Source organism: Corticium candelabrum, chromosome 5 (genome assembly GCF_963422355.1).
Source record: "Corticium candelabrum chromosome 5, ooCorCand1.1, whole genome shotgun sequence".
Taxonomy (NCBI): Eukaryota; Metazoa; Porifera; class Homoscleromorpha; order Homosclerophorida; family Plakinidae; genus Corticium; species Corticium candelabrum.
In genome coordinates this window covers 1961621-2087712 of record NC_085089.1, presented here as the reverse complement: position 1 = coordinate 2087712, position 126092 = coordinate 1961621, and the positions used below count along the sequence as shown (strand labels likewise).

Sequence of the window (126092 nt, the reverse complement as noted above, 5' to 3'; positions counted from 1 at the left end):
TAGGTAGGAGAGATACTGCATCTTACGTTGAGTAAAACAGAAAAAATCCTTTTTTAATTTTTGATTGTTTGATTTAGTTAATTTTGTTGTTCTGAGATGTCATTGTGATTCACTGCTTTTGTTGAAATCGTGTAGCTTGGCGCATCACTAAGAATTAGAGTATAGTAGTCTAGGTTGCATAATTATAATAAAAGCAAAACTCAATGCCTCGGAATGTAGAAGTTTGAGTCTGATTGTTCTACAGTGCAAAGGAAGTGTAAGCTATTTGTTGGATATTTTTACACAGTTTGAGTCTAATTCCAAAGTGTACCTTGACTTTTAAACTATATATGTATGCATAGACCAATTCTTGCTTAGTGACATTATTAATTAATATAGGAATTGTAAATTTATTATTAGCAGTCTTTGTTACAAACATTGTAATGCTAGTGTTTTAGTGTTCAGACACCTGAGAGAAGCTGGCTAACGTAGCGCATGCAAAGTTAGAGACAAACCTCAGTTTAAGCAGTTACAATTTAGTCACACATTGACAGCATTCTTAGGGACTTCTTGCAACTTTTTGCTATCTTTACAGTCAAATGAACGACTTTCTTGTAAGAGCTTACAATGACGGCATTAATTAACTACAACGAAATTATAGTTGTGCTCTTTGACAGACATCAACTTATCAACTTAGTTCCAATATATTAATGACGCTGGACTGCGTCTTGTATCGACGTTACTGTAATGCAGACCTTTCTATCAATTTAACCAGCTTTTGATAGTTTGCTTCGATCCATTTAGCTAGTTTTTGTTGTTGACAATGTATAACATGTAATTTCCATGGAAAAGCATGGTAAATTATTCATGGATTCCATGAAGCATGGGGAGCAAATGTCTATGAAGTTCTAAGAAAAATTCTTTGAAATCATGGCATTATTGCATGGAATTATGCCATGAAGTTAATGTCTTCGATGGAGTACATGTTGTAGTGATTTACAGTATACCATGAAAACCATATAGTACCATGCTATGTAAAGTAAGGTATTCATGGTATACCATGCTATCTATGTTGTCACCATGCCACATAAACAAAGTATCGATGTAATATCATGAAAACGTACCATGCCATGAAGAGTATGGTATTCATATGCTATCCATGCTATCACCATGTTATGAAAAGCAAGGTGTAGTCATGGTAATACCATGAAAACCGTACTTTGCTATACTAAAACCATGGAAACCGTGGTATTACCGTGAATTCCATGCTTCTACCGTGCTCTATTTGACAGGAGTCCAGGTCTCTAGCTTCTATGCATGTATGCTATTTATATGCATGGATGCTAGCCATGCACCTCGAATGCAGCAACTCAGCTGACCAATGGAAGTTTATTTCAAAGGCTTCTCTGCATCGTTTTTGCACGGCTGCAGCAAAGCATTTTGGCATTCCATGCGGGTGTTGCTGGAGTTAAGATAGAGGGAAATTAAGAATCATGCATTTGGACAGACCTCAGGCTAAAATATAATAGCCCCAGACAAAAGTAGTAGTAATCAGTTGTTATATAGTAGCTGTTATCTGACAACACGATTTTCGGATATTGAATTTATTAATATAAGAACTTTCATTTCTTTTTGTAGGTCTCAACATATCCAGAAAATGTCGCTGTAGCGTGGTAATCGCCTCTGTATTGGTAATACTTGTAATCGCTCTTATACCGTTGTATTGGTTCATCACAAGCAAAATGGTAAGTCTATATGGTTGAATAAACAACAGAGTAACATGTATAATAATACATTTAGTAAATTACTTTAGAGACTTTTGGCTCGAGAGTCCAGCCGGTCATCTCCCCCCGCGGCACTACGAGTGTAGCCATCTTTAACATGCGTTAGAGATTGGATTCTGCAGCACGTATACACATAATTAGAAAAGGGAAGGGCAAAGGCAGCTGAAATATATTATGCGATACACAAGAATGTTACATTGTTTTACTAAATCTTGATATAAAAATATCTAATTTATCTAGTTGTTATATTGTTAAAGCACCTAAAGTTGGTGTCTGTGTACGATACAATGCATGCGTCTCACAAAAGTGGAGTTTTTCGAATATTGGCCTGACCGACCGAACCTCTGCTTGTACCGTATGTATATGCTTTGTAGTATCGTGTACATATACTTAGTACTATTAAGTCTCTATAGACAATGCAATCTGTTCATTCATTGGTTTTTGTTAGTTTGTAATATATTTGCTTCTCATTGCTGCAGAAGCATGACGAGAATACCTTTTTGGCAAACGACTTACCGTCCCATCCGCTTGCTCCTAGACATGCAAAAACGGCCGACATGAGAAACCAATTTGCCGCGCTACATTCCATGTCCGAGGGCAAGGTTGTCGCCGTCTACGTCGTTGGTATTCCAGGAACTGGAAAAACGGTGCTAGCAACCCAGTACTGCCATAAGTACAAGTCTGATTATAGTGTTGTGCTTCATCTTGATGTTTCTTCAATGGAGAAGCTGCACTACTCGCTAATTCGAATTGCTATGAACAGCTTCTTTGGACAAACATTTGATAAAGAACTCATCGTGAACGCTAACGAACAAAGCACAACCGTACTCTTAGAGCGTCTTCGTAATCGACTCATGAACGCATCAAATTGGCTGATTCACGTAGACAGCATTAGGGATTACTTTAGTGTTTCGCCGGGTTCACTACCGGTACCTGGTTCGAGTGGTTGGGGTGTTAACGGAAGCCTCATCCTTGCCACTACAGAAAGCAACCTCAAACAGTACAACATCTACAGTCGGACACTTGATTTGAATGATGGTTTGACCGATCAAGAGGCACGAACGTTGCTCGCAGAAATAGCAAACGACAGAGAAAGTCAAGGAATGGACGAAGTCGTGACGGCGCTAGAGCGATTGCCGCTGGGATTGGTGGCTGTAGCAATGTATCATGGCTCTCGAAAACAACTAATACCGTCTTGGGCTTGGAACGACAGTCTTCAAGTGTACAACAAGTCAAAGGATTCATTTAGACTGCATCCGGGAGCTAGTCCGTATCGTTGTTCCTTGATTCAAGCTATAGAAATTAAAGCAAGAGAAAACATCGAAGATACGACTGCTAACAAAGGAGCCATATATCGTCTGTTTGGTTTACTGAATTCGACACGTCTTCCGGAAGAGTTTGTTCGTAGTTATTGGGAGGCTCTCAACATTCAGTCCGATCTATATACAAGTATAGCTACGTTGTCTCTTGTTCATCTAGAAAAGGGAGACGTTTCGTTCTTTACAATAAATCGAGTCACTCAACACGTCGTCACGGTGATCGTATCGGAGACGATAACGGATGGTGACTATTTCAAGAACGTCGAGGCTATAACGGATGCTTTGATACACACACAAAAACGTTTCAAAAAGAGAACAGAAGCAAACAGTATTTTGTTAAGATCTCTGCGTTCGTTCTTTGTTTATTTTTGCAATCATTCAGCCGTCTCGGTAGATAAACGTGTCATGTTGTATCGTGCTCTAGGAGATATATCTGTATTGACGAGTGACGGTCAACGAGGTAGGCTCGAGTACACAAGTCGAGCCGTGACACTCATGGAGCAACACGACAGTCAGCTTTCCTCGTGCGAAAAAGCGTGTATTTATCTTCAAGGTCTCCAGTCTGCCGTCAATTTGGTCAACTGTGCGGTCGCTGAAAGATTTTATAAAGCGGGCCAAGAGGCATTGTTAAAAGGAAACGAAACCGGTGAGCCTTGCGTTAGGACCATTAAGGGAAGTTTGCAGTGTCACTACGGTTTTCTACTCAAGACGAAGGGAAATTACCGTGCTGCGGAGAGATATCTTCTAGAGGCTCAATTTCTTCTTAGTGAGGAAAAGACTGCCGAATTCTACTTTGCATTGGAAGGATTGTATGACTCTCAGAGAAACAAAATAGTATATGGCGTTCAGACGAGAACACTTCGTGTTGGTCTGAAAAGGTACATTGGGGATCTTCGCTTACTGCTCGGCTCGGCCATGAAACTGGGTAATGAAAAGTTGATCGCTTACTTGGAAAATCGTTTGGCTCTTGCCTACCTGAACTCTAACGTTCAGAGTATAAACGAGAAAGCTTTACTGCTGGAGTACAGCAGGAAATCGTCCCAACAATACAAAAGACTGTATGGAGAAAGCCATCATCGGTATGCTCAATCTGTAACAACTCACGCAATGGGACTACTTTATGTTGACAAACTGACCGAAGCGGAACATCATTTAAATGTAGCTCAAGAGAGTCTCAGTAGCAGTGGTAACAAAGAGTACAACACTTACGGCTACTGGATAGTAAGTAAAGCTCATTATTTGGTGCGGACATCTTATGGCCGACAAGATGTGAACGAGACAAAGACTATTTTGAAGAGAGCATCATATCTACTTCAACGTAGTTTTGATCGCGCTGTCAAAAAGCTAAACTATAATCATCCGGAGGCCGCCTCTTGTATGATGGCTATTTCCTACTTGTACGTCAGACGAGCTGTGTTGGAGGTAAATGAAACGAAACGATTGCTTCTCCGTATGGCATTTCATACATTTCAAATTGCTAGCAGGATACGGAGACAATCGGCCTGGCGTCTTCCTTGCTGTCAATTACGTTTTCCATGTCGTCGGTCACAATGGTTTGTTCTTGAATTTAATTCGCAGTGGCAAGACCGACCGCCTTCGGGATCTTGTATGACTGGTAGGAAAGCAGTTCAATTTCGAGATGAGAGAGGGAAAGAAGGAAAACACGAAATATTTCTGCATCGATTCCACTAGAATACCAATTTACTGTACGAACACTTGTCTATATATGAACGTATTTGCATTTCTAGGTTTAACATCGTCCCACAACAGACTAGACACGTACATAGATATTGGCAGGAGCACCACAGGAGCGGACTGCATGCGTTTAACTATACTATAGCTAACCTTAGCTATAGTACTTGCTGCATGTGTACTCATACGCACTACAAATTTTTTACCCCATACAGCAGCTTTGGCACCGTTTGTTTATTAAATCAAACAAAACGAATGTTTACGTATACAAGTAATTAATTAATGGCAGAAATTCCGAGAGACTGATACACCAGTATTACATAAAGTCGGTCTAATTGAACCATTCTGTCTGGACGATCTTGCCTGGACCACCTGCATAGTTCTGATTTGCTATACGATGTTTTCCTAGCTAGCTATTTATAGGCGTAACCTCGCAAGCCAGGCTCTTCCGCGCAGTCGCTGAGCTAAACGCACGTGAATCACGCGAGGAGAAGAAGGAGAAGGAGGAGCTTTTGCCGGAATTGTGCCAGCGCGAAAAGCTCCTCCTTCTCCTTCTCCTCCTCGCGTGATTCACGTGCGTTTAGCTCAGCGACTGCGTGAAAGAGCCTGGCTTGCGAGCGTACAGTACCAATGGCGCTTGGTGATTTTTTTTTACCTAGAAAGCTTCTTGTGGTATCTAGATAACATCTCGGGAGCTCACCTCCACTCGGCGCCCGAGACGACAAGAGAATGTAGAAATGGCCGATGGCATACTTGCCAACTTTGGACGCCCAAATTCCCTGGATTTAGCATACATAATTATTTTCCCGGGACACCACGTTTAACTACCACGCTCCTATGACGCACGCGCAGAAGACACGGCCTCGCAGTTCTCATCGATATTTGCGTTTCTTGTAACTGCATGTGCTGTAGAAAAACCGAAGCCACTAGGCCACAGGCCAGTGAGTAACTCGAAAGATCATTAGAATCAAGACGGATCTTGTGTATGACTTCGACTTCGTTATCGACACTCTCGAATTCGTCGAGCTGGTAGCAAGGAAATTCTGGGACATTTCGTGTCCCGACCTGGACGCCAGGACGGAGGGCCAAATCTCGGGACAATCCAGGGAATCCCGGGACGGTTGACAGTTATGCGATCAGATTCTAGTACTTTATTAACGCGCGCTAAAAATGTGAATGTACAGCAGTTTGAGAGCGCACGTTAGCACATGTTACAGAGAGAAACGGCAGGGGCGGGGAGTGACTAATAGCGGGCGCCTACGTACCTACCCCTTTTGCGTTTTCCTTTTTTCTATGCGGCTGGAACGTGACCATCATGTGAACGCTTGATGCAAGTAAGTGTAGAAAAACCTACTATAAAATTCAACTAGAGTAGCTAGTTAGCAAGCATGCGTACGAGATGCGGGTGTAGGATTTACCGTATGGGGTGTCTGTAGACTGTTGTGTTAATTCTAGCTACAAAAAACTGTTCAACTTTTCTGTCTAGTACATTACACTCTGGCGTAGGAAGCTGGAGGATGGGAGCTGAAGCTCCTTCGCGCAGGGTAGGAATTGAAATTTTGTGCCAGTGACTTTTACGAATCTGTGTACGCGGTCTAGCAAGCGAAGAAGTTTTTGCTTACTCATGATGACATCCACGGTACAGCCCCCTCTTGAACATCTTCCTACGCCACTGCATTCTAGTCACGTGACACCTTTAGCCTTTGTAGTGTCGCACTGTATGTTCGTCCTACTAGCTAGGACGCTACTTTGTTGGACGTTGGCGTGCTTTAGATCTTGAAGTAAATCTTGTGGAGTGGACTGTGATTGGCTACTCAGCACAGCTCAAGTGAAATTAGAATAAGAAATTTATAATTAATCCCTTGAAACATGCACCATTATTACATGCAAACTTGTATGTTTTTCATCACTGACTTTATTCTGCACACTATTTTCCAGAAGTTTCCTGTTGTGGCTTGAGATTATATGCTTTCAGGAGACATTCTCGGTGTCTACACTGTCGTAGGGGCCTGGGGATGAAGTTCCCTCGCTCACTGTAGGAATTGAAATATTCTGTGCCAGTGACTTTTGCAAATCTGTTTACGGACTGGCAAGCGAGGTATATTTTGCTTACTCATGATGACATCCACGGTACAGCCCCCCCACTTGTGAACATCTTCCTACACCACTGGTGTTTAGCTATATCAGTAGATTTTGTTTATCAACTCTGGGAGTAAATCAGTTGTATGGTGCATACGCACTGAACCACAGCAAAACAACATTCAAATAATGGATCTGACCGTCAGGCTAATTTCTATTGCAGCTGCTGACACAGCTGACATCACTGCATGCTATATTAGCAGTTAGCAAAGTAAATATCAATCAGATTTCTGTTGTCTAAGGTTATGACTTTGTTTATTAGTAATTAAAGTGATTGTCATCTTTCATCCATTTTAAATCTGATATTGAGTCTTTATGCAGGCCTCTTCTCACTTGTAGTGTAGCCAACAAAGATTGATAAACAGCACTTCTGCGCACTAACTGATACGTTTTTGTTCAGAGTTAGAATCGTTGTTGCTTTCTAGTGGCTGATGATGACAATCCGTTAAATCTTCTGTCGTCAGAAAACTTGAATAATATAAAAACGTCTGAGAAAGAGTATGTAAAAACCTGTGCTAAGTTGTTTCGAGAGGAGTCTGTGGAGGAACACTTGGACAACATTAACAGACGTAAGGACAATATCAGAAGGCAGTCCCCACGAGGCAAAGGAGGGAATCCATGTTGTGAAAGTATGCTACACGATGCCTAGAGCTTACATGCATATGGTTGGTAAGCTTTATTGGTGCTTCTATCTTCTGTAGATGCTTCAGACAATATTGATGAAGAGCCAGTTTTTTCAAGAAATAATTTTAATTGTCAAAGTCGATCATGTCAGTGTCAGTTGTTACTTGTTTGTGTCTAAACATTCAGTTCTGCATGTGACTTGGACTACAGTTGTTAATTAAGGGTCGTAACTTATTGCAGGCATGAGGCACAAGAAATGGGACTTGTAAAAGGCACGTGAGCTTGGTTCATAATATGCAAAAGACCACACGTAGCGTCGTGTTGATCGGTTCTGGAATAGGGACAAATCCTATCCAACCCATTGTGTCGCGTTGCATCGGAAACGGCCTCCTTTGACACAACGTGACGCGAGGTGTATTGTGAACCAGACTTGAGCGAGTGGACATACTCAAAATCTACTTGCCGACTTCCAGCTTTTATGTCCGTGTGTGTGTGTGTGTGTGTGTGTGTGTGTGTGCAGAGTTTTTCAAGAATTTCAGAATAGCTCGACTGAGACTGTAGTTGCGAGACCCGCCTCTTACTGCGATGTACTGTATCCTCGAATGCCCAGACTTGTACTATAAGACTTAACTCCTAGTTAGTAGGTAAGACTTCTGCTCCAAGACAGAAAAGAACTAAGTTATTATAAAATTTCTTTTCATCCCGATGAGAAGTCTTCTCCATCCATTTCCTGCATTTGTTTGCACACGCATACAATAATGCTATCTGCATACTGTTTATGTGAATACATTACATCTACCCTGGGTAGAACATGTGCAAGATGGCTTGGTCACATGGCTAGGGTTGCTGTGCTGTGTCATACTAACACGCTTTAGGGAGAATCCTGGTGTGGATGTGTGACTGTGACTATGTGTGTATGTCATGCTAGAAATGTGCTATACTTCTGGTTCAGTCAAAATTTGCATTTGGTTGGATGCCTAACCACAAACAATGGCCAGAAAGCCAATCTCTATCCACCATCTTGAGAAAGTTTATTCACCATCAAGTTCGTGTTTACAATTACTGGGTTTTGTTGGAAATAAACAATGGAAACATGCGTTTACAATGGCCAACGCGAACGCTGTCCGTTTTCTGACTCCCTACATTTATACCGGAACTTAACACTGGGTAATTACCAAGGATGACATCTGTGTCTCATCTGTGAAAAATATGATTACTTTGATGATTCCAAACTATTTTAGCACTAGGGTTAGGGGAAGTTGTGGTCACTTGAAACAACAGTTGCTTTGAACGATTTTTAGATAGATAGATTAAAATTTTACAAGTATCACACTTGCTAGCAACATAGCGTCTAAACTTGTCTCTAGATAAATGCCACATTCTCTGCACTGGCTGTGATCGCTTTGAACGAACAACATCACGTATACCTCCAGTGTTTGTTGCAAAACAAGAGAACAGCACTCGCCTACATTCGCAAACAGACGAGAAAAGTGAGATAGAATTGATTGGCGTGGTATACCGATCTGTTCTTTAAGAAATCAAACTCGGTATTTAGTTCACCCATTATTGGTAAAGCGGCAACACAGTGACATTAATTAAAGGGACTTCACCAGACCCTTGCTGCCTGGAAGTATGATACGGCGAGAGAGGGTCTGATTATGAGAGACTAGTGTGGCACTATTTAGCGTCAGTGATTTCCACGAGAAATTTGGGTGCGTGTTCGATGCTATGGCCTTTGTTAGCAGCGTGATATATCATTTCTTTAGAACTTATTTTTCGTGAGTATGATCAGGAGATACTTTGTTTGGACTCGACTCTTGTGTGGTTTGCATGATGAACAACCTTTGCTTAACTCTGTTATGACACTATGGTGTGCTTCTGAGTGATGAAATCAAGTTTATATGTGACAGAGGTGAAATGTGGGAGCAACCAGTTACCTTGTGTACACAGTACGTACATGTAACGCATAATGTAGCTTCAGCTAATATTGTGGATGACCCATATGGTGTACTGCGAATCAAGTCCTCATTCTCAATCCAAACATGCAAAATTGTTGAAGCTTCACCATTACAAAATTCTACTGTGCTGCCAGTGGTAAGATGACCAGTTTCACTTGAACAGAGTCACAAATATTTCTATCATTTGTAAGGGCAGATGGCCACAACAGGAAACTAGTGGTGTGACATGGTGGTATGGCCCAATGTGACAGTTATAGAGCATATAATTACATATAGAGATTGAGTTTGGTTGGAGTGCTTGCCTAAATTAGAAATTTTTATGTCCGATGAGTGTTACCAGATAGTATGTTACATTTAGGTTTCCACTTGGTTCACCATGGTGGTAAATCTATGAAATTGATCAGTACTCATTGCAGTAGATAAATTGTACAATTGGGTATTATACATGCATATAATACATCAAGACAAAGTTGAAACATCAAGGAACAGCCTCATAGAGCAGGTTGTAAAGTGCAGATAGACACAGTACAGGTGTCAACTTCTGCTCAGGTCTATACACGGAATTTTGTTCTTGAAATCATACTTGCATGATATAAACTGATATGCCTGTGACACACTGAACACAGCATAGCTAGAATAACCAATTTGTTAACGCCAACTCTACGTCTAACTATTACAACCAGCTTGTTCTAAGTATTAATGTAGTTCATTACTTGCTTACTGAACTGAATTTTGCCAAATAAAAATATATTATTTTACATAACATGGATGTGTGTATTAGGTTGTTTTAGGAATTGAAGCTGTGCTTCCTTAGCTATGTATGAGCCTTAACTTCTGAAAACCACAATATAATTGTTGCGAAGAAAGCAAATACTGCTTGGTGATTGGACCACAGTGAGGGACGGCATGGCACATTCCTGAGTGTCAGACATAGTCACACATCCATCCACACACACAGAGACCGGAATTCAGTCAAGCCAGATATGGTTTGAGTACGCTACTCGCTAAGTCACATGACTTTTACAAAGTCCCATTTCATAGTCAAAAATTCATTTGTATTTATGTAATATGTTTATCAATGTTTTTATTTCTTTGCGCAGACCAGCACCAACCCAGGTGTCGCCGTGTGGGTGTGATGCAGGTTCTTGCATTGGTAGCTCTTTTATTTGAAGTGCTGGGCCATCTTTCTACTAGTGAAAAGGTAAATTCAGCTAGTTAAGTAAAGTAAACTGCAGATAAGCATGCACGATGTATTTACTGTATATTTGCTGTACAGGCGGGTTATACTGTGTTACGTATGTTATAACAGGGTTGGCAGTTAATTGTATATGACAAATGGGTCCACATTGTGGCCCCAGTTTGCCATATACTGCCGGCACTCAACAACAGTTGATATTAACACTTTAATAATTGATATTAAATACTGTAAATTTTAATGTGCAAATTTTTACTAAAAAGTGTTGTAAAATACAGACTAGCCAAACACATCCTTGCCATTATGCTCCTACAAACTGGATAAATGATCTTAGTCAATCTCTCAAAGTTGTTGTGGTTTTCTTGTTAGAAGCACTTGACAGAAGGGCATTGTATCCAGACTTTGCCTTGCTGTCAGTGTGTCTTTAACTTAACATACAGAGGTAGTATGTACTTCACCACGCGCTCTCTGCCTTTACAAAGAGTGTCGCTGTAGCAGTGCCAAGTTTGCTCATTTCCAGTTGCCAGAGTGTGCTGCAGTGTTTCACAGTCTTGAAATTCTAGATGGTACTGTAGACTACGTCAAGAGTTTCATTGAATGAGTACGTTATAAACGTTGTTTGCACCAACTCTGGGTCAATTAATTAGCTCATGTTGAACTAGCCTGCACATCATTTTAGAAATTCTTCTGTGACTGGGATCCATTAGTCCATGATATTTCTCAAAACAGTCAAGTTCTTGAAACCTTGTTTTCAAACGTATAACTATTATATGATAATCAATTACCATTCTCTTTTGACTGGTGCCACAATTTGCCCCATCACCCATGGAAATGGCAACCTTGTATGCATTATGCATTTGGGACTGCGATGGTTGCCCGCATCCATGCCCAGACCACCGAATTAATTTGAGGTGCTGATTAACTTGTATTTGCAGTCTACTGTACATTACAGTGCAATATGCATACAATTATTCAATGATTGATATTAGTATATTTATTACATACCATATAAAATGAAATAGTGGTGGGGAATTTGTTTTGGCGAATGGGCAATTCTTTGAGTCACTGCCAGTATAAATTCTCCCAACATTTTGCTGTAACTACGATACACGAAAACAATGTGATGTCATCTCAACCACGCATGCCAACTATCATTACGATGTACCAGCACCTTCAAGAAGACGAGCCCAGACAAAACTCAGGCTTACTTGCACCTACCTAACCGGATGTGACATAAATAAACGACAATAAAAACGGTGATGCAGAGGAAAGCAGTACACACACAGGTGAGAAATACGTCTAATACAACGGCGCAGAGAGCAAAGATTGGGAAATGTGTTGCTGGAAATGAACCTAGACATGCTTCTTGGCAATTTCTCCTTTTTATGAATAAGGTGGCCGAAACAATGACTAGAATATAATTAACAAGTGGTAGATATCAGTAATCCTGGACATAGAATTGCCAAAATAAAATCTGTCGATATGCTTTTTAAGAAAATGTCAAAATAAATTCCAGCCAATATTTCGTCTTATATACAGTGTATTTGCAGGAACATGGCGAGGCTGTTTTCCTGGCAAATGACCTCCCATTGCACACACTTGCACCAAGGCATGAAATGCTCAACAAGATCAGAAAACACTTTGCCGAACTACATTCCATGTTTGAGGGCAAGGTTGTTGGTGTTGATGTTGTGGGTATTCCAGGGAGTGGAAAAACAGTGTTAGCAACCCAGTATTGCCACAAATACAAATCTGATTATAGGGTTGTGCTTCATCTTGATGTCTCTTCAATAGAGAAGCTTCACTACTCACTAGTTCAAGTTGCTATGAACAGCTTCTTTGGACAAACATTTGACAAACAATTAATCATGGAGGCGAATGTGCAGAGCACGACTGTACTTCTAGAGCAACTTCGTAATCGACTCATGAATGTATCAAATTGGCTAATTCATGTAGACAGCATCGGGAATTACTTTGAAATCTTGCCAGGTTTGTTACCAGTACCTGGTTCAAGTGGTTGGGGTGTCAATGGGAGTCTCATAGTTGCTACGACAGAACGAGATCTCAAAGGGTACAAGAAGTTCAGTCGGATGGTTGAATTGGGTGGTGGATTGACTCATCGAGAAGCACGAAACCTACTTGCAGAAATATCGAATGACACGCAAAGTGAGGGAATTGACAAAGTTGCGACAGAATTAGAACGTTTGCCTTTAGGACTGGTGGCCATAGCAATGTATCATGGCTCTAGAAGAGAAGCAATATTGTCTTGGACTTGGATCGACAGCCTAAGAAAGTACAGCAAGGTGAAGAAGTCATTGAAACCATACTCTGAAACTAGTCCGTATCGTAAGTCCTTGATTCAGGCAGTGGAAATGAAGGCCAGAGAAAATATTGAAGATACAAGTTCTAGCAAAGGAGTCGTTTTGATACTGTTTGGTTTACTGAACTCTTCCCGTCTTCCTGAAAATTTTGTTCTCAGTTTTGGGGAAGCCTTGAACGTTCAGAGTGACACAGATACTATTATTGATAGGTTGTCTCTAGTTAATCTAGAGAAGGGCAACGTTTCATTCTTTACTCTACATCAAGTCACTCAACATGTTGTCAAGCAGATCGTATCGGACATGGTCAAGGGGGTCCACTATCACAAGAATGTGGAGGCTATAACAGATGCTTTGATAGATACCCATATAGATCATTCAAAGAAGAGAACAGAAGCAAACAGCATTATGTTACGATCTCTGCGTTCATACTTCCTTCGTTTTAGCAACCACTTGCTCATCTCAGTAGATAAACGTGTCATGTTGTATCGTGCTTTAGGAGATATCTCTGTGTTGATGAGTGATGGTGAACTGGCGAGGCTTAGATACACAAGTCTTTCACTGGAAATAATGGAACAACACGACAGTCAGCTTTCCGTGTGCGAGAAGGCGAAGATTTATCTTCAGGGTCTCATGTCTGCTGTCAATTTGGTCAATGGTACAGCCGCGGAGAGATTTTATCGAGCAGGTCTAAACGTTTTGCTGAAGAGAGAGAAAGACGATGACTCTGAATGCTTTAGGACAGTAATGGGAAATCTTCATTATCACTACGGTTCTCTCCTCAAAACAAAGGGAGATTATTCTGCTGCAGAGAAATTTCTAAAAAAGGCTGAATGGCTTCTTTGTGAGACAAAGTCTTCCGAGTGCTATTATGCTAGAGAAGGATTGTATGAGTCTCAGAAAAACAAAAGAGTTTATGATTGTCAGGAAAGACCATGCAGTATTGCTCTCAGAAGTCACACTAAGCGCCTTCACTCATTACTTGCCTCAGCTATGAATGAAAAATATGAAAAGCTGATCGCTCACTTACAGAGTCGTTTAGCTGTTGGCTACCTGAACAATAACAATCTGAGTAAAGATGAGGTAAATTTACTACTTAACTACAGCTTCAATTCTTCCCAACAATACAAAACAATATATGGAGAAAGTCACTCTCGCTATGCTCAATCTACAACAACACATGCCATGGGACTTCTCTATGTTGGGAAGCTGGATGAAGCTTGCGACTTTTTGAATCTGGCAGAAAAGAGCCTCAGTAACAGTGGCAACATGGAGTATAACACTTATGGCTACTGGGCAGTAAGTAAAGCTCACTACTTCATACGGTTGTCGTGTGGAAAACCCAACATGAGTGAGAAAAAGGATGACTTGATGAAAGCATCAAGTCTAATTCAAAAGAGTTACAACCTTGCCGTGAGAAAACTAAACCATCATCATCCGGAGGCAGCTGCTTCTATGATGGCTATTTCCTACTTGTACGTCAGACGAGCTGTGTTGGAGGTGAATGAAACGAGACGATTGCTCCTCCGTCTTGCATTTCATACGTTTCAGATCGCTAGCAGAATACGGAAACAATCAGACTGGCGTCTTCCTTGCTGCCAACTACGTTTTCCATGTCGTCGGTCACAATGGTTTGTTCTTGAAGTTAGTAAGTCAGAAGAGGTACCGTCTTTGGGATCTTGTATGACAGGCAAAGAAGCAGTTCATTTTAAAGTTCGAAAAAGGAAACACAAACTCTTTGTAAAGAGATTTCAGTAATACTTTTAGATTGTACCTACATATTTGTACATGTGACTAATTTGTATAGGACTATTTAGTGTATTTACATATTAATTAATTTAATACCGATTCCTTGACAAGGTATGGCTGAAGCTACGGCAAGTTCAGCTGAGTTTGTGTCAAGGGACTCTAGTTAAACAACTAGCTAACTGCAAATACAACTGCACATGCACGAATTCACAAGCACCCAACTCTTGCAACGCACACCTATTTGGCACCATTTGTGGGGTGAGTTAAATGTCATAGCTGAGCTGTATGACAAATCTTGGGCTAATGATACATCCACAAGACTAACTTTGCACAGAAAACTTGCTAAAGTATATGCATACGAGTTGCCCATGTATTGGAATGCAGTATGAGATATTAAACGCGTGAGCATATGTACATTTAAAGGCAGAAAACTACCAACAATTCATAAAGAATCTTACTCAGTCGAGTCAATACATCCAACTTGCACCAAGAACAAGTCTAACGAGCTGTCACGATTTTGACAGAAGCAACTCATATCTTGCCACAGTTTGTCCGCTATTTCCACCTCACCTGCAGCAGGTGACCTCCACCTTTTAAAGATAAGATGATTTGGGCTCCAATGAAACCCTGGCTTTTCAAAGCTTATCACTTTTGCCAAACTCAAATCTAGAGAAGGTCGAGCTCCTTTTCCAGGACTTCCGCTTCTACTACGAGAACTCTCCCGAGACGGATTCGGGTTGGCAATTTGAACAAACACCGAGCCACTCTCGTGGACATAAGTCGTACTGTATGCTCCAGACAGGGTAGACTCACTCACCTGAGCTTTGGTGCCCGCAGGACGATCAACCAAAAAATTAAACCTATAAAACACATTGCGGTCACTCCTGACCACACCTTGCTATTCTAACACTAACCTGGCAAGAATCATTTCTTGTAACAAAAACAGTTGATGTCTAGCAAAGCCACCTGCAGTTGATAAATATGGTCACCTAACTTCCCTCATTTAGTCTAGGCAAGTGATTACCTTTCCTGAGATACCAGTTGACTGACGGTGACATCAGCTCCAAAGGCAGAAACACCGGCATTCGAAATGGATTACCCCTCGTCAGATGAGGACGACTCATTGGATGAGAGGGAGCCGGCACAAGGTGAAATCCGTTTTGAGACGCACGTCTAGCCCACGAAGCAATCTATACCACAAGAAAAACAGAATGATGAAAAGGGAGTTCATAAGCCTACGACGACTAGGACAGACATACCATGTCGTTTACGAGTGACGTTGTAGCCATGAGCCATTGAAATTCGAGACAAAAGGCATGAGCGGGAGAGTAAGTGCTATCATAGCATACGGAACACCACTCCGGACGATCGCTTCTGCCTTGAGGATCGACATTCACTTTTACTATCTTTCTAGGACCAGAGTCTACTCAAACCAAACAAAAACGCTGAGAATGAAACATGAGTCGTGCAAACTCAATTACAAACACACATTATTTCTCAAAATGTCCAGTTTGCACGATGCAACCTGGTACACCACAATTGAGGGCGAAAAAGAGCAACGAGTTAGACAAAACACAATGCATGAAGTTGATTGCACCTGTTGGTCATATGTGCCTGACTGCATGGGGAGTTGGTAGAGAAGAAATCATTTTGTAATGAAATCACTACACTATGAGCACGCATGCACAAGATACAATCACACAGCATAGTCTGTGTGAAGACACAGATTTGTGTATCCATACAATTGCACTATTGGGTATTGACACTGGGTGCACTCCTGAGTATCAACAGCTCTATAAGGGAAGCTCAAAAGTTCCATGTCTACCTGGTCATTCGGTGGCCAACTGCCCACACGGCCCCATACCCAATCACAGAATGTAGAAAAGTATTAAAAACAGACTAAACACTGCAAAGTAGTCAGTCATCGCATACACAGTGTCTGCATGCTTGTAGTTTAGTATCCATATTTGTAGTCAGTACGCAAGAACAGATAGAATAACCAACACACAAACACTTCTTCACTTACCGCATTCATTTGCTTTCAGTGAGAGCGAAATAGTAGACGTTGAGAATATGCCCTGTGGAGTTGGCGGAGTACTAGGTGTGGGAGTGCTCATCAATGGATGCCGAAACACTGCCTGTCCTAATCCGTGAGACGCCACTTGTAAACGCTCCATACTTACCTCCATCCACCTTTCCTTATACGTTGCATCAATGACGTCATCATTGGAACATTGCTTTCCAAATTGAAAGAGGTAGAATCCGTCGACAATTCCACAACTGCTGTCTCCTGAAGCATGAATGAGGAAACGATTTTGTACCATTTTCTAAGTGCAATAAAGTGAGCATGAAACACACGCACCTCCTGATGTCGAATACCAAATACAAGGAAACTCACCTGTGCCAATCCGATGGCTTTTTCTCGTGTATCCAGGCCAGACACATTGCACATTAACCATGTTACAACATCAAATCCAAGAAAGCAGTCTTTTAGGCGCCCACTTGCACTACTCAGCACCTCCACACCACTCCTACCAATAGTTTAAAGTAAATAAATAGCTTACATAGATATATCTGGACTACACTTAGGAGAGTCAGAGTATATAATACAAGTTGTTTCCTTGGCCATCGTCCGGTCAGTCTCGAGGCTACAAGGTTTTGTTCAGTGTATTTATCAATTTTGATTATCTTATTGAAAGAACACAAAACACACTAAAGTAAAGAGACATGCCGTAATGTCTGTCTATTGTTGATAGCCTATCACACCTTCCATCTTTACGTGTCTGCCTGCTTATCTAGTCTCGCCGTCTGAATACTAAAACAGAGCAACTAGCCTCAGTTGGTGAAGAGATAGATTCAATTAGGTACTTCCAGAAGAGCCAGGAAGAGTCTAGAAGACCATGCTCCTCTTTTAGCCTCTTCCAGATGCAGAGATACTAAAGCCTGAAAGAGATTGGAAGATCTCAATGCATTGGGTACTGTACTAGGTTGCAGTGCGATGAAATATATTCTTATAATTCTATTACTTGTCAACAATCAAGGAAGTAATCGAAAAAGAATGAATCACTTTTGAAAGATCAGTTCAATCAGAAGAACCACAATGTTGCTTATAACTATATCAACAAATGGAATGTTAATACAAGAAAAGAGTCAAAAATATTACACAAACTAAAGATCTTACACAAACACAAACTAAAATATTACACAAACAAACACATTCTGCAGCTGTTAACTGCAGTGGCTGTGATTACCCGATTCTATTCTAACTAAAACGGATCAAGTTCTCAACAACAGTCTCTGCATGCTGTCATGGTACATGATTTACTACCTGCAACTTGCTCCTTAAGCTTGTCTACCAGTCTGTGTCTACCTATCTATGTCTGCTGCACCAGCACTTCTATGTTTACAATTAACCTCACATTGGGTCTTTCATTGCCGAAACTATTTCTTCCAGACGTGAATTCTCCTGAAGTCTAATGTCTTGAGAAGAATCTATGTCGTCCTTATTGTCGCCATTGTCATTACTCAACACACATTCCTCTACAACTGATTCCTGTGGTTTCAGTGAATGGTGCCTGTTCGGTTTAGCAACAGTCGAGGTTCCTTCTCCAATAGAAGCAGCTTTCTTAAGTCGGCGCTCCTGGGCAGTTAGCTGAGCATCAGTTGGGACACTCAAGTGGCGAGGATGACCCTGTCAGTTAACACAATAATCGTGTGCCACAATGTTCTGAGAATTCATAACGTAATCACTACACATTAAATCTACGTGTATGAAGCTGGAGACCCTTACACTATTTAATTAACTGAGTGGCTAATAACTTACCAAGGAAGCATAGCAGCAAAACGTAAATCACGTCCTTCTGTATTCAGATAGCAAGCAGTATCAGCCATATTAGGTGAAGTAACGTTAACAGTAGCAGCAACGTTGACAAAATGTGTTGTCTGAATTAAACTAACTTGTAGACTCCAGTGATTTCCCAAATTTAAAAAATTGTAATTGTAAAATTAGACATTATTTTGTCCTACTGATCTTTACATGCAAATTCTACTGTATTCAGGGTCACTTGTCATCAGATCTGTGTGACTGTACACTAGAATTTCAATATTCTGTAAACCGCATAATATGTGGCAGAGTGAAGTCTAAATATATCATAGATGTAAATGACTAATTACTAATACATAAATACAAATAAAATGAAAACCTGCATTCAGTATGGGCTTTACCTTTGACTGTCCTAATGAGAGTGGCCGCCTAAGCTTGTGTAGAGTTTCTAAGAATTGGACCAATTTTCTAATCCGACCATTCATCACTTCTTGAAAGTCTTGAAAGTCGACCTTCATATCCATCACTACAGGCAGAAGGAGGTATCGACTCTTGCTGTACTTCAGAGACTACATAACAAAAAGATCAATAAAGCACAAATTGTCCATAAACTTCATTTTTACCTCAACCAGCTCCTTAAAGTCAGAGTTACCACACACGTAGTGATCAAGATAGTTCCAGTTAAAATCATCAGTCATGCCCTTATGGAACGTAGCAGATGTAACCTCAATAGACAGGAAAAATGTCAAAAGCCAGCCAACGTATGTTTACTGCAAAGAAAGTTCACTTGATAATTGTTATCGCAATGTTCCCATAGCTTATACTGATACTGCACTGTGTGATTCGACTGCTGGTGTCTAGAGTTCATACAGACAGAATATTACATACCTGCTTTGTAGATATGATTTCAAGAAAGGAACTGACTTTGGTTTAAAGATTGTGACTTCGACTTGAGAGTTGTTAATTTTCACAAGATGATGACTCTTTCCTGTCGTCAAGTACATTTCCTGCTGGGCAGGACTGCGAAACAACGATCGAGATGCAGTCTGCATTTGGCATTTTTCTGCCGAGTTTAAAATTATCATTTGATAGCCCTAAACACAAGAGGTAACACAGTCCTAGAGTTTTACTTATAGTGACTAGCTCTACCAAGTAGTATATTCTATGCTTAGATTGTAAATAACAATAAATTGGTGGCAGTTCTATTGGATTTACTTTCATAAACAACTTTAATTAAGGTTTGATAATACAGGTCATGCCCTTCTCCCCACCATGTCAGGTCTGATTATTACTCAGATAATAGTAGTTGACGTTACTGGCAAAATGTAAATGTCTAAATGCTTTGAAGAACAGCATGGATAAGCCAAGTACTGAACGCATGGTCCTATGGTAGTAGGAAATATTATCACAACACAAACAGAATAGAAGAGATAAATTGTGGCAAACTGACCTTACACAGTCGTTGAGAAATCACTTCATGATAAATTTCCTCACAACTCAATGCTTGTTTGTCTGAAATTGCTCCACTGTTAAATCATCACAGCAACTGACCACATGCCACCAAACTTCAAGCACTATTACACAAACCTGTCATCAGCAAACAGTGCGTAATGGTGCTCATAATACTCGTTCTTCAAGTTGTTTGGAAAGAAGTCTGTAGTGAGTGGAAGACATGCTGGTATCTCTATAGATTTCCAGTCCATTCCGATAAGTTCAAGTGTCCACTTTGATGCCGGAATCACTGCTACATCTCTAACCACACTGTGACCAATGAAAGGTCGTTGATATTTTGTTGGACTTGTAGGAGGTGTAAAAAATTGCCACAATGACTGACCAGGATCAGAACCTTGTGATGCATTCTTGTATGTTACCTCAGTGCTAGATGAATCCGAAGCTGTAGCATTCTCTAACTCATCAATGTCGACCAGCTCCAAGTTGGCTTGTTCTTTTAACCTGGCAGCTACTGCTTCTTTCGCAGCAGAGAGAACTGCTGGATTCATTTGAACATCTTTCTCTAGAGGAATATGTACATCTCTTTCTTCGTCTTTTACTACTTGATGAGGCTCCTCCTGAACCATATGATGGTCTTGAATGCACTGCCAATGTAATTCATATGTAAAAACCACTAAACAGTCAACTATAGTCCAAACAGAATGACCTGTCCTGTGACATCATGTCTGAATGTGTGGCTCCAGCGACTGTGATGAGTTACAAATAATAAAGATTGTTGCGATGGAGCAAATGGATTGACTAGAGGCCGACTTCCACGAAAGCCAACAACATGGTGTTTAAAGACGTGTGGTGACTGAACACCTTCAAATGAAGCAGAACTCTCCCTCAAACTCCCTTTAGCAAGTTCTAAGAGTCAGAAGTCAATTGCCATACTACAATAGTTATGCCAATCATTGTTAACCTAGTTCACCCACTAATCGGTTTGTTCTTGAATGTTGAGTAGCATTGCTGTAAATATTGGCCATGTTAATCATACACAAGCTAAACAACAATGATGGTCATACGTTTCCATCCTCAAGTCAAAAGAGTTCTGCAATAATTGTTGCAGTGAAACAAATTGAAATAAATTTAGAGATCTCATTGTACCTGTCTGGGTAGCTGTTCATCATTGACTGCTCCAGCTGGTGTTGATGTGGCCAGTATAGACCTATACTTGCCACTGGACAAACCAACCTTCAGTTGCAAAAAGTTTATAAAAGCAACTATTCTTACAAAAAACCTTTGATCCATTAGTTTGCAGTTACCAAATCTAGTGTGTCCAGATTTCTGCGTGCAGTATCAACATTTGATGAATGTAAACGAGAAACTCTAAGAACAAAAAAATAACTTATTCATTCTTGTCAAACTGTGTAACCTAATTGATGTACAAACCGACGCTGTGCTCTCGCGTGAACATTAAATACCAAGGCATCATAAGCATCATAGTCTACACGCTGTAGCTTGTCCTCTTCAGTAAATGAAGATGTCCTTACAGTCTTTGGTTCCTCAAAATCTACATATATTGCCCAAAATTTTTTACACTAAAGTGTTTATTATACTGACCAGTCGAAGACAGATCAAGTGCACACGGACGCTTGCTCTTCAGAGCAAAGGTTTTCCCAAACTGCAAACAAAATATTTAAATGAACTAGTATGTGCCTAAAATATCACACGATAAAATTATACGTCAGGCATGGAGATCTGTGGAATAAACTTCCCCTGCCTATTTCTTGTTGCTTGGGCTTCAGAAGTATGAAAACTTAACAAGAACACCAACAGCCAGTCAACAACTGATCTTCCAAAAAGATCTGTTGCAGCTTCTAACCTACAGTTGATCCAATCAGGAATGTGAAAATCTTTGCTGTCTGTTTGACCATCGTTGAACTGTAAGTTGATTATGACATATACGATGTGTTCATTCAAAGGCTGCCTTCACTAACCATAAGCAGTGGAGCTGCATGGAGAGGCTGAGCAGAAAGACAGACCAAGTCTATTCCTAGACCACTGTCCAACGTTCGCTTCTTTGAAATATTAGTGAGAGGGCGACTGACCTTACAACCACATAATACAAAAATATTTTTTACAAAATGCTTAATGAAGACATCGATGTGTCACAATGCTTCAAACAACAAGTAGGCAAGCAGGTAACAAATGGCAGCCAAGTGGACTGAGTCACACAAAATATATCATCCAACCATAAATCACATGGCATCAAACCTCAAAGAGTCCAACACCTGGAGTGACAAGCACCACCTCCTGTCCGGCCTTGTCAAACTGTTGATCGAGATGTTGATGATCAAATGAATTCAGTGCAAGATTTAGTGCCTCTAGTACATTCCCATTAGATGCTACCGATAACCGTCCTTTGGGGGAGCTCACAGTTGCATCATCACCTACAGCAAAACAATACGACATGTAAATAATATTAATATTATGATCAAGGTCAAACTAACTGTTTTGGCAGCAATCAACCCACGTCAAATAGTGTGAAAAGCATCGCTTCAAATTGATAAGCAGTGGACTAAAATCTGTAAACGTTTTACTAAGAGCAACAACCCTGGCAAACAGAGCAATTTTTGAGTGGTACAAGAGGGCAGTCTCTACTTTTAGTTCTTACTTGTAAAAGTCTTGATAGCATTGTCCAGTAGAGTTCACTTGAATAGCATCACGTACAGATGGACAAAAGTCATCTACGCAAGAGCAGTCACCATGCTATTGTATGACACTACATTTTCACTGTAGAAACGGATTAGTTTGGCATAGCATGCACAAAATCCACTCCAAATGATATGTACATCCCAGTTAGAAGACCAAACAAGTTGGCTACCTGAGAAATACAATTATGAAAGTAATGAGAAGAGAGTGAAGTGATAATTAAGTGCTTTAGTCTCAAGTGTAATGCTGGTGTCATCTATAGTAGAAGGAAGAAGCTACAACACACACAGATTGCAAAATCCTTGGAAATCCGCGTTATCAGTTATGTACTTTGAATTGAAGTCTACATTGCTAACTGTGGATTCACCTGTTCAATCCTACTCTTCAAGCACTACAGTACCTAGTAAACAGCTGCTGTCAATATATAAGCAGTTGAGTAATGTCCCCTAAAAATTTTTAATCACAAAATTAACCATCTCAATAAAGTGAACAGCAAGAAGTTTAGTTCTAGTTACAGTGAAAACCATCACTGAGTACGCTCTACATACTGTAGTAAAAACATACAACATAATGGACTAGCATTTTAATCATCTTGTGAAGTATGACTGTGTCAAACTTGCTGCACAGGTCATCAAAGTCTACTACATCAAATTCACTCAATGAAGTGCTACTACTGTACTACTCTGGATCATGGGCGATGTAAAATATCATATCATAATCCAGAAGATCTGTAAGCAAAAGTGCACACACACATGTGCACACATGCACACATGTACAAGCACATGCACACACGCACACATGTGCACACACACACACACACACACACACACACACACACACACCTCAATGTATCAAACAGCTAATACAGTACTTGATATACTATTAACCTAATTACCATGAAAGAGACAATAACCTGGTAAAGCTCCTCCATAGAATGTTCTTGAAAACAAAATCAATGTTACTTCATGACTACATTCCTATGCAATAACCAATAAGATATGAAATCAAAATCAAAATACAATCACTCAACCTGTACTTTCCATCGTTCAAATAATTCTTGCAAGAAACCAACAGCTCTCTCAAAGTACAGATCACCTATATATGCATCATTAGCAACTACAATACAAGATGTTAATAAAATAATTCACCATAAGGATCAAATTCCCACATTTCACAACTCATTTGAACAAATATGTAGAAAATGCAAGAAGAAGATCGAAACACAATCTAACACACAACAATCACAACAGTTATATACTACAAGCCCATTGCTCTGTGCACTTGAGAATAGCAACGATATGTAATGCATACCTTTGTATCGCAACCAACATAACCAGACATAACACTTTGTTGTTTCGTCCATAAACTCACCACTCGCACTCTACAATACAAATGTCAGTGTGTTTCTTACTATAACATACATGAGAGCTACATGTACCGTATTCCAGAAAACTCAACCTTCTTTGTTGAATAAACACATTTCTCTTGCTGTACAAAGTCATAATTCACAATAACATTATCTGAACTAAGCCAGTCTACAAGATGTACATTCTAGTTACCAAATTTTGTTTGACACGTAACATGTCACTTCTATCAATATACTGGTCCTGCTCAAACATGATGTTCCACAAAGACAGATATGAGATCAGCATAAAAATACAACACCTTCATTTCCAGTTCAATAAGCTCAAGTGTCACTTCCTGAATAGACGAAACAAATTCCATCATGCTTACTCGTATACTACTGTACTACTGTAGTATACAAAAATATACACGAATCACCTTCAAGTCTGCACATTGAACATTAATGTCTCTTTGGTGTTTCAATCGAAATACACTTGCAATCTTCTGAGACACTCCAATCTGACCAACTAAGTTGCATAAATATATAAGGTCACTAGTACTGTACTACATTAGTGAGTGACAAGATGCATAATGGCCAAGTTTATAGTTACACAAGTCTGTGTGTTGTGCATGTATGCTTTCTCTCTAACGGTGAAATCAAATTCCACATAACTTGTAGAAAGCATGTGTTAACTATGTACAATCACATTAATGTCACTGCAGTGCACTACAAATTTATTCCATTGCCACGATGAGCATGGTGATCAATGCAAGAACTCACAACTACAGCGGTTCTTACCATTCACCTCGATCGATTAGTAAACAATAGAAGCTAGGTAATACAAATCCTAAAATATCTAAATGTCAAATAAACTGTTTGAGAAAGGCATCTGTAGTGATTTAAGTTCTGTAATATGTAGAATTAAAATAAATAGGAACTAGTTAATGGTACACCATAAAAATTTATTATTCAAGGTACAACTAATCCGTGCCAAAAGTTACCTATTTAAACTAGCATTACAAAGTATAGACTACATTTAACTGCTAAAACAATAACTCCACCAAAGAAATTATACAACTGACTTTCTGACAACCACCACTAATACTTATGGAATGAAAACATCAATAGTGTAAACCTTGGTGTGCATTAATTATTAGCAGTTTTCTCCCTTTTGCACACTGATTAGCAATGTGCAAAATTAGAATGTCTGGAACAGCTCATAAAAATTTCTTGCAGAGTATTAAGAATTACTTGCAGCACCCTTCAAGGCAAGTTAAAACTGCCATAATTTGAAACTAGCTTTGGTTTGCAAATCTACCAATTGAAAATCAAGAAAATATGACTTATTACCCATACACACACACACTCACACACACACACACACACACACACACACACACACACACACACACACTAACCCTTATGATCTACCGATAAAGCTAGCAGATACAGTAGTAACAAACACACAAACCAACTACTACAATAGGTTCTCTCTACATAATACAACGAGTAAGATTTGTAATACAAAACAAATGTAAGCTGTTCAATAAATGTCTATAGCTGTGACGTACAACCTGTTATGCCTCACTTCATCAAAGTTATACATATTCTACAATGTATTCAATCTCATCAGGTTGGTCTGGGTATGAAACCATTATTGATAGCCAAGAGGCAAGTTATATTACTGATGAAGTGTGTGTGTGTGTGTGTGTGTGTGTGTGTGTTTGTGTGTGTGTGTGTGTGTGTGTGTGTGTGTGTGTGTGTGTGTGTGTGTGTGTGCGTGCGGTGTGTGTGTGTGTGTGTGTGGTGTGTGTGTGTGTGTGTGTGTGTGTGTGTGTGTGTGTGTGTGCGTGCGGTGTGTGTGTGTGTGTGTGTGTGTGTGTGTGCGTGCGGTGTGTGTGTGTGTGTGTGTGGTGTGCGTGTGTGTGTGTGTGTGTGTGTGTGTGTGTGTGTGTGTGGTGTGCGTGTGTGTGGTGTGCGTGTGTAGTGTGTGCGTGTTTGTTTGTTTTCACACTCTAATTTAATACATTCACACGTGTCAGACTAACCTTTCGTTTCAGTCTTGGCTGCAGACACTTGCACAATAAAATGACTGTCAACGCATTCACATATTCCATACAGCTCTCAGCTACTGTAACTAGACAATCTACCAACACCTGTTTTCATCGTCTGGATGGAAAATCTCCAAAACTTGCCCAACAGAAAAGTCGTCAGGATTTACAACCACTTCTTCCTCTGCATAGGCAATCAAATAACTTACTAACAAGCAGAATCGTCAAGAGCATAAAAACCACAACCTGCTGACGATGTGGGTGTGCTGGTTTTATGAATCAAAAGGCGATACGACTTCATGACAGGTGACCTTGGAAGTCCCGTATACAAAGAGTTAGCTAATTTATTATGCGGATATACAATGAAATAACTACTTACCGTGTCCTCTACAAATTTGCTTTGGTAAGTAAAGTGAAAATAGGCACCTATAGCTAATTAATTACCTAGTATGTTTTAATTTCCGAATACTAGAGAAATTACTGTAATTTCTTAATTATAATAAATTATTTAAGAAATTACATAACTTAAAAAAGTAATAAAGTGGTAAGTGTATGCAACTACAAAAAGTGCCCGCTTTGCATGTGCAGAAACTTTTCTGCTTTGTATGTTTGATCTTGTGATCGAATTCGCACAGATTTGGCGAGTCAAATGTATACGTTTTTGTCTTGTATTTGCCTGTAGAAAGCTGCTCAATACGATAAAACAAAGTACAAAGAGAGTGTCCCCAATGCTACTACAATCAGCAGCCTAGATGCTAGTGTCGCAAAATTACATATGTAGTCCGCTAATACACAAATACCATATACAAGTTAAAGATACAATTTCATGACTTATGCATTGAATTCACCTAGCACACAAGTAATTTGTCTCGGCCATTTCATAGACAATTTTGCCTTCTTTTCCTACTCCTGGCAACAGTAATATCTGTAGTCTGTGAAAGAGCTGTCAGCTGAAGTTGCAGTGCAGCCACATTGAGTTTTTCTGCAACGGTAAGCATGTCTGAAACGCCCAACAGTTTCTTTGATCTAATTTCAAACTGTTGTTTCGCGTATTGCAATTCGGGAAGGGCAGCTCTCCTTGCACAAACGTGGCCATGATTAGCACACAAGACTCGAGACATGTGGCAAGCACAATCTATCGCTTTCTGAGCGGCAAGTGAAATCCACGGTGGTAGTACATTAGATGCTGTTCCATGTGACTTGATACAAATTACATTTATTTGGGTGTCTGGCGCTTTCTGTCTGACTGTACTTGGAAATTTAGTTAAAACAGAGAGAATACTCTTGGCCCAATCAGAGTGAACTACAGGAGTCTGGCTTTCCATTTCCCACACACAGATTCGATCAAAGAAAGTTAATATCATTGCATAAAACTCTGTATCTGTTCTTAACTCTTTGCCACTAGGAGACTTTACAATATGAGGCAGAAAGTCGTGAACTATTTCATAGAATTCCTTGTACACCTCCGAGTCCTCTTTATTATACCTGTAGCTGCTGACTACAAATGCGGCATCCATCCAGCATTGCATTGCTTCTTTGAACCTTCCCTGTCTGAAGAGATAACCGCCGAGGAACGTATGTGGATAAACATGAGCATTCGAATAGTAGAGACAAGATGCCTCGATTCCTAGTCGAAAGACAACCTCTGCAGATGGTCGACCTAAAGTTGCATCAATCTCTTCTAAGTCTCCAAGCGTGCCTTGAGCCATTGGATACCTAAAAAGATAAATTGGTGCTGCTACCACACGTAGACAATGCTACATCACTGGCTATAGTATGTGTAATTAAGCTCAAACCTGTCAATGTGTTGCTTGTCAAAGAACAGCCACAGCAACGCCTACAATTCATTATAATTTTATTCTCTTGCCACATTAAAGGAATACTGTCCAGATTGTAAGAGCTAGAGTTGGGGTTGGTAATTAATTAAATGCTCACTTCTTAATAAAGTTCCATGAATTTTAGCAAATTGGCTTGTTATTCAAGTCGCAGCACAGAGAAAAACAATTGACAATATCTACACACACACACACACACACACACACACACACACACACACACACACACACACACACACTCACATTATATAAAGACAAGATCCTATTTGTTTGTGTGCCTACTACTTCCTCACACTTGGCTCATTGTCGCTTGAATTCTCCAAACATGCTTACCGAATGAAAATGAACGTAATGATGTCAGTTTCAATAGGTGGGTCCCCTTTCGGTGGTCAACCCTCAAGCAATAAAGCTCTTTATTCTGTCCAACATCAATCAGATTGCTACACACGACATTCAGCTATAGAGAGCATAGCCTGCAAAGGAATAAACAATTTTTGCTTTCGCATAGTCAAAATAGAGCATATAATAGGACATTCTACGCAATGTCAAACAATAGGTGACATCACAAAATGCAAGGTCACAATACGTGACACCAAGTTTCTTTAGAGTTCAAGAGACAACGTATGTTAATAGAAGTGGATTTCGGTTCAGTCTAGGAACATTCATTTCTTTCTTGCAATCAAGTTTTAAAACTTCTAAATTAGAAATAAATCAACGTCAACTGGAGCCAGCTGTCACTATCCAAAGCTAACGAGTGGCACACGAAATCTAATTGTAAATGGAGTACTTGCTGCTAATTACTTAGCTAGAACATCTAACTGCAACTAAAATTTTTTACAAAATACTTTCATGGTAATTCGTCACAATTGAAATCAAAGTCGCCACAAATTCTACCAGCTGTCTACAGTCTGCATGTGACAAGTGCAATAGCAAATTAAGATTTCCATCACCTTTAACATTATTGCTTGTGTGAGGTTAGTTTATAAAGATCGAACACAACAATCTGGACTGTACTCCATCAACAACAAAAATATCGGTGCTTACTTGCTGCAGTTGTCCATGATGTTCGCTGTCAGTTTTGCTGTTGATTCCAGGGTTCATTGATGTTGCTATTGCGGCTGCTTCCATGTGACGTGTGCAGATCACCGGATGTCCATTCAAGTAGAGCCAATTGTAATCTGGAGCATCCTTTTCAATAGGCTGTCCACGCTTTTTATCATTTCCCTTTCCAATCCATGCAATTTCAGCAGTTTCACGACCTAATGTGAACACCGAATATCACAAAATCATACAACGAAGCATTTTTGTATCGAACTACCATTCTGGTCAAAGACAATCCAAGCATGATCTTCAGAGAGAGCCAAGTGAACGTCATAAAGACCAAGCTGTTGACAAGCAGCAACAACAGTCAGAGCAAGGCCAAAGCAATCAAGAAGTCTCACTGCAAGCCAAATCAAACCAAATGAATTGCTATAAAATATGATACACACTGATGTCAGATGAACAATAACGACGTCTCTTTAATATAGATTAATTAAACACAACAAATAATATGTGATAAAAAGGCAGGCAAGCAAGATACAATCAGCACACTTACACACACTTAATTATTACCTAATTAATTAATTACCTAATTAATTAACACCACACCACACCTACGTGTCATGAAACTATAAATGCTTTGAATATGAGGCTTGTCTTTGTAGAAAGAGTTGGACAATGGTTTCCACACGAAGTCTGCTATCATTTTGATTGTAGAACGCATAGTGTATCCTTCATGATTTTGCAAAGGTCTCGAAGGAAGAACAAAGTTGTGTAACTCAGCCAAAAACCTGTTGTATTGTATTTCTACTAGAGACATTTCCAAAGGAAACGGATCATCGTCGACACGATCCCAATTGCAAGCAACCTTAAATTTCTTGCACGCGTGCGTAGTAGTGCTGCTGCAGTATCCCGCCTCAATTGCTCCGACAACCAAACTTAGAAGTAGAAGATTAGGCTCCGATTTCTCTAACTCGGACGCAAACAACCTGCAAACATCATCTCGGCACTTCAGAGGAAACACATGGCGGTAACATTCCATCGTCTCGTGACCCATTGAAATCTAAATCTAACGCATGCGCAGTGCAAATCCGACATAGCTACTGGCGAGGTAAGACGAGTTTCTCTCCGCTCTGCCGCACTGCTCTAAGATTGGTCGTTCTAGCGCGAGGAGTTGCCAGCGAACGCCGTGGGAAGCTTGTTTATGCATATTTGTCACCCAGAAGGTAAACTTTCAATCACGTTGTCGACTCAGCACATTTCAACACTAAAACATGACCTCATTGTCATCTAGAGCTCAGTGAGCATCAGTGGCAGTACAGTACTGCGCAAGCGCAAGACAAAATTTACCTGATCCTGAGGAAGGGTTTAGGGGCCTCCTCGTCCAATCTCCAACCGTTTATGTCCGTGAAGAGCGATTCCCGAGCAACAGCATATCCGTTACATGAAACAATACAAAGCAATCGCGACAGAAGTAGAATTAAACGAATAGAGCAGCAAGATGGCGATGGTCAATGTGAATCGTGAGAATTCAGATCCCTACTACAGGTACAAGATGCCACGTCTCATGGCAAAGGTTGGTGGAGCGATGTTTGTGCTTGTGTTGAGAGATGCAGCGATGTTTGTGCTTGTTGAGAGATGCTTTAATCAATGGGACAAATAAGTGTGTGTGTGTGTGTGTGTGTGTGTGTGTGTGTGTGTGTGTGTGTGTGTGTGTGTGTGTGTGTGTGTGTGTGTGTGTGTGTGTGTGTGTGTGTGTGTGTGTGTGTGTGTGTGTGTGTGTGTGTGCGCGCGCGCGCGCAGTGAATGGATGAATAATATTGACCTAATTAATTATTAAGTCTCAATTGGCAGACTGCTCCAAGAGCGTGTTGACACCAGACATAGGGACTAACTATGATTAGTAAGTCACTTCTGCATGTGAGTTTAGTCAGCTTGCGGTATCCCGTATGTTGTAACATTAGCGACACGATTACTCATCAAAATGGTCTGGTTAGTAGTAGTTTGTGTGCGTAAGGGTCTCAGGGGTGTCCCCAAGATATTTGTAAGGCATGGTGGAAATTGCTATAACCACGCCCATTCCAATTTTTGTGGTTGCGGGCTCCAGGAAAGCTTTGGTGCAGGTTTGCTTACCCCTGAGAAGCCACAAACTGTTGTCATGGAATGCTCAGGCACAAAAAAACAAAGTGGTTTATTTTTAAAGTTTCTCTCTGTCTTAGTTCACTGTGCTTGACCACATGATAGCTATAATAAGCCTTATAGCCACTGGAAATTTCCAGATCTCAAGAAGCTGAGAACCTACTAGTAGTGTAGGAAGGGCCAGATATCGACAGAATCGTTTGTTACTGTCAGATGCTGACCTACATAGGGGGCAGTGCACCTAGATTACAATTAAGTTCATGCCATATGGCAGTCTTTGTCCTAATTGGTCTTATCTTCAAACCAAGCATCCCAGGAACTACTTGTTAGTCTCAAACAACTTCCCACTTTTCAAAATACAAATACAAGTCCATTATCTTCATAGCTAATCACTGTCTACTCATGCAGTAAAGCATGGCAGTGGCCTGTACCAAGTGGAAGCTAAGGCATGGCGGAGCACCGTGCCTTTTGTATGCTGGGGAGAACCCTGGGTCTGTATAGGAGACTGAAGTTTATCTCTGGGCATCAAGAAAGTTGTCTCAGCTGTCCTAATGTCTGGCTACGTTGCCTTGTTTCCATTCGTTTGACGTCGAGGTTGCTGCATTTGTTTTGAGATTTACAAAATACAGTGCAAAGATCCGATATGTTGATGTGGTGTTTGTAATGTCACGTGCCAAAGTCATGTACTGTGCCTAACGTCAGTGTAATGTCAGTCTAATCGACATTAGAATGGTGTTACACTAATCATGACTAGAACCAGTGTGAACAAGTGACATTAGTGTACTACTAGAGAACTAATCATAATTAGGCCAGGTGTGAACACTCCAAGGTTATGGTGGAGGGTCTGAACCCGCTCCAAGATTATGGTGGAGTGACTATAGTTGAAACCAACCATTTCTATTAATTGGCTAGTTGACTTGATGTAAATAGCACATTGCTCAGATTTTGTTTTAGGTACCTTGCTATGTAATTTGTGATAGTGCAGGTTTTGTGCACATACCACACATTGAAAACTGAGCGTCTAATCTAGATTTACTTTCACTTTTTTTTGTTGGTTGGTTGGTATACCAGTATTTCTAGTTATTTATGGTACCCTACTTGCTTGATTATTACCCCACCCCAATGGTTATCTTGACTCAAGGTCAAGTATGGGATGGGGTCTTTCCCAAAAAATTAACACCTAATGTTGCTAGGATTGTAATTGGATTTTTGTTGCCTGGTAATGGTAATGAGAAACCCATAAGAGTGTAATCCATACCTTATTATCAGTCGGTCTCAGTCTGATTTCAATCATTTGTAGAGGCTGAGTTTCAGTCAGTGTACACCAAAACACTAAATGAAACTGTTTACAAAAGGTATCCTAAACCACTCCCCCAAACCAGCAGAATTTTATTTCAGAAATTTGCACAGACAACACCAACATGCCATGCACACATGCCAGACTCATGTGCTATGCCTATACCGCAAGGCCTTCCAAAAATCCTGGCTAGAACCCTATATGCAATAGCTTAATTTGACGACTCCTGCTTTGTTCCGTAAGTTGAGAAGAACAGACTTTGATGTATCCCATTCGAAGTGACCATACCCCATGGCAGAGTACACAGACAGTGAATCTGATGAAAGCGAACGGGAACCACAGAAGCCATTACAAGCAAGCGTAGCTACGAAACCAAGTTCTGTATTTAATTAATTAGGACCCTATCATCACTGGTTGAAGAAGGAAGTTATAGCAATGGTAAAATGGTAATGTTCTGCTCGTACGTTTACTGTCGAAGTTGCGACCACATACGGTGTAGTAAAACAAAAGTCACACCATCTGTGTATTGACGGTACAGCACGTTTGAAGCTGGGAGTCAAGGAGGTGGAGATCACGAGAAGTCAGCTTTGCACAAGTCCAGTAAGCTACGTTTCTGACAATGGTGATAACCAGCAGGGAATGACACATTGCATTACATCATTACATCATTACACGTAATATTATTGCATTATGTTAGATATTAGTAAAGGTGTGTTGATATTAATATAATACTGAGTCGACTGGTAGAGGTGTCTGCGGGAAAACCCTGGAATCATTAGTTTATTGATATACTCAGCAAACTGCTACACTACAGGTGGAGCTTTAAACCACCACCACTACCTATAATCTATATTTTAGGCAGTGGTGGTGGCTTAGAGCTCCAACATGTGATCGACGGGCGAGCACAAGTTGAAGAATGTGAGCTGTTGTACAGGTTCAAATCTAGCAAACAGTCACTGTGGAAAGAACCAAGTAGCACTAATTAAAGGACTAAGAAGTGTGAAATCTTAGAGCCTTGGACAAAGTTGTGGCTGGAGGCTAACTTGAGCCCTGGAGTAATAATCAAGCAAGTACTGTATTCAGCCGATATTTGGTTTGGTGGCTGTGTTGTATGTATCTTGCATGCGTGTTTCAATCAACATGGCAAAGCCATCTGGTTTTCCACGAGTACAGTGTAGTGCAGGAAGGAATCAGGTCAGTCTTTCTCATCATACGGTAAATAAATGACCTGCTGGATGATCAAAGTTATCGAAGTCTCTTGTCTGTGTGCACTTTGGTTTATTCTATTTGCTAACGGAAAAAACCCACAGTTGCTTGACACTGCTGTCTTCCGTGTTCATGCGAAACATTTGTCTACGAAGTGTAAAACACATTGCATAGTCTTGTTCTTGAGACTCTTCTCACTGTGTTGCAAGGTTGGCTCGTGGGTCTGTGATAGTCTCGCATAGCCAGACCCTAACCCGCCTACATCCACCTGCGATAAATGGTCTGGTGAACAGGCTTTGATCTTTCGTTTACCGCACTCAATTAGTCTCCTGCATTTGGGGGGGGGATAGAGACTCCTTTTAGTGGTCAACATTGATGCCTAAAGAAAACGACTAAGCACGAGCATAGGTATGAGATCATGTCAATGGAGACGTGATGACGATCGCAATTGCCCACTTAGCTAGCGCACATGAATCATTATTGTATCTATTACAGCGTGAAAATATACGTGTGACTGACAGAAAGAAAGAAAAACGGCCAGGAGTACAGACTGTACGGACGTCGAAGTTGTGTGGGAAGATTACGTATGACCGATGTCACCGCGCGTCGATGGTTTGATCGATTTCTGAAGGTTCTTTTGATAGGCGCTCATCGTCGACGTGAAGTCACCAGTGGAAAGCCGATGGGGAACACAGCTACTAACAGTAACAGCTAGTCGCTATTCGGGCACTACAACGCCTGTAACGCCAAACGAAATCTGTAGGCTGCGTGGGTAGTCTTCGTTTGGGCGTTACAGGCGTTGTATCAGCGATATCGCTGCCCAAGTAGAGACTAGTTGTTACTGTTAGTAGCTGCGTTTCACCATCGGCTTTCCACCGGTGACTTTGCGTCGATGGTGAATGCCTAGCAAAAGAACCTTCAGAAATCGATCACAACATCAACGTGCGGGACACCGGTCTTAAGTAAGCTTACCACACAACTTTGATGTTCGTACGGTGTGTACTCCTAGGCCGTTTTCTTTTTTCCGTCAGTCATACGTACATCTTCACGCTGTAATAGATACCATAATATGATTCATATGTGCTAGCTATGTGGGCATTGCGATCGTTATCGTGTCTCCGTTGACTTGATCTCATGCCTACACGCATGCTTAGTCGTTTTCTTTAGGCATCAATGTTGACCACTACAGAGGTCTTTAGTCCTCCCCCCCCGGAATGCAGGGGACTAATTGAGTGCAGCGAACGAAAAGATCAAAGCCTGTTCACCAGACCATTTCTCGCTGGTGGATGCAGGCGGGAAAGGGTCTGGCTTCACAAGACTAGGTCTGTGAGTGGTAGAAACAAACAGTTAAGTTGCTTTGGTTCTTAGTAGTAGTGTAGAATGAATATTTTGTCACTCTTCAAGCAAACTGTAGTTTCTGGGAGTTATCGAATAAAGTATTGGTATACTGTGGTATGAAGGTAATATCGAATGTGTTATTACAGTTTTGATATCGCTCAACACTGGTTGATATGTGTGGTCGTTGACATATGATATTTCATTAGTTAATATTTACTACTGTGTACTAGATTGAAGGTAAAGGAAATGGCATTAAAACCGTTGTTGTGAATATGGTTGATATTGCCAAGTCATTAGGAAGACCTCCTAGTTGTAAGTCACAGCACCGTCATCACACACGTCGACTTCATGTCTTGCATTATGCGATCTTTATGTTATCGTAGATCCGTGCAAGTATTTTGGGTGTGAGCTGGGTGCTCAGACACAGATGGATGCGAAGAGCGAACGCTACATTGTGAACGGCGCTCATGATGGCGATAGATTGCAAGAGTTGCTCGATGGGTTCATCAAGAAGTTTGTTCTCTGTCCTGACTGCGAGAACCCCGAGACAGTTCTGGTTTGTTCTCCTCGTCATGTCATCGTAGTGCTTTACTGATTTTGATTTTTGTGTGAACAAAGCATGTCGACAAGAAGAAAGCTATACATCAGGTTTGCCATGCGTGTGGCTATCAGGGTGTTATTGGTTCTCGTCACAAGTTGACAACATTCATTCAAAATCACCCGCCCGATAATGCGAGTGCTGGAAAGAAGTGTGTTGCACACGATGTGGTACTCGGATGTGTCATGCTAAGTTATGTGTTGTTGCTCTGTGTGTTGTAGGGAGAAGGAGAAGGATAAGGAAAAAGAGAAGAAGGAGAAACGCAGCGAGAGGCACAAGGGCAGTAAAGATCAGAAGAAAGAAGAAACGAATGGAGACGTGGCAGGTGCACGGAAAGTAAGTCGAATGTTTGTGCTGATTTATATGCCGCTGTAGTGGGTTTAGGTGCATGCTAAGTCTGCGTATGCGAGGAGAGTCACTCTGTGTGTCCACAAAGTCTGATGTACGCTGTCGTGCAGTATTACACTGAGCTGGAGCGATGAGAGCACACACTGAAGTTGGTCAATGAAGCAACATTGAGTACACGTGAAATTGAGGAGCACAGGAGACTTTGAATAATAGAATTAAACTTTAAAGAAGGAAAATGTGAGAGAGCTAGGAGATTGACTTAGCTTTATTGTTCGGATGTTTGCAAGGCGTCTAACATATCTGAGGTTTTCTAGTTGACCTACACGTACCGTATTTTCTCAAATAGTAACCCTTGGGTCACTATTTTTATGAGAACCACTTGTTACTATTTAAGCAGGGCTACTACTCAAGCATGGGTTACTAGCTTTTAATGTTTGCTGTCGTGGTTCATGTTGAAGTAAAGAGGTATGAAGTATTAGAGGAACACACTGTTGACGCATGCAAAACTATCAATGATATTCGAGTTTCCTTCACAGCCCTCAAGTTTTCTGCAATTGAAATTGTCGTCACAGACATCATTCTTGCACATGTAAACTAAAAATGTGCATGTGCAATGTCGCAGTCTCTGACATCAAAGGAATATGGTACTTGTGGGCCGTGTAGTTTACTTACAAGAGTTTTTGACGTGCAATTGAGAAAGACATTGGCCGAAGAGAAGTTTGCCTATGGATGCTACTGTATGGTGCTACAGTTACCTGTTGACATCCTGTCGTGTATATCGATGTGTGGCATACATACCACAGTAACTACACAGATGCACAGCGTACAGACGGACAATCTGGTGCATTTTCGAGTGTGCACACACACACAGACCCGAAGGCTTGTGTATGTGTATACAACCAATCACTATTTCGTTAATTTTGTCCTTCCTTATAGCGGGACGATGGCGATGATTTCGAGAAGTGGAGTGCCGACACAAGCGAAGAAGCAGTGAGAGATAGAATGAAGGAGTTGTCATCGAATGCTGCCAGTCTGACTGTAACGGCCGACACCGAGCAACCGCTTGCTAGTCGAATGCAAGAATTTTTTGCGTTCGTGAAGGTGTGTGTGGTGGTCAGTCGAGTTGTTGTGATGTTGGTGTTGTATTGGTGCGTGTGTGCATCCAGGGGAGGAAAGGGCAATTGCTGAAAGACTCAAAGTTGGTTTTGAGCGAAGCAAAGAGGCTGGATGTTTTTGACAAAGGCGCCATGGTTGTCGCCGAGGTCGTGTTCAATAAGGATATTCTCAAACAGATCAAGGCCCATAAGAACTTGCTGCTGAGGGTGAGTTTAGAATGTTTGTGGATTTATTGTGGTAATAGTATGTCAGTGTAGGGTCGATCAAATAATGAAAGATTTTGTTGTTGTTGTTGTTGTTGTTGTTGTGATATTGTAACTCGTGTTTTGTGTAGTTTCATTGTGTTTGTTTGTTTGTTGTGAATGTCTTCTATTCGATGAGGTTTTAGTCACATTCCTGTGATAGTAGAAACAACAATCACAATTTTTGTAATCTTCACACTGGGAGCAAAGATTCCATTGTCAACTGTTGGAGGCATACGTTTAGGTATATGGAGTTAGACAACATTTTGCTTCTCTACTTACTGTCTTCATGGCAGTATGTGTGCTTGTCTATTATGGACCCGCTGATAAGCAAATGTCTTGTTTGATTGTCAACCTGGAGTCAACGTGACTGTAAGGTTCCTCCATTAGGTGGGTGATGATGTATGTGAAGACGTGAGACATGAGACATGACAGTCTACTGTCCTTGTGACCTTTGTCTTTCACTCATGTCAGCAGTTCAAATGCTCACTCAGTTATTAGGAAGGTGTTTCTGTACGCTACTACGTGATATGTCCTGAGTTCGCTCTTTGTGTAGGACCAACTCTAATTGTGTAAGTTAAGATAATAATTGTTGGTTGAACTATACTATTCATACTGTAATCTGAGGTAAGGAGACTGACACCCAGACTAGGCTAATTACGTGAAGAATAGAGAAAAGCCTTAGATGTGTAGAAAGGAGTGAGTAGTAATAAAAAAGAAAAAGAAAAAAACGTAAAAAGCATTGTCAGAAGTGGGATTCGAACCCACGCCTCCTGAGAGAATGCGACCTGAACGCACCGCCTTAGACCGCTCGGCCATTCTGACAGATAGGGGAGTTGATGGAAAGAGTGGGTTATAAAATACGTGGTACCACATTCTGTAGTTTGTGCACGAGAACAAGAAAGCTCAGAAGTACTTGCTCGGTGCTCTGGAGCAAATTATAGGCGTCGACCATCCTGAACTGATGTCTCAAGTTCCCTACATTCTGAAAGCTCTCTACGACGAGGATATTCTCGACGAAGATGTTATTCTCGAATGGGATCAGAAGGTGCTGGCTGACGTCGTTCACTACTTGTTTTCCGGACTATCGTAATCTTGCCTCATCTTATTAGGTATCTAAGAAGTATGTTGACAAGAAGATTTCTGCAGAAATCCACGAGAAGGCGAGTCCTTTCATCAAATGGTTGCGTGAAGCAGAAGAGGAGACAAGTGACGAAGAAGACGTAGAAGTTGTCTACACCACCAAACCCGAGGAGGTGAAGAAGGCAGCCGAGGAGAAAGACGACGACAAAGCCGATGATGCTGACGACATTGATATTGATGACATATGACGCTCCTGCTGACTGATAGTGGCGCTGTTTGACTCACTGATTGTGTTGCGTGTGTCTTTGGGCCTAGTTGTAACGTTGTGCTTCTATCTAGCACTTGTAACGTTTGAATGATATTTAGTGAGCACTTGCTGGTTTTAGAATCAAAAGCTTAAATTTTGTGACTTGCCAAGTACACCCTTTCTATTAATTAAATTTAGACGCCATTTTTTCTTCCAATCGTGCTACGTGTACTTATAAACTACCCACTCTAATGCTTTCACGTAACTACAGATTTTGTAGCACTTTTACTAGAATTCTGTAACTGTCAATCTAGGATCTAGAGCTGTAGAGCTATGCTACAGAGCGGAGTCAGGACGTCAAGTTACATAGATCTATTTAGCTTCGATCCTGGTTCTAGGAAAAACCCTAGACCGGTAATCGTACGGTCAGTCAGAAAACGATTGATTTCGTTGAAGACACGTGTAAGTTTTTGATCCGGTCCATTTGACACACTTGAGTTGAGCAGACGTAGCCTACACATGGACTTTTTAAATTTAAATTTAGTAAAATTTAGTAGCCATTCAACTACACATGACCACATTCACACAACAACGTTAACCACACAAACCGGAAGAGAGTCATTTCAATGATTTGAACTATTTTATTAGTCACGTGATTTTACAAAGTCGCTACTAATTATGGTAAAGAAGAGGTGTGGCTAAAATTTATATAAATAATTTTCCGCTTTGTGAATATGGAAGCGGCCGAAGCCGTCACATCAACCTTCCAGGTTAGTAGTTCTCTTAGTTTCTACATCAGGTTTTGCTACCAACTGTACATGTCCACCTGTCCACTTCTTCCTCTAGATTTACAGCCGAATTTCTGCTGAATTGAATACCGAGCTGCTCGACAACGAAGCCGTCGCTGACTTTTTAGACTCTCTAGCGTCGTCAGAACCTCCCATTGCAGATATCAAAGTGAACAAGGCGAAATCGTCTGTTTCCTTACGTGGCACGTGGGATGGACTGCAGAAATGTCTCAGTCATTTGCGGGGCATAGTAGCCAGTAACACACGAGAGGAGTTGGACACAATGACGCAGGACCCACCTCTAGCAACTGCTTCTGCTGGAGCTTCCGCTGCCAATGATGATGCTGAAACTGAAATTGCATCACGTCATCAATCATACAAAAGCGACTTCACCGAAGTCACTTCTGTTCGTCCTGAAGTGGAAGTTGCTGTTGATCCCAAAGTTATGAAAAACGTTGCTGAGATGTGGAGAAAACAGCTAACCAATCTAATCGATGCCTATAAAGTACAACTGACATGGACACCTGGATCACCGCTTGTTAAGATTCACGGTGGTGATTTAGAATCAGTCTCAGCAGTAACACAACAATTCAAGCAATTGTATGATGATACTGAACGTCAAGAAAAGAGGGCTGTTCGAGAACGTGAACGTGAACGTGCGGTTGTTTCTACCAGACTCGATGTTGTCGATTATTCGGCTTCAAAATCTGAACTCCAGCAAGTAGAGTTGACCTATGTCTCACCTGAAGGTATAACTCTTGTCATTCGTCATAACGACATCACTGAGGAACGAGTTGGAGCCATTGTAAATTCATCCAATGAGGGCCTCGATCATCTACATGGTGTAGCTGCAGCTATAGCAGCCAAAGGAGGAAAGGATCTACGGGAAGACAGCCAGAACCATGTCAACATTTGTGGAGAACTCGACGTTGGATCAGCAGTCTACACCCGACCTGGTGATCTACCATGTGCACATGTCATTCACACTGTGGGACCTCGTTGGACGAGGTTCTCTGACAGGCACGATCTACAGCTGCTGAACAATGCTTGCATCAATAGCCTTCGACTGGCAGACCAGTTACAAGTTGATTCGGTTGCTATGCCGGCTATCAGCTCAGGGATATTTGGAATGCCCATTGAGCTGTGTGCAGAAGTGCTGTTCAACAGTTTTGATGAGTTTTCAAGGCGTAACCCATTATCTTCTGTTCGAGAAGTTCGATTTGTGAACAACGATAGACCAACAGTTGATGCTTTCTGTCGGGAGTTCCGCAATCGGTACAGATCAACTTCAAACGGTTTTCAACCTACTGCTAGATCATCTTATAGTTCACAACGTAGACGGACCCCTGGCAGCTATAGCCTTGATGATGATGACGATTATTACGAAATGCGCAGACCGCAAGTACCGTTACAATCACAACCAAAGGGATTTAGAAGGGAAGGAGATGTTGGGATGTCAGGAAATTACCAACCTTCACATGGCTATGGACGTGGAAGGGGATTGTTGAAGACTACATCTTCACAATCGTCTCAACCTGGGATTGACAGTCGGCACCGGGGATGGCCCTCTGATCAGTCCATGCGTACCAAATCATCTGGATCTCACTCTCAAAAGCATAAGTCTGCTGTCAACGATGATGTGGACAGTCAATCGGATGCTACAGTTCCTGATGACAAATCTGATCAATGCAGCATCTGTCTTGGACCGATTCAGGAACCAAAGACTCTACCGATTTGCAAGCACACGTTCTGTACACTGTGCTTGGAGCAGGCGTTTCAAGTGAAGCCATCGTGTCCCATCTGCCAAACTTTGTACGGCACACAGAAAGGGGATCAACCCGATGGACGAATGGATTACAAGCGACACGGCTACTCGCTACCAGGCTTTCAAGGAAGTGGAACGATCGTCATCAGCTACAGCTTTCGCGGAGGGATCCAGAAACCGGAGCATCCAAACCCTGGATCACCTTATCATGGAACAACACGTGTAGCTTACTTGCCCGACACCAAAGAAGGCAACAGAGTCTTAGAATTGCTTCAGAGGGCATTTGATGCACGTTTGGTGTTCACGATCGGTGCATCTGCCACGACGGGAGCTCAAGATCAAATCACTTGGAACGACATTCATCACAAGACAAGCATGAGCGGAGGGCCGACGACATACGGTTACCCAGACCCGACGTATCTCACACGAGTCAAGCAAGAACTAGCAGACAAAGGAATCAAATAAACACGAAACACAATCGTGAGTATAACACATTAACCCTGCATTTGGTTTATCTTATTCTTTCGCGGGTTGCCAATCGCTATTGAAATCATCTACTTGTCAAAGTCACGTAATTCATTGCAAAATCGAAAGCAACCATCTTATAGTGTTAGCTGATTGTGTTAGAGATGTTTCATGAATAGTATGTGAAAAAGTACAAATTATGTTTCTCGGTGCTGCTGCGGTCGTTGGTACATTCTATTATGAGCGTCTAGAACCGACTTCTCGACGCCTCCAAATAGAGTGAGACCCATGTAGATGGCACTGCCAAGTACACAGAACCAACACCAAAGAGATGAGAGAAATACGAGGAAAACGGATGTGATGGCTAATGCGGCCCACAGAATCAAACAAATCGCCATCTTCCTCCACATCTCTTTCTCGGGTACAACCGACTTGATTTCGGGTTTATCAAATTTCCCGGTCTCGTAGAATGCTCGAAGATTCTCTTCCTTCTTTTCCCATCGCTGCCGACACCACTCCTCGAGACTCTCGCCGTCTGTGAGCATCTCGTCGATCGGATATCTCTTCATGTCAAAGTGTACTTGTTCCGGAAAGTTTCCGAGAAGAATACTCCGCGCGCCCCAGGGAATGTTGACTGGATAGGCAATAGACACATCAATAACAGACTTAATGTTGCCGTGTTGCATTATCTTTACGAGCTCCGAAAAGCCTTTCGTCCGAGGATGGAGAACGTAGTCGTAGTTGGGAAGATCCCGCTGTTTTGCGTAATCATCACTGCGCTTCTTGGAGCGCTCACAAAAGTCGGTACCTTCAGGAAACAGCAGAATCTGTATGGGACTGTTAGTCTCAACAAAGTAATTAAGCATTGAATTGAAATGATGACGGTCTTTCTGCCAGTTTCGAGCAAGGAACAGAAACATGCACTGCTGCATGGCCCAACCGGGTCCCGGAAAGCGTCTGAGACTATTTTTCAAAATAATCTTGCAGCGTCTGACGTCACCAAACCGCGCCAGTAGATTCCACAATAGAATCCAGTCCATCTGTGTGCGGTGGTTCATCACGATGACGCAACCCTCGTTCCACGCGAGCCTGTCTCCTGTCACAACCACCTTCATACGATAGACCAACTCTGAAACAAAGAGAGAGCGAGAGAGAGTCGGTCAATCGACAGAGTGCGCGCGCTAGAATGTCCTACAACTTACCCAAATATCCCTGCAAGAAACGACAGTTGATCCCTCCAATACGCATCAACACGAGGAGAAAACGCTTTCTAACTTACCGCGACCATGTGGAACCACGTTCCTATCATCATTTCGTTCCACCAGTCGAACAGCTTGTTGCTGACGGCAAGAAGCGGCAGAGCGGGAAGGCAAACGACAAAGGTCCCGAAGAAGCTGCTGAAGAGCAGTAGAAATACAAAGCTAAACGCATGCAGTAGATTGACTCGAAATGACGACAGCGTCATAGCCAGCGTTCAGTGTCCGAACATCCGGGTCACGTGCGTGTCTAGCCTCGAGCTTCTGCAGTAGTAGTCAGCAAGCGTGTGGAATGAACGTTTCCGTGGAGTATACTAATCAGCAAGAAACAAGTGGATAAGCATAATGTACACTTGTATGCATGTACACTTGTTATTACAGTGTACTTTGTAACATTAGAATGCTATTACGCACGCGTAGTAATCTATTTGTCTGTTGGTTCTACATCAGCAACATAGGAGAGGGACATACAACCGAACTACGTGGAATAATTTGGCGGTTAGTGACTTCAAACAGCCAAATTAGAGGAGCTCAGTGTTATTAATCAATTAATTATAATTGCTATCAAGCTAAATCATTGAATCATTTTGAAAGTTGACTTTAAGGTACCACACGACCAAGTTAATTAATTAAACATTTCTTTAAATTCACACATTAGTCTTTCCAAAATTCCAAGTATGTACTCTGGATCAGTAAAATTGCCCCTCGGCCAGGGGTGGTTAGCATAATCACCCCTTCCAGGTTTTGGTGGCCCTGTCCTCACCCTCCTAACCCTGGGGATTACTCAGGTACACGATGATATGGTTAATTAACGTGGCATGTCATTAGTCAAACGAAGACGCAAAGGCTCCAAACATTACACCACCTGATGGCTATGATTATCAACAATCACTAAGTGAATGACAAACATTCAAGCAAATAACAATAAGGTTAAGATGCATCGATAACCAGTTATGGTTTACACACATGCAATAAAGCAACATACATACTTCGTAGTGTTAGATGGCGTGGGTATGTCAAACTTATACAAAATGTTTAAGAAAATACGTTGTTCAACAAGGTGGCTCAACAACAAGTGCCGACTTCATCTTCAAGCAGATGACGAATGCCTTCTGTTGTGAGCATCTATGATTGTCTTCTCAACACCACCGAACACCGTGAAGCCCACATAAATGGCACTTCCAAGAATACACACCCATCTCCACCAAGATGACACATACAGCAGAAACAAACTGCCCACAACTATTGCTACCCAGAGAATCAGACAAAACAGCATTTTTCTAAGCATCTGCGTCTCAGATCGAACAAATTTGACTTGTGGCTGATCAAACTGTCCCCGGTCATAGAAAACTCGGAGAATGTCTTCTTTTTCGCTCCATCTCTGTCTGCACCATTCTTGCAGACTTTCATCATCTTTGGGAAAGTCTTCAATCAAATACCTCTTGATATTAAAATGAGCTTGTTCTGGGAAGTTACCAATGACAAAACTTCGAAAACCCGATGGAATGTTGACAGGGTAGCCAACCGTTAAATCGACAACTGACTTGATATTACCATAGCGTAGTGTCTTTACAAGCTCAAAAAATCCACGAGTTCGAGGGTGTAGAACATAGTGGTATGTAGGTAGATCTCTCTGCTTGGCAAACTTATCACTGCTCACTTTTGTTTCTTCACAAAAGTCGGTTCCTTCCGGAAACAGAAGAATCTGCACGGGTTTGTCAGTTTCGATAAAGTAGTTCAGTACGGAGTTAAAGTGACGAGAATCGCTTTCCCATTTTCGGGAGAGAAATAAGAACATGGCTTGCTGCATTGCCCAGCCAGCTCCAGGAATTTGTTTGAGACTGTTTTTGAGTATGATCTTGCAACACCTAATGTCGCCGAAGCGAGCGAGCAGATTCCACAACAGCACCCAGTCCATCTGCGTCCTGTGGTTCATAACAATCACACAGCCTTCATTCCAAGGTATCCTATCTCCTGTAACAACCACCTTCATGCGATACACTAATTCTAAAACAAGAAATAAGCAGATGCAACATGACACAAGAGATACTCGGTAACTGACTGTCACCAGATCATCGCGTCCGATACAAATTTCAATTATTTAACTATTCAATTCAAATAGCCTTGCATTCCTAGGGTACCCGGATGCGCGAGGTCTGTCACAGTGCTTCTTTCTACTTACCAAGATATCCCTAAACAAACAGACGGTAAGTAGCTCTAATCATGTTTGGACCACAATTTGACCGTACTGCAACCATGTGAAACCACGTTCCCATCATCATTTCATTCCAGTTGTCAAATAGTTTGTTACTGACAGCTAGCAGCGGTAGAGCAGGAAGATATACAACAAAAATTCCCAACATACTGGTAAGAACACAAAGAAACACGAAGCAGAAAGCATGCAGCCAGTGGACTTGTCCCGCCATGCTTTCTTCTAGTTAGCGAGCCCGAATGTTCTAAATCCCGGATGTCATATGTCATCATGTAGTGTTTACGAGTGTATCAAACAGCGAAACTGAGGTGAAACGAAATCCAAAGTGAATCATTTTTTTAGCATTTATTCTAATTTCATGCTAAAAACAGCAGATTGCTGCATTAGTTTAATTAATTGAAATTTTAGTAACATGTCTTATTAATTAAATCATATGATATGTTTTGAGGTCGAAAAGTCAGTAACAATAGATTGTATAAGTAACAATAGATTGTACAAGTAACAATAGATTGTATAAGTAACAATAGATTGTATAAGTAACAATAGATTGTATAAGTAACAATAGATTGTATAAGTAACAATAGATTGTATAAGTAACAATAGATTGTATAAGTAACAATAGATTGTATTACTAACAATAGATTGTATAAGTAACAATAGATTGTATAAGTAACAATAGATTGTATTACTAACAATAGATTGTATAAGTAACAATAGATTGTATTAGAAACAATAGATTGTCTATTGTTACTTTCTAAACAATAAACAGTCAAATTACATGTATGCTAAGTAGCTGTAGACTACTCTCCTTTACTATACCACAAGAATGTTTACAACAACTCATTAACTTAAACGTGCAATACACACTACATGAGTGGCTTGAACTCTGACTAAGTTAGCACTTTAGGGCCTATACTAACTCTACTGACTGCCAAGAGGCATCGAATTGTAAAAGCTGAAGTTAGCAGAACACTAGCTTATTTAAAGGAAATAGAAGACTTCCCTACTACAATCTCTCGTCAATAGAATTAGATACAAAGTAATATGCAAAAAGGATAAACAATTAACTACAGTATAGTATCACTTAATTAATTTAGCTACAGTGTGCCTACAGTCTACTACCAAAGTGGACTATGTGACTATTGACCTTGAAGGGTTCCAGCTCAAAGAAGTGCACTGGGAGGTTTGTTGTAGGAGTTGTTGAACAAGAAAGATATTGTTTGACCTGTCATTGGCTTTGGATGAGTGCAAAATGAGAATATGTCATGTTTGCACGGTGAGTAAGCATAACAAGAACCAAACAAAAAGTTAAATACACATAAAACCAAATGCAACATGTTATTCAAAACACTTTGTAAAACATTTGGAAATTCCTATTTACAGAAAAGTAAACAACAAGTCATGGAGATTGATGCATAAATAGGTAGGTACATAGATCAACTGTTTCTCTGCATATACCCATAGAGATAACTCTTAGTCCACACATAAGCACAAAGTATTTATGTACAACGCATAATTTAAAGGGAACTGTTGCATGACAGGATTGTTATTACTCATCACTCAAGTATTGAACAGTAGATTTTCTCAAGAACAATTGAAACAGTCAACACACACCCTACGTATCAAATCTCAGATTGCATTAGGCATTAGGAGATATTGACATAATGTTTCTAACAGACAGCAAAATACAAAGGCAATCTGCTACAAGAGTGCAAATGCTTAGTTAATTAACTTCACTAATAAACCTTAAGGTTTACTGCTGCGAAAGTATGGCAGAAGCAAAATATAAGAGTCAATGTGTGAATACAATCAAATCAACAAGTATGAAGTGAATACAATGAAATCAACAAGTATGAAATTAGTTCATCTTGATGAACAGTTCAGTCTTTTGTTAGCACTCAATAGCACTCTTTCTGCTCCACCAGTGACAGTCAGGATCAAGTAAATAAGACAGCCAGCTAGACAATACCAACACCAAAAGGATGACATATAGAAAAGAAAAAAGGCCAGTAGAACAAATGCAGCCCATAGAATCAAACATAATGACATCTTCCTCCACATCTGTTTCTCAGGGACAGCAAACAGAATTTGTGGTTGATTGAAATGTTTCTTATCATAAAATTGTCTGAGAGTTTCTTCCTTTTCTGCCCAACGGTCCTGGCACCATTGTTGAAGCTCTTCAGTGTCCTCAGGCAATTCATCAATAGAATACTTTTTGATGTTAAAATGAACTTGTTCTGGGTAGTTGCCCAATATAACACTCCGAAAGCCCCATGGAATGTTAACTGGATATCCAACAGTTACATCAAGAAGTGACTTGACATTGCCATGCCGCATGACCTTTACTAGTTCAGAAAATCCACGAGTCCGAGGATGTAGGACGTAATCATAAATGGGTAAGTTATTCTTTTTGGCAAACTTGTCACTGCTTTGCTTTGTTCCTTTGCAGAAATCTGTTCCTTCAGGAAAAATCAACATTTGCACAGGTTTGTTAGTTTCAACAAAGTAGTTGAGTACTGAATGAAAGTGTTCTTTGTCTTTCTCCCAACTTCGAGAAACAAACAGATACAAGTTCTGTTGTGCTGCCCATCCTATTCCTGGCAGTTTCTTCAAGCTATCTTTAAGTATAATTTTGCAGCGCCTAACATTGCCAAACCGTGCTAAAAGGTTCCACAACAGAATCCAGTCCATCTGTGTCCGATGATTCATAATAATGACACAGCCTTCATTCCGTTCAAGCCCATCTCCCGTAATCACTAATTTTATACCATAAACCAGTTCTGTAAACAAAGTGCAGACACCTCATCCATGTTTGCAATCACTCACTTCTAATGCATTACATTATTTGTCCTTCTAAATCTACTATGTAATCAAGTTTAGTAATAAGATATTTCTGCTTCCGGCTGTAGCAATAAAAATATTGGAATGCCAACATATATATTCATTGCATAAACAGAACAGGCAGATCTGCAGCTGGTCATGTTTACTTTACTCTAATATAGTTTCAATGAACAGCTGCTTGCATCACAAATTAACTATTGCATGATCCCAAACCACTAACACAGTAAAACAACAGCAACAGTGACTGTACCGGCACAATTAAATACCACATTCGCTCAAGTAAATAATTTAGCAAAGATTCTCCCAACAGAAAAGATGGGTGTTTGCTGAAGTGAGTATAGTATATTCATATATTTATTTGTGAAGGCAAACATAATTATATACAGCAATAAAAATACATGTTATTTAATAGTAAACATAATTAGACACTGTATGGTATGTATTGTTCAATTAAATAATAGTCCCTCAATAACAAATACTCTTCCCAACATCCCTGTTCTCAATACTACAAGAAGCGGAAAGGTACATGTACCATTTGAGCTACCGTAGGTACATTATCCATCATTTCTACATTCAGAAAGCAAATAGAGAAATCTTTCTCTGTCTCTCTTTGTGTGTAGATGGCATGTACTGTAGTCTAGTATAGAATTGTGTGAAATTTTCTGATTGATCATTCTAACTACCACTGTCTTCAAAACTCTATTTTGTCTAGACAAGCAATTAGTATTTTATCCATGAGTCCAGCAATTTGTCATGTGCCCAAAAAGTTCACTCTTTGATTAACATGTGCAAGCAAACAAGTACTAATAGTGTAACTGCCTCCACGTAATTTCCGATTTTGCTGATCACAAAATTCATCAAGAGTTTCACTGTTTTCTGGCCAATAGGGCCATAAAAACAATACTTCTATGCACAAAAAATTGACAACAGTCTTGCACTGAATGAGTTAGAAAATATCTAGAAGTACAGTAACTTACTGGATGTCATTTTGAACGTGTAGTGTAATCGACAAAGTAACTGATAATTGATAAATTAAATTAAATAATAATCTAGACAGGGCGCAGCGTGACCTCTAGAAATGTGGGGTTAAACTTCACGATGCTACAAGACGCGCCCAGTTTTTTTGGCTTCTAATTGACTGATATAGTAGAATCAGTGGCAGATCCAGACTGGAAAAAAGGGTGATGTATATACTATATACAGCTTTGGTTCTCATGTATTTACAGTCCACAATTTTTATGACCACACTTACAAATGATGGAGACTATAGCCCGGTCTAGCCCATGCCATGCTACACCCCTGATCTAGATATCCCAGTGGTTTTTCTCTATCTATACTTTTCCAATTTGGTCAGACTTAATTTAGGGTACCCAGACTTTAATCTATGGCACCCTGTGTGTTATGATGTAGTTGAACTTTTTTGGTACTCAAGAAACTAATTGCTTATATAATATACCAAAAATTTTTACTACACAGTTTTCAGCCAAAGTTTTTGCCTTAGCAATACCAAAAATCTATAGACATAATAAAGTGCATCATACACAATATTACAGAAAATTTGTTGTGTGTAATATGATTTTTGTCTATAAACTAAAACTATAAATTAAAATTAAATAAATTGAAAAGCAGTCTAAACGACGCTATCGTTGTCTGAATTCCAAAGAATTGTTGAACTCACCCAAATAGCCCTGTAAATCACAAGCAAGGCGACTTATGAGTAAACCAGCAACATAGCAGTAAAACGAGTGCAGCTTACCGCAACCATGTAGTACCATGTCCCTATCACCGCCTCGAGACAGCGATCGTGTAGCTTGCAGTTGCTAGTGACGTAGACTAATAAGAGCACCGGTAAGGACACGACGAGCTGACCAAAAAAACACCCAAGAACAGCAAGACAAGCAAAACAGATGGCGTGAAGTCCATGAATTTGCATTGTCACCTCGAGGTCAGGATACGGGATATCACGAATACTAGACAAGCATCTTCGCCGGCTGGAAAAATGTAGGCGGGAAGGGTCTGGTTGTTTGCTTTACGGCTTACTACGCAAGCATATAGTTACTAAAATTGGCAACGTACTAACATTAATTTATCACTAACCAACTAACTGACCATCTATGACTTACCGAGGCTGCGCTAAGGTTTGGTCTCCGACGTGAGTAGCACGTGACAACCCACCAGTTGAATTGAGTGCGGCAATGTTGTCTGCTCGAGGACGTAAATTGATTGAGACACCTCCCAATGTCTTGTTAGTTGGGTTTAATCTCTGGGATAAGAACCGTTACGACAAAGACTCTAATCCGACTGTAGGACACTCCAGCTGAGTCATTGCGTACATGCGCGTACACATTTAGTTAACGGCACTTGCCGCGTTCGTTCTAGGGAATAATAAATCTTGTTACAAGTGAGAACAAGCTGGTATTCGACGTTCTAAAGAATAAGGTAAGCATGCGTAGGCGTGGCCTCAGCCACAATGTAATTTTTGATTGATGTGTGCAAAGTTAGTCTAGAGAAATTGTTAAGGGATAACAATTAGTTTATTTAAATCAATAGATAAATGAAGAAGGCATGTTTGAAGACATGCCAGAAGAATATTCTCAGTATTTTGGGGGCTTACAGAGGTGAGCAACATTTGTGGCTGATTAATTATGATTAATTAATTAATTAACTAAACAACTACTGTTATTGACATATATATATATATATATATATATATAATATTGTTATTTATTTCTGTGCCAAACTGTAGGTTCAACCAGCTTGTTGCAGAGTTCCTTACTGAAAGAATGAAAACTGTGAAGCCGATTGATGCAGCAAACGTGATTTAAATATTTTGTATTTTTACAGTGAGGCGTGTACAGAGTGCTCTATTATATTTATTTAGATCGTGTCGATGAATGGTGTCACGTCTATTGTGGCCGCTCTCGTGCAGGTGATTTGTGATGAAGGAGGTATGCACAGCCATGGATATGCTTAATTAGCCAACAGATTGAAGAGTGAATTTACTATAGATTCTATTCTCATTCCGACTCCGTTTTATTCTGGTTTCTTGGGTGATCTTGGCGTCATTCCTCGTGTCAAAGCATGTCCTGTACATCTCTCCAGTCAGTGTGGTTTGAGCAGAAATTCTTGGGAGCTGACTGTTGATGCACTCGAAGAGGCATTAGTGCAAGCAAAGAAAGAGGTGGTGTTTGTACTTTATTTATTATGTCAATAGTGCAAACAATTTATTGGTTTAGGGCGCTAATGTTCGTGCGTTGCTTCTTACTACTCCTAATAATCCGTTGGGCTGTGTGTACAGCAGAGAACAGCTTGTATCGTATATGAACTTTACTAAGAGGTTAGCCTTATTTACTCTCTGTGTTTTAATGTGATTATTTAATTAATGAAAACGATTGTTTAGTTGTTTCCTTTTACTATTTAATAAGGTAAGTAATAAGATCAACAGTTACTTGTAGTATTATAATGTTTGTTTTATGAATGCAGCTACAGTAGGATGTCACTTATCCGAACACTTATTCCCTGACCTGTTCATGACTCTGAATCGTCCAGATAACTGAAGCCTACTAAGTCTACAGTTTGTCCTTGGGTTTCACGATGTCACACACGGTCGATTTAGCAATTCCATAGTCTTCACCAATATGAGAGTAGCTCCAGTCTTCTGCAGCTTTTGGTGCAAATTTTCTTCTATGGAAGAGAACGACTAGTTTTTGCTTCTTCTTCTGTAGCTTTGGGGTTTTTACATTTTCATATCACGGATGAGAACTACATGTGTACTCTTATGCTCATATGCATTACTGTTTTGTGCGTGCAAAGCTAGAGTGAGTCCAAGGCACAGGTCGTCTAGTAGACCGATGCGTTTGGTTAACTGGTGTTTGGATAAGTGACATACTGTATTTGTATTAATATTGTAGGATTATGTAAACTGACTGACTCCACTGATCTGAGTAATCTAATTATAATTTTTTGTTGCTTGTATGTGGCAATGGTCTGCATGGCTTTGCTTGCAAGAAAACGTGTGCAAAAGTGTGCACATAGTAATTTATAGACTTATTACTTCTGTAGGAATACGAGTCAGGTCTGTGGTTGTGGCAAGTTTATGTTTACTAGAGTTGCTATAACTCTATGTATGTACGAATACATATGTATCAAATGTAGGCGTGCAGTACAAAGACTGAAAGACTGAGCAATTGTGAAGACTTTGAATGTAGTATGGTACCAATAATGAGGACATTATTGTATATCATCTAAATAGCAAATAGAGTTGTTTTGTTCATATTGTTTCTGTAATGTATTAGTGTTGGCAGTGAGGTCATTCTGCTAGTTATTGAATTTACTCGGCATAGTTTACATTTGGTTAAAATTTGTAGCATAAGCAAACAATAATTGAAACTATTATTTTGCTTACTTGATATCAACATACAGTTGAGTACTTGGACGTGTATCTACTGCAGGGTTGGTAGGTGTCTGTCTAGATGAGGGTAAAACCAAACCTCTTCTTGACAGGAGATGACATCATCTATTTATTATATTAAGACTGGTAGAAATAAATCTAATGTATTTCCATTTATTTTTATGAGAGCAATGTAAAAGCAGTACGTATCTGTGATTCATAGACATAACCTTCACTGCATCGTCGATGAGATCTACATGATGACAGTATTTGATGAGACCATTGAGCACGTTAGTGCTCTCAGTATTGAGCAGTATGCATTCGTATATGCTGTAAATTTTTCGTGACGATGTACAGATCTATTTTTCAGCCCTCCTGATCCTGAACGATTACACGTTTTGTGGGGTTTTAGTAAGGTACTGGAAAGGTTACTCGGTGTAGTTCTTTGTTTAGCTTATCTTGTTGTTAGGACTTTGCCGTATCTGGGTTTCGAAGTGGAGTTGTGCTGACGGAAAGCAGAGACGTACTCGAAGCCTTGAACCAAATGGGTCTCTTTTTTAGTCAGTCGACATTGGCTCTGTGGTTGCTTAGCAAACTCTTGAGTGATAAAGGTTACATGCTCTATTTCATTATTTATTTCTTAGCGGTTTGATGGACCGTTGTGCATTTGTTTATTGTAGACTGGCTGGATAGGGTTTATTTTCCAACGAACCGGGTTCGTCTTAGAGCCCACTATGACTTGATGACGCGATTTCTTGATTCAATGAGTATTCCATATGTTGCAACAGGCACTGGTCTATATGTGTGGTGTGACCTATCTCGTGTATGAGCATTTATTACGGCACACACACACACACACACACACACACACACACACACACACACACACACACACACACACACACACACACACGCACACAGTCAGTATGCATATTTGTATGTATGGATAGTATATGCGAGAGAAAACGTTCGAGGAAGAGGATCGAGTATGGAAGGCTTTGTTGAAGGCTGGTGTTCTTGTAGCTCCAGGTGTTGGCTTCATGTGTGCTGAACCAGGCTGGTTTAGAATTATTTTTTCTATTCCAAATGACAGCCTTGAAGTCGGTATGCATACCTCAGCTTGCATTTGTGCTTTAGTGGTGTGAAAAGGTGTTTTGTTTACAGCGTTTGAGCGCATGAGGTCTTGTCTCTGTGAGCTAACAGAGTCTGAATGTGGTATGTTTGATCAGGTATTGAGCGTGCCTGCTGTTGAAGAGGATCTGGCGTCTGCTGTTGTATCAGTGTCGGTTGCTGGACAAAGTGAGGGTACCGATGAGAGTTTGGAAGATTTGGTTTTATTGCTTAAACGGAAAATTGCAGAAACGGATTGGCTAGAGCAGCAGACAGCTGCTCTAAATGAAAGTAAGTCTGATGGACATGGACAGTAGTAACTATTGGGAATAGGTACTTACAGAGTACTGTGGTATACACACTGTTTGCCTTGTTAAAAATGATTTGCCAGATCAATAGATTTATTTAGTGTATTTCTCTAGGCAGCTGTCGAACTAACTGATGTATGTAACTGTCTAACTTCGACTACTAGCTGTCAGTGTCCTGTTTTATATCAGCTGCTTTAAGGATAATGCTATAGATGTGCTAAGACGTCATTGTTTCAATGTTGGTAATCACAGTTGAAGTGTGTTATTAGACTCATGCCCAGTCCTCCTTCACGCTAGGTTGCTACATCATGTGCTGTGTGCTGTAGCTGTCACGTGTATAGGTAGGTCCATGTGGTTTCACACAAAGAAGCTTAAGCCAGCAACACCGTGAAACCACATGGATTTATACACACGTGACAACTAGCGCACGTGGTGTCGCAACCTAGCGAGAAGGAGGACTGGGCACGAGTCTAGAATCAGGTCTTTTATCTCTAACTGATTAGTGATGCTTTGGTTCCTGGTGATGATAGAATAGAAGTGTGAGTCCTGCAGACAGTGGGACTGCAGCCTACAAGAGACTCTTGTGACCAACGTGGGTCACAGCTTGATCAGCATGCATATATGTCAGCCAAGTGCGCTCAATGCTCATTGTTATGTATGGAGGCACTAGGTTTATTTTATTTGGAGAAAGGCGGGAAATCCAAGCCTAAGCAAGGATTCTAAGCAAAGTTGCAGTCAAATGTAAGTGAAATTACGAGGTTTGAATTCAAACATTAGCATCCTGGCCTTGTAAGCAAGGAACAGACCAAGTTACTTCTATCACTTTAGTTGCAATCTCAGTACGTGTATAGCTTATTGATTCACCATAAACGTTAGACAACTGCATGGTGCTAGAGTATAGCAACAGTTGAACTTCTGTGAGAAAGTGAAACGTTTCCTAGCAAAGGAACAGGTTGAACCTTCATGACAATAGTCGACTCATGCAGCTGAGAATTAATTTACTAAAAGTTGTTAGCGATTATATAAACCGCAAGGATACCACTAACTCTTGATGAACTTGTTGAAATCAGTGAAGTCACCAAGCTAAATCTCTCATCAATAGAGGATCGAGCTTGTTTCCAAATTTGATTCTTTGTCTTGTCGTCATAATACAAGAACTGAGAATCATAAATGGAATCTGCTTGAATTAGCAAGTTAATTAAGACAGGCTGTTGGTGCAACTCTGCGTGGACATTGTACAGTACATGCAATATCATTATCTCATTGCCTGTCTGTTTGCAAGTATACATACAGTACGTGTCACAACTAAGTTCAAGATAACTTTCCCTGTCGCCAACATTACGTTCTTGAAGTTGGTGCATTGACAGTACATTATCTAGCTTAGCCATTGGCGTGATTAGCTAATTAGCTGCATGTAGAAGGGAGAGGCACGGCTATACGCGCGAGCTAAGTAGACACGGTTGGTGTGGTCAAAGAGTTAATTCATTAACTGGAATTTTTTACCAGGCTAAAGTTAGATTCGCATAATGGATGTCTCTTTATAGGCACAAATTAAGAAAGGGAGTAGTCTATTCACATATCAAGCATTTAGTGCCGTTGGACAGTTTGTAGTGTCAAGTACTACGATAGTAGTGAAAGTACCCAACTATCTACTCTATATAGGCACTAACACTGAGATCCATTATGTTTCCTTAAATTGATGCAGTTGTATCTGACACTGGAAACGTGAAGTTTGACCAATTGTGTCTATGTTTTCTACAGTTCTGTCCTAAGCAGAAAAACCGACCTTCAAAATTTCCCGAAAAGCAAATGTACGTTTCCTATCTAAACTACGTTTTGGCATTGTATTGCCACAGTCTAATACAAAGATGATGAAAAACAAATATTATAAATTGTAGTGTACTAATTGTTCTAAAGTATAATGCACCGTACCTGTTTTTTAATCCATCACGTGTTCCATCTAGATATATTGAATGTCCAAAATCTTTGCATTAACTTTATACACGTATATTCTTTCGTTGTTAAGAAGCGATTAGTGAGGAAGGCTCGCTTTCCACGGTACCACCAAGGTCTCGGAATCGCTGCTATTGAAAAGTTTCTCTAAGAGTGTTTTTGCGTCAAACTGGTAATTGGCAGCAACGGTTTCTTGCTCGTCACCAGACTGTTTGTCTTCTGGTTTCTTACTCGAGTCGCTGAGTGAAACAGTAACTCCAGCTGCGTTTCCTGTCGTTTGTGTGCTGGACTTGGACGGAGTGTCACGGTCATTGCTAGACCTACGTTTCATTGCAGAGATGCTGATTGCATTGGTAGGCCATGCTTTGTCGTGGACGGGTTGTTGCATTGATACATTCTTCATTTCGCTTTCTCTTTTTTCAATTTTCTCCACGTCACCGGATAGAGCTTTACGACGCCCATCTGACTGTGAAATCAGAGGCGAAGGAGCAAACTGGTGGTGCATCGACTGTTCTTCAGTTAAACGACGAGATGAAACAGGATAGACGCGACGTCCGGAAACACCAGGAGCTTGAGGGTTCTAGCAAGAACGAGAACATCGTTACAATTTTTAGATTATGTCGTAGCAGTAGGTGGATGTGCTCACGTACGTGCAATGACGTGGTACCAGTATTGGCGTGTTGATGCTTAACTAGGTAGGTATCAAACTGCAAGTCAATAATATCAGATCCTACGCTTTCCGCAGAGCCATTCAAGAGTCCTGCTGGAGGAGAGGCAAGTCTGGCTTTGTTCAACTCCGGGGTAGCAGAACTAACAACGACGGATGGCGTTCGCCTACTGGTTTTGTCTGTTGCTGGTCTCCTCATTTCATCATTCAGGACTATTGTGTTTTTACTAGCTGCCTGTACAACGTCCATGTCCGTGAACGTCTGACCGTATTGTTCCAGTGATGAATTTAGTAACAAACTGCAATCCACTGATCGAGGACGGCTCAGTTGAACTGACCTTGTGGTCACATTTTTTACTCTCTCTATACGACATCGTGGTCTAAATTGCTACGGTACATTGCAGCATAGAGGACGTCAGGCACTAACCTCGTCTGCTGATTCCATCAGGAGCAACACTGAGAACCATCTCACCAACGGTTCCTTTCAGTGTACTGAGAGCTTGACTGTGTGTCATTCCTTTGAGTGGGATCGAGTTGACGGAAATGATTTCGTCTCCTATTTTCAACAAAAACGTGAATGTTATCTAACTGCTAGTCAGCAAAGTAGTCCTGCAAACCTGGCTTCAGGTTTGTCTGTTGTGCTGCAGCACTTTCTGGAATGACGTCTTTCACAAATATGCCGAGATCACCAAATTTACTGTCTTGACCACCAACGATACTGAGCCCCAGACTGCCGCTAGGTGGGCGCGTTAGTTTCACTTGAACAGTGGGAACGGGACTCTACACAATCATGCAATAGTCACAAAATTGCGCACACGCCACTGCGTACTCAATTGAAACTATACAGCAGGGAATACGAAAAGACCTTGACTGAAGATTGACGTTGAAGAGGACGAGGACCGAGACCGTGGTCGCTAACTCGGCGATCAGATCTAGCAGTGGTTCGACTCTCTTTATCTGTAGACTCCAGCAGTTGTTGTCGTTGTAAAGTCGTATCAGATAGTACTGATGTTGTTTGATATGTATTCGGCGTGCTCTCGGTAGGAGAAAAAACTCTCTCTCTTTCACCGTCACTCCTCGAGGACGTTGGCTCGTCATTTCTCGAATAGGTGATGCTCTCGGGCACTAATTCTTCTACAGTTTCTGTTATCTGACAACGAAGCAAAAGCAGCCGCAATTAGCCAAGAACATTATTTATGGTCAGAGAAACGTTACTAGTTCATTTTCTCCACGTGAGAGAAGGATTGGATTGCTGGCCGACAAACCTTTGGGAAAGCTGGCGAAGCCGTTGGCGGGAGAGGGTGCTGGATAAATGGAGGCACAGTACAGTACAATGCATCAGTACAAACTCGGAATACATCCGTCTTTATTAAAATCTAGAGTGACTGGTCAAAAGTTTGAAACACTATCATCTTGGTTATGTTTTGGTTCTTCAAGAGACACTCTTTTGTCCCTGTCACTGAAGTCACTCCTGAGTAATATGTGTATCAGTAACTTCATTGATTTTGAAGTTTCATGCGTTTTGGATAGCTTTTAGAATGGGCAGGGCATGGAGTTGACCGCTGAAGAGCGTGCTGTGGTTGTTGGCATGGCAAAGGGAGAGCTACTGTTACCAAGATAGCAGACTCCAGAACCAGAGGACAATGGCAAAGCGATTGTCACAGCTTTGGCAACAGCAGATACAAAAGCCCATTATGCAATGAGAAGACAACAAAAAGAAAACTTAAATCGTTATGTTACATGCAAAGGACGGCAAGCTCGGAAAAAGCATTTATCGGGGTTGCTGTTGCATGGTTCAGTGGGTGCACCTAAACTATTGGCCAGTCACTGTAGTTCAATTAACTTAATTAACAACTAACTCACCGGATATGTATTTTCACTCTCACCTTTTATGACACTTGACGAAATCGTTCTGCTTGTCGTCGCTTGAGTAGGTGCGGCCGTTGGAAACGACACCGAGCTACGACGCGACGAAGAAGTACTCGCACACTTCTCTCCCGATACGACTTCCTCCACAACATCCAGAGGAATGTCCGACTGAGCAGACGTACTGCTGGCAGCAGTAGACCACACTCTCTTGTCTCTCCCTACCAGAAGACTTAATTAAAAGTTCACGCACAGCACAACACATGCCGGTGGTACTAAAAATTTACGTTGTTTTCGTTGCTGCCAGTACAAGAGCGAAGTTACCAGCAAGCAAAAGGCTAAGGTCGATACGACACTTGCTGTGGCTACTACAGCGGCCGATGGACCGCAGTCACACTTGCAAGAAGCGCAGCTGCTAGAGGCAAACCAAGGAACACTCGTTAGTCACGCCTCCGAACTTATCGACACCTAGCCGGAGCAGTACTATACAGACCTCTCAGCTGACATTTGCCAATTGTTGGTGGTGACAAGCTGATTGTCCGGCCAGGAAAGAATCGGGCGAAATGGCCTGACTGGCGTGCGATGTACGTTGAGATGCAGGCACGTGATTGGACACACCTTTTTAGCACATCGTGGGAGGTGTTTAGTCACCGCCCGACAAAAGCGAAGAATGTGGCTGTAACGAAGCTACATGGTGGAACACAAAAGTCGGTTGTTCTCACCATCTCATTGTTCTAACGTGTTCGTAGACTAACAGACCAACATTGCTACCTGGCGCGCGCGCGCGCGTGTGTGTGCGTGCGTGCGTGTGTTTGTGCGTGTGTGCGTGCGTGCGTGCGTGTGTTTGTGTTTGTGTGTGTGTGTGTGTGTGTGTGTGTGTGTGTGTGCGTGTGTGCGCGCGTGCGTGCGTGCGTGCGTGCGTGCGTGTGTGTTGAAACAGTATTTCTGGAGAGTCTACTAAAATGCAAAGTATTAGACCCAAAAAATTGAAGATTATGGTTGGCTGGACTCAAGCAATTTGCAATACAAGCAAAGCTGTAATTGAGACATTCACCGCCATTGTTGCCAATTACATTCTAAATGGCTTCTTTCTCTAAGTCAGGTTTTGAAGCAGCCACTAGATTAAAACGTCACACTTTGAATATTACTTATACTGTGTAACATAAAAACTGCATGGTTTTGTCTGCTGCATATGCTAGACATAATATACAATACTGTATTACCCCCTAGTAGGGCAGGGGCTCTTATTACAACATTTGGTACTTCTGTATGTGCATTTGTACAGTGTTGTTAGTGAATAGGGCAGAAGCCGTGTATTTCCCTGGAGGATCACAGACAAAGGAAAACGTCACTGATAGTTCTGATGAAAGATTGCAGCATTTCTAACTGATGCGCATGTACAGAGCAGTTGTCACTGACAATTTATGTGTGAAGGAAGCAGTCGAACCAGAATCAGATTTAAGGCTATCAGTGATGTCTTCTTGTGTCTTCAATCTTCCAAGGAATTTCATGACTTCTACCCTCTTTCCTAACCACACTGTACAAAGGCACATAGTACCAAATGTTCTTATAAGAGCCCCTGCCCTTCTAGGCGGGGTAATACGTTAGTTGTTTGAACATTGGGTCACTACTAAACACCATCAGTGTTGATGCCCAATTTCTTACACAACACCTTACACATTTCTTTCCAATCTGTCATACAATATGTGAGAACAAGTATAGTAACTGATTGCATCTAAGAAAAATGCAAATTCAACTGCCTAGACCATGCATGAGCTATTGATGTTAAATTTTCAAGGATTAAGAAATGAACAAAATAACGAAATATTCCTTGGAGCAATTTTTATTGTAAATTAACTTAATTAATTAGAAGATTGTTATTGACATCCATTCCTAACTCAATTGGGCGACTAGAGCAGGATAGCATCCAGGTGCGTAGGTAGGTAGACATGTTTTTGCGTATAAAATCCTCTCAATCTATAAGGTCTGGTCTGAAAGGGCTAGGTAGGCGTGCCGCCTGTTGATTTTGAGCAGCACAGACAGCTTTGACTAGGTTGCCAGTCTGTCACGTGCCGATTTTCTCGAAAGTCCAATAAATGCATGAATTCCTGTATGTCTGCACCTTTTATTTAGGTAAATTATTACTGTAAATTAAGTAGCATAGCAGGAGGGTGCTAAACCCTTGGCTGGTAACAGCACAGCTGCTTCACACATATCCTGGCACCTGCTAATTAATTAACCAACGTAAAGAGCGTGAGAAGGGGGCTGAACAGGTTGACTAGCACGTGGGAATTTCGACATCTGGCACGCCAAGTAACATCAGCGAAAACAATGAGCGCATGCGCTGCATTCCAATAGTCCGGTCGTTCCTCGCCCTACAGAGGTACGTACATACTGGTAGGGGCACAGTAGGCATGTTTCCTTAGCACCCATCCTAAGTAGGCGTGCTTTTCGGAGAGAACATCACGTGATACAGTCCCGTTGCTATGCTCGCGCGGTCGGACCACCGAAAGCAAAGGGAGGCCTAGTGTCGAGGCTACTGCTACCAAGCGTGCTAGCTAACTAGCTAGTAATCTAGGGCAGATGTAAAGATTTTCTAACGTGGTAAGAAGACGTAGTACGCGTACGCGCTATTGGACACTCGAGGCCGGTAAGTCGTCCGCAAATTCTTTGTATTGGAGCTCTGTATTCAAAGCGAGAAAGTTTATGTGTCGTACTGGACACTCGAGGTAAGCTCTCGTTTGTTCGTTGCAGTAGGGTAGGTGTACCTAATTGTGGACACTCCCCAGTAATTTGAGTTACAATCGCTGTTTTCTCTGGTAGAATGCACAAAGAGACAGGGAAACATGTATGATATACGCACCAATGTCTAGGCTTCGTAACGGTACTGTTCCTGTACGACTAGAATCGCACAACGTCAGCTAACGCACTAGCACAATATACGGGATAACGTATGTAACCAGCGAACTTGTTTGATCACGTGACTAGACTAGATTAGAATTAGACATGGTGTTTGGTATCGTGTTTGCTCCCCTCAACGTTCCTCTTCACCGTCGGATTCAAACGCTAGCGACGGTATTTGCCGTCTCTACGTTTTTTCTAGGCCACGTTTTGCCTTGGCTCTTCATTGTCGTTGGTCTCGTCTGTCTCCCTGGCTGCGCTCCACTTCTCATCACTTATCTCTTCTGGATATACGTCTGGGACAGAGACACACCTAGCAGAGGAGGCAGACACTTCACCATCATTCGCAAGTTGCCTATTTGGAACTATTTCCGAGATTATTTTCCAGTCCAGTTGGTCAGAACTGTCGCCTTACCGCCTGACAACAATTACGTCTTCTGCTGCCATCCTCATGGAGTAATCAGTGTTGGTCACTTCACAGCGTTTGGTACGGAAGCTGTAGGGTTTAGCAGCCTCTTCCCGGGAATAACTCCCCACCTGCTAACCCTCGACATGAACTTCAGAGCGCCCCTTTTACGGGACTTTCTCATGGCCCACGGGATATGTGCGTGCAACAAGGAAAGCTGCTTGAACTGTTTGCAGTTGGGACGAGGTCATTCTATTGCTATCATCATAGGTGGTGCAGCAGAGTCGTTGGAGGCTCGACCAGAGTCAACAACTGTTGTTCTCAAAAGGAGAAAGGGTTTCATCAAACTTGCTCTACAAACTGGGTACAGTACACACAATTGATAGTAGTAATTAATATCAACTGCATTTTTGATATTAACTATTTCAACTGATTGTACTAGGGCATCCCTGGTTCCCGTCTTTGCCTTTGGTGAGAATGACTTGTTCAAGCAAGTCAGCAATCCACCCGGTTCTTTGCTAAGAAGGGTCCAAACAAGATTCAAGGATACGATGGGGTTTGCCCCTCCTATATTCTATGGCCGCGGTATCTTCAACTACTCCATGGGCCTACTACCACACAGACATCCTGTTTACGTTGTTGGTAAGTAAATCAGTCAGCCAGTGATTACAATGCACTTGGAACAGTTTACAATCTTGTAGTTGGTAAGCCACTTGCTGTGGAAAAGGTTGAAAATCCAAACAGCGATCTAGTAGACGAAATTCATGAACAGTATACAAAGAGCCTCCGGGAACTGTTTGAAAGTCACAAAACACAGTATGGTTTAGATGACTCTGCACAACTTGTCATTGTATGACAGAGTGATACATAAACTTGAATCAATCGACAATCAATGGTCACTGCAGGTATAAAGTTGTTTACTGCTGCTTAAAATCCTCTTTGAATTAGAGGGCAAATGTAAATGGTTGAAAGAACATCAATGGCTGTTGCAGCAAGAGCTTTTGCAGGAATCACACACACACACACACACACACACACACACACACACACACACACACACACACACACACACCAGTGTGAAAAATGAGCCTAGGTAGGACAGACTGAGCCTGGTAGGACATTCTTGTATGGTATTTCATATAACTAAGTGCCTCCCTTATGGCAGCCATTTTGCATGTAATTTTTACAACCAACTTCCAAGGGAGAAATGGTGTTAAAGGCAGCTGAGGTTTTCTCTGGATAAAGCATGCTAGGAGGCACCTAATTTCATGACATTAACAGTTACACCATTGGAAAGACCATCACGTGCTAAGAGACAAGGTTTGCACTATCATATGCGTACAGGTGGATGTTTGTCCAAACACGTCCCAACACTGGTGCAGTATTTGGTCGGACAAACAACACATTTGGTGGGGCATTGTCCTATGTCGTACTGTTATTTTCCACACTGCACACACTGCACGCACACGCACACACACACACACACACACACACACACACACACACACACACACACACACACACACACACACATGCACACACACATGCACACACACACACACACACACACACACACACACACATGCACACGCACACACTGGACACACACACCATGTCTGTCATGGTACACAACTAAAACAGCATTGGTAAAAATTATCTTTATTGTCTACAGCAACTTTAATACTATGTTCCTGGCAATGTGGTTTGTGTCTCCCATATTTTATGGCCGTGCTATCTTCAACTACTCAGTGCACCTACTATTACTACACAGACTCCTGTTCACGTTCTTGGTAGGTGAATCGGCCAGTCAATAATTATGATACACTTTGACTGAACAGAGTATGATCTTGTTTGTATTTGATAAGCCACTTGCAATGGAAAGCCGTTAAGGTTGAAAATCCGAGTGATCTAGTACGTAAACTTCATAAACAGTATACATAGAGCTTTCATGAACTATTTGAAAGTCACAGTTGAAACAGAGTATGGTTTAGATGAATTGGGACAAATTGTTGTAATATGAAAACAACAGTCAAACAACAATCAGCCATCAATGTATGTGTAAAGTCATTTACTGCAGTTATAACGTAGGGTAACAAACTTTTGTTAATATAAAGTCCATGTCTACGAATCCTTGACCTGCTGCTTGAAAGTCTCTTTGATCTTATGAAGGGAGAGTGGGTTGACAAGAACATCAATGGCTGTTGCAGCTAGAGCCTTTGCAGCAATTAGAGTGCGTTCGTGGGCATGGTTGGTGTTTGAAGCAGCCGTAAAATCCCTTGTGTGGTTAATAGCTTTCGACCCAATGCTGTAGTTTGGATGAATAGATGGAACAACATAAGAAACGTTACCCATGTCTGTCGACCCACCCACAGCTGAATCAAGATTATCAGGGAACTGAATTCCTAATTTTTTAGCATTCTCTGTGTACAGCTGTATGAGATCGGTATTGCTTATTAAATTGGAATAACATGTGCCACTTTCAATGTCAACCTTGCATCCTGCTGCCTGTCCTGCTCCACGGAACACTGCCATGGTTTTCTCCTTTAGTGCAGCCAGTTCTCTAGCAGTCGGTGCTCGTACATAATACTCTAGCTCAGCCTTTTCAGGAATAATATTTGGTTTGGCACCACCATTGGTAAAAATGCCGTGAACTCTCCAACTTGGTTTCATCTGCTGTCGGAGCATTGATATGCCATTGTATGCAGATACGGCAGCATCGAGGGCATTGACACCTTCCCAAGGAAAGGCCGCTGCATGTGATGCTTTGCCAGTGTATGTTACCTTGATTTCATCGATGGCATTAAATGCACCAACCGGCAAATCAACAGGACATGGATGAACCATCATTGCAAAGTCGACATCGCTAAAGCAGCCACTTTTAATCATGCTAAGCTTTCCTCCTCCTGCTTCTTCTGCCGGTGTTCCAAGGACAGACAAATGACCTAGTAATGTTTCACTGGCTTCTAGAGCAGCCTTTAGACCAATTCCAGCAGCAGCACCTACGTCACAACAATTTGTTAATGAAATTGTTATTGTAATGTTGCTGATATGGCACTAAAACTTACAGAAAACTCATGTTGTTGATATTGTGTAAGCCAAACATGCTGACAGACTTGTTCAGAACACTTCAAATATTTTCCAGAATACAGTGACAGACGGGAAGAAGAACTGACTGACTACCAAACATTGATATTATGGCATACCGTTAGTACAAGTAAATCAATTAAGATCAGAGTTTGATAAGAGCAGATGGATAGATTTTTTCTCTGAAAATGAGGAGGTATGTAGGGATTGGAAACAGAACAAGTTTTACATAGGAAATGGTGACATCATCCAGTGTCTGCAACTTTACACGTTAACTTAATGTATTTTAATTATTTAATTTATTAATTAATTAACAGTAATAATAATAATTAATAGTTAATTTATTAATTAACTAACGTGCAGTTCTATACTGACAACACAATAGCACAGTGTACAAATTTAATTTAGTAATTGATCACCTGCCTCTGCAATCAGATTGTGACCGCACGCGTGACCTATCTCTGGTAGTGCGTCGTACTCGCAAAGGATGGCAACATGAATGCCTTCTTTTTGCCCAGCTGTGGCTCTGAAAGCTGTAGCGAGTGTGTACTGCTCATCTACGCAAAACCCGTACTGTTTTAGGAGACACGTAAGCAGCGCGTGAGCCTCGTGTTCCTCAAACGCCAGCTCCGGTTTTCTCCATATTGTATCGCTTACACGCAGTAAATCTGCTGCGGCACGATCTATGGCATCGTAGGCGATCTTCTTCAGACTTTCGGTAGACATGGTAGACGTAGGCTGTGCCGTACGCATGTGCTCTACACCTCACGTGCACGTGCAACGTACGTGGTATTGCATGGCAGGTATGTACATGTACACGGTTAGAGTATGAAACTCCAGGCGAATATTGTGCCTCAATGTCTACAGCTGCAGTACTAAAATGATGGTGAATCAATGCCCCAATTGCAATTTCTCTATGTCTAGTGCATGCTATATATATATATATATATATATATATATATATATATATATATATATATATATATGGGCAGGTCCAGCAGGATTTTAGATTAGTCGTTGCTGTTGCAGTTAGTGGTGTAAGCAAGCAGCATGCAGTTCTGCGTTCTGGTTATTTCATTCAAATTCAGAATATACGCACACACGCATGCACGCGCGCACACACATACACAACAACAACAACAACAACAACAAACACTGGAAACGGTCAAGGCCTTCTAATGACCAAAGCAGCTATTAAGCCAATTAATCTCAGCAGGGGGCACCTAAAGATGTCCATCACAACAACTTGATACTGAGATTTAGACTGGTGCATCAAACCCAGGCGATTGCACCCTAATAAGAGCCAAACATTCTGAAAGCCTTGCCCAAACCACTTCATTTAATATTTTTGTATTAGATTTCAGATTATCAAATCATAAATTGAGGGAAGACTAAATGAGCTAACAGTTGATGCCCCATACTGTGAGTGCAGTTGTGTAAGCAATCAATATGCACAGTGCTGCATTCTGATTCTTATATTTCATATTGAGAATGAGGGCCAAGTAGTTAGTTATTTGCTGACTACATAATGCTATGTACAGTATTGTCATATCCTGTATTAAAATACATGTCTATCCCTTTTTGATGGATTCTGCGTGGATCATATTTAAGACAGTAGGAAGCATAAACCAACAGTGGAAGACACAGCAAACAACTTCGTCTACATTGAGGCAAATGAGCACACACACACACACACACACACACACACACACGCACACACACACACACACACACACACACACACACACACACACACACACACACACACAAACTTGATGTGTGTCAGGGTGCATGACTAGAAATAACATTGAAGAAATGGTAAATCTCATCTTTGTCATATACAGCAACTTCTGTATTACATTCCTGGCATCGTACTGGATTGTACTTTGACTCAACAGTAGCTGGTGGTTCTGATGCAACTCCAGCATCCGCCCCTTCGACACCTTTCTGTCTTTTCCTTTTCCTTCTACGAGATTTTGTTTTGTGTTCTAAGTCCTTGTAGTGCAGAACTTCATCTTGAACTACAACGCAGTTCAAGACAAACATAGCTCTGTACTGAGTTTTGTATTTATCATGCCTACATCATAATTACAACAGTAACAACAATATGAGATACAAGTTACAACATCAACCAACCGTTGGCAGTCCAAACAGAGTAAGGTCATACAAGACGGGCAGTTGAGAACAGCATCACTCCTAGGCAATGGAGGAGGCTTTAGCTGTTTGACTTCTTTCTTCTTAACACTCGAGGCAACTTTCAATTGACTAGAACCACACTTTGATGTCAAGTTTCCCTCAACTTCACTAGGACATCCTTGCTCTTGTACATGTGTATTGTTATGTTCTACTTTCATTCCTGGAGGCTTCATGTCAGAATAGTAGCACCTTCTTTGATCCTGCACCCATCTCTCATTGTCATCATCCATACTAGGATCGTAAAACAGCTCATCATTGGATGGTATCGGAACTTTAGGTTTTTGCCTTCTTGATGCTGTTAGATTAATTAAAACATGTTTATCAACTGAGTTTGTAGTTAGACGTAAGTAGTTGGATTTACATGAAGGGTTTGCTGTTGCTCCATTTGCTTCTTGTTCTTCATCAGATCCAGAACTAAAATATATATCATCATAGTACTTTACTTTCTCTTCATCACCAATTGTCTGGTTTGATGCAAGTGCGCATGCAGCATCTGTCGATGATCTTGGAGGAGAGAGACCACTCTCAAACTCATGTGAAGCCATCCACCTATACAAATAACCGTGAGAGACTTGTATGGCATCCAACTACAGGTAAACTGCCAGAGTAGTATATTTACAGCAACACTGTCATCATCCAGTTCCTTCCATCCAAATGGTTAACCTTAGCTGAATTAACCGTGTCACAATTTTTAAAGTTCAATGCCGACTGGTTTCTGGGTGAAAAGCAATACCCAGAATGGTTTCAGGACTTTGCTAAGGAGGGCAACAATGGACTTGTGCCATTTGTAGGTGTAGATAGAAACAGTAAGACAATAAAATCAATAATTTCATATCTATAATTAATACTGTAGTACAGTTAGACCTGTCTGAATGGCGGAACCCCCTTGTCCCCACACCTAAATGGGTTAACCCATGCCCCTGATGACACTTACTTAGTATTATAGTACACACAAACACACACACACACACACACACACACACACACACACACACACACACACACACACAATGAACAAATGTTAAGACCTCCATGTCGTTCAATGTCGACCATACGGTCTGTTACGGAGATAGATCCCCTGCCTCTAGAGACAGGGCCTCCATGCGCTACGAGGAGGCTTAAGGGCCAGCACTATAATCCACCTGGAGCTTGGCCAGAATCATCCAGGGGCACAGCTCTAGGACTGGACACCAAGACCAACACATACCCGTCAGCTGCATGATGTTACTGCCAAGCCAGCGGTCTTGTCCACCCCAGTAAACACACACACACACACACACACACACACACACACACACACACACACACACACACACACACACACACACATATCCCAGAAGCCATGCTTCCCAAACAGTGGCATATCTCATTGATTAGTGCCTTGATGCAGTGTACAGCATGTACAGCACTCTCAGTCACAAAAGGCAGCACACAGACCAAATAACGCTTCACTCCTCAATAACCTTGCCGTAGTCTCGCACAGCCAGACCCCTTTCTGCTTCCCGCAAAATGGGGGAAGGATGAGGCAGCGGAAAGGGGTCTGGCTACGCGAGACTAAACCTTGCCGTATCTAGATATGTTAAAATAATAACTTGCTCTAGATTTCATTACCCTTATTAATTTCAACAAATAAATAAATTAAATAATTCAGCTGCCAACTCATTAATTGTACAAAACGTTGTTCTCAGCTAATACTTCATAGTTTGTTCTACGTCTTTGTCCATTGCTGCTTCAAAGTCATCTGATTCTCCGTCGCTGACGTTCTCCGCGACAACAGAATCGTCGCTGTCACTAAAATGCAACCGTTATAAAACTTTCATAAAAAATACTGTAGTATACTACTGTAGTATAAATACCTGGCTTTGCAAGCCTCGTCACTGTCATAGTCAAACTCTCCAAGGTAATCGTCGGACTGGCGGAACATTACGTTCAAACTCCCGTATATGAGCCTCGAAGACCCAATGGGCGATTGCGCTAACTTGCGCGCCACACACACACACACACACACACACACACACACACACACACACACACACACACACACACACACACACACACACACACACACCCACACACACACACACACCCACACACACACACACACACACACCACTTGATGTATGCATGGACTGCTACAGATCTGATGTAGCTAGCTCCAAACTCGACAGAGTGCAGAGTAATCCTAAAGTACGGCACATGCATGCTGATACATAATAATTGTCACAGTCAAAATTTTAAATTAATAAAAAGTTAAAAATTTGTGTTGACAACTCAACCGATACAATAATTATTACATCTGACCCAACTTCAAGCAATGCAATTTTAATCCAAAAATTTACTTCATAAATTTCTAAAAAATCAGTCACACGATCCATCTTTCCATCCATCTTTCCACCGTTCGTCCACTCTAGAACAATCAAATAGTTCCTTGCCAGTTCGACGATTAACATCATTGTGCATTTCGCACATCCAACGAGAAAATCTCGTCCTGCTAGTTGCATCAGGTGGTCTCACATTCATGCGCTCTCTAAAATGCTCTGCACAATCTTCACATGGAAAATTTTTTCCAAATATGGTCATGAACTGCTTCATGTCTGATTGCTGTTGGGGGCTCGGTAGATCAGGATAATAGGCAGCCATTGTGTGTAAAAATGACCAAGTGCACCGTCCAAGCTCCCACAAGTCTGGAGGGCACTCGACTTCCTTTATCTCTTCACTCGTTGCAGTTTGTGATTGATTTTCCGCAGAATTTCCTGATTCTGATAAAGGAGTTGTTTGTTGTTTCTTCCGCCACTTCTTAAAGTCTCCACACAACTTGCATCGTTTCATCTTCCCAGGATCTGCAGCTGCCATACGTTTCGTCTGCAATTTAGCAAAATCACGTGTACATGCTTGTTCAAGGGAGACCCGGATAATGACATTGTGGCAGCTACTAGTTGTAGTTCTGGTGAACAGTGCTGTCAGTGACGACCGCACTAATCTAATCCATGATGGGCAGATAGATAACGATGAAGAGGTACCGGTAATCCAAATAAATGTGGAAGACGATAAAGAAGAACGCGTGTTCACGGCGGATGAGTTGTCTCAGTACGACGGTTCCGATGTGAGTTCAATTTTCGCACAACATCTGATGCTCTAACACGGTTTATGTAGGAAACAAAGCCGTTATACATGGCTGTAAAAGGAACCGTATTTGACGTAACTGAAGGAAAAGGTCACGTGATTCTATCTTGTCTCTACAGATCTACTGTTCAGTAAACGAGTTTTTTGACACAGACTTTTATGGTCCCGGATCAGAGTACCATTTCATGACAGGCAGAGATGTTAGCCATGGCATTGCCAAATGGTCATTTGACCCCAAACACCATCATGACAATTTGGTATTAATTAACAAGTGCAGTGTAGTAGCATTTAGGTTTGAGCAGTGCACTTTTCAGTCTTCTAAAGTGTTATGTGGTTGTAGGATGGGTTGACCAAAGAGGAATTAGAGGAACTCGACAAGATCTATCGTGAAGTATACCTGGCGAAATATCCTGTTGTTGGGATTACCGAGAAGTATGCTCAACTGAGACGGGAGAATATGATTCATGATGAATTTTAGCTGTTTCTGACATGTTGGCTGCCTAACATAGACTGCATTATAACAACTTAGTCAAATTTGTGTATTCACACATCTGGTCCAATATTCAGAAAGACATTTTAGTAGAGAGACTGTAAGACTGTAAACTGTGTGGAAGGCTAAGTGTTAGCATGAAAACTTAAGATCATGCTCAAACATTGCATTAGTGCCAACAAACACAATTGAATAAATGCCAGCCAACAATTCATGGCTTTAGATAACTTTCAATGTCAGTCATTCCCTCTAGCACAACCAAGTGGAAAGATAGCGAGTAAGTCTCATGTAGCCAGACCCTAATTCTGCGTACTAATATGATGTGGCAGTAGCAGGGGTGCCCATCTGGTGCTATGGCTCTGCATGTAGCGGCAAGCCAATTTTTGTAGTGCCAGAGCAGTGCCAAGATAGTACTATCATGCACAGTGTAGGTATGTCAATATGTCACTGGCCAAGCAAAAATAGGGCAGACTCTGGTGACTCTGGTCCTGAGATGCAGACTCTGGTGACTCTGGTCATGAGATGCAGACTACGGTTGTCATGCTGTGATACATACTTTACATGTATACTTTACCATTATTCGTGGAAGTGTCCCTTGAGTCAAAGTATGCACAGCAGCCGCAGCGCCAACCATTTCAAACTTGGGCTCCCCTGCAGTAGTTTGGCTATGTGAGACTACTGGGAAAGAGTGATAATATGCATGAAGATAATAAACAAACACTTTAATGAGTGTTTGGCACTGCAAAACGTTTCATAATTCCATATGAAAAGCACACACAAATAAGCAGTGAACATTCATCTGATTGTTATTTAGTTAATGCTTTGAGGCCACTCCTTAATCCTTCAGATTGACTGCATGACGCCCAAACAATGTCTCTAGTCGACGTGTGAATTCCTATCTTTCCACCTTTGTCCACTACAATGAGTCCACCACTGCCATGAACGCGAGTTTCCATATTCTCTACCACTTCTCTGACTGCCTCTTGAGGTGCTTTACCACCTTCGATGTGCCACAATGCTAAACGAGACAAGTTCATCCTCATGATGTGTTCTCCAGAACCGGTGGCAGAAGCAGCGCCAACACTATTGTCAGCATAAGCTCCACTTCCAACAAGTGGGCTGTCCCCCACCCGACCAGGCAATTTGCCAGTCATTCCACCAGTCGATGTGGCAGCAGCTAGATTTCCATCTCTATCAACTGCAACCGCACCAACCGTACCGTGCCCGGGTTCTACGCTAGAGAGATGTTGTCTAGCTGCGTTACTAAAGTCTGTTGCGGCCATAAGACGCGACCTCGCCTCTTCAGTGATGAGTTCTGTCCGTGAGGCGATCGGAATGCCGACCTCATTTGCAAATTTCTCTGCTCCGTCGGCCACCAGAAGGACGTGGTCTGATTTCTCCATCACATATCGTGCTAGTGTTACAGGATTCGCGACGGTCGACACACAAGCTACCGCTCCGGCGTTCAAGTCCCTGCCGTCCATGATGACAGCGTCCATTTCTACCAGGCCATCTCTCGTCAACATCGACCCTCGGCCCGCGTTAAACTCTGGATCGTCTTCTAGGACGCGTACGGCTTTCTCTACGGCATCCAAGGCTGCGCAGCTGCTGTGTGTCGACGAAGTTGTGCGAGAGTCCGACGAACCGGTCAGGAGCTCCCACCCCGCTAGCGCACCCTTTTCTGCTCCACGTTGCTTACGGTCTCTGACACTAACGTTGTCACTCAAGTTTCCACAGCCTCCGTGTACGACAATCACTGGTAATGCCATCTTCACGCCACTTGCACGTGACCTGACCAAAGCCAAATAAATTTATCAATTAATTAAGTTAGGACATCCGAATAAGTGGCAGAGTTTTTGAGATCTAGAGTTTCCTCACGGCCCGCTGGAGTGCAGAAATTGCGTAAGCGTTTGAAGAAAGTCCCTGGATTTAACTTGCAAATTATGCGCTAGATAAATCCCAATGATTCTATTATTTTATTTAGTTGCCGAGTAACAGATGGAGACACGGAGAATTCTCTCAATCTGTCCTTTGCAGCTATGCGGAAATTTTTTTTGTGTAGGTACTTTATTGTTTTAATTAATTAGTTAGAAGAACAAGCCACTGATTTTTGCATAAATTTCTCTAGATGCTTTTGACATGTTCAGAGAGATTTCGGAAGTTTAGTAAAAATGAGTGATATAATCAGTCAACGAAGTTTAGAACCTTCTAGTGACGAGGCTATTCTGAAAGTCAGTTTTTAGCTAGTGACCTACGTGCCTAGAGAAGGAGACAGACACATAGATAGATTCCAGAGAAAGCCGTAACGTTTCAGAACGAGTACACGTACTGGAGTCCGGACTTACCATCGACCTACTTTATTATAGAAAGACCTTGAAGCACGCATGTTATCTTGGGGAAATTGAAACCACATCATGAATAATATGTAGGGGTCACGGGTGACAGCGGGAAAGTCCCAATGTCGTTCCGATGACATCAGGTAGTTGTCCGTCTGAATGCTTTATAACCCTTCATCAGGAAAATTGTAGCTAGTCGAACTCAGCCAATGCACAGCGATTGATCATGTCTGGAAGATGCTCTATTTGTGACGTGCCTTTCAACTCTGAATCACAGAAAACAGCCCACTACGAAGGAGCTAGACACAAGAAGAAGGCGGCAGCTGTGGAACTCGGTTCAAGCTCAACAGAACGTGAATCTGACACTGCGCGCGAATCTACTAGCAGCACCGTACCATCAACGACGGCTCTTGTACATGTGTACCCGAGAATGTGTGAAGTTTGTCCTAACGTCCAGCTGACGTCATTAGGCATGGCAGAGAGTCACGAGAGTGGTCACAAACACAAGAAGAAACTTGACCAAGTCAGAACAGCGTCTGTACTGAACCACAGCGTTAGGGACTCAAATGCTGTCACAGCTTACGTCGACACTACTGATGGCAGCTCTCAGAAATCGAGTGACGAGTCTGACATAGATCCAAATGAAAACATCGACATGTGCTATATTTGCCGGTGCACTTTCAATCACTTAGACCAAGCCAAAAAGCACTACCAAGGAAAAGAGCATGTGAAGAAAGCGAAAGCGAGAGAGCAAGTGGACGAATTGAAAGAAAAAGGAGAAACAGTTTATTTTTGCGACACTTGCTCTGCTCTTTGTAACAGTTTTGACATGCTCGAGATACACAACAGGAGTGAAAGCCACCGAAAAATGAAGGAAACGACTGTAGAAAAATTAATGGCAGCCTCTCCTGTCAAGGTTTTGAAAGCCCCAAAAAGAGAACACGAAAGGCTGAAAAATACATCTTTGCAGCCTAGGCCATATACGGAGTTGATATACAGAGTACCACGAAAATATCAGCAAGAGCTGTATACAAAAATTCTGAGAGACAACACGATTTGCTTTCTTCCTACCGGAATGGGAAAGACCCTCACCTCTACTCTAGTTGTGAGTCACATGATGCAAGCCAATCCTACAAGACAAGTTGTGTTTGTTGTTGACAGGAAGATACTTGTTTTTCAACAAGCTGATGCTATGTTAAGTGATCTAAAATCAGTCCTTTTACCATATGGTGATGGCACGTCTTCTCACGCCCCTCGTATTGCTTCAGTTTGTGGAGACAAGAGAGTTCTTGCTGAAGGATGTCGCAAATTGTATGAACACGATCTCATTGTTATCACTGCCGGGAGCTACCTCAATCTACTCAAGACAGAAGAACTACGTTGGGATGACGTGTCTTGTCTCATTCTAGATGAGGCACACCATTGCACCAAGAAACACCCGTACAAGGTGCTTGTTAAGAAGTACTATGATGACGAGGCTGGAGAATTTAATCATCATCCGAAACTAGTAGGTCTGACTGCGTCTCCAGCTGGAGACGACACCGTTTTAAAAACGGAGAAAAAGTTGACTACACTAATGAAAAACATGTCATCAAAACTGGCAAAAGTGACAGAAAATGAGGAAGAATTTAGAAAGCATCAGCCAACGGCAAAGATTCGTTGCGTGAAGGCTTTCTATTCGGAGGAAGAGAAGCAATTGGCAATGATTGTCTCACGTTACGCTGCCGCCTGCTTTGACAAAGCCAGCGAAGGAGAGGAACTAGCAGGTCTTGCAGAAATCAAGATAGAAGATATCCGGAGTAACGGTCTTGACTCGGAAAGCGTAAAAAGGTTGTCGCAATCTGCCAAGATTTATCTTGAAAATTGGCAAGTGTCAGACAAAACACGTTTCTATCTAAATCATTTGGAGACTATTTGCGGGGCTTGGTCTATTCTTCACGAGGCTGGAATAGAAGCGTGTCAGGAGCACATAGCATCACTGAAAGAGGATTTACAGACTGCAGAAAGTCAGACATACTCACTTCCTGCCCAAGAATTGCGTGAGTGTGACAAAATACCAGCGGGGAAAGCCGTGGGTACGGGCGTTGACGCTCTGCTCAAAGAGCTTCTAGCTCTTCCGTGGGAGAAGCGCCACCAAAAGTCACAAAAGATGTTTGCATTGGTTCTCGTTCAACGACGAGAGGCAGCTTCAAAGCTGCAAGACTACCTAAACGAACACGAAGAGCTGAAAACTAAGGGTTTGAGCATTGCAAGGATTGTAGGTCACGGTAAGAGTGGTCAGGATGGAGCAGGTCCCGGAATGACAACCGCACAACAGAAATCCACTATGACAGACGTCAGAGAAGGAAATCATCAGATCGTCGTCGCTACTAGTGTCGCCGAGGAAGGACTCGATTTACCCGAATGTAGATTGGTCGTTCAAATGGATGTTCCTCGCACCGTCACGTCGCTCGTGCAGATACGAGGTCGAGCCAGAGAGAGGGGAGGAGAGTTTGTGGCAATCTGTCGAGATGAAAATCAAGAAGCCAAAGTGGAGTGTCTGCTGCGACAAGAAGAGAACATGAATATTGCAACCACAAATATTGTGAAGAAACAGATGCTGGAGCAAATGGCAGTGGTTGCAAAGTAAAGATGTTTGTCTATGTTGAACAACTTAGTTGTCATACAGTCGAAAATATGAGTCTGACTGTTAACATTTTGTAATTAGACTACAGGAAAAAATGTTTAGTGCCTAACGATAATTGTAGCGTTTCATGTATGGGGTACAAAATACAAAGTTTCAATTATTTGAGACAACAACATCGTTCATCTTCATCTGATAGGCAGATCAGTACAATGAGATTGCCAGGTGCTGATCCAGGACCTGAGTGAAGGGCACACAACCTGCTTGGCACACAATCTACTCGGCACACGAACGGAGCCGGATTTTTTTATCGACATAGACGTTTCAGACTGGCTTACTGGCTTACTAGATGTAATACCAACTCTGACATGCTAACTATAAACTGAAAGCAGACAACTCTTAGCTATCTGTAGTTTATTTCTCTGGGTCTCCAAGTGGATTGCTAGCAGCATTCTTCTTGACTGTTTTGCAGCCTATATATAGCGGTCAATTACAATTTACAGCATGCAAGTATGCTTGATGGACGCCTTTAGAACTCGTGCTCTCCTTCCGACGCTTTGCGTGGAAAAGAATAACTCTTTATGCTTGACTGTCGTCGAAGCTGCTTTGACATGAGAGTATTCGGGAGGTAGTGCTCGGACTCTAAGATAGGTCATGCATGCATGCATGCCTGTGCACGCAAGGGATTTAGCGCGATCCACACAGTAGTTTCTTGTTGCACTGATTATCTCAAGTCGCTACAGCCTGTGTGACGTTTCTGGTCGGGGAACGTGCCCCCAATGCCCCGTCTAGATCTGCCACTGATTGCTATACATATATCTGGGTATAGCTGATGGTATTTAGGGCATAAATACCAGAAAACCAGCAGATGGGAAAGTGAATGCACAATTAGGTCATGAATTTAATGTCAATAACTTGATTATTAGGAGCATGGCCGGACAGACGACATATACATACGTTTCTACTTCACTCGCGTTACAGCGCACTTTCTGATGAAGAGGCGTTGCATCTGATTTCTAGAACGAAATGATGTAGAAGCTTACCGGACGACTTACCATCTCTATGAGTTAGGGCAACTTGCTGTCCACTCTGAGTCACGATTTGAGCCATTCTAACGTAACAATTATGTCTAAGAGCTAGCGATTTCGATCGATCCAAGTAATCTGATTTACTGCACTAAACTTGCACGTACCAGGGTATATAACACAGGATTTGTAGTGCCTTTTTAGTTAGTTCAATAATTGATGGTGAATTCCCTAGACTTGGGAATGTGTATGTGTGTGTGTGTGTGTGTGTGTGTGTGTGTGTGTGTGTGTGTGTGTGTGTGTGTGTGTGTGTGTGTGCGTGTGTGTGTGTGTGAGACGATGGAACACATTGTGTTGTCAAATCGAGTGGTGAGAAGTCATCAAAATTTGAAGTTACAACTGGTGTACGTCAGGGTTGTGTTATGTCTCTTGTATTATTTAATCTCGTCATGGACAAGATTGTACCCGAAGCACTAAACAAATCTAAAGTTGGCGAAGTAGAAATTGAATAGAGGAAAGAGGGAAGTCTCTACATGAACTACAGAGTCAAAGCTCAAGGAACTAGCGTCATTAAAGCTGCTATGTATACTGATGATTTAGCTTTAATTGGGAAGACCTCGGATGAACTATAAAAGTTAGTAGACAGTCTACACGAGTCCTGCTGTAAATGGGGAATGAAAAGCAGCATCAAGAAAACAAAATTTTTGAGCATTGGTTGCGAGCAGCCACGTATTCTTCTTGACGGTTCTGTTCTTGAAAACGTTACAGAGTTTACTTACTTGGGGAGTATCTTGAGCCAAGATGGTGAATGCAGTGCTGGAATTGATGCTCGTATAAGCAAAGCAAGTAAAGTTTTTGGTTCCTGGAAGAAAAAGGTATTTACCAACAGACAGTTTTCAATCTCCACAAAGATGAAAGTTTTTCGTGCTTTGGTGAGACCTGTTTTGCTATATGGATGTGAGACTTGGTCCGTTACACAACCAAACTTGCAACGCCTAAATACATTCCACATGCTGTGCATTCGATCGATTCTGTTGTCTCAAGATGGAATAAAATCAAGAATTCAGACAATTTAGAACGAGCGTGTGAAGACCCTATTGCTATGACAATACAGAAACAACGATTGCAATGGCTGGGCCATCTGCTGCGCATGAGTGACAATCGTCCGCAAAAACAACTACTTCGCAGCGGACTTAGTAATGCAATAAGACCAACACATGGGCCTAAACGGAGATGGATAGATGTCGTCACAAGAGACCTCAGGTCATTACATATCATAGCCTCGTCCCCAGACTCTCTCGCGCTAGTCTTGTCCGGTGCCTGTATGACAATTTCAGGAGAGAGAGAGTCTGGGATCATCCCGCCTACTTCCTGCCATATCTCCTTACTAAATGCTCACTAAGTGTTACCCCCAACGTTATCAACTGTCACCCCCAACGTCATCAAGTGTCCCGTAACTTCAAAATCAAATTAGCATTAGTCTAATCCAATAAACGTACCACACGGGATGCTATGACCATTGTTTGGTGTTTGCAGCATATCCAGCACTTGCAGACAACTGAAGCATGTTGAAAGGTAGGTCTATGGAGTGTTGGTGACGGGTGTCATGTAGGCTTGTAGTCTGAGATCTACAATTGGCTGAGTGATGACCTACGTAGTTCACACGCAGCCATTAGCGTTTGCAAAGCACGCAATGACAAGGGAAGGGGCTGATCTTGACATGAAATTACGGTCTGGAGGGTCAACTTGAAGCTTCCAGGGCTATTCTTTCGCGAAAAGATGTATTTGTTTTCATTCTTGAAGACTTCTCGAAGGGTAGACGGAAGTTTCATGTCAAAATCCACTCTTTCCCTTGTCATTGCGCGCTTTTTGCTACAGAGTCTAGTCTGTGCGGAAATGCTAATGACCGCCTAGGAGATGCGCATATGAACTACGTAAAAGGTCGACATCACTCCTCCAATTGTAGATCTCAGACACAAGCGTAAACGCGACACCCGGCGCCATCACCAACACTCCATGGACCTACCTTTTCAACATGCTTCAGTTGTCTGCAAGTGCTGGATATGCTGCAAACACCAAACAATGGTTATAGCATCCCGTGTGGTACGTTTATTGGAATAGACTAACGCTAATCTGATTTTGAAGTTACGGGACACTTGATGACGTTGGGGGTGACAGTTGATGACGTCGGGGGTGACACTTAGTGAGCATTAGTAAGGAGACATGGCAGGAAGTAGGCGGGATGATCCCACTCGCCTGGAGTTGTCATACGGGCACCGGACAAGACTAGCGCGAGAGAGTCTGGGGACGAGGCTAACATATCAGTCTTCGTGATGCTGATGATCTTGCAGCTTGGAGAAGCGCTATTACGCTGCGTTGCCAAAACCCATAGTGGGTATGGTGGAATCAAGGTCAAGGTGTGTGTGTGTGTGTGTGTGTGTGTGTGTGTGTGTGTGTGTGTGTGTGTGTGTGTGTGTGTGTGTGTGTGTCTGTGTGTGTCTGTGTCTGTGTCTGTGTCTGTGTCTGTGTCTGTGTGTGTCTGTGTGTGTGTGTGTGTGTGTCTGTGTGTGTGTGTGTGTCTGTGTGTGTGTGTGTGTGTGTGTGTGTGTGTGTGTGTGTGTGTGTGTGTGTGTGTGTGTGTGTGTGTGTGTGTGTGTGCACAACTCACACTACAAAAGCTTACAAGTGAAGCATAACGATCAAAATTGTGTGTCACACTTATACAGTGCAAGCTGTATTTTTAATTAATTAATAATAATTGGGTGCATAAGTGGTGTAATGAACACCTCATATGCTTAGACTAATCCTAAAGTGCTAGACACTTCTGTATTAATTGATTAAGGTAATCGTTTCAACACGTCAGTATTTGTACACACGAACGCGCTCGCACACACACACACACACACACACACACACACACACACACACACACACACACACACACACACACACACAGGCACACACACAGACACACACAGACACACAGACACAGACACAGACACACAGACACAGACACAGACACAGACACAGATACACACACACACACACACACACACACACACACACACACACACACACACACACACACACACACACACACACACACACAGACACAGACACAGACACAGACACAGACACAGACACAGACACACACAGACACACACAGACACACACACAGACACACACACACACACACACACACACACACACACACACACACACACACACACACACAGACACACACAGACACAGACACAGACACAGACACACACACAGACACACACAGACACACACAGACACACACACACACACACACACACACACACACACACACACACACACACACACACACACACAAGATCAAGACACTCGCGTTTGTACTTGTATTGTTCACTAGAGACACAAGTTGCGTACGGCCTTTCCCATGTGCACTACACTCCAAAGCGCATTGACGTTTTCATATGTAATGCGCATTAGCTGTCAAACCGCATTCAATGCGCATTCGCTCAAACCACATGCGGAAGTGGTTCGAAGTGAATTCAATGCGCATTGGCCGCTGCACGTGGCACCATGCGCATACACCTATGCACACAGCTCTTCATGTCGGTATAGGCAGCAGTATAGATCTACGTCCCATTTCTATTCTGCGCTTTTGGCGTATACTAGATGGACGTACTGTAACAAAAGATCTAGAGAACTATCTGGCAGCCATGATGACCGCAGGTTCTAACGCACGTTACAAGGGTAAGCGTGTGTAGTTACGACGTTTTATTACGCGGATTGCGTTTTCCTAGTGTAAAATAGATCAATGCTTACATTTGCTGCAAAGTGGATTGAATGCGGTTTGATGCGCTTCCAGTGTCAAAAGCCTTTTTGTTGGTCTTACTGTAGGGGCGTCTAGCTATTGACATGTTTCTATTATTCGAACACTTTTTGTTTGAAACATGCGCGGTTGTTTGTTTAATTAAAGCGCTTCTGTTTACAGTTCGTACATCCATATACGTAACATGCACGGATGCTCTCATTGACAAGTTGCTTACGTAAAGTTCAGACCAGTTTTGGCTCCTTTTGACCCCACATCCTCTCTGCAGTTCTTTACCGCAATGGATGAGAAAATAAATACTAGATATGATTGTATTCAACTAAACAACTATTTTAGGCTAGTAATTTTGCAGTAGAGATTTGTCGTTGTGCTAGAGCACACTCTTCAAGGACAGAATTCTAAAGAAAGCCGACATTGCTGATATAGTGGCGTCTCTCTGTACATATTTCTGTACCCAACTTGCCGGAAGCCCCTAGAGCTCATAAGACTTATCAGACTTCATCCATTACGTAGCACGCCACAACTATATTAAAATTAGGTCCATGGCCCACTCAATTACGCCCTATTTGATCGAGCAATTAACGCAACTGTCTAGATCTAGAGAAGTTCGAAAAGTTGTACTGTATCTATCACATGATCTCATGTCCGGCATGTAGGACATTGAGGCGGTGCAGTTTGTAGAAGCTGGACACAATCACTAGAATGTATTTTAGTGTTTCTACTTGTCTAACTGCTTTCTGTACGTCTACAACGGTTGCCATTCTAGACTGATAAATTGAATTGAGTAGTTACTGGTCACGACCAGACGCGGGGTCATGAGCTGGAGGACCACGTCTACCCGTTCAGACAGTATAGGGCTATAATTGTATATTGATAATATACAATTACAACTTTTCGAGGTGCAAGACATTTCCAGCACGATGCAAGAGACTCGAGAACGATATGTGTAACTGTTTTGAAGGACTACTATATCCATAGCCCGGATATCCGGGCCTCGGGTAGTAAGTGGTGCTGTCGTATTAGCGCACTTATAGCTCCTTCAGCGAAACCCTGAACCATGCACAGTGGGTGCCAAGAATGAATATAATCGCTACTGTAAGCATTCAATTGCTGGCTCTTTGTTGCTTTCCAATTTACTAAAAGGTTTTCGTACTTCCTTGACTAGATACGGATAGCAGTTTGACCTGGAAAGAAGCCGTTGATCCTAATTGGTCTAGCTTATATAGAGAGGCAAGAAATCCGTAAATATAAGAACTAGAACTGATGATACTCGAAAATTGAGTAACATGTGTATGAACTCTGACCTTGAACATCAGCCAAACCACACCTCGCCAACAGTGGTCACTGTGTGTAGCTCTTTGCAGGTATCCAAACTTTCAACCTGCTAGAAGACATTACTGTTCTAGTTAATAACTTATGTGCAGTGGCGATACACAATAGTGTGTCCAACACCGGTCTGTGGTCCTTGGTGGATCAGAAACCTGACTATTGCATTTAGTATAGTTGTGGGCCTCTAGAGGCTCTAGAGTATATAGTCATTGTTACAAGGTAAATAACCGTAGATGTTGGCCCTGCTAACTTTGGAGGTCCAATGACGCCATGCTAAATCCATTTTGCTAGAGAACGTGCAAGAAAATACGGATGATATGGTCACGAAAGTGCCATTCGGATCCAATTTGATTTGTTACCGTATCTTTGTTCGCTAACTCGATTTTTCAGTTCAACCTAACTAAATTAGTACGACAATAACATTTAGAGTGCAGCATTCCGCCTGATTGACACGTCCCGACTCGATCACGTGTTGTACAGTGTGTTACACGCTCGAGTTGCATACGCATTGTCGTATAGAACCACGCGCATGCGCAAACGAGACTCGAGGAATTTGGTGGCTCTAGAGCAACTCTCTTTTATTATAAATTTTTGCCATTTTGCCCCACTCGAGAAAATTTCGTAAAATGCAGTTTCAAGTCTGTAACTCACTAGGTGTGCTAGCTAGAAGGTTGAATGAACTGAAATTTACAAACAAAAGATTTTTCGTCAAGAGTACGAAGCAATCTCTAAATCTAGACATGAAGATTTTTAGACGTTTGACCTGTTACTGTAGCTATACATAGATACTATTGCGTTTCAAGGCTGCAGGTGGTTCTTTCATATCGAGTTGTGTGTGTGTGTGTGTGTGTGTGTGTGTGTGTGTGTGTGTGTGTGTGTGTGTGTGTGTGTGTGTGTGTGTGTGTGTGTGTGTGTGTGTGTGTGTAACGTTGTCACAATTTTTGAGTTAGCTTATTGCAAGTGGTGGAGACAGAGCATCCTTTCTCTGCTAATACTATTCGGTGGGCGGTATCTCTCAGCTTCCTGATTTATAGTTGGACGATGTTGTTTGTGTATAGATTCAGAAGACAACCAGCAACAACTAATTATGCAGCCTTTTTGGATGGGAAAATGAGGGAAGGCTAAGGTTGTAAAGGAGAGTGGTTATACCTACTGTCTGGTTTCACCACAAATGACGCACGCTTTGCGGCTATGTATATTCAACGTGAGTTTTGTACGTAATGTGTGACGTCAGGGTGATGTGTATAAAGTAGACTGATATAAAACGTGTGCGTAGATGCCTCCTCTAGTCTGCAGTCTGCATAATGATTGAGCGGTATCTCTCAGCTTCCTAGTTAGATTTATAGTTGCACGATGTTGTTTGCGTATAGATTCAGAAGACAACCAGCAACAACTAATTATGCAGCCTATTTGGACGGGGAAAATGAGGGAAGGTTAAGGTTGTAAAGGAGAGTGGCTATATCTACTGTCTGGTTTCACCACAAATAATGCACGCTTTGCGGCTATATATATTCAACGTGAGGTTTGTACGTAATGTGTGACGTCAGAGTCATGTGTTTACAGTAGACTGACGTAAAACGTGTGCGTAGATGCCTCCTCTAGTCTGCGGTCTGCCTAATGATTATCGTTTGATGATCGGGTGCACGAGCGAGGTTCCATGTCTCTAAGTGCCATAGCATGCACTTGATTCGATGAACGTTCTAATATTAAGTTTTTACACACAAATAAATTTTCTACTAACATTGTACTATACTTCTTAGAATTCGCCACTTTTGTTATACGGGACACTAGACTTGCTTATCTAAGAAGAACGTAAGGAGAATATTTTCTGTGCTATTACTAGTTGTACGGTATCCGTAGGCTTCTCGCATTCGAGTAACACGTCCAACGGAGTTTTCAGGCCGTCTACTGAAACGCCGAGTCCTAGCTAGACAATACGTATTTGTTGAAACCCTAGCTGTCATGGAAGTAAACATGCAAACTTTCTAGTAGTTTAGATTACGTATACAGGCCTGGTATAGGTAGTCGTCGTTTTGCGATCGTGATCAAGACAATTGAAATGTACAGTCTAGGTATGCACTCAGTTCCGTTGTAACGACAGTGGTATGGTATTTACTGACATAGAAATTGATATCAGCAAACATTGACTATCAGCAGTGCTAGATGCAGCACAGTGTAGTTGATTGTAGTATGAGATGTGTGAATAGTTGACTGTAGGTGGCATTCAGCTAATAAAGGTGTTTCTTGGTTGTCAAGTACACACAATCCTTAGCTACAATACAAAAAGATGGGGCGACGTAAGTTCATGAAGCTTTTTCGTCGCCGTTTCCTCATTTAAACGAATAGTTCTTAGACTCACCTGTATTCGGACACGAAAACGATTTTTAAGGTAGGTCTTATCATGAAACGTGGTCGTGGGGAGGAGAAATTTGAGATTTGTGTACACACACACACACACACACACACACACACACACACACACACACACACACACACACACACACACACACACACACACACACACACACACACACCATTAAGTACCTAGTCTAATGATGTCACCACACAATTTTTTGTTGCAAACCAGAATATATTTAATTTCAACAAACTTTTACTCAATTTAAAAATATAGAAAACTGTCACTGAGACAAATACATATGTCTAAATAAAACAATTAAAAGCTTTCCTGTTACATTCATCTAACATTCATAAATAAAATGAGAACAACAATAAAATTGAAATTCGCGCGCACCCACAATAGATACTATGTAGTTCTGTTCTAACTCCAAGTGTTTTCGTTTATCACAAACGTTTAGGAGCACGGCCTGCACGAGCAGCCTTCAGCGCTAGGAACGTAGAATGTCTTTGTTTTCTGCTGCCCTCTTGCAACGACGTCACACTTTATGGAATAACGTTTGATCGACATCCGAGTCGACTTGCAGCAGTTGCAAGCGTCCTCGACGCCGCTTAGAGCTTTCCGAGGCGTAGAAAATGTCTGTTTGTCAGGAAGCGTATAGCTAATGCATTTCCCGTAGCACATCTGCACGACAAAACGTCACTGATTAGATGAGTACCGCAATGTAATTAATATATTGACATGTATTGTACCTTAGTGTGGATAGTACGAGAGCAATTTCCGTGTGTCAGCTGGATGCGGTAGACGTACGGGGAACACGACGGATGTTGATTATTAGAGATAGTGGGCGGACGTCTAATTTTCTTTCCGCCTACTGATGTAGTTTGTCTTTGTAGGGTAGCACCGTTTCCACTGCTCTGAGGGACCGTCGGTTTTTTCTTGATAATGGAACCTTTCACACTAGATTGAATGTTATCCGTACTCGATTTTGAAGACTTTGATGTTTGGTCAAAAAATGCAGCGCCAACACACAACGAGACGACGGTAGCAAGAAGACAAGCTTGAAGAAGCTGCATTTCGCGCGAATTCTAGTCAGTTATATAACGACTGCTCTTCGTGTAGAATGATTTCTGTCGTCTCACCGCGTGCTTTTATAGTCGCAGATAGGCTGCTTGCTTGTCTATTTAAAAAGTATTAGATAACTGCGTCACTGCACAATGACGTGATCCGAACGTTTCAGGAAAGGAAGACCGTTTACCTCGGTCTTGCGAAAGAGGCAGGGTAGCTGAGGTCATCCTAACGTAGGAAAATGGATGCCAGTTATATAGCTTTACGATGTCTGGAAATAAGTAGGAGGACAGGACAGATGTCCCGAAGCCTCAAAGGGGTGCCTGGAATAGTACGCAACGACATTCCAATTGCTACCTCCAATGTATATAAATTAAGTATGTGAACAGACTGTTACGTATGACGATGCAACTTAATTGTTTTTGCATACACATATAGTACAGGAGCGAATACAGATAAACGTGCAAACTGAATTGTGGCTGACATTTACCTACTTACTATCGTGCATACGACGTGGAGAACGTTTAAATTAGAGTGATACTACACGGAGAAAAATTTATTCTGTGACGCAATTGAGATACTCTGTGGTAAGTGCATATATGTTTGTGAAATGTGTTTTTCGAATGGGGTCAAATTCTGATCGGGCTGCTCATTCCTTGTGGTCAGAACTACACTTCCTAAAAACCACGTGCGTGCACTAAGGTACTTTCCGTTTGTCTAATAGCAATGATTTCCCATTTCATGACAAAGCAGTATGCGTTCTTGGTAAACATAAACTGATCAAGTGTAACGGAAATAGTGCACGTGGCGTCGCGTGCTGATCTCACGTGACTACTCCTTGGCACGTGCGTAGTTGCTTTCTACGTTCTGCTTTATACGCTTACATACAAGCATATGCATTTCGTCTTGTTCTCTATCTAGCATGTCAAACAGAGCAGCAAACGTAACATGTTTACTAAATTTTTATATATTTGTTTGCTAATGGTGAAAATGCTTACAAAACAGTTAAAATCTAGATAACAGTAATATAGAATGCAAAAACAGGAATGATTAATACAATGTTTATTTACAAAAACGAAATATAGTACAGTATACATATATAGACGTGGAAAGCTTTCAAGATTTTGAAAGGCCAGAATTACAATCTTGTCTATTTCATTTGGAGTAATGCATTGAGACAAGAAAATTACTTGGACCCCTTGGGCCTTTTGGCTCCACTATTCTTGTGTGTGTGTGTGTGTGTGTGTGTGTGTGTGTGTTGTTGGTTTGGGGTATTTTGTGGTATTGTGCTTGGGTAACCGTTTAGGGAATCATTTGGGTTTCAACGTTCACAAATATTGGGCAGCTGTAACATCTAAATAGATTGTTTTTCTATATAAAAATTTAAATACTTGTCTGGTTGACAGTGTGGTCAAGCCGTTTCATTTTTCCATCTTCGGAACTGTACTTTAGTGTTCTTGTTGACATACACATATGTATGTAATGTGCATGCATGTACGTACACATATACGTCTGTATGTATATGTATGTATGTATAAAAATTATTAAATATTATTTATTACATTGCTAAAGACAGTCACTTAATTAAGAGAATTTTGTTTAAATATTTGCTAATCCTTTTTGTTTACTAATATTTGAGACTATCTAGCATTTACATAACAATATTTCTTAACAATTTTATATTACCTTACCTTAGATTAATAGTGCAGTTTATTTAAATTATAAATATACACCACAAATTTGTTTTGTATTACAATGGTATACGTATTTAGTAGAACGGTCCTTTACCTGCATGTCATAGGAAATGCACAGTTAAATATCAACTAGATTAATGGGTTTTTAGCTTGTATAAACAACGTCTAAACAGGGTTGCAGGTGGTCATCAATTTTGGAGCCAAATTTGGGCGTTGCTGCCATGTACCTGGAGCCCAGAGTTGTCTTTGTATATACGGCTCTTGTCTTCTGCAGATCCATGTAACCTTGTATAATGATATAATTCCTGTACAGTACGTACTAGCGTGACACAGAGTCCAAACTCTGACAATAGCATTGACTCCGGGAAAGGAACACATTAAATTCTAGTTTTATGTTAACTTGGAGCCTTCTGCAGGAGCCAAAGGATCCATGTCTGGAACAAAGTTTGCCTCCGTTGCCCTGGTAACAAAAACCCCTGCTTAGTAAACCACGTGGAGCTTCAGAACCTGGTTGACATTACACGTGAATTGTATGAGTGTAGTTTCCACGTTGCCCTGGAAACCTTGATACGTAGACAAACAAAACTCTATCGAAGGATCATGGTAAACTTGATTTAGGGTATTGTTTTATTTTGCTTAGAGTTCGTGATACTACTAATAGATGCTGAGTAGTTCATGTACATTGCATACGTAAACACTCTAACTAAGTATATTTGAGTATATGAACAACATATACTGTAGACCAAATACTACACTTGAGACAGTAAACAATTTTACAATCTGACGTCATTGTTATTTCTATGTGACGTCATTGTTACTTCTATGTCCGCTCTCACTGTGACGGAGTCAATCGCGATTGACTTCCACACGTACGTACAACACTCAAATACGATGACGTCATCGAATTAGCTTTGTTTATAAATGTCTCTAAAGCTCGATGTAAACGATAATTCTAATCAACAAGTATCTCTAATAGCAATCTGTATCACTGCTTCGTACTCAATCAACATTACAGCACATTTGTTCGTTTGTCTTGCGATCAGTAGCCTCTGCACGGCCTACAGGCACACTTTTCAGCAAACGCTATGTGGTAGGTTCTCGTCGTCGTCCTTCGTCTGGCGTCGAGGTAGCAGGCGATCGAATGGCGCCTGGTAGAAAGCTTTAATGCAATGCAGCAAGAGCAGACGGTCTCGACGCCTCGTAGTGCTTTCGAAGCCTTTGTGAAGCTCGATTTGCCAGGAAATATGAAGCTCGTGCAATCACCATAACACATCTGTTAGAAACACGGATTTTTTTAGCAACCGGTCTAGATCTCTAAATAACGACATTTTTCTAACCTTGGTCAGAATCGGGCGCGAACAGTTGCCGTGTTCTATGGTCACGCGATACAAATGCGGAGCGCAGGCGCTCGACTTCCTGGCCGGAAGCAGCCGGGTGGCAGTGGTGGGTCTAGCGTCGTCTACTTCTCTTGCTTCTTGAATCGGTGGCGGCGGGAGGTCGCGGTCACGAGTCTGAGTTTCGTTTGCGATTCCTTCTTTGCCCGGCAGTATCGGTTTTCTGGACGAAGTCGATGATTTGAGGAAGGATACTTCGACTTTTCTGTGTGTGTCGTTCGCCATTTTGTATGGGCTCGTTGTATCTTCGGTTGTCGAGTCGCGCCTGTAGATAATTTCCGGATAGGTGGAGTCGATTGCGGAGAGCAGGACGACGACAGAAAATATGAAACGGAGTGCCATCGTCGCAGAAGAGTGTTTTAGACTGACCTCGCGTTCGATGTGGCACTCTTAATAGGTAACAACAGATGACAACGAAGTGTAAGGAAATGTAGTGATCTCGTTAGTACCACTCGTGTTTCTTGGCCATATGTGCATATACTAACATTGACATGATGTCAAGGAATTAGGAGAATGTTATTCTAGACTTTAGCAGACTCGCCAGAGGGATCACCGTGTCTCATACTCACTCACAGCAGACGTACAATGATGAGAATCGATTTGATTCTACTGATCTTGAACGCAAGCGGAGTATCCAAAGAATCTAGTAGAACGCATACATAGAGAGTCGATAGTTGTGGTTGTCTTTTCTTTTCGTATACATGCAATAGAGAATACGAATGAGCAATTTCCTTTAGCGTCAGAGAAGAGACTAGACAAACCACAAAGATATTCATTCTTGCTGCAATCGTCGTCTCTAATTGCCGCTCGCATTAGTCTCAGTGGCCACTTTCAAATTACGAATACATGCATTATTGACTAAGTTTGCTAAGTACATGACATTGTGTAAGTGAGATCACTCTGCTTCGTGCAAAGGCCCTATATTGACAATAGAGATCTAGACTTGTCTACAAGCGAAATGTATAGAACAAGAATGTCTTCTTTCAAATACATATATATATATATATATATATATATATATATATATATATGTATATATATATATATATGTATATATATGTATATGTATATATATTTATCTATATATAAGTCCTTTAGAATATATAGCTGATAACGGAAACCGAACAAATTAAGTAAAAACAAGCTCAAGGCAAATTGCCCAACAGTATGACCACCTACAACAATTCAGGAGTCGTCTAACATATTTGCAAGGCTTTACTATTCTGTTGACGAACTTGTTCTTTAGACCGCGTGTTTAACAACGTTGACGTATATATGGCAAATAAAATCGTATACTATACAGTATATTCACTGTATCATGAAACAAACACACATACACATACACACACACACACACACACACACACACACACACACACACACACACACACCACCACACCACACACACACACACACACACACACACACACACACACACACACACACACACACACACACACACACACACACACACACACACACGCACAAATGGTAACATTGATTGAATACAATCTCATCAACACACTTGCTGTCTTATAGAGCACGATTTCGATCGATAAAGTTCGGGCATCTTTAGCAAACCGTGCATATATTCGCAGTATAAACAAACATGATAAGATAAATGAAATTACGAGATGTGACCAAAAAGAGAAGACAACGCGGTTAGTCAAGCGACGCGTGCAGCCGTGCAGTCATGCCACTCACTTACATATGACGCAACAAGTCGAAACCTTGTCGACACTACAGACGTCCATGTAAATCTGCACACTCGAAACCGTCCGCTCGGGTTGTACAAACTGGAACGATTCCGTACAGCTTCTAATTGGACGAGAAACCTACATCCGGCGTTCAGTCATCGCCCGGCTTCTCGCTACCGGCAACTCAATTGCCATTTGACTGCAAGTCTGTCGTCTGGCTGCAACCACACTGAAGCGATTTTAAACGACATAAAGTGAGTCTACGTTCTAATTATCTATGTTTGTTGTTCGAGCTAGACGGTTAAAAATGTATTAATTAGAAATAGAATTATTTATGTAGCTAAGACATGCGGATGTTTCCTTGAGAGACGAAATTTGTTAGAGTTTGCTGTGGCTCGTCTGTTACTGTCTGTACTTTGAAAGTATAATGTTATTGGTCGAATTCAGCTGTGAATGTTGCTCCAATTAAGGCACGAAATGTGAAGTTGATATTAGTTTAGTTGAGCACATATGCACGATTGCAGCAGATTACACTCTCAAAGTGTGCAGCTTGCAAAATGCAAGCTTCATATACATTCAATAAACTATAGAATAAGAGGCAGGGCGGGTAAAGCGGATACCCATATATGGTTTCGTGTTGTTCTAGATACATGTATGTCATTGGCGATAACTAGCTTACTTCCTTCGCACTTGCCAAACAAACTTCTAACAATAGAAGATTAAGATTAAAAAGGATATTACGATGGAAACAATAAAGTCGTTGTAACTATAGTCTTTGCAGTGTGACACAAACGCCTTCTAGAGAACATGATGACGTGCTGTACGTTTAGGGCTTATGGTCATCGTAATACCGTCAATCTATATCGATCTGGCTATAGTCATTGATTACCATATGGACTGCACAGAAACGTGTAGTCTGCTGGGCTCTCCTACCGGATTGGCGGACGCTCAGACTGGGGTGAAGCTCCAATCGCTCATTCTAGAAGGGCTTATCTAGAACGACACATTCAAGACAAGGTCTAGAGGGGGCGAGATGGGGGAGGATGGGGTTTAGAAGTAAGGGGTTTGAACCCCTTATTTTCCAATAGGAATGGTTTACCCCTAGTGAGAGGAAGTCAGTGCCTAGCTCGCACCCAAGCAGATCATGGCTATACTCCCCTAGCTTGCTCACGTTATCAGGTTAGATTGCACAAACTGTTCTTCATGCTTTTGCTGTACGACAGGTGGGCTCTTTAAACCTTCTGGACTGACTATCACAAAACTAAATGCACAAAGAATCATTTCTGTCCGTAACAGCCAGATCAATGTTGCTGAATTGTATAGTTTACGTCCACAGGTAATTGCATTATTTCACATAAATATTATATTTATGGACGACTGTCATGCAGTCTAGCAAATTAGTAGTCACATTTTAGCAATAAATAATTACTGTAGAAGAGAGAAGCTTATTTAGTGGTTTATGACTGCTAGCGGATCAACCCCTCTTTCAAAATTCTTAATTGGATCCGTGCCTGACGTATATTCTAATTATATCTATTACAAGGACAGTGCTCCCACTAGGACATACGGCAAAACAAGAGAACAAGAAACATGAAATACGCGTACGTGTAAGACTAACCCATTGTACCAGATAACGATTCTTCGGTTAAAATATAATACGCTATAGAGAGTCATTATCGATCTTCTGTATGTATATAGTATCAGTTTCTACTTTTCCACAAACTAGCATACAGGACTGCCATAAAATAGGTAACCACATCGGGGCGACGAAAGTGGAGGGACAGGAAGGGCAACCGCCCCTTCAATACTGGACGCTAAACTTGAATAATTACATCGGTTCTGTGCGTGTACATGTGTATTTGATTAGTTGTGTACATGTGTTTGCTACTTCGGCGACAGATGACAAACCAACCCGTTAACATCAAAACTAGACTCACGTGAGCCTGACAGTTTTCGGTTCCCGTATGACACGGGAGGCTGAAAGTGTCATATGGGAACCGAACACTGCCAGGCTCACGTAAGTCTGGGGACGACGCCAGTCAAAACTGCAGCCAGTCGGTTACGACTTTACCCCCAAGGCCGACGGAGCACCCTAGATGTTGGATTGGCCATGTCTTGCGTGGCAAGCCCCTCGCCCACAGTCAACGTAAGAAATAGCTAATGTATTTAGTCACTTGAACCAACATTACCGGAAGTTCTCGCCAAGAGCCCGTTGGCGGAGGTTCCATTTGACTATAGGCCATTATCTAGGCCCACCTGATCAACCTTGCTCCGTCGACCCCGTGCCCCTCCCTATCCAACGAATCTCACCCCCTGCACTTCATTGACAGAGTGACTTGGTGAAAAGCTACTGTTCAGTTCCACCGACACCACTATTTGCTTTTAACCGGAATCGCTGACTGATTCTAAAGTAAATCTATATACTAAGTGCCTTGATATAAGCACTGACGGATCTAGACAGTGGCGCAAGAGGCGTGCGCCTATGATAGCTACCCCTTTTGAGACCGGAAGTACAATACATGAAGAAGCATGTTTCGTGGTGGTATTTGCACCATCAGTAATTGCATGAGTATACAAGCTAGCATGCATGGAGAGCATGATCATCCGATGGAAGGATCTCCGTTCGTATTCAAATTTCACGAAACGCCCGAGCCAGACAAATTTACCATTATCAGTAACTAGTAATTTAGTTAATAGACCTCATATATCTAATTTTGTTTTGCGACGTCACATCGCCAGTACCCTAGGTGCGCCTATCCCTTTCAGAAACTCTGGATCCGCCACTGAATAAGTACGTCTTCAGTGAGCAAACTAGAGACAAGTACAAATTTTTATTCAAGCTAAAATGTTAAATTGCTGTACTAATTTTAACGTAAAATGTTAGTGGTGCATATATATATATGTATACAGAAAAACCGTTAAAGTTGCTAAACCTGAACACCGTTTGCTGTTTTAGCTGTATGTCGTAATCTAATAGAATACTATACTCTTTATTGTTGTGTGTATACAATGCCTTACGGATATTGATCACACTAGCTCGTAAATACAACACTCTGCTTCGGCAATGTAAAAAAATTTATTTCTTAATAAATGCATGCATCTTACTTACACAGATACGAACACACTAGATGTCTCATAATAAGTATGAAACAAAACCGTCCAATTTTTTGTAGTTTTTTTACTTACATTCCAATGCAAGGTCTACATCTACATTTCTCGACCCGAGAGACATAAAATGTCTTCTTGGTTTTCTTACTTCCGCAGTAAACTTGGTATCTCTTTTCTAGGACCTCTCCAACAGGAGAGCAACAAGTACACGAACTAGAGATTTTTGCGAGAGAGCGTCCCACTACTGTGTGAGAGCCGGGACGGGTGTAGCTGATGCATCGTCCGTAACACATCTGCGGTAAGAACAAAGAGCATTATTAATAACAGTAGAAGTTATCGAACAGAATTAGCAGTATGTCAACACACGCCAGTATGCATGGTGCATATCGTGGCCTATCTATATATAGTATGTCGCGGTACCGTAGTTTCAACTCGACGCGAGCAGTTGCCGTGTCGTAGGGTGAGACGATATCGGGCAGGATTACAGCCGTTTTGAGCGCCCGATAAACGAGAAGCAGCGTTAATTGATGAGACCGGCTCAACTTTTCGCTCCTTGCGACGCATGGATGGTCCAGTGATGGCTTGACTCGAATCATTAGCGAGGAGAGTCGACAATTTTGGTTTCTTCTGATTGTCACTGGCAGACGGAAAAGCGAATTGTTGATAGTTGTCGTAGACTCGACTAGAATCACGAGTAGTTGTTTGCCTGGCGGCCATCATAGCGACAGGAACCAGAAAAATTAACACATTAACAGACCGACTCATTGAGTCCTGCTCGACACTTTACTGGAGTACAAATGCCTCGAACGGTCAAGGTCGCCCGTTGTTACGTTTGTCTGAATATATATAACGAAGTGCTAAATACATTAGGCACCACACTGCGTGCATCACCGAGAATAGATACTGTACTGATTGTCATACTATTGTCACTTGCAAAGTAGTTGGATGCCACACCCAAAGGTCGCGTAGACTGTACGTGGCGTAAAAACACACAGAACAGTGAAAAAACAAGAGCAATTGTCAGAGCGGGTCATTGATTACGCTTTCTATCAAGCCTGCGATTGTTGCTTGTAAAATTTTGATTAACTTTTCAAAGTTCTTGCAGCTTAGTTAGACAGTCATACAAGAGTCGGTCAATAATCATTCATAATCAATAGCCAGCTCGTAGGATTTCTGTTTGGCATATTGAGTACTGTTTTCTTTGGTATCGAACCCACCAAACAATCAGCGGTCGTGAATTTGTTTCTGCCTGCCCGAATAGTAACAGCAAGCACCAGATATTCAGTTGCGGTGAGAAAAAGAGTTAAAGGGCAGACATTATCAAATCGAGCTAGTGCAATTATCAATCTAATTAGAACCAGTTTCAGAGTGCCCTTTTGGACAAGGAAGAGGAGGAAATAGAGTCAGAGTTACAGTTCCAACTCGGTCGACCGCACACACTCATTCCAATTAGAACCGATTTCACAGAGTTCACATATCATGTGAGGCTGTGAGCTCATGATGATGTTACTGATGATCTCAATATAGGAACTCGAAAAACGAAATTAGAACTGCAACAACACAATGTCTAATTTATCTAGGGTCACTGGCGACGGCGCCGTTTCTTCGCCACTGAAACAGACACTAGAGACTATACACTGTCGCATGCGAAACCTAGTCACATGTCAGTAGGATGGCAGACCATTTACATGGTTAAGAAACAGTTAGTGTGTGTGTGTGTGTGTGTGTGTGTGTGTGTGTGTGTGTGTGTGTGTGTGTGTGTGTGTGTGTGTGTGTGTGTGTGTGTGTGTGTGTGTGTGTGTGTGTGTGTGTGTGTGTGTGTGTGTGTGTGTGTGTGTGTGTGTGTGTGTGTGTGTGTGTGTGTGTGTGTGTGTGTGTGTGTGTGCGCGCGCGCGCGTATAGACCACCAAATAGCGTATCATGGTATCCGCTTGAGGTGTGAAGTATGCCAGTAAATATGTTTGCGGATCCTGATCAAATAGTGTCGAGCGAACATCACAGATGGAACGACAACTCCGCATGTGTGGCCCTCTGTGCATGACTAACGTGATCGCAACGTTCAAGATTGGCATATCATCTAGGCCTGTCTAGCAAAGACTTGTGAAGTTACCTCGCTGTGTAAATCAGAGATTCAAGAACGATTTTGATCGCAGCTCACTCTGAGTTTCAAACACTTTGAGTCTAGCTGGTTGTGTCAAAAATGGAACTGACACTAACGTAGTGCCTTGAGCGTGTACGTGACAGTCTGCGTACCCCCTATACCCTAGCGAACCACAGTATTAACTAGTGACCTGTACTGTACCTTCTGCATTTCCAGTGACTCGTTAGAAATCGAATATTTGACATCAGTCTTCTGACTGTCAGACTACCCCACTGATATACGGCTCTGTAACCCACTATGCCCTCGGATTCCCAACATCTCAAAATGATTACTACAGATTAAAATATTTTAAATCAAAATTAGCAACAATTTATATTGGAACTGAGTTATAGTCGCTACAACTCGTTTGTAATATTATGTATAGCAGTACAGTATAATGCAATGTGTACAGACGCTTGCTGTAATAGCCTCGCGATACCAGGAGAGAACAAAGTTTTTTCTCCTCTTGCTCTCTACCCATCAAGTGCAGAAAGCAGTCTGTACATATATACCCCATAGAATAGGTCTATTTGCGGTAGGCGTCGTTAGTAGCATAGTCAAGATTATTTTCTATCCGAGGCATAAAGTTGATATAAATTTTGACATTGCAGTTCACGCTATTAACGCGTGAAACACACGCACGCACACACATACTTTAATTAAAGCAAATACTTGTGATGGTCATAATAACGAACGTTTACGCCAGTTACGCTTGATTTATAAATTTGATCACGTGACTGATCGTCAAAAGATGCAAATCATTTTCGCTCAGTTTTCGCGGTGCCATTTTCCGGAGCGTCCTGCCGCCTCTGTAGTACCATCCCTTTATGACTCTATAGTTATCGTCACCTGTATCTCCGTCGTTCTGCCAATTAGGTGCGCAACGGCGCTCTATATATTTTCTAGCGAGGGCATCCGCGCCCCCCAAAAGAGTGCACGTGAATGGTTGGGCACTCGAGGAAGAAAGTAGTAAATAAATAATCATATGTACATTCTCGGACAGTCTGATAGACTGCAGTGTACGGGTACTGTAAAGCCACACAGACATCTTTTTTTCGATTATCGCATGGACGTAGAAGCTCTCTTCGAATTCGAGTGCCTAGTCGTTGCGTGGGATGGACATTCTGAAAGAATTATGAATGAATGAAAGAATAAATCGACTACTTCAAGAGAACGAGCGTGACACACACTACGACACTTTCCAAGATGGTGGGCACACTATTTGCCTGTACTGCAATGGTATTGTCGAATTCGAACTCCTCAAGAGACGGTTTTGCACCGATCTTTCCCGCGAACGACTACGGGCAGTTTGGAGGTATGACGCAGCTAGATACAAGACGTTTTCTTTCTTCGGAAATTAGTCACATCAAACGTACTTTCAGTGCACCAGAAATGTTTTTCTTTGTTTTCTCTAGCTTGTAAAAACTATAGTGTGATGTAGTTGTCAACTATACCTAGATTCTGTTTAGTGCATGGTCACCACTCTAACATTCACAAAACTCCATAACACAAACATTGCACACGCAATCTTATGAACCAAGCAAAGACATAATTTGAAGTACTCCGTGTCTCAATTCTATCAAGTGATTTCACGTTAGTTGAAGTAGATCTTTCCAGGTCTTTGCTGTCAAATGAGCTCTGCGACACCTCAGTAACCTTGAAATGACACAACACCTCATGAAGACATAGTACACAGAACTTGTCTGTGTGCATATATATTATTTATTATTATTATGATTTTTCATTATTATTGTCATTATTAATTATTTTTATTATTATTTTTAACCCTAGGATAATAATAATTATTATTGCTGTTGTTGTTGTTGTTGTTAGTTGCTGTTAAGTTAAGATAGTCTACAACTCATTACAAAACATTTATTTAGAATAAATAAATTAAGAATTATTTTAACAACCTCTAGAAAATGACTCCCTCTGATAAAATTGGATTTTTGAAGGAGTAAAATGGACTTTCTTCTGGTCGCACAAATGATGAACAGACGAGTACAATGATAGCATGAAAGCCACAACATAAAAGACAACACAACAGTCAATAGACACTTGGCGACAAAGAATCAGATGATGAGGTCTCTTCTTCATCAAATTCTCTTGGCACATCTGCATCTATATGCACACATATGCAAAATTTTCCCACTTCCTTCTCAACGATCGACTAGACTCTGGACACAAGCAAGACTGATGACGTCATGATCCACTCCTTAAATTCTTCGTTCCAGTTGTCTGGATGACGAAAACTGCCTTCACAAACACTACATGACACACAATTCCTCTCTGGGTGAACATCCTCTCCTTTCTTCCACCTGCTCGCTGTAGTGTTGAAAAACACTGGAAAACCTATGACTATTCTTGCAATACAAATTTTATTGTCAAAGATAGAAAACGGCAATAAGAGTAGGCATAGTTGTCACCTACCTCTAGCTATTGCGGTAAGAAAATCCAAGAACTACTGGTAAATGCGACCACAACTAGAAACGCGACCCGGATCAAGAAAATCGCTGAACAGACACAAGATAATTAGTAATCAGCTTTAGTCGATAGCAAATTGAGAAGCCCGCCAACTACTGCTCAGGCGCAGAAATGTGGTCTCTACGCACTTCCCGGTGCGTGTGCACGGTCGATAAGTGGGGCACTTTGCTACACCTGAATCGGCGAAAAACACCAGTGCACACAACATTATAAATTCACCAGCAACGTTAATTCGTGTCTTCTACTTGTTGCATGCAATTTCAAACAGAAATAGCCGAAGAGACAAAAGTGCACCGACAAAAAAGACACCCACCCTTCGGAAGTGTTCGCGCTCCTTCCCATCTGAAACGCAGCCGATTCCAGTCAAACTCGTAGAAATGATAGATATTTAACAATATCCATAGTTTCAGCACACGTTGCTGGCTGTAACGGTCCTCGTCTTTGCTAAGACGATCAGGCGTCTCCGCTGCAGCAAGCGCATAATTAGAAAATAAATTTTGACCTCGCCTACGCAAATAACGCACTTGGCGGATCGACTGTCTCATGCCATATCAATCATCTCGGACTAGACATTTCAACCAGATTATCTAACAGTAATTGCAAGAGCATTAGTTCTGATAATAGACTCAGTGCCACTTATATGGAATTGCATAGTGAAATCATTTATATCATTAAATACGTTGCCATATCTGTTACACAAAATTTCTCGACCACTAACACAAAATAATATGCAAAATGTCTCACTCCATCTATAAATACTGGTAATTGGCTCAATCACTTTGACCCTCAACACGTTAATTCCCATGCAATTTCTACTACTAAAATGTGTCAGACATGCAGCGACCCCCGTCGCCGATCAAAAGCGACCGCTGCACGGCCTGCACGAGCATCCATCGACGACCGGTAGAAAGAACAATTTCCTAGTCGAGAGACCGTCGACGTTGCAGATCACGTCGTAACGTCTCGTCTTCGTGTGAACCGCAGAGCAGCAGCTGCACGACGTCTCGACGGCGCGAAGCGCCCGATCCTGCCGAGCGAACTTGTGATCCTTGCGTGGAAAAGTATAACTCGTGCACTCACCGTAACACATCTAGATGCATGTACAAAAAGTAAATAATAAGTTATCATATTTTGTAGTTTCTATAGCCTACATTTGCTGCTGTACGAGACTAACCTTGGTGAGAACGCGACGGGAGCAGTTGCCGCTCTCGAGTCTCACTCGAAACAGGCGAGGAGCACAAGTCGTTTGGTTTATGTCGAGTCGGCCGTTGCCTAAGAGAGCGGGACGTTTGTTTGTTCCTCTGTTTCTTGCTGGAGCCACGTAAACCGTACGACGGGCTGAGTCGCCAGTGCTGTTGACCATTAAGCTTGGTACGAGAGGTTTCTTGAAATTTTCATTGAGAAATCTACCTCCGATTCCATCTTGCAACGCTGTTACTGTCCTCGGGCGTATAGCATGCGATTGCACGGCTGTAACGGCTGGCATTGAAAACAGAACGAGCAAGACGGTTGGGGAAAAGATAATTTGAAGCATTGACATAATGTGTTTGATCGAGGATATAGTATGATCTCTCTTGTGCAGACTGATTTCGCGTTGGGATTTGCGAGTCTTTAAGGTCCACATTGTGCCCACGGCAATTCAAGACTAACAAATGCGTTTCCGTGAAGGTTAGTCATCGTTTCATGTGACAGGGCACTTGCAGAGTCGGTCCTTGTGTTGTCGTGTCAGCTTGTGTAGAGGTCACACGCACAAATCGATATCCGTCTTGAGGTTCTGTGGTTGTGCAGACTAATTTGAAGCCTTAGTGAGTGCTAGTAAGAGTAACGCAATGCATGCTTGTGTATACATGCTCGTACAGCCCAATCGAATGATATACATTAATAGCTGCCAGAATCCCTAAAACAAAGATGAGGATTGAGTAGATGTATGTATGTCTGAGTCAGCTGACAGCAGGTCTATACATTGATTACCCTTTGCCTGCGTGCTGCAATCGCCAAGCATGGCTGACTCTGACGTTGCACACTCACACGTTTCTCTCACTCGGTCTAGGTACGACAGCTGCGATATCTAATTATCCCTATGACCCCTATGCTTTTGGTAACTTAACTTAATCTCTCATTACTGACTATATATTTCGCTAATGGCGCAGTGTTAGAGTCAGCTGACGCATTAGCTAATATACCGTGCACTTAATAGTATTTAACCACAACCGTTCTCTAGCTAAAGCCTATAAATTACCTGATCAATTATAGTACAGTACAATTCAATATATAGCCAACTCCCTCGAAAGAGCGTTTCACGTGATGCTCTATCATAAATAATTACTCGAGGCCCGGATATTTGGGTTAATTAAATTTAGTTTTAAGATGACAGAGCTGCTTCAAATCTCTCTTGGTTTAGCCAGAAGCTTAGTTTACACGAGACATTGGGATAATAAACACCCAAGCTACAAGCGAAGTCGTATAGCCAGAGCCGTTTATATAGAGATACGGCTCTGCGTATAGCCCTAGCCTCGTACCCAGGCCCTCTTGCGCGCCCGAAGAACAGAAAAATGGCCGCCCATGCAAAAGTATCCAAACATGTGCTATCCAGATTTCTTAAAAAATAAAAATTTTTTGAGAAAATGATGAGTATGTAGAGATGGGTATGTAGAGATGGGTATGTACTTAATCATGCTCATCTCCCACATCACAATCTTTTTACCTAAATTTATCACTAAAACGCAGCAGTCGTGTGTGACATTCACAGTACTGATTGTAATGTAGGAGATGAGCATGATTAAATACATACCCATCCCTACATACCCATCATTTTCTCAAAATGTTTTTCATCTCTATGTATAAAGGAGAGCTGGTGTGTGTGTGTGTGTGTGTGTGTGTGTGTGTGTGTGTGTGTGTGTGTGTGTGTGTGTGTGTGTGTGTGTGTGTGTGTGTGTGTATAGATAAAGATTATATACTATACCTTTTTCAAACATAAAAAGAGGCAGCTACATTTGCAAGCTCGTTTAATTAATAATATATAGTGCTTGTTCCAGACTCCCTCATTCAATTTTTAGCCAATAATAAAAAATACGTCTGGAATAAAAACATGACGTATGCAATACAAACATTTTTAATTAAGTGAAATGCCAACGGTGTCAATGAGCTATCAACAAGAGGTCAAAGAAATACCACAAAGCGTCACATACGGGAAGCGACAAGGTCAAAGTCGGATTTTGGAAAATACGGAGCTGATAAAATCGATTCGTTTTCCTACTTCTTTCAGGCTTGTACTTTCTCGCGAGCTGTTAGTATAGAGTATTCTACTAATATAGTCTATACGATCGTGCACACGTACACCAGAACACTGAGCGTAGCTCAATCAGACTTTAGTGAAGAAACGCTCTAACACGAAAACCTAAAAATATTTTTTAGTATATTTCCACAAATCGTGGTATTGGAAATATGCCCAACGAAATATTTATTAGAGAAGATAACAGAAATGTGTCACCGACTAGAACACTAAAGCGGTGAATGCGCAGCTGCATGTTGATGGAGTACACGGAGAATACATAAATGTCTTGTTCGTCAACAAATACAACAACAAAGCAACGACACTTGCAATTACAATTAGCATTAAAACTATAACCCTGCAGTAGGATAACAAAAGAAAGCAAAAGACAGCAGCTATAACTTCAAGATACTAATTAAAACGTCATTGATTCAAATCTAGAAGTAACAAGTATAGAAACATGTCGTAAAGATATTAAATACAGTCGTCAAAGTCTTGTTCGTAGCATAGATGGGCATCCATGGTTATTTTTAACCGAGGCAAGTTGATATAAATTTTGCAATTGATATAAATTTAGCCTCGGTTCCAGACGCTTTCCCGTACGTACTGCACGTGACAGGTATTGGGGTCAAAAGTAGGAGAAGCGAGCGGGAAAGCGTCTGGGCGTACTGCTAATACAAACGAGTTCAGGGGCGGGAAAGCTACACCATGTATTAGATCCAAATTATACCATTAGTCTAACTGCATTAGGTTGCAAAATGCAATCGTAATACGATGTAGGTAACTCATCAGTCAGTTCCATTCGAATGGCATCAAAACACTCAGTAGAAACAGGCTAACCACTGAACGACGCAGTGAACTTCGCCTGCAACAACAGCAACGACGTGATCGCGGAATCGACTCTGTTGGAGGGCGTTTCTCCAATGGACTGCCAGACACACCGCTGACATCACCACGTTGAATCTGTTCGTCTTCAAACAAGCTAGCGCCTATCATTACAACTGTTACACCGTGTTCTGTCAAGCTTGCTACCTGGTCTCTCATGAGAGAAGCAATGGCTTGGATGGAAAGAGCAGTCTGCATTACCAAAGACCTGCAGAGTGTTGCACACACTTAGCACCATGTGGAATATCATAGACTTGCCGTTGCCAGTTCGAAAACATGCGAAAACGTCGTCTCCTCGGGCCAGATGACATATCATGTATGCAGAGGTGCTGCAACGACTTCACAGCTTCGATCACGAATTGAGGACAGCAAACATGGATCTACGAAGATCAGTCTATGTACTACAGGTGTAGTTTCGATTTCTAATTCACTCGGGAAGACCTCCATCGCAAGAAACGCTGCCACTGTTGTAATACTAGCCTACATGTGTGTCTAACAACGCTAGTTAGCATATCTAGAATTGTAACCGTAAACTAAGTGGTATTATTCTTGTTGTAGACCAATCAAAACCACCGCTCGGAGCGAGCGGGAAGTTTCTATTGGTGCGGAGCGTTTCATGTTTAATAGCTTTCCCGCCCCTGAACTCGTCTGTAGTACAAGTGCGCCCAGACGCTCTCCCGCTCGTCCCTCCTACTTTTGACCCCATATACCTGTCACGTGCAGTGCGTACGGGAAAGCGTCTGGAACCGAGGCTAATATAAATTTGGTTACGTGAAACACACACATATCAGTGCGTGAGCTGTCTGTCCGCGTTGCCAAGTCAGCTACACAATATTTCAACTAGTTACCCTGCGAGAAGCGGCTGCTAAATCGTAGTCTGTTTGCCTTCTTTTCTTTGCCGGAGGCTCGGCCATGCTGCGGGCAAGCGGGACCAGGATGTGGACACGTGATGGAACCACGCCTATTCTTACCAATGAGCTGCCTCGTTGCCTCATGTCTAGAGGTACACCTCTGCAATTGGTAAGTCGTCAGATGACCTATCTATCATCCTAAGAACGTCGTTGTCTCCTTCGTTGCGGTCATTTTCCTCAATTAATTAGTCCTAGTAGGTATACTTCCGCCGCCGTCGTTCGACCCCATGCATTGATCCACGGCCGCGGTGCTGCTTGTTGATCTACTGCCACGGCAACAAAGTAGACAAACCAAATAATTAATACCGCCCCCAACCAATATGCAATAATTTAAGTAATGATTCTAAAGATATATGCCTTACTATGTGGCGAGTGTTATCTCACGCAGAGAAATTGGCAACTAAGAACTGTAGTTCTGTATACATACATACTGTACAAACTGTCAGTTGGTACCATGCAGAGAACGAGCCTATAGATCCTCTGGTGAAAGACGAACGAAGTTAGAGAAAGCCCTACTAATACATTGTACTAGCAAAGCTAGCCAATGAACATCTCACAGAGGTAAATTGAAGACACAAATGAATGGAGATGAAAGTATCATTACCTACTTGTTGCATTCATTAATTGCTGTACACAAACTCTCAAGTTCAGCAAACAACCATCTAGACGATAAAATCAGACCAGTATAGATTCTAGAAGCCAGACCTACAGTACCTGGTTCAATACGCAAAGTCTACATCTCACCTATAGTTAACAGCTAACGACCACTTCTTCGGTGATATAGACTCTCTTTCTCCACAACCTAACCGCAAGGTTCGCATTGACATTCGCCGACATGAGGAATAACGAACAATTTCCTGCGTCTGCGTCCATTGGCCGTGCAATGCACTTGATAATGCTTGTTCGAAATTGCTCCGCGAGGTGAGCAGCAAGCGCAGCCACCGTCACCATCCTTCACGTCGGTAGTGGATGTAAATTTTCGTGTACCACCACGCGAGGAGCCAATACAACTTCCATAACACAACTGAAATGAGATGCAACCACCAACCTCCCACAAACAAACATCAACCACTCCGCAAGCACTTACTGTCGTTTCAACTTGTGTCGAACACTTCCCAAATTTCAGCGTCATCAAGTAGATTCTAGGAGAACATCCACTCTGACGCTGCACTGGAAGACGTCCTGTCTGCAGTTTGTTGGTCTTGCTGACAACCAGTCGTATACCAGAAACGTGCAATTGCCGGTCGGAACTGACTTGACTGGAATCATTACGGAAAACCGGGTTAATGACTGGTTTCTTCTTGTCTCCTTTCCCACCGACCAAAGAGGAAGAGGAGACACGTTTGGACTTGTCGTTCAGTTCTCTCCTTTGAAGCCTGTCTACAGTCGGCTGCTGCTGTGCGTTGAGTACGCAGACCGAACAGCATGTAGATAGAATCAGAGTGACAAGAAATATCGTCATTGTATCTTGAACACGCGCACTGCTGAAGTACTTCTACGACTAACGCTGTACTGAGAGCTACGGCTTTATATATCAGTCCATCCACGCAAGCGTACGTGTACGTGTAGCATCGACACCCGCTGAGAGGTCTAGTAAACGCGGTGATTGTATCAGGCATCTATGTGGGGAGGAATTCCTATATATGTTTGTTATCTAGACCCATTGCCAAGGATCTTAAAGTAACACTGTACAAGAAAACAATACACTACTTGTTAGACCACAGCACCTGCATGTGTTTACAGACAACAACTGTGTAAATATACAACTTTGTCCGGAACAACTGTGCATGTATATAAGAGCATGTATAGAAACAACAATTAGCATTCAAAGTGGACACAATCAGCCATCCCATTATGTTTATCCAAGTTAGTTGAGAGAAAAACAAAGATTATCTTGTTTCGTTAACAGAAAGTGGAATATCTATACCTACTGTACATCAGCTATACCCTGCTTGCTGAAAGGTTAAATGATCTCACAGTAGTGCATGTACACCGTATATCAACGCTGCAGATAAACATTAATGTCAAAACAATAAAATAAATAAATTACATGTATACTAATTATCACAACATTGTAAGGTATAAAGCATACAGATGCTGACAGAAATGATTTACTGGCGATAAAAAGCAGTTGATTGATTGATTGTGTGTGTGTGTGTGTGTGTGTGTGTGTGTGTGTGTGTGTGTGTGTGTGTGTGTGTGTGTGTGTGTGTGTGTGTGTGTGTGTGTGTGTGTGTGTGTGTGTGTGTGTGTGTGTGTGTAATTGCCTCTCTCAACTCATGAGTATAAACGAGCACCCTATCATTCATGATAAACAAGACTGAAAAACAATATTTTGCAGCGGACGGTACACCTTTGATCTAGTGCCCCATTATGAGCAAATATTACAAGGTCTCCATGTGGCAGTGCTAAACTAAGCTACTTGAAGTACACGCAGCAGCCATTAAGAATCAAATGGGGTGGACAGCTGTCAAAGCCTGTTCGAGTCCGTGATGATGTGCAACAAAGGTAGTCTCGCGAAGCCAGCCCCTCCCCTATTGACTTCTGTTGACGGCGGGGAGAGAAAGTCAAAGGAGGCAAGGGCTTGCTGCGTGAGACTACAACAAAGAGGTGTTTCGTTAACCTTGTTGTTTAAATCAATGTTGTCTCGGACGACCTCAGTTGGTCAAATTGAAAAAGCCAGGCAAAGTTGCAAAAGTTGTTGGAATGTTTGTAGGCATGCAAGCTAGCGCATGCGGACGATGTCACTCGCTATTAGCTACCGGGATGCAATGTATGTTGGATGTATCTTCCACGCAATTTTGTGAAGGAGAACTCTATAAAGTTTGATGTTCAAACATGCGCTGTGCTTGCGATCAACCAGAAGTGAGTTCCTAATAAGATGGAATAATTATCATTGCGTGGTCGCACTGCAAATATACCCATAATACCCATACTTGACCAGATTGTCACTTTGTGATGTAGGACAATATTCATTAGATAGAGAACCGGTCAATGCTCGAATAGGAAAATTATAAACCGCAGCAAACGCTGTGGTAAGTAGATCGAAGTTGTATCCATGCATATACTTAAACTGATAGAAAATTTTCTAGGATTCGGAAATCACTCCCCGCAAGAGATGTTCCCAATCTGTTGTTCGTCTTGTCCTATACAAGCAGATGAAACAAAGTAAATGTGACAATTACAAGCGCGTACCTGGTGGGGGTTTGGCGTTGCAAGCATATCTCCTTCACAGCTCTGCCCTTCGTGTACGGCCATTGCATGAACGCGACCTATGCAGTCGTTAGATAGATAAGTATCTAGAGGTACTTTGGAAATATTCTGTGTGAACTGAGCTCCTGTTAGTATACTCGTTCCAATCTGTATTCTAGACGGGTAACGGACAAGACAATGGCGCGGAAGTCTGGAAACGAGGCAAGAAACCATCAACATCCCGGATTGCCATTTCGCCAGTAGCGGTCGGTCTTTGCTGTCGTCTCTAGATATGGCAAATCATACTGTGCTAGTGGCATGATAGCTTATGAGCATTGTAGTTCCGCACAATCGTTATATGACAGCTATGCCCCTGAAGTAGCAGCTGGACTTGAATGAGAGTTTCATGGTGTTTGTAGGTATACTAATATTTTCTAATATCTTTTTCGTTGTGTATATATGTGTATTCCGTTATATGTTTATGTTAGTTGCCATTTGTTCTTCTTTCTCTTTTTCTTCGCTACGAGGGAACTGTACAATAATATTATTACTCTAGAGTAAGGTGTACACAATTTGTGGCCTTGGTGTCCAGTCCCAAAGCTGCATCAAAGCAAGTGCCCTTGGATGTCTCCCACCAAGCTGGAAGTACACCGTACACTGTACTTTGGCTAAATACTGGACGCAGCGCATGGAGCTCCTGATTAACTGTAAACTATCTTCGGCTCGTCCTCTATACATCACTAGGCACTGATCTAACCTCCATGCAGTGTTGCATGTAATAAGGTCAAATACACCTTGACTCTTGGTATCCAACCTCACTCTGAGCAACGCAAACGAATTGGCAATTACACAATAGTGGACTAGTGTCCCACTCATTTGTCCTATCAATACAAAATATTTTCTAAGAGTACACACACACACACACACACACACACACACACACACACACACACACACACACACACACACACTCACACACTCACACACACACACACACACACACACACACACACACACACACACACACACACACACTGAAAACAACACACAACAATAAACAACAACAACAACAACAACAAAGTTGAAATCCTCACAACTATAATAACTGAGAAACTAACAGGAGTAAACTACTGCTCCTGTTTACATTAATAATCAATTTATTACCTTGAACTACAATAATCAAGGCTATACTAGCTCAAAAGTAATAATTAATTAAACAATAACCTCACACTAAACTAGTGAGTATATCCATCACTCACAGTGCTACTTGTTATAGCAATGGTATAAATAAGATTAAAAAGATGAGTTTTCTCTATTTCTTTCTCTAGTTGACAACCAACCAACAACAATTATTGTAAGCCATAAAAATCTGATGCCTCAAGTTTTACAAGTCACTAAAGGTACGCAAAAACAAACATTTTAAACGGCTACCCTACTATACAAAACGTACCCATAACAACCTATTTATAAAAAATAAACAACACCTTGACATGGGGCATACCAAACTGTTGTGTACATCCATCATTATTCAAAGAAACGTTAACGTAGTGGCTGGAGTAAGGATTCTGAAGCCGTCCCCCACTGCAAATCACAATAATAACAGTAGACGTGTATGAACTCAAACCCAGCTGAGCTACATGTCTCTCTCACTACAATTTGCCCTCCTATTTCCAAAGTCAATACAGCTGGCAGTCAACTCTTTAGATAACTGTACACACCATACTTCAGCTAAACCAGGATTTGGCTCCATACATAAGAATTGAATAAATAGTTGCCTTATATACAAGCACATTCTTAGTCTGTATACAGTACCTCTCTGCCTAAATAATCTTTCTCAAAGAGCACCGAATGCTCCATATTTTATGTAACTGTGCTGTGATGTCACTTTCAACAGTGCAGACATATGAAATAACACACAAGATTACTACACTCTTCTACCATTTAGGAAGACGTCATGCAATGCTCCAGTTCTGGTTGAAATATATATTCTAGCTTTATATCATTTATTTGTAGCTCAAATGCATAAGTAGCATTTGAAACGAGGTGATAATCTCTTTAGGTCAATTATGGAGGCACTGTCTGCCACAAGGGCACAGTCACATGCAAATAGTAGATCTCTGCGTGTCACAAGCAGAGTCTTTGACTTTAGCTTGGTAAAAAATCTGTGCAAATTATATAATTTGCAGTCTGCTCTGTCCTAAATAAACCCATCACTATTGCCACCGATTAACCTGGCTGTAAACCTGGCTGTAACAACGCACAGAGAGAGACAAACACAGACACACAGACACACCCACACCACACACAAAAACATTCACCCCACCCACCCACCCACCCACACACACACACACACACACACACACACACACACACACACACACACGTACACACACACACACACACACACACACACACAAACACACACACACACACACACACACACGTACACACACACACACACACACACACACACACACACACACACATACACACACACACGTACACACACGCGTAAACACGTCACACACATGTACACACGTACACACACACACACACACACACACACACACACACACACACATGTACACACACACACACACACACACACACACACACACACACACACACACACAAACACACACACACACACACACACACACACACACACACACACACACACACACAGCATACAAGTAGTAGCTTACACTGTGTGGCCGATCTGACATTGCTAAACATCTAGCCAATTTGACAGCCATTGCTACAGGTGTGTACTCTCTTCAATGCATTTCAAATCTATTCAAGCAGTACAGCATGTCACATTCAGAGAAGCTTACAGCAAGATCAGAAATGCAATACAAGCAAGCATTACTATCTACAACACACATTAATTAAAAATCGATTTTAACAAGCAATTCACAATGTGTAAAATACGTTTTGACTGAATGCACTAAATTACTCCAAATTACAAGAAGTACGGCAATTGCGCTTTCATTAATGTAGCTGATTCAAACAATTATTGTGTGTGCACACACCAAATTTTCATTCAATAACTACAGCAACTTCACAAAGTAAATTGAAATGCATTAAAACAAGGCCGTTTTGACTCCAAGAAAATCAAATGCTAGAATTATTTATAGATTTATGTTGTGTTTACTGTATGTGGTGTGGTGGTGTAGTAGTACTGATGCATGCTGACGTGCGTGTGTGTGTGTGTGTGTGTGTGTGTGTGTGTGTGTGTGTGCGTGCGTGTGTGTGTGTGTGTGTGTGTGTGTGTATGTGTGTGTGTGCGTGTGTGTGTAGATCTCATTACTCTAAGATGAGTTGAGTAGAAGTAGCTACTCTGCAGAGTACGAATTCCGATTGTAGTACCTGTACCTCACAACAAAGTTCCTACACATACCCCACGTTCATATAATAATACCAATTTAAATATGTCAGCGTTATCAAAATTGGCTTGCACCTGCTAGACATACCCTATCTCTTTGATAGCATCTAACATCTATTAAAAGATAAATCATCATAGTCAAAGCAATTAATTACACTGGGGCAAAACACATCAAGTCAAATTTGGCACAGGGAAGCTAATGGTTAGCCAATCTCAACACAACTGGAGGCCAAGGAAACCTATCAAACTTTTCCTGAGCAACAGCAAGAAAAATATAAAAAAATTAGACCTCCATCGTAGTCATAAACCCGACACTGTCTTGTTGACTACATTGGCTCCAAATTCCACATTCACTCAAAAATAGCTACCACACAATTTTGTTTATGTTTTTATAATCTATACACATATGATTTGCATTAATTAGCCTTGCACCAGGGCCTACTATTATGAGGAATCATGCATGACAGCCCAAGAGGGTCTGGTACGAGGCTTAGCCATGGCATAAGTCATAACAAAAGGCTAGTATTAGAGTACAGCAAATCCAGTCCTGACGTTGTTCAATGTTATGCGTAAAACATTCAGATGGCTGATACCGTAATCAAAAACTTCCCAAAACAACCTCAGAATTACCATAAAGTTTGAGCAAATCAGTAAAAGCAATTTATGTTTAAGCTTTTCATAGCCGTTTCCTTTTGTTTATTGCCACTTCAAATCAAGGTATAGGGACACATATATCTATCTATGTAGAAACATTTCTCCCACTAAACACTGATCATGAGTTGACGAGAAGTAGGTCTGATAACCATGCACACATGCAAGCAGTTGGAAACTCAATATACCTATAAAGAGCTGATCAGCACTAACTAGTAGAAACATCTCTCCTTTAGTCATACACAGATCTTACTCAAAAACCTAGCATATAATAGTAACTAAACGAGAGTATAAGCAAAACCTCTCATAATCAGTGTAGCACTAACAGCTGCTGCATGCCATGCATGCACGTTTAGAAAGATTGGCGACAACTATGTTTGATGATCAGCTGTTGACCAGACAAAAATTGGTATTTAGCAACACAGCAGACAAATAGTTATATTAAAGCAGCCAGATATCTTGTTTGCAAGATTAACTGAGCACTCACATTTGTGTCACAATATTCTAGTTGTTCTTGAAAAGTCAGACAACTACAGTCGAGTTATAGGTAGCATTTTAGCATTACACTTTAATGTCAGATCTTCACAACTTACTGCAGGTTGCATGAGATGGTCAGGCTGCATGGCCAATCATTTCTGAGAAACACTTTCCACTTCCTGTACTCTGTTCTAACGCTGTTGCTTCACTCCTGAATGTCTTGTCACAGCTTGGATAACAAACAAAATAAAAAACTTGTATGTTGCATAGAAACCGTGGGCTTGGATATCGAGATGCATAAATCAATACTATAAATTTGATTCACAGCCCTGAGGTGACTAAATGGTGCAATGTGCTTGCATTTTAAAATCATTAATCAAAAATGTCTGATTAAGCGCCGATCTGAAAAAATGCCTCTCTAAGACAGACAACCGAGTATAATGTAACAAAGCTATGTGCAGTAGACTAAGAGCGTGTTCACACCGGTCCTAATCATGATTAGTGTAACGCCATTCTAACCCCGTGAAGAGTAGTATTACAACCGCATTAATGGCATAGTGGTTGCACATGACTTTGGCACATAAGGTAGTATACAAGAAGAGCATGCTGCCGATGTTTCTGCTGTGGTATTGTATGTTTAAACATACAAACACAGCAACAACATGGCGAGGTATACGGAAGAGCAGGCAGATGTCTACTACGAACGTTCCTGTCCATGTGACAACTTCCTGCCGTCCCTGAAGGAGCTGCCAGAGAAAGCAAACTAACTGTTTCCCTCTTCAAATCCTAAAGCAATGGATTCGTCAAGACAATTCATGCGAATTCTTGCCGGATATGACAGATGAAAACTGTCGAGGCTAACTACACTCACGTGCCCACGTGACTTACTAATCATAATTAGCGGTGTGAACACGTTTGTGCTAATGTTGGCCTAATCATAGTTAGTCCAGATATCAGTGTGAACACGCTCTATATCAAGTTCAACCTTAATTAATTAATTCTTAATGTATTATTAGTCGTTAAAGTGTAAACTGGTGCATGAACAGCATAAGTGCTTGCTTTGATCTGAATGTTCAGTGTTGTCAGTGTTGTCAGTGTGCATTGTCAGTCTACAGTGCTGCATATTCGTTGTGCTCAATTTTGTCAGGCATGGTCTGAACAAATGCAATCATACAAACCGCCTTTGCCCAAATGATAACCCTGGTTGGTCATTCAACTAAATGCAAGTTAAATTTATTCCGAAACAAATAAGCATGCACCTGAGGCTCTTTTCAGACATCTACGATTCTTCATTTCATGTCATTATTTCTACACTTATATAATGTAATACATACATATGTATATATTTATTGATACAATGCATTGACATCCATATGTAATTGTTACAATTGCAGTACTTATATTGCATTTTACAGCAGTCTATCCATAGTGATATGTTTTCAAAGTCATAGAAATTCGATAATAAAAATAAGTAATTAATTAAAATATATACATGTATAGCAATACATATACATAAATTTCTATATAATCGACTTGACGTCTACTGTACCAAGCATGCACCTGAGGTTTTTTCAGACATCTACGATTCTTCATTTTATGTCATCATTTCTACACTTTTATAATTTAATACATATGTGTATATATATATATATATTTTGGTATATATTTATATATTTTTATAGGTCCCACAAGAGACTAGCCGTACCATCTAAACTACATCTAGCTAATATCATTTTAGCATTGCTACACCACAGTCTAGTAGAGAGTTGCTGATGGAAATGACAAACAGATTGGCTAATTGAAACATTATGTTATATATTAATTATATTTATTGATACAATGGATTGACATCCACATTTACTTTTTTACATAGAAAAACAATATATTAGCATCCATATTTAATTGTTACGATATACGGTATTTATATTGCATTTCACATACAATCTATCCATAATGACATGTTTTTAAGTCATAGAAATTCGATAATAAAAACAAGTAATTAATTAAAATATATGCGTATATAGCAATACATATAGATTAATTTCTATATAATCGACTTGACGTCTACTGTACCTGACAGATGAAAGTGTCAACTTCTGCCAGAGATTTGTAGTTGTCTGAAAGCTTCATCAATATTTGAAGCTGTGCCTGTTAGTGACAATACTGCTGCAAGAAAGTAGACAGTGCTACCGAAGGCCAACTGTCTACTAGAAATCAAACTCTTGCCTCTTCTCATTTAATGAGGTTCCGCAGCTGCGGCAAGTTGTCAGGCAGTACGTTCCTTTGCCGTCGAGTCGATGAAGCAACCACGTGACAATAGACAGCATTACCCGGATGTTTATGTATTAAAGAAAATTTTATAAATTAGACTGACCGATTTTAAGCCAGCGGTCGATGGAGCTGTTGACAGCTGCGTTCTGGTATCAGGCATAGAATATTAATTAATAATTAAGAAAAATTTAACCTCAAACTTCCAGATCAGAAAGCCCTTTTCGCGAGTGCGCACTTGAATGTCCGCGCTGTAGGAATCACGTGCATTGGGAGGGACTTACGATGGCGCCTCGTATTCCTCTCCTGTTGTTGAGCACCTTCGCATTTTCTCTCTCTCAGTACACACCAGACTGGGTAAGTGCTTATTTAATTAACTACATGCCTGATGTTTGCTTTTTAATTAGGACTCCATCTTTGTGTGTTTTTGATCGTATCATACATTAATATCTGCATGCATGGTGCAGGAATCTCTGGACAAAAGGCCTATACCGTGAGCTACGTTTGTGTCCTAGTTTACTGTGTTTTCTATATATATAGCTGGTGTTGTTTTATGATAGCCTCGTACCAGACCCTCTCGCGCGTCGTGCCCGGTTCCCGGGCACGACGCGCGAGAGGGTCTGGTACGAGGCTATTTTATGACTAGAGAATGGTATGATGATGTGAAGTTTGGCCTGATGATATCCTACGGGATTTATTCTGTGCCGGCGTGGGCTCCTGTGGGAAAGTACGAAGAGTGGTATTGGCACTCGCTCAATAGTAAAGGCAGTCTGACCCAGTAATGGCATCACAGTAATTAATTAAATTATAGAAATATAAAATTAATAAAGTACATAAATATTTAACGTTTATAAATATACTTATTAGTAATAGTAATAAATATTTTTAATATTAAATACTACTAATGACAGCAAACATAATAAGATAATTGCAATAATTGACTTAGTGCAATATTTAAGTGTACATTCTAGACTAGACTACAAGTACAGACATTTTTCTAATCTACTGCAACAACTTATTTGTTCTCTTCTTGCTGTTTGTTGATTTTCTGTTTGTTGAAATACAGAGTTGAAATATAAATGTTATAACATATAAATGTTATAACAATTTTATTGTTATAAAGCACTGTTTAATTTAATTAAGTTAATTGTTTTCATGGAAGTCGTGTTTCGATGCTTTTCTTTCTACGTAGAAACATACGGAGAGAATCTCAAGTACGAAGACTTTCTACCAATGCTTACAGGTTGATTAACACACAATCATATTTCTACGTCTTGATTGATATTCACTGTCTGCAGGAGAACTATTTGATGCTGATGAATGGGCAGATATCTTTTACAGAGCTGGTCTCAGGTATTTTGTACCTCTCTCTAAGTAAGCAGGCAACATTGAATTGTTACTATCAAATTACTTTACGTTAATTCGGATTTTGTAGACATTGTGATGGTTACACACTCTGGCCAAGTAAGACAAGTTGGGGCTGGTTAGTAACTCGATATCCATTGAGTCGATCATTGGTAGCGCATTCTCTAATTACTGGAACTCAGTAGACACTGGTCCTCACCGAGATATTATTGGGGAGTTGACTACTGCCTTGAGAGCGAAGGGACTTCACGCTGGAGTGTACTTTAGTCTCTACGAATGGTTTGTGTTTAGCTGTCTGTAACATATCTGTACAGTAGTTGCACGTAAAGCAGAAACCGATTGTCTATTCATTGAAGTGTGTGATATGTATGCTACAGTTAGCTAATTATCTTAATTATCTTAATTGCATTTTATTGAGAAACTATTTGCACCAGGCTATTAGGGATTTGTTTGTTACACGTGTGTATATTATATATTGTCGTATTTACTGTTGTAGGTACCATCCTCTTTATGTTGGCCCACAGCCAGAGTTGTATGTCAGAGAGGTAATTTTTTTATCATTATTCTTTTTATTTGTCATTACCGGTAATGTCATTTCATATGCATTGACAATAACGTTTTGTGCTTTGATGAATTAATTAATTAATTGATAAACTTGTAGTCTGTTTGGGATCATAGGTTATGACACCACAGCTGATGGAAATAATTTACAACTATAAACCGGACATATTGTGGACAGACGGAGAGTAGTATTTTTAATAAAATTTACTTAGGCCATTACTGTACATTGTTATAATAAATAGGGAAAAACCTTCCTCCTTTTGGAATTCAACTTACTTTCTCGCTTGGCTCTACAATGAATCAGTTACTTCATACTCGATCGTTACACCGCTTACACACCATACTTAAATTGAAATTTGTGTTATTTAAGTATAGCCTGTTAGAGAGAAGACTGTAGTAAATGATCGTTGGGGTTCGGACTGCAGAGGAAAACATGGCGGATTTTACACTGAGGAATACAGTTCACAAACAGTTGCTGATCACAAGTGGGAAGAAAACAGCGGCATTGATATCCACAGTTACGGTAGTTAGTCATAAAATAAGACACTTTTGTAAATGTAGTATATATATATATATATATATATATATATATATATATATATATATATATATATATGTTTGCTGCTGATGTTCATTAGGGTACAATCGGAATACTCCATCGGATAAGTACTATACTGCTTCCTATTTGATTGATCTTCTCACGAAGACGGTTGCCTATGGAGGTTCGTGTTTGAAAGGCACACAGCAGAAATGAGTATCATAATGAATTGTTGGCATGCAGGCAATTTGTGTCTGAAAGTCGGCATCAATTTTGATGGTAAAATACCAAACATCATGGCAGAACGTTTGCTGCAGATAGGAGCTTGGCTAGATGTCAATGGTGAAGGCATTTACAACACAACCACGTGGAAAGTACCAGACGTAAGACAAATTTAATTATAAATTTCTAATTTAGTGATTTCGCGAGTGAAGATTCTTCTGGATTGCTACAGGCACAGGTGCTTGTCAATTTGAGTCATATGGTTGTATTCAATAATACTGACATCGTAAATGGTCAGGTGACTCCTGGCAACAATACATCAAATATCAAATATTTGGGTACATTTGAAACTGATGATGAATGTTTAAAAAGGTACTTTATTGTTGTGGTATAATTCATGTACATTTAATTAAAAGTTAGCTTAATAAATAAATGAGATAGTCTTCTGCTTGTTCTAGTTGTGAGAGTGATTATTGGTGTAACTCATTCACTTGGGTTCAGAGTGCTGATGATGCTTCTAAACATCAGTGCTTTGGTCGAACTGATCTCTACTGGCATCCAAATTCAGAAGAAGGCCACGTGAGTGGACACAGAGATTCGATCACAATTCGCTACACTGCTAGCAAACTTCAGAGCAGTATGTTTTAGTAGTGTTGTGTTGCAATAGTAGTCCACTATTTACTATACACACACTCACACACACACACACACACACACACACACACACACACACACACACACACACACACACACACACACACACACACACACACACATTGAATGTTTTATCACTGTATTAGTCAATTCACGTCTAAGTAAAATTGTTACCTTGGTATATGATTTCTATATATACTGCTATACTATAATAGAGACTGTCTATGCAATCATCACCGACTGGCCCACAGGCAGTACATTGAATCTCACCAGCCCTATTCCCAGCCAATCCACTGCAGTCTCCATTCTTGGTTATGAAGGATCGTTGAAGTGGTCAGGTAAGAGATGGTTAATCTCTAACAGTTTGAGCATTAGCAATGCTATTTGTACAATTTTTGTGAATTAGGCACTCCAGATAAGGCTGGAATGAGCATTATGTGGCCTATTTTGACAGTTAGCGAACTGCCATCGATGTATCAGTGGACTATCAAACTTACAAATGTTTCCTAGACTTAACTGTCGCAGCGCCGATGGTATATTTACGAGTCGTTTCAACTTTGCTTTAAATTCGATGAAACGCTTTTCTATTACATTATTAGATTATTATACGCAAGGTTTTGTATGCATCTACCAATTCTATTGCACCCATGGATACGTATACAAGCGATGCAACGCAAACTTATAAGGCGTTTGCAGTGTTCATAAAAATTATATTCATACGTACTTTCTATTGCTTTTATCACCGGGTACAGTAGTACCCTGTACTTTTGCGCTCCTAAAAACTTACCAAACTAGAACATTAAAAATTTTCTCTGAAAAAGAAATGAATGTAGGGATTGTACAAAAAGTAACAGAAACAAGATCTATAGATAATATGAACCAAAGCCAGACATCCTTAGTGAATCCTTTCCAACCAGTACATTTCCTACAGTTTACATTTTGAGGGTTGGAAATATTCACTAGTGATGTCTGGCTTTGGTTATATTATCTATAGATCTTGTTTCTATTACTTTTTATACAATCCCTACATTCATTTCTTTTTCAGAGAAAATTTTTTAATGTTCTAGTTTGGTAAGTTTTTAGGAGCGCAAAAGGATGTGGTTGTTGTGATGTTTGTGTACTTAGTTGTGACTGTGGTAACTGCTGTACCTTTGACCTTCCAGTGAAATAAATAACTGCATGTTGTAATAACTGTCTAAAATTCTAGATCATGTAGCGCTGCATGCATGATCATAAATCATGCAATGGAAACATAACTGTCTGTCATGTCGACGTGCTTTTGTGTTTGATGAAACCACCAGATGCTATCACCTTGTTAAACAAGAGAAAGAGTTGGATGGAAGTAGTCTCCCTGAAGCTCCACATACTCTGGAAGTTACGCTGCAGGAACACGCGTAATATCTAGCTCTTCCAAACAGCACATCGAATCTGTACCACCTTGGGACGTCCAGCATTTCTGTCAACGTGGTCTCTTCCTGGTTGCTACTGTATGTGTTTACCAAAGCAAAGCACAAAACACATGAAATGATTACCCAAACACAGAAAGACGACTCATCTTGTTTCGATCACGTCATGCAGCTCCAAGCCCTTCCAGACATCGCTCAATCTGGACTGTCTGCGGTCGCTTTAGACGTCAAAAAACAGCAAACAGCACCGAGTACGTTCGCATCCATCCAGTACGTTTGCATTCAGTCTCCGTTGTGACACGAGCGCACAACGCTAGATCGTACGACGTCGATCATGGCTGCATGAAATCGAAGCCTGTCGACGTCAACGTTTCCGCGGCCGCGTTTAATCGCTGCTGTAAACATGCAGATTTCACAAACAGCAACGACTCTAGCTGTAGTCTTCGAGTTGTTCTCTACGAAACAAGAGAAGCTAATTGAGATAGGATTGCACTGCGTGCATACCAGTCTCGTCTTTAGTGAAACGTTTAAGAAACAAAATTCGGTCTTTAGATAGCCGATTTCTGGCTACGCGGCACACAGCGACATCAAAGGCCGTTCACCAGACACGGCCGTTTCGCCTGCGCAACTTAGTTTGCACGTGCTCAGTCACGTGGAATTGCGCGATCGCCAACATACCATCACTTCCTGTGAAACGTTTTCCGTTCTTTCTTCTATGTCTGAATGACAATAAGCGAACAACGTGCAAGAAAGTAAGTGCAGACGTTCATACCATAACTCTATAGATTGTAAGTCTCATAGCACGTTTCTAAATGAGTCACACTTTCATGATAACTACAGAGGTCGTTTTCACTGTTATCTCACATCTCCGGGTTTTTGCAGATATAACAATGATCGCAAACAAGACTCATGTGAGACACCACAGCCACCGTCGCTCGGCTTTTGTGTACGCCTCGTAGAAATAACGATACAGTTGCGAGTCTTTTGACACGTGACTTGGCTCCTAGCTGCCTGAAAATGTGGAAAGCTGAGACTGAACTCGTCTACAAGGGTGCTTCCACCTTGTTTCTCGATGCAAAAAGTGCAGCTACTTTATCCAAACGCAGGGCAACGGCCAACCGATGAGAAAACAAGAAGAACGGAGATCATGCATGAGACATCGTCGTCGACATGCACGAACCTCTCTGCTGGGGAACAACAGTATGAAACACGTCATACAGCCGACGATTGCAAACACAGACACATGCTGCCACTCACGTCTGCAAGCCATATGAAGGAATTGACAGCGAGGACAGGCTAGCGAACACATGTACACAAGACTAGATGGTCTCCTGGAGAACTTAATTTGCAAGGATCGACTGCAGGTTTGTACGAGCGACGACCTAATCAACGTCAGAGACAGGGAACGCGGACAAATAAGTTATGGTGACACAAGAACGGAAACATGGTCATTTTATACTAAAATAGCACTAGAATATGACAAGATGGCCTAGGTCACGTGCCTAGAGATATTATTCTTAGCAACTTGGGATATAAGTAAAATCGTATCTATGGTAAAATAAACTTTGCCACAAAAACTTGCTAATGGTGTACCAACACCGGTTCCTTGAATTTGAATGGTACACGTGTAGCAGTTCTTTACCTCATCATTCTCTCATGCCCTTTCCTTACTCCATACACTACTTAAGACGTATACAGAAACAGTTAACCAGTATACAAGTGCTGTCAGTCTAGTCTATGGATATGGCACATCACATCCTTTCCGTACGAGAGCTTCGCAGGTTATGTGCCCCCAGGTTCAATCGAGAGGATGTCAGTACAAATGTCTAGACCACAAAAACAGGATTCTCCAATTGTACAAGACAGATGTTGGAGCAGATAATGTTTCTGTGCATCCTACCAATTTCTGTGTATCCTACCAATTTCTGTGTCCGCTGCCATCTAGTGATGCATTGATTTACAAAGAGGCAAGGAGCCTCTATTCTTGTACCTTTCTGCAGAGAGTGGATGGTATACTCAGAAAACTGCAACACCTGCTGTAGTTGTCAGCAACAGAAGAAAGAAGGAAGACCACCCAAAAATTGAAAAAAGAATCAGCTTGTTCTCACAGGTCAGTCAGCAATCAAATTGACTGACCTAATCCAACAAATAGAAACAGTAGCACCAGAAGCCCTATGTTCAGAAGACTTTATTCAAGCAATCCAACTATCTCATTTCATCCAATTTGAGTCAGTTCTGTACCTGTTTGACTCGTTCAAGTGCACCCTGTGTGAAAAGTTGTCAACATCCCAGTTGAACTCCAATGCAACCATTTAATGTGCAAGAAGTGTGCCATTCAACGTTTGCATCAGTCTCCCTTGTATGACTGTTCCCAGTGCCAGCAGCTATAAGAAGCACATCAAGAGCCCACCACTAGCATTACTGCAGTAGAGATGGTCATGCCACAGGTCACACGGCATCGGCCAATAGTCAAAAAGCGAAAGGCAGAAACTACAATTGGCATCTTTGATAGCGGTAGAGGTCTGTAGAATGCGCTGTGAGTAAGAATAAAAACAAACAAACAAACCTGACTCCGCCATCTTTGGGTCTCGATTCTTCTATTACGGCGAGGCGTACAACGGTAGGATCTCCCACGAACTGAATTCTAGTAAGCACAAATAACTGGATTACAGCGAAAGTCCTCGCAAAACCCGGAGAATGCGGCAAAACAGGAGGACGAGAAATGTGTCGTTTCACATGCTACAAAGGCCTTCGAGATTTTCAGAGATCTTCTTCAGATAGCGACACTACCCGATTGTGTGGTCATACCCTAAAAGACAGCCTACGCTTTCTGCAGTATCTGTGTGCAAACGCCGATTCACGTCACTTGAGCAAAACCCGGTCATTTTTAACTGAGCATGCGCAACAACTAAGTTGCGCGGCCTCGCATAGTTGAAACGGACGTGCAGACCCCATTTCGCCGGGGAGGCCGCGGCGGAAAGGGGTCTGGCTACGCGAGACTAGCTACGCCACTGGCTTCGCTGTGTGAAGCCACGCCTCGCTTCTATAGAACAATCATGCATTGCTGTTGTATGGAAGTGAATGAGAGTAGGGCGCCTTCAAAACTACGGCATCGAAAGCAGAGAAGAAAACTATAGACGCTGCATATGGCATCGAAAGCAGAGGAGAATTGGTTCGGCATAAATAACGCACGTTAGCTAAAGAACTGCGATAAGGGCGTACACTCACTGACCTAGTACGATGCCGAGTAGTTTCTATTTTCTAGAAGACCTACAAAGACACAACGAGTAAACTTATGTCGATCATTGAAATTGAATTAGAACTTCCGTTTCCGACAGTTTTCTAGTTTCTGCTACACGATGTACCCACATCCAAAGACGTTCGTGCAATAAGACACCGTTATGACATGTATGCGTCTTTACGTCCGATGACGTCCAATACTGTTCCACATTTGTGAAAACATATTACATTCACGCAGTACATGATACTCTAGACTAATGTATGCATGCATGTACAAAAATTGCATCAGTTACTGCTGTTTCTCATAAGCACTCGACTGCTAGCGCATCACTAACATTTGCACGGTCTACAGGAACATTTCGTTGCATAGGGCACATGATATGTTATCTTCTTAGTCAAACCACTCGAACTTTTCTTGCATACAACTGTGTGCGGTCTGGTCAACATGGGCGCGCCAGTGCAGCGGGTACACGTGCTCTCCACACTTTGTAGTGCGTCTCGAACCGTCCGAAAGCTTGATCGGTAAACTGATATGTGGCTAGTGCAATCTCCATGACAAAGCTAAAGAGTGATTTAACAAGAACACAATAAGTTAAAGCGTATATACACTGCAAAGAGATATGATCTAGCAAACGTTCCGCATGCATGCTTTTAATCGATATTAGGTACTTGAGACAATGAAAAACTTACATTAGTAGAGACAAAAAAAGCGCAGACGCCTGTCCCTAAAGTAATGCGATGACTCTTGAGAGAACAAGCAGACGACCTTGCATGGAAAATGCTCCTGCCGGAGGTGTTGGTAGAGTTTTGGCACAGCTTTGTCATGTTCGCTTCTAAATTGGCAACGTGCACTTGGCGAGCAGGTTTGGACATCTCATTCTTACTAACTAGTTGAGGGAGGAATGATTTCTTGAACTTCTCCGGTGATCGAAGACGTGAAACTGTTTGGCTGGTCACCACATCGCCTAAATCTTTTAGGCTCGCTCTTGTTGTCCTTGATCGAAATGAGGAACTCTCTCGACCAGTAGAAGAACACAATAGAACTAGATCAGAAATTATAAGCCACAATTTGACGTCCATCAACATCTTGAATACAGTAGATTTGATATCAACTATCAAACGATTGTAGCTGCTTGCTACTAGATGACGGTGAAGAGTTCACTACCCTCTCTTATAGAGCAGTTGACCATGAAGTACGCAGCTGACGGCAGATATATGTTCAAAACACAGGGGTCCATTTACGCAGGCTTGCGGTTCGGATCGGATTTACCTTTAATTAATTAAATAGTCGACCCTTCACCATGACACGGGAAATGCATTAGTCTAATGTTCTAGAACGTCAGTGGTTTGAGGTTGCACTGTTCGTAACCATTGCATTATTGCGATACAAAGTTCATTAAACCACAAGCGAGATTGTTGTTACTATGCAACGTGTAGTTTTGTCTTCTAGCTAGCCGGCTAGCCATGCTAACTGTATACACAAGCAGAGTCTAGTCTGAAGACATAAATCACATATTAACTAATAAAAGATTATAAAATGTAAGCCCAACTATAAATGTATACATACATATATAGATAAGCAATATTACAGTCGAGTGATCGGGTATTAGAAGACGCACCTTACATAATTATTAGTTCCAGGTGACCACCAGCATTTATCCATTTTGCCAAATTGACTTCCGGACCAGAGGGAATGGTTTGATGCAAATTATGGCTTGTTTGCTTTTTCGATCTTGAATGCAGTTGAAATGTGCGTTACATTAAGTCCTTGTGTGCATGGGTGCGTGCGCGCGTGTGTGTTCTGAATGACGTCGTTGCGTGGTTTGAGGTGTCATGCAGTGGTTCAGGTTGTCGTTGACGCAAAGGAAACCGATAAACGCCAGCGTCAGTTTGAGTCCACGAGACTACACACAAGCTAACACACCAATATAAACAATTTAACATGTCTTTGTAAACCTGGTGTTAATGTAAAATGTATAGAAGGGCCTGCATGGCTACACGAGACTATACTGTTACATGCACAGTAAACTACACTCCTATGTGCATGTCACATGAGATTTCATGGCTGTGGCAACCAGTTTATAGTATTTTGTAAACGTCAAAAAGGATGTCTTCTACTAGAGCTAAAGTGATTTGCCGGATGTAACAATGCGCAATTGCACTATTCACTACGCACAAAACAGTTCAATCGTAGTTGATTCCTTACCTTCGTCGGATCTTCATAGTCTCATATATCACTAGGTAACTTCGCCGTCAGATCCCTTCACCGGACGAACTTCGCCAGACTTGCCGGAGGGAAAGTCTGGCCCCGGCGCGAGGATCGGAGCCCAGGTATGCGCATGCGTGAGCCGTACCGTGCTGCAGGAGACGGTCATCAGACCGGAACTCCGACCCATCCGGGGATTTTCTTAAAATCACCAGTCCAAGCACGGTACACTGTACCAACTATCATCTCCTACCTGACGATGTGTGGCATTTCCAAGCACCGTACGTAAGAGGCTGATGCGGGCGAAACAGCTGCCGTTTATGTTGCGTTTATTATAAAGTTGTGTTAACCATTTACTAGGTTAGTAGTGCACACGCCGACCGTTAATTACACGAGTGACTGCGAAAATTCTGCTAAACTGCTGCCAGAGATTCTTATGTACGACTCAAACGCTGTACTCTTCCACCTTCCAAGGACTTTGATTGTGGAATCGTCCAACCCTCTTGCCTTCGCTGTCGTCGCTGCGCCAATGCAGAAGCTGTGGCCTGTAAAGCCTGTGCAGTCACGTCCGGCTTCTGTGAGCGCCCGCTGAACTTCTCGGACCAGCCTATTGCGCGAGAGTGACGAGCCATCGTCGTAGAGAAATAAGGGGCCTTGCGCGTTCCTCGGAGCGCCATGTAGCTCAGCAGAGCAGCCACTGGGCAAATTTCTTGTCTCGATTGACCCAAAAGATGTTTACACATTGACGGAACGGGTCTGTTTTCGATTGCTTTAGGTGAATGCGCACCACAGACGGAGTGACATGTGAGTCGATGCTGACGTCTTGTGGGAGCCAGGTGAACATAGGCGTCGAATGCTGCTACGGAGCTCACGGTAAACTCTCCGGTTCGCATAAAGCCAAAGAATCCCGTGCAGACTGCAGCCCATAGCATTGCTGCGTCGTAAAATGGTGATCTTTTTGCCCACACATCTTTCAAAATTCTCAATTCTGCCGGTGTAATAGGCAAGCGCTTGTCGACCTTCAGACGCGGTCTCTGCTGACGTCGAATTCCTTTCAAGACATAAGCTAGTTGTGGGAGAGTGGCGGTGAATGGGTCGCCCAAACCCGCCTGGATCTGTAGGTGGCGCACTGCTGACAGGTAGCTTTTGATAGTTTGTGAGAGAGACCTTCTTCGGCTAGGTGTGAGACAGACAAACATAGGCGGTGCTCGGATGTGGAAAGAGGCATGAAGGAAAAACCATTGCAGAATTTTAGATACCGTGCTTGACCGGACGCGTATGCTTTCCTGGTAGAATCAGCTAAGCCTGACGCAAAGAAACGGCAAGCCGACGTCTCCAGGTGTGCGAGCTCCAGTCTAGATGGGGAGACAACAGCAGCTCCAGAAACTGTAGTGGAATGGCCGCTGGCTGCTCGTTGAGCTGCAACGACAGACATTGATTCTTAGGCATACTGTCTCGTGACAGGGCGTCCGCCGCTACGTTAGAGACACCCGGTATGTGAGTCGAGACCCACGTAAAAGAGTAAAAGGCTGCTACAAAGTGCAACACCCTCAGCAATTGCATGACGATCTTATCTCGGCTAGACGATTTAGCAAGAGCCGACACCACAGTCTGATTGTCACATAGAAACAGCACTATTTCGCCGCCCCAAACTTTTCCCCATGTAGCGCTTGCTAGTAGAATTGGTAGCAGTTCTTTCGGTGCGATGCTGATTTCCTCCCATTCGCGTGACCATTTCGACTGAAACCAGTTGCACCGCCAAATGGCTCCGCATCCCCACGAGCCTGATGCGTCCGAGGTAAGCTGGATCGCTGGTGGCCGTGAAACCAAAGTGTTGATAATGCTTTTTCCGTTCCAGCTTTCAAGAAATGCGTCTCACCACCGAAGTTCCGCCCGCGCCTCGCTGTTAATACGCACCCAGTAATACAATTGCTTCACGGTACCTGCAAGATCGATTAGCCGACGCAGAAACGCTCGACCTGCTTTCACCACTGAAGTTGCGAGGTGCAGCGTACCAATCAGAGAGAGCAGCTGGCGCTTCGTGCAGGCGCGGCGTGCTAACCATTCCGCACTTGTGGATTTTACTTTCTGCAGCTTAACGGCTGGTAAGCTGATGATCCCATCCTGCGAGTCGAGCTGCAAACCCAAAAATGTCAAGCACGTTGTGGGCCCCTCGAGCTTGTTTGTAGCTACTGGCACGCCTAGCTCGTTCTATATGCTTAATGCTTTTGCAAGGTTCTCATCGCATTCCGATGATTGCGGACGTCCGAAAATAGAAAATCGTCCAAATAATGTATGCCGGCTGTTATGCCTCGGCAGGACATAATCCACATTACCGCGACTGCTACAGCAGAAAATATCTTGAGGGTCGAGCGCAAGCCAAAAGGTAAAGCTCGGTCGAGGTACACGTTGCCTTTCCACGATATTCCCAAGAGATGACGATCGTCTGGGTGAACGGGGATATGCCGATATGCGCTCTGTATATCAAGCTTTGCCATCATAGCCCCTGTTCCCAGCTCGCATATTTTCCGGGCAGCCACGTCTATACTAACGTATGAGAGGGAGCACAAGTTAGGTGCAATGCCATCGTTGACGCTCGCTGCGCGAGAGAATGACAAATCTACGATAAGGCGCCATCGACCTGGTTGGTGAGCTTTTGGAATTACCCCCATAGGGCTGATGTGAGCCTCTGCTGCTCTACGCTCGTCAGGACACGAGATACGTGCTGCCGCGCACTCTTCTTGCAAGTAACTGTCGATAACCGCGGCGTTTGCTTTTGCCGTTTTCATGTTTCTGCGGGATCGTCTTGCTTTTGCTTAGTTGTAATTGTAACCAATCCGGAATCCCCGAGACAAACCACTTACGAAGTAGCTAGCGAAAACTGTATCCGGGTGGCTCGCCAGCGCTTGACGCCACGCGCCTACCATTAACAGGGACGTCAGAACCGTGTCCAGATGACGAGATGGCACCATCGGGCGGCAGCTGTCCAAGGCTAGCAGGTCTTCGGTGTAGCGGTAGCGCGATTCTTGTACCTTGCCCCTCTCTTGGGTATTTTGCAATCGACGATAAGTGTCGAAAGAGGAGCCTGCCAAACAATGCGCTAGTCAGACCGAAGAACGCTTATTGTACGAGTTACACACTTATAGTTGCCAAGGGCCGATGAGGCTTACGTATAAGGGGGCTATTACACGCCCCAACTCAAAAAATAGAACACACATGCCACAACAATATCCTGCAAGTAAGCAATCCTATCAGCAATTACAAGCGCAAATACTAGGCACCACAATACATAGTTGGCTTATTGCCTTCCGCTGTCCTGTCCTCTGCTGGACGCTGCTGGCTTTCCAGAG

General features: G+C 41.7%; 21 protein-coding genes, 1 long non-coding RNA gene and 1 other non-coding gene across 31 annotated transcripts; 7 read left to right on the top strand and 16 right to left on the bottom strand.

The window, feature by feature from the left end:
- Window positions 1-6013: 6013 nt before the first annotated feature.
- LOC134180071 (uncharacterized) lies at window positions 6014-14867 on the top strand. The gene is made up of 5 exons (XM_062647151.1): window positions 6014-6108; window positions 7339-7542; window positions 7615-7683; window positions 10596-10696; window positions 12241-14867. Coding segments are annotated over exons 1-5 (2901 nt in total). The 5' UTR covers window positions 6014-6107; the 3' UTR covers window positions 14767-14867.
- A 154-nt stretch (window positions 14868-15021) lies between these two features.
- Window positions 15022-26445, bottom strand: LOC134180107 (GATOR1 complex protein DEPDC5-like). The gene is made up of 37 exons (XM_062647192.1): window positions 26369-26445; window positions 26228-26306; window positions 26120-26163; window positions 24509-24597; window positions 24392-24427; window positions 24286-24333; window positions 24165-24214; window positions 24038-24107; window positions 23875-23953; window positions 23757-23821; window positions 23640-23703; window positions 22689-22761; window positions 22525-22628; window positions 22289-22464; window positions 22012-22122; window positions 21897-21955; window positions 21758-21830; window positions 21635-21695; window positions 21464-21584; window positions 21337-21400; window positions 21179-21265; window positions 21097-21122; window positions 20994-21040; window positions 20739-20938; window positions 20168-20676; window positions 20031-20106; window positions 19505-19674; window positions 19368-19437; window positions 19204-19305; window positions 18982-19149; window positions 18177-18448; window positions 17156-17288; window positions 16784-17084; window positions 16017-16180; window positions 15782-15947; window positions 15672-15723; window positions 15022-15617 (listed from the first exon to the last, which is right to left on the bottom strand). The coding sequence occupies exons 1-37, from the start codon at window positions 26421-26423 to the stop codon at window positions 15212-15214; spliced, it is 4470 nt and encodes a 1489-aa protein (XP_062503176.1). The 5' UTR covers window positions 26424-26445; the 3' UTR covers window positions 15022-15211.
- Window positions 26446-26782: 337 nt separating this feature from the next.
- Window positions 26783-30055, bottom strand: LOC134179271 (menin-like). Its single transcript, XM_062646130.1, has 5 exons — window positions 29617-30055; window positions 29276-29398; window positions 29002-29216; window positions 27919-27959; window positions 26783-27838 (listed from the first exon to the last, which is right to left on the bottom strand). The coding sequence occupies exons 1-5, from the start codon at window positions 30053-30055 to the stop codon at window positions 27001-27003; spliced, it is 1656 nt and encodes a 551-aa protein (XP_062502114.1). The 3' UTR covers window positions 26783-27000.
- Window positions 30056-30065: 10 nt separating this feature from the next.
- LOC134179270 (uncharacterized) lies at window positions 30066-41785 on the top strand. The gene is made up of 13 exons (XM_062646129.1): window positions 30066-30109; window positions 30164-30224; window positions 30293-30574; window positions 35209-35290; window positions 35362-35534; window positions 35597-35727; window positions 35798-35912; window positions 36861-37025; window positions 37091-37246; window positions 38166-38330; window positions 38395-38610; window positions 39332-39382; window positions 39459-41785. Exons 3-13 carry the CDS (start codon window positions 30500-30502, stop codon window positions 41628-41630), a joined length of 3501 nt encoding a protein of 1166 aa, XP_062502113.1. The 5' UTR covers window positions 30066-30109; window positions 30164-30224; window positions 30293-30499; the 3' UTR covers window positions 41631-41785.
- Trnal-cag (transfer RNA leucine (anticodon CAG)) lies at window positions 38026-38107 on the bottom strand. The gene has a single exon. It is a non-coding gene; the product is annotated as a tRNA-Leu (tRNA).
- A 24-nt stretch (window positions 41786-41809) lies between the features above and the next one.
- LOC134180486 (lysocardiolipin acyltransferase 1-like) lies at window positions 41810-43118 on the bottom strand. 2 transcript variants are annotated; one of them, XM_062647651.1, is made up of 2 exons: window positions 42833-43118; window positions 41810-42759 (listed from the first exon to the last, which is right to left on the bottom strand). In XM_062647651.1, exons 1-2 carry the CDS (start codon window positions 42876-42878, stop codon window positions 41828-41830), a joined length of 978 nt encoding a protein of 325 aa, XP_062503635.1. In that variant the 5' UTR covers window positions 42879-43118; the 3' UTR covers window positions 41810-41827. The 2 variants fall into 2 exon arrangements, with proteins under 2 accessions (XP_062503635.1, XP_062503636.1); XM_062647652.1 differs by having other exon boundaries at window positions 41810-42842; window positions 42910-43118.
- Window positions 43119-43740: 622 nt separating this feature from the next.
- LOC134179269 (lysocardiolipin acyltransferase 1-like) lies at window positions 43741-45328 on the bottom strand. The gene is made up of 2 exons (XM_062646128.1): window positions 45085-45328; window positions 43741-44975 (listed from the first exon to the last, which is right to left on the bottom strand). The coding sequence occupies exons 1-2, from the start codon at window positions 45310-45312 to the stop codon at window positions 43977-43979; spliced, it is 1227 nt and encodes a 408-aa protein (XP_062502112.1). The 5' UTR covers window positions 45313-45328; the 3' UTR covers window positions 43741-43976.
- A 1314-nt stretch (window positions 45329-46642) lies between these two features.
- On the bottom strand, window positions 46643-49890 carry LOC134180380 (lysocardiolipin acyltransferase 1-like). Its single transcript, XM_062647529.1, has 2 exons — window positions 49696-49890; window positions 46643-49627 (listed from the first exon to the last, which is right to left on the bottom strand). The coding sequence occupies exon 2, from the start codon at window positions 47805-47807 to the stop codon at window positions 46962-46964; it is 846 nt and encodes a 281-aa protein (XP_062503513.1). The 5' UTR covers window positions 47808-49627; window positions 49696-49890; the 3' UTR covers window positions 46643-46961.
- Window positions 49891-50108: 218 nt separating this feature from the next.
- On the top strand, window positions 50109-54000 carry LOC134179905 (1-aminocyclopropane-1-carboxylate synthase-like protein 1). Its single transcript, XM_062646925.1, has 13 exons — window positions 50109-50242; window positions 50319-50378; window positions 50490-50557; window positions 50686-50755; window positions 50821-50887; window positions 50948-51120; window positions 51176-51276; window positions 52553-52642; window positions 52700-52745; window positions 52799-52940; window positions 53010-53152; window positions 53280-53433; window positions 53494-54000. Exons 1-13 carry the CDS (start codon window positions 50135-50137, stop codon window positions 53754-53756), a joined length of 1485 nt encoding a protein of 494 aa, XP_062502909.1. The 5' UTR covers window positions 50109-50134; the 3' UTR covers window positions 53757-54000.
- Window positions 54001-55486: 1486 nt separating this feature from the next.
- On the bottom strand, window positions 55487-58811 carry LOC134180011 (uncharacterized). Of its 2 annotated transcripts, none has more exons than XM_062647069.1 (9): window positions 58727-58811; window positions 58521-58648; window positions 58254-58454; window positions 57583-57671; window positions 57233-57517; window positions 56985-57147; window positions 56795-56923; window positions 56351-56730; window positions 55487-56280 (listed from the first exon to the last, which is right to left on the bottom strand). In XM_062647069.1, the coding sequence occupies exons 1-9, from the start codon at window positions 58738-58740 to the stop codon at window positions 55780-55782; spliced, it is 1890 nt and encodes a 629-aa protein (XP_062503053.1). In that variant the 5' UTR covers window positions 58741-58811; the 3' UTR covers window positions 55487-55779. The 2 variants fall into 2 exon arrangements, with proteins under 2 accessions (XP_062503053.1, XP_062503054.1); XM_062647070.1 differs by having other exon boundaries at window positions 58521-58645; window positions 58727-58784.
- Window positions 58812-60745: 1934 nt separating this feature from the next.
- On the top strand, window positions 60746-62546 carry LOC134180006 (diacylglycerol O-acyltransferase 2-like). Of its 2 annotated transcripts, XM_062647062.1 has the most exons (4): window positions 60746-60962; window positions 61057-61904; window positions 61983-62182; window positions 62242-62546. In XM_062647062.1, the coding sequence occupies exons 2-4, from the start codon at window positions 61240-61242 to the stop codon at window positions 62394-62396; spliced, it is 1020 nt and encodes a 339-aa protein (XP_062503046.1). In that variant the 5' UTR covers window positions 60746-60962; window positions 61057-61239; the 3' UTR covers window positions 62397-62546. The 2 variants fall into 2 exon arrangements, with proteins under 2 accessions (XP_062503046.1, XP_062503045.1); XM_062647061.1 differs by having other exon boundaries at window positions 60746-61904.
- An 879-nt stretch (window positions 62547-63425) lies between these two features.
- Window positions 63426-65378, bottom strand: LOC134180103 (peptidase M20 domain-containing protein 2-like). Its single transcript, XM_062647189.1, has 2 exons — window positions 65044-65378; window positions 63426-64539 (listed from the first exon to the last, which is right to left on the bottom strand). The coding sequence occupies exons 1-2, from the start codon at window positions 65375-65377 to the stop codon at window positions 63662-63664; spliced, it is 1212 nt and encodes a 403-aa protein (XP_062503173.1). The 5' UTR covers window position 65378; the 3' UTR covers window positions 63426-63661.
- Window positions 65379-66090: 712 nt separating this feature from the next.
- On the bottom strand, window positions 66091-68753 carry LOC134180160 (E2F-associated phosphoprotein-like). Its single transcript, XM_062647253.1, has 5 exons — window positions 68677-68753; window positions 68516-68611; window positions 67182-67369; window positions 66761-67115; window positions 66091-66701 (listed from the first exon to the last, which is right to left on the bottom strand). The coding sequence occupies exons 1-5, from the start codon at window positions 68742-68744 to the stop codon at window positions 66407-66409; spliced, it is 1002 nt and encodes a 333-aa protein (XP_062503237.1). The 5' UTR covers window positions 68745-68753; the 3' UTR covers window positions 66091-66406.
- A 292-nt stretch (window positions 68754-69045) lies between these two features.
- LOC134179946 (FAD-linked sulfhydryl oxidase ALR-like) lies at window positions 69046-69715 on the bottom strand. The gene has a single exon (XM_062646990.1). It carries the CDS (start codon window positions 69671-69673, stop codon window positions 69179-69181), a length of 495 nt encoding a protein of 164 aa, XP_062502974.1. The 5' UTR covers window positions 69674-69715; the 3' UTR covers window positions 69046-69178.
- A 10-nt stretch (window positions 69716-69725) lies between these two features.
- LOC134179947 (neudesin-like) lies at window positions 69726-70660 on the top strand. The gene is made up of 4 exons (XM_062646991.1): window positions 69726-69923; window positions 69974-70034; window positions 70097-70200; window positions 70284-70660. Exons 1-4 carry the CDS (start codon window positions 69735-69737, stop codon window positions 70419-70421), a joined length of 492 nt encoding a protein of 163 aa, XP_062502975.1. The 5' UTR covers window positions 69726-69734; the 3' UTR covers window positions 70422-70660.
- Window positions 70661-71154: 494 nt separating this feature from the next.
- Window positions 71155-72224, bottom strand: LOC134180162 (isoaspartyl peptidase/L-asparaginase-like). The gene has a single exon (XM_062647256.1). It carries the CDS (start codon window positions 72200-72202, stop codon window positions 71240-71242), a length of 963 nt encoding a protein of 320 aa, XP_062503240.1. The 5' UTR covers window positions 72203-72224; the 3' UTR covers window positions 71155-71239.
- Window positions 72225-72914: 690 nt separating this feature from the next.
- LOC134180193 (uncharacterized) lies at window positions 72915-75780 on the top strand. Its single transcript, XM_062647291.1, has one exon. It carries the CDS (start codon window positions 72996-72998, stop codon window positions 75396-75398), a length of 2403 nt encoding a protein of 800 aa, XP_062503275.1. The 5' UTR covers window positions 72915-72995; the 3' UTR covers window positions 75399-75780.
- An 8369-nt stretch (window positions 75781-84149) lies between these two features.
- LOC134180420 (uncharacterized) lies at window positions 84150-85036 on the bottom strand. The gene is made up of 2 exons (XM_062647566.1): window positions 84678-85036; window positions 84150-84609 (listed from the first exon to the last, which is right to left on the bottom strand). Exons 1-2 carry the CDS (start codon window positions 84999-85001, stop codon window positions 84382-84384), a joined length of 552 nt encoding a protein of 183 aa, XP_062503550.1. The 5' UTR covers window positions 85002-85036; the 3' UTR covers window positions 84150-84381.
- Window positions 85037-92841: 7805 nt separating this feature from the next.
- Window positions 92842-95289, bottom strand: LOC134180392 (uncharacterized). 2 transcript variants are annotated; one of them, XR_009969986.1, is made up of 2 exons: window positions 95189-95289; window positions 92842-93179 (listed from the first exon to the last, which is right to left on the bottom strand). XR_009969986.1 is itself a non-coding variant. In XM_062647544.1 (2 exons), the coding sequence occupies exons 1-2, from the start codon at window positions 93649-93651 to the stop codon at window positions 92961-92963; spliced, it is 564 nt and encodes a 187-aa protein (XP_062503528.1). In that variant the 5' UTR covers window positions 93652-94193; the 3' UTR covers window positions 92842-92960. The 2 variants fall into 2 exon arrangements, 1 of the variants encoding a protein (XP_062503528.1); XM_062647544.1 differs by lacking the exon at window positions 95189-95289 and adding an exon at window positions 93307-94193.
- A 2880-nt stretch (window positions 95290-98169) lies between these two features.
- On the bottom strand, window positions 98170-98950 carry LOC134180605 (uncharacterized). Its single transcript, XM_062647792.1, has 2 exons — window positions 98685-98950; window positions 98170-98600 (listed from the first exon to the last, which is right to left on the bottom strand). Exons 1-2 carry the CDS (start codon window positions 98871-98873, stop codon window positions 98367-98369), a joined length of 423 nt encoding a protein of 140 aa, XP_062503776.1. The 5' UTR covers window positions 98874-98950; the 3' UTR covers window positions 98170-98366.
- Window positions 98951-103159: 4209 nt separating this feature from the next.
- LOC134180280 (uncharacterized) lies at window positions 103160-112450 on the bottom strand. Of its 3 annotated transcripts, XR_009969958.1 has the most exons (6): window positions 112356-112450; window positions 110399-110511; window positions 110293-110335; window positions 108475-108562; window positions 103665-106650; window positions 103160-103601 (listed from the first exon to the last, which is right to left on the bottom strand). XR_009969958.1 is itself a non-coding variant. In XM_062647401.1 (2 exons), the coding sequence occupies exons 1-2, from the start codon at window positions 104037-104039 to the stop codon at window positions 103380-103382; spliced, it is 597 nt and encodes a 198-aa protein (XP_062503385.1). In that variant the 5' UTR covers window positions 104040-106704; the 3' UTR covers window positions 103160-103379. The 3 variants fall into 3 exon arrangements, 1 of the variants encoding a protein (XP_062503385.1); XR_009969959.1 differs by lacking the exon at window positions 110293-110335; XM_062647401.1 differs by lacking the exons at window positions 108475-108562; window positions 110293-110335; window positions 110399-110511; window positions 112356-112450 and having other exon boundaries at window positions 103665-106704.
- Window positions 112451-112811: 361 nt separating this feature from the next.
- On the top strand, window positions 112812-116550 carry LOC134179268 (tissue alpha-L-fucosidase-like). The gene is made up of 15 exons (XM_062646127.1): window positions 112812-112907; window positions 113743-113793; window positions 113849-113924; window positions 113986-114033; window positions 114098-114194; window positions 114412-114460; window positions 114594-114661; window positions 114719-114779; window positions 114852-114999; window positions 115115-115198; window positions 115258-115397; window positions 115469-115608; window positions 115695-115873; window positions 116106-116228; window positions 116297-116550. The coding sequence occupies exons 1-15, from the start codon at window positions 112836-112838 to the stop codon at window positions 116398-116400; spliced, it is 1440 nt and encodes a 479-aa protein (XP_062502111.1). The 5' UTR covers window positions 112812-112835; the 3' UTR covers window positions 116401-116550.
- Window positions 116551-118621: 2071 nt separating this feature from the next.
- On the bottom strand, window positions 118622-120184 carry LOC134179977 (uncharacterized). 3 transcript variants are annotated; one of them, XR_009969916.1, is made up of 3 exons: window positions 119538-120184; window positions 119197-119468; window positions 118622-119122 (listed from the first exon to the last, which is right to left on the bottom strand). It is a non-coding gene; the product is annotated as an uncharacterized LOC134179977 (long non-coding RNA). The 3 variants fall into 3 exon arrangements; XR_009969917.1 differs by having other exon boundaries at window positions 119216-119468; XR_009969918.1 differs by having other exon boundaries at window positions 118622-119468; window positions 119538-119799; window positions 119863-120184.
- Between the last annotated feature and the right edge of the window lie 5908 nt (window positions 120185-126092).

Bases quoted from the DNA above. Each gene is read 5' to 3' on its own strand.
- LOC134180486 (XM_062647651.1), bottom strand. From the start codon at position 42,878: ATGCGTATTGGAGGGATCAACTGTCGTTTCTTGCAGGGATATTTGG. The intron at 42,760-42,832 runs GTAAGTTGTAGG...TCTTTGTTTCAG, and splicing joins TTTCTTGCAGGGATATTTGG to AGTTGGTCTATCGTATGAAG.
- LOC134179271 (XM_062646130.1), bottom strand. From the start codon at position 30,055: ATGGGTCACGAGACGATGGAATGTTACCGCCATGTGTTTCCTCTGAAG. The intron at 29,399-29,616 runs GTAGGTGTGGTG...TTTGGCTTGCAG, and splicing joins CATTTATAGTTTCATGACAC to TGAGACTTCTTGATTGCTTT. The intron at 27,839-27,918 runs GTTTGAGCTTAA...TTATCTTTTTAG, and splicing joins GACAAGCAACACATTGACAG to GTATCCAATGGCTCAAGGCA.
- LOC134180103 (XM_062647189.1), bottom strand. From the start codon at position 65,377: ATGCGTACGGCACAGCCTACGTCTACCATGTCTACCGAAAGTCTGAAG. The intron at 64,540-65,043 runs GTGATCAATTAC...GTTGTGACGTAG, and splicing joins CAATCTGATTGCAGAGGCAG to GTGCTGCTGCTGGAATTGGT.
- LOC134180420 (XM_062647566.1), bottom strand. From the start codon at position 85,001: ATGCAGCTTCTTCAAGCTTGTCTTCTTGCTACCGTCGTCTCGTTGTGT. The intron at 84,610-84,677 runs GTACAATACATG...TTTGTCGTGCAG, and splicing joins CTCGTACTATCCACACTAAG to ATGTGCTACGGGAAATGCAT.
- LOC134180280 (XM_062647401.1), bottom strand. From the start codon at position 104,039: ATGACGATATTTCTTGTCACTCTGATTCTATCTACATGCTGTTCGGTC. The intron at 103,602-103,664 runs GTAAGTGCTTGC...ATCTCATTTCAG, and splicing joins CGACACAAGTTGAAACGACA to TTGTGTTATGGAAGTTGTAT.
- LOC134179268 (XM_062646127.1), top strand. From the start codon at position 112,836: ATGGCGCCTCGTATTCCTCTCCTGTTGTTGAGCACCTTCGCATTTTCT. The intron at 113,794-113,848 runs GTTGATTAACAC...CACTGTCTGCAG, and splicing joins CTTTCTACCAATGCTTACAG to GAGAACTATTTGATGCTGAT. The intron at 114,662-114,718 runs GTAGTATTTTTA...TATAATAAATAG, and splicing joins ATATTGTGGACAGACGGAGA to GGAAAAACCTTCCTCCTTTT.
- LOC134180193 (XM_062647291.1), top strand. From the start codon at position 72,996: ATGTCTGGAAGATGCTCTATTTGTGACGTGCCTTTCAACTCTGAATCA.
- LOC134179947 (XM_062646991.1), top strand. From the start codon at position 69,735: ATGACATTGTGGCAGCTACTAGTTGTAGTTCTGGTGAACAGTGCTGTC. The intron at 70,035-70,096 runs GTCACGTGATTC...TTTTTGACACAG, and splicing joins TGACGTAACTGAAGGAAAAG to ACTTTTATGGTCCCGGATCA. The intron at 70,201-70,283 runs GTATTAATTAAC...ATGTGGTTGTAG, and splicing joins AACACCATCATGACAATTTG to GATGGGTTGACCAAAGAGGA.
- LOC134179270 (XM_062646129.1), top strand. From the start codon at position 30,500: ATGGCGATGGTCAATGTGAATCGTGAGAATTCAGATCCCTACTACAGG. The intron at 35,728-35,797 runs GTGTGTTGCACA...TGTGTGTTGTAG, and splicing joins AATGCGAGTGCTGGAAAGAA to GGAGAAGGAGAAGGATAAGG. The intron at 38,611-39,331 runs TGACGCTCCTGC...ATATAAATAATT, and splicing joins ACATTGATATTGATGACATA to TTCCGCTTTGTGAATATGGA.
- LOC134180392 (XM_062647544.1), bottom strand. From the start codon at position 93,651: ATGAGTCGGTCTGTTAATGTGTTAATTTTTCTGGTTCCTGTCGCTATG. The intron at 93,180-93,306 runs GTACCGCGACAT...TTCTTACCGCAG, and splicing joins CGCGTCGAGTTGAAACTACG to ATGTGTTACGGACGATGCAT.
- LOC134180107 (XM_062647192.1), bottom strand. From the start codon at position 26,423: ATGAAGTCGTATCGCCTTTTGATTCATAAAACCAGCACACCCACATCG. The intron at 22,629-22,688 runs GTAAGAACTAAA...TCTGTTTGCCAG, and splicing joins TGCTATCAAGACTTTTACAA to GGTTGTTGCTCTTAGTAAAA. The intron at 19,306-19,367 runs GTGAACTTTCTT...CTGTCTATTGAG, and splicing joins ATTGCGATAACAATTATCAA to GTTACATCTGCTACGTTCCA.
- LOC134179269 (XM_062646128.1), bottom strand. From the start codon at position 45,312: ATGGCGGGACAAGTCCACTGGCTGCATGCTTTCTGCTTCGTGTTTCTT. The intron at 44,976-45,084 runs GTTTAGGGATAT...ATAATTGAAATT, and splicing joins GAGCTACTTACCGTCTGTTT to TGTATCGGACGCGATGATCT.
- LOC134179946 (XM_062646990.1), bottom strand. From the start codon at position 69,673: ATGGCAGCTGCAGATCCTGGGAAGATGAAACGATGCAAGTTGTGTGGA.
- LOC134180071 (XM_062647151.1), top strand. The intron at 7,684-10,595 runs GTCAGTGTCAGT...TTCTTTGCGCAG, and splicing joins TAATTGTCAAAGTCGATCAT to ACCAGCACCAACCCAGGTGT. The intron at 10,697-12,240 runs GTAAATTCAGCT...GTGTATTTGCAG, and splicing joins ATCTTTCTACTAGTGAAAAG to GAACATGGCGAGGCTGTTTT.
- LOC134180011 (XM_062647069.1), bottom strand. The intron at 57,148-57,232 runs GTCTTTTCGTAT...ATGATTGTGTAG, and splicing joins AACGTCAATCTTCAGTCAAG to AGTCCCGTTCCCACTGTTCA. The intron at 56,924-56,984 runs GTTTGCAGGACT...TGTTGAAAATAG, and splicing joins ACAGACAAACCTGAAGCCAG to GAGACGAAATCATTTCCGTC.
- LOC134179905 (XM_062646925.1), top strand. From the start codon at position 50,135: ATGTTGTCTGCTCGAGGACGTAAATTGATTGAGACACCTCCCAATGTC. The intron at 51,277-52,552 runs GTTAGCCTTATT...TGTGATTCATAG, and splicing joins TATATGAACTTTACTAAGAG to ACATAACCTTCACTGCATCG. The intron at 53,153-53,279 runs GTATGAGCATTT...ATGTATGGATAG, and splicing joins TGTGGTGTGACCTATCTCGT to TATATGCGAGAGAAAACGTT.
- LOC134180605 (XM_062647792.1), bottom strand. From the start codon at position 98,873: ATGGTCAACAGCACTGGCGACTCAGCCCGTCGTACGGTTTACGTGGCT. The intron at 98,601-98,684 runs GTTAGTCTCGTA...ACATGCATCTAG, and splicing joins CCCGTCGCGTTCTCACCAAG to ATGTGTTACGGTGAGTGCAC.
- LOC134180380 (XM_062647529.1), bottom strand. From the start codon at position 47,807: ATGAATCATCGGACACAGATGGACTGGATTCTGTTGTGGAACCTTTTA.
- LOC134180006 (XM_062647062.1), top strand. From the start codon at position 61,240: ATGGTGTTTGGTATCGTGTTTGCTCCCCTCAACGTTCCTCTTCACCGT. The intron at 61,905-61,982 runs GTACAGTACACA...TGATTGTACTAG, and splicing joins AAACTTGCTCTACAAACTGG to GGCATCCCTGGTTCCCGTCT. The intron at 62,183-62,241 runs GTAAGTAAATCA...ACAATCTTGTAG, and splicing joins ACATCCTGTTTACGTTGTTG to TTGGTAAGCCACTTGCTGTG.
- LOC134180162 (XM_062647256.1), bottom strand. From the start codon at position 72,202: ATGGCATTACCAGTGATTGTCGTACACGGAGGCTGTGGAAACTTGAGT.
- LOC134180160 (XM_062647253.1), bottom strand. From the start codon at position 68,744: ATGTTCCGCCAGTCCGACGATTACCTTGGAGAGTTTGACTATGACAGT. The intron at 68,612-68,676 runs GTATTTATACTA...GTTGCATTTTAG, and splicing joins GACGAGGCTTGCAAAGCCAG to TGACAGCGACGATTCTGTTG. The intron at 67,116-67,181 runs GTAAATCCAACT...TTAATCTAACAG, and splicing joins AGCAACAGCAAACCCTTCAT to CATCAAGAAGGCAAAAACCT.